The sequence below is a fragment of the Acomys minous genome (genome assembly GCF_964271855.1).
Source record: "Acomys minous genome assembly, chromosome: 2".
Taxonomy (NCBI): domain Eukaryota; kingdom Metazoa; phylum Chordata; class Mammalia; order Rodentia; family Muridae; genus Acomys; species Acomys minous.
Genome location: NC_140484.1, coordinates 133,696,059 through 133,839,544, shown reverse-complemented (window position 1 = coordinate 133,839,544; position 143,486 = coordinate 133,696,059). Strand labels below are relative to the sequence as shown.

The window sequence follows — 143,486 nt, the reverse complement described above, 5'->3', positions numbered from 1 at the left end:
AAAAAAAAAAAAAAACAGAAAGAGGAAGAGGAGAGGGAGGATGGAGAGAGGGAAATAAGAGGAGAAAGGGAGTTAGGTCTCTCACCACTTGGATCTGAGAAAGTGACTTACCTCCCATATACACCAGCATAAACACACCTTCTATTTATGTGAAAGGTCAGAGACAAAAGCTGGGTGCACAAAAGGTCCCAGGGCATTGTTTTGTGGAGTCCCTCCCTTTTTTTAAAAATCCTTTCTACACATGATGGAACAGGAGGTTATAGATTTTTGGACACCTGATCTGTTACTGCATTTTCTACCTAAAATGTCACCTAGTTGCTGTGTCTAGGGACCCAGGAAGATGACGGATTCATTACAAGGATCTAGGATTGAAAGAGGCAGGTAGTTCCCGGAGGAAACTTTAAAGTGAATGCTTTTCCTCATATGCTCTAGTAGCCTACAAGAAAATTGCAGCCGGGGACAACTAATGATGCAAAATGAGTCTTACAATTAGCCATCTCTCTTCACCTTTACCCAGTTCCCCTAAAAGGCTCAGGTAATTTGGGGGTGGTTTTGTTTTGTTGACAGGGCCTCACTGTGTAGACCTGACTGTCTCAAACCCACAGAGTTCCTTCTGCCTCAGCCTCCCAAGTGCTGGGACTAAAGGTGTGGCCACCACAACAGGCTTTCATGTAATTTGCAAAACTTGTGTATAGGGCAAAGGCCAACCAACTTCTGCTTCTCCAGTATCTACATAGCACAGGCCAATCAATCCTATGGGGAATAACAGAAAGACCCTAACTCTCTAAGGAAAAGATGCAGAAGTGAGGGGGGTGGAGTTTGGCTGATAGAGTGGTTGCCCTGCAGCGGGAGGCAAGAGATCAGAGTTCAGGTTACTCCTGGCTATACATCCAGTTAAAGGCCAATCTGGGCTAATGGGACTTTGTCTCAAACAAAAGCAAACCCAAAGCACTCAGAATCAAAAGGAGACAGGGAATGGAAAAGTATAGTAATAAAATATAACTTAACTAGTTTAAGTAGATCATCAACCATCTGTTGCCCTTCTAAATCTAGCCTGAAACTGAAAGCACATTGTCTACAGGATAAAGGGTCACAGCACTACCTTCTGCAACGCTTGCTTGTGGAAGAGGCCGGAGATCCAGCCAAACATCCTGTCAGGTACCTGACCACTCTGAACTCTGTCCTCTGTAGGGGAAGGTCTCTAAAGTGGAGGGGACTTGGAGAAAAATCTGAGGGCTGGAGTGAGTGTAGCAGTGGGGGGTCTATGACTTAAGGGCTAAAGCTAGAAGGTCAATTCTAGGTAAAAGTCCACATAGGTAATGGGTCAGATCTCGATGAAGAAAGGCAGGCATGAGGCCATCTATGTTTCTAGAAACTTAAAAAACACAATGCAGAACCATACAATTTACCTCCCAGGCTCTGCAGGAAGTTACTGGGATCCCTTATATAGCCTCTTATGTATATAGACTTTTCCTTCCTGCACATCCTTGTTTTCAGGCTATAACAGGGATATCCTCAATTAATCCCATTTTCATCCCAGCTACATGCAAACATTGGCTTCTATCCTCTTCTTTCTCTATTATTTATTTATTTTTCAATTTTGAGAATTTTACAAGATAGGCTCTTGCTATGTGGCTCAGTCTAACCCATAATTCAAGGTCCTCCCGCACCAGATCTCATGCGTGTTGAGAACATCAGCTTACTTCTTTGTTTTAATGTCGGATCTTGGAGATTGAGTGCCTTCATAAAGCAGGAGGGACAGAGAGTTTGGAAGAAAGGAGGAAACACAGAATGGGCGTGAAAACAAAGAGAGGGAGAGGTTTTTTTTTATTGAGTCCAAGGTGCTAGCTACACATATTTTCAGGAGGAATTTTTATTGGTAAGCATAAATTCCAGGTATTCACCGGGGCCAAAGTGACCCACGTTGTTTATCTGCTGTCTGTGTGGGTTGTGAGGCATTGGTGCCACTGAAGGAGGCTGTACCTCGCTATCTCATAGGGAAGTAGATACCACTTTTGTGAGAGGCAGGCATCTGGAGCAACCACATTGAGGAACTAGGAAGAGAAGGGACAGCCACTCCAGGCTGGCTGAGCCAGGCATCCTGAATGAGACAGTCCCTCTTCTGACCGACCAACCTGACAGGATCTCTCTCTGCTGGCACTGACCCGACACACTCTCTATCTCCCTGTGCTGGATTACAAGTGCACGTCAGTGCACCCCGCTTTTCTCCCAGGGGTTCTGGATCAAACTCGGGCCTGTGTTTGCAAGGCAAGTACTTTACCCACTGAACAATCTCCTCCCTTTGTGTCTTCTCTTAGTGTCACAATATGCTTGATGCTGCCAAGTTTATAAGTAAAGATGGCTACTTAGTTCACAGTCTGGTAGCTGGAAAGTCTAAATACCACGGCAATGCTGGCTGGTTAGGGTTTTCCTGGCTGAATCACCATATGACAGAGAAGCCATATGCAGAAGGGAGCAAGAGAGGAAGCTAGAGAGGTTCTAGGGCCGGACTTTGCTCTTACAACCACTGAGTATTTATTTACTTATTATGTATACAGTATTCTGCTTGCATGTGTGCCAGCAGGCCAGAAGAGGGCGCCAGACCTTGTTGTAGATGGTTGTGAGCCACCATGCGGTTGTTGGGAATTGAACTGAGGATCTCTCGAAGAGCAGACAGACAGTGCTCTTAACCTCTGAGCCATCTCTCCGGCCCCACAAGACTTAATTGATCTCTTCTGAGGGTGATACTCTCTAAGACCTGGTTGTTCCTAATAGGCCTTACCTATTCAAGGTTTCACTACGTCCAGATGGCCACACTGAGGAGCTTTGGAGCACATCCATATCCAAATCACAGGGCATGGTGAATACTGACGGCATTAGGAGACATTGAGAGGCAACACACTGAACAAGGAAATCAAACAGAGGAAAAAAAAATTGTCTATGCAAAGAAAAACATCAGGGCCTAGGATAGATCTGCTAAAACATGACCTGCTTCTCACTGGCAATCTACATGCTATATAGCTCTGTGTGTTATCCGGATTGACTGACTGTGACTCCTTACTGGGTAGAGAGCCTTTCGGTCACCTCATCCCTGGTGAGGGACACAAGCAGATTTGCTCACAGATGCATGATAAACAATTCTGGAAGCAAAGTGAGTAGGAGCCTGGACCTCTAGATGTGAAACAGAGATTCAGTCAGTAACCCAGGGGTGATCCATCAAAAGATGATTAAACTACTGTGTGTAGCCCTCTGACTGTCTTCTGTTTGCTTGTAGCTGTTTTTGAAGTTGACAATGACACCAAAATTTCACATGTTCCTCCTAGCCTGGTGGCTAACCCAGCAGGTAATATTCTCAACCCACATCCTGTTGACCTTGCTTTCCCCCGACCACTTCCTTGTGATATTATAGTTCCCAGGGTGGAGTCTGCGGCTAGAGGATGAAAGGGAGCATGAACCTTGAAGAAGTCATGTAATTATAATATCAGTACGGCAGAGGGGTGTGTGCGGGTGAATATGAACAATATACAATGATATGTGAATATAAAAAGGTCATGATGAGACCTGCTATTTTGTAAATTGACTAAAAAAATCAATTGATTAAAGAAGAAAAAGAAGTAATATCAGTACAAACAAAAGAATCAGAGATCCCAGCCTTGCTTCTTCTCCACTTGTAATGAGATTGTGTTCACGCATGTGCCACGTGTGAGGTTGGAGTATGTGACATCTCGTGCTGCAGGCTCCAGGCAGCATCCAGCACATGCTAGTAACTTAGCAAGCTTAGCTACTAACAAAGAACCCTTGCTTGTCTCTTTCAGGTGACTGGCCTGACATCCCTAAACATGCCATCGTCTTTCCAGCTAGACATGGCTCCCAATGCATTTGATGATCAGTATGAGGGCTGTGTCGAAGACATGGAGGAAAAGGCACCCCGGCTGTTACAAGAAGACTTCAATGTGAACGAGCAATTAAAATCTGAGTGGGAAAGGGCAGAGCAGCAATGGAAGAAGATAAACACAACAGTGAGCCATCCCGAAGGTTTCCATGATTTCCATGGAACAGCTTTAGTAGCCTACACTGGGGCAATCTACAAAGATTTTAACGAGGCTGTTAGAGAATTCAAGAAGAACCCCAGTAAGTTCCATTACAGGGCCTTCCATTACTACCTCACAAGAGCTCTTCAGCTTTTGAATAACCAGACCTGTCCTACGGTTTATCGAGGCTCTCGGACCAAGTTTCATTACAGCGGGACGGGACCGGTGAGATTTGGGCAACTCACTTCCTCTTCTTTCACTAAGAAGGTAGCTCTTGAAGACTACGGAGGTGCTAATGGGACGCTGCTTACCATCAAAACCTGCTTGGGAGTTTCTATCAAAACATTTTCCTACTCCCCCGGGGAAGAGGAGGTGTTAATTCCAGGCTACGAAGTATATTATAGTATAAAACCAATTGGAGAAGGGAACAAGGAAATTTATTTGGACTCCCCCAAAAGAGAGAAGAGCAACTTCAATTGCTTCTATAGTGGGTCTACTGACAGCAGTCATTTCAGCGGCTCAGGTGAGTCTGGGTCTGTGTTAGCGGTGGGGCTGGTGGAAGACGTCATGTAATGGGAGAGGGGCGCTACCTACCAGAAGGTGTAGATGCACTTGGCGAGGGCACCTGGAATGAGGAAGGGCAGCATTGTAAAGCTAAGGGGCACACGCCTCAGTTAAGGTGCGTCAGAAAGGACTGATAACAGTGAGGAACTTCCAGAAAAAGCTATCACCAGGGCCAGCTCCATGATGAGTGAGATGTGCCACCGGCAGCTCTTTCTCCATCCTTGCAAACCAAAGCTGCCCTGTGTTTTGGGGTCTCTATGCCTGTATACTCATCATTCTTTGTGGCCTGAGTCCTCTCTTCCTCCTTTGACCAGATAGCTCACTCGATGCAAGCAGAGACACCACCGACTTCAGTATAGTAATTACTTTTCAATGCATAGGTCAAGTATTAATTAATTAATGACAAGTATCGTAGTAATCCTTCCTTAATACCTCAGAGAAAATGGCTGTTTCAGGCTCTCCATCCTAGGTTTGCTGTCAGACTCAATGGTATTCTGGTTCAAACATCACTAGCTCTGTGACTCTTGGCAAGTTAGCAGCTACCTGGGCCTCAGTTTCCCCATTTGAATGATAAACACCCAACAAACAGGCATTCTAGGAGTATTGCATAGAGAATCAAGTGAGAGGCATTCAAGAGATATTACTTGGCATGTTGATGCTGCTCAACCATTGCCTTTTGTTTTTAAATATGAAGAACCCTGTTCACATCTCAGCCATCTGACCCAAACTGACCTTGATAAGGGGCTCAACACTTACAGGAAAGTCCCTCGCTTACAATCTAGAGACCTTGTCTCCTGGGGACCACGCCTCAGGCTCTGCACAGTGTTTAGTGCATCCAGGCTCCACTAAATGTTGTTCTAGAAAGTTCAGTTTGACTGAGAGGCCAAGGAACCAAGCTGCAATGAGTTACCGTTAGACTACTGAGTACAGGGCTATCTTAGCTCTAATTAGCCTTTGTACTCTCAAGGGTTCCTGGAAACAGGAGAAGACTTTGGAGGCAGAGGATGAACTACAGAAAGCAATCACAGAGACTTCATGCATTTGCATAGAGAAATGTTGAATTTGGATGAAGCCCAAGAAAAGCATGACACTTACCCAGGGACACAGTTGAACAAGAAAGATGCTGCCCATCTGGGCCAAATGGCCCATGTCCAGGCCAGGCAGGCTGAGAGCCACAGATGAACGCTAGTTTACACCGGTTAGCATAGAAAGAATGCATGTTGCTCACCGTAGTTGCTTGCACAATAGACTTTCAGAAAGTTCAGAGCCAGAAACCTTTTCTTGGGTGAAGACAGAAATGCCTGTAGCACCCCCTAGAAGGCCAGAGAAGGCTCTAGGTATGAAAGGCTTTTCTCACCCAGGCAGTGTCTAAGAGCATCGAACTCAGGGAAGTGGTGGGAATCCATCAGTTTGCTCACCTTCCTGGTGTTTGGGTGCTTTAGGAATCCCGAGGAAGCTGGAAGAGGCTAGCCAGGCACACTGGCCACGGAGAGCCTACTCTCTTGGGTTTTGAGGCGGAGGTAAAGTTCTGGATGTTCAGGGGAGATATCCATGTCTTGAGAAATCTCATATGGTAACCTTTCTTTCTACTTCCATCTTTAGGGGCCAGGGTGAGCTGTGCGTTCCTGCTCTTTGTGGTGCTGCCCAGACTCCTGGCCTAGTTCCTCCTCTTCTGAGCTGCAGCCCTCTCCTTTCTGCAGGTTGTGGATCTGAGAGTTGAAGGGAGGCCAGGGGGCAAGGACTTGATTGGTTCTCTAAGGTCTGTGGTTGAAGGAAGGGTGCGATTCTTTCTGAGGAGGTCTGTTTTAACATTCACGCCTTCCACAGACAGCAAAGGGATCTACTGGACCTGTTGGTGAAACTTCACACAGTGACGCCAAATTTACTCCCCTTTCACACTTACTATGATAAAAAAGCAATGTTTGTTACTTTTTGCCTGGTCAGCAGTAAGGGGTTTTTTTTTCTATGTTTTTATTGGTTCTTTTTTAGTTTCACATCATGTACTCTAGTTCCACTAATTCCCTGAACCCTAGTGTCTGCCTTTTGCCCTTGCAACCTTCTTTCTTCTAAATAAAAAAACACACACAAACAAACAAAATAAACAAAACAAACAGAAAACATTTCTTCGTGGGAGCTGTGTTGTATCATGGTTTGTCCCACAGTATACCCGTCTGTCCACACATCTTCACTTGTAAATGTTCACTGCAATCAGTCATTGGTCTGGTTCGGGGTCTCTGGTTTGTGTGACATCATCAATATTGGATGCTCACTGGGACTCCTCCTGTTCATCATGTTGCTACTGCTCTGTGACATGGAGATCCTGCAGCTTTGTATCAGCAGGACCAGCCCTCTCAAGAGCCCCAGCATTTCACAGGTGGTGGAGATTATGGGGTGTGACTACTCAAAGCCGTGGGTCTGGGCCTGGGTGGTAGCTGAGCTGGTTAGTCCTCTGGCTCTCCCTTATCTGCACCACCAGAGTGAGCTCCCCAGAACTGCTCCAGCTAGGCCACTCAATAATACCATCACCAGGAGCAAGATCAACCCTCCTGCTCTCATGCCCTGAGGGTTGGCTCACAGATATCCATGCCTGCAGAGGCAGCCCCACCGTGCTGCTAAGTTGAGGCACAGGACCTGCTCTCCCAAGTGCTGCAGCTAGGGAGGAGCAGGGACAGCTCTCCTGTGCTCACATCCTCGAGGTGGCTCACCTGTGCCCCCACCACTAGGGTCAGCTCTACCGTGCTCACCAAGTGAGATGCAGGGCCTATTCACTGGGAGTGCAGCAGCCAGCCAGGAGCAGGGCTGGCTCTCTGTCTCTCAAGAGTCCATGACCAGCTCTCCCAGTCTACAGCAGAGGATAAGGGGCAATGTCTGGGGGAGGGCATCACCTTCACAGCAGAGAAGTGGAGAGCAGCGGGGCCAGCACTCTCATGTTCTTGACCATGGGGCAGGCTCACCTGCAGCCCTATCACCAGGGCCAGGTCTGCTGTGCTGTCCAGGTGAGGTGCACAGCCTGTTCTCTCAAGTGTTTTAGTTTGTGACGGGCAGGGACAGCTCCCCAGAGGCTCAAGGAACCAGGATGGGGTTGGCTCCCCCATCTCCAGAGGCATCAAGGGACCAGGGTTGGGTGTTGGGAGAAGAGCACCACCTCATAACAGATAAACGGCAGGGTCAGCTCTCCCACACTCACACCGTCTGGCCAGCTCATCCATGACCCTGCCACCAGGACCAGATTCACTGTGCTTGCTTTCCCCAGTGCTGTGGTGGGAGGTGGGGCTAGCTCTTCAGATAGCTGCCCAGACCAGGGATACCCCCATACTCTCTGGTGGTCATAAGAGCGAAGGACACTGACACTGACCCCTGGTGCTGAATAGCCATGGACCTGGATGTAGTAGCACCAGCAGGAACTTCAACATGGCCTCAGGCGGCAGGGTAGCTACTCACAATGGGCTATTTCTTTCCTCCCTTGCATCTCCAGTTTCATCTCCTTTCGTGATGCTCAAATAGTTCTGCTTCTCTTCCTCTCCAATTTGTCCGGTACACACTTGCGCATTGTAGTGGCTCCTGCTGCAAGTGTGCCACCCACTGGCAGGCCTCAGAGTGACCTCCTCTGTCCAGGCTGCGTGGTGTGCCAGTTGACCTCTAGGTGTCCATAGCTTGCCCCTGTGGAATGACGACAGGCTGGTCTATGGATGCCTTCTTCCAACTGAACTGCACTGTGTGGTGGCAGGCAGGGCTCTCTGTGTCCTCTGCCCACCCGTGCCTTGCAGTGGATGTCGGGTCTCTGGATAGCTTTCCCTACCAGCTCAGCATGGCATTGCCGTGAGCAGGTCCTAGGATGTCGTCCTCCTCCTGGCCTGTGACTCAGTATGTCTGTAGATTGTATTATTGGTTTGAGAAACCCTCCTAAGGCATGAAGTCTGATGTCCACATTTCTCCAGTGAGAACATATAGTACATTTCTCACAGATGCTCATGCAGGACAAATTGAGGGGGCCATAAGTATCAGGGTTACCCAGATAAGTTCCACTCCCTACTGTATCCCATCAGAAATCCAACCAGGTACTGAGCCCTGCAGTTACCTCTAATAACTGAGTGTCTCTAAGGACAGAATTAAATACATTAATCTTTTTTGAGTCAGCGTTTCTCTGTGTCACACCCCTGTCTAGGCTGGAAATTGCTTTGTAGACTAGGCTATCCTCAACAATCACAGAGATTTACCTGCCTCTGCCTTCCAGGTCCTGGGGCTAAAGGTGTGTGCTGCCACCACCTGGCTAAGCACATTAATTTTTAAGTGTTTATTATTACTGTATGTATAGGATGAGTATGTGCTCTTGCCACAGAGTGTGCGTAGGGGTCAGAGGACAACTCTGTGTCATCAGTTCTTTCCTTCCACCTTCATCAAGGTCCAGGGATCAAACGCAGGTTTCACACATCAAGGATTTTATCTGCTGAACAATCTCAACACCATGTTTTGAGGCATACGTGGGTCAGGAAGTCTGTGTCCTGTACTCACCAACGGTGAGTTTAACCCAAGCGAACAAGCATCCCTGACTCCACTTCCCCATTCTTCATGCCTGAAGACAATCCGGTCTTATTTGCTAGTAAGCAACAGCAAATGTTTATTTTTGTTTGTTTGTTTGGTTGTTGTTGTTGTTTTGAGACAGGGTTTCTCTGCGTAGCCTTGCTCGTCTTGGACTCACTTTGTAGACCAGGCTGGCCTAGAACTCACAATGATCTGCCTGCTTCTGCCTCCCAAGTGCTGGGATTAAAGGCGTGCGCCACCATGCCCGGCCTAACAGCAAATTATTTTAATGGTGCAAAAGTAAACAGAATGACCGTTAGAGAGCTGGTTGTTGTGGTGCCCACCTTTAGTCCCAGCACTCAGGAGACAGAGGCTGGTGAATCTTGTAAGTCTGAGGCCAGCCTGGTCGGCAAAGTGGGTCCAGCACAGCCAAGACTACACAGAAAAACCCGGTCTTAAAAAAACAAAACAAAACACCACCACCACCACTACCATCAAAAAGCATTGGAGATGCTGGCACACACCTTTAACCCCAGCATTTGGGAGGCAGAGGCAGGAGTATCTCTGAGTTCAAGGCTAGTCTGGTCTACAGAGTGAGTTCTACGACATCCAGGACTACACAGAGAAACCCTGTCTCAAAAATAAAGCAAAGCAAAACAAAACAAAACAAAAAACCCAAAACAATGTTGTAACCTGCTTAAACTCCATAACCCCTCTGTTGAGTCCTGCTTTAGTTCTTAGTGTAACTGTGGCTCCTCTGCTAATGCCTGCTGGTGCTTTTACCATATCAGAAGCCATTTTTTTCACCAAGTCTCCATTTTGATCTTTTTTTTTTTCAAGTCATAACCAGTTTTATTGCAAAAGGACCCTGTACACATTTATCAATTGGGTACCTTAATAGCTACCCAACAAGTCATAAACATACAGAAACATGCATGAGAAGCAAGAAGTATCACCCATCCCTTCTGCATATTAGCAACTTGTCACTCCTGAGCCACAGTGCTCACATCACTGAGGTCTGTGAACAGTCACTCTTAAGCATTCATCCTCAGTGAAAGATGGAATGACTTACGTACAAATGCAACATATTATAAACAACTTCTTACAAAAAAGTCACAAATTAAACCAAAGTATTTTACAGAATTTACTTAAAAAATGCCATAAAAACCGCCTTGACTTAAGCTCTGTAGTGGTGCACTAAACAGTATCTCAAAGGGTGTCAGTCTCAATGGTCCAGGCGTGTTCCATACCCGGAACAAGACAAGAGAGAGAAGGGCTGTCCAATCACCCCCGCCGGTCTCTAAGGTCAATTTTGTTAAGGTCTCCTTTATAGTTCTATTCGTCCTTTCTACCTGTCCTGAGCTCTGGGGTCTATAAGCACAATGTAATTTCTAATTTATCTCTAATTGTCTGGCCAGTCCCTGACTTACCTGGGCGACGAAGGCAGGCCCGTTGTCCGACCCAATTACCTTAGGTATCCCGAACCGGGGAAGGATTTCTTCAAGTATCTTCTTGGCCACTACATTTGTCGTTTCTTTTTTTTTGGGGGGGGGGGGGAATGTCTCGACCCACCCAGAGAAGGTGTCTATGAAAACTAGAAGGTATTTATTACCATATCGGGCTGGTTTGACTTCAGTGAAATCAACCTCCCAATAAGTTCCAGGTCGATCTCCCCACAAGCGCTTTCCTGCATAGTGTCTGCTGGACCCGGCATTAGTGAGAGTGCAAGCCTTGCAGTTTTTTTTTTATCAGATCCTCTGCTGTCTTTTGTAGTCTGGGGATGTGATAGGGAGACTTACTGACCAGTTCTGTCATCTTCTTGGGCCCTAGGTGGGTAAGGTGGTGTATATTAGCCAGGTATTCTAGCCCCTCTTCCTCTATAAGGATCCTTTTTTCGGGAATCCCCTCAGCATGTTGGGGCATAACCTTAGCTATTAGAATTATCGGTCCTTGTGCTGCCTCTTTGGCCATCTGGTCAGCCATTTGTTCCCCTTTTCTATGGGGCTGGTCTCTTTTTGATGTCCTTGGCAATGGATGATCGCCACCTTGCGGGGCAAATGGACAGCCTCTAATAAACTAAGAATTTCTTCTTTATTTTTAATGTCTTTGCCAGCTGAAGTCAGCAGCCCACGTTGTCTATAAATCGCTCCGTGGACATGAGCTGTGTGAAAGCATACCGGCTATCAGTGTAGATATTGATAGCCTTTTCCTCCGCCAGTCTTAGTGCTTGGGTCAAAGCAATAAGTTCAGCTTTTTGGGCCGACGTCCCTTCTGGTAAACTGCTGGCCCAGATGACAGACTTCCCATCCACTACCGCTGCCCCAGACCTCCGCTTACCTGCTACCACAAAACTACTTCCATCGGTGAACCAAGTTTTTACCCCAGGCCACGGCCGGTCAGTGAGGTCTGATTGAGTCCCTGTTTCTTCAGCCAGTATCTCTTTACAATGATGAACTGGGGTCTTGCCAGCTTCGAGTAGCAAGGTGGCAGGGTTAAGGATGGCGGGCAGAGTGAAGGTCACCCGCTCTGTCAGCAACAAGCTCTGGTAGTGGGTCATCTGGGCGTTGGTCATCCAATGGTCTGGTGGTTGCCTGATAATGCTCTTGAGGGCGTGGGAGGCCACCACTATCACATTTTGGCCCATGGTTAACTTATCAGCATCTTTTACCAATACAGCCGTTGCTGCTATCGCCCGCAAACAAGAGGGCCACCCACTGGCCACAGGATCCAGTTTTTTTGACAGATAGTCCACTGGGCACTTCCAGGGTCCTAGAGTTTGGGTGAGGACCCCCCCTGGTAACCCCTTTCCGCTCGTCGATGTACAGAGTAAAAGGCTTATTCAGATCAGGCAGTGCTAGGGCAGGGGCTTGTAGCAGTGCCTTTTTAAGGGTCTCAAAAGCCAATTGGTGTTCCTTAGTCCAAGTGAATTTCCCTCTTTCTCTTGTTAGAGGGTATAATGGGGCCGCCAGAGTGGTGAACCTGGGAATCCAAAGCCTGTAGAATCCTGCGGTCCCTAGGAATTCTCTTACCTGGCGAGGGGTGGTTGGGGTCGGGATCTGATTCACTGTCCGTTTTCTGGCTTTTGTGAGCCACCGTTGTTCATCTTTTAAGGTGTTGTATCCCAGATATGTCATTTCAGTCTGGCACAGTTGTGTCTTTTTGGCAGAAGCCCGATACCCCAACTCACCTAACTCAGCCAGGATTTTCTGAGTCCCAAGCTTGCATTCTTCACAGGTCTCTGCAGCCAATAGGAGGTCATCTACATACTGTAGAAGAGTCACCTGGGGATTATTAGCATGGAAAGGGGCAAGGTCCCGATGTAGGGCTTCATCAAATAGGGTGGGGGAGTTTTTAAACCCCTGGGGCAATCTCGTCCATGTAAGCTGTCCAGTTCTTCTGTTTTCAGGGTCTTGTCACTCAAAGGCAAGCAGGGATTGGCTGTTAGGGTGCAATCTCAGACAGAAGAAGGCATCTTTGAGATCAGGTGGCAGTGTTCAATCTTCTCTGGGTCTCCTTGGCCCCTGCCTTCTGTTGTCGCCCAGGTTCCCTGTCTGCCTAGGCCTGCCTGTTCCCTGACACCTTCCTTCTCCTACCACTGCGGCCAGTATTCTCGTCAGATTCTTTTCCTGCCTTTTTTTTCCCTCCTCATCCTCAGCTCTCTCTTTCTTTCCTTTTTCCTCATCCTCAGCTCTCTTCTTTTTTCCTCTTTCCTCATCCTCAGCTCTCTCTCTTTTTCCTCTTTCCTTATCCTCAGCTCTCTCTCCTTCTTTTCTCTTTCCTGTTTTACTTCCTCTGTCTCCTTTTTATGCTAAACTTTCTCAGCTTCCTTCACCACATCCCTGATGGTATAATCGTGCAATCCCTCAATGCGCTAATGCGCTGTAGTTTCTTCCTAATATCAGGTACTGACTGTCCAATGAAAGCCATGATTACAGAGGCTCACTGTCCCTCTGACGTAGGGTCAAAAGGGGTATATCTCCAGTAAGCCTCCATGAGCCTCTCTAGAAACACCGGGGGCGGGGGGGGGGGGGCTCAGTCGCTCCCTGCATGACTTGTCTTACCTTCGCCAAATTGGTGGGCCTCTTCGCAGCCCCTCTGAGACCTGCCACCAGAGCCCGGCGGTAAATGGACAGCCGTTCCCTACCTTCTGCCGTGTTGTAGTCCCACTGAGGACGGGTCAGGGGGAATCCTTCATCTATTTTGGCCAGGGTCTGGACGGGGTGTCCAGTGTCATCTTGGATATTCTTTCGAGTCTCGAGGAGAATTCTTTCTCTCTCCTTGGTGATGAATAAAACCTGCAGAAGCTGCTGACAGTCATCCCACGTGGGTTGGTGGGAGAACATCAGGGACTCAATCAGACCTGTAAGTCCCGTAGGGTTCTCTGAAAAAGGTGGGTGGTTAGTTTTTTAATTATAGAGATCAGAGGAAGAAAAAGGCCAATACTGTAGGAGTTGTAATGCATTTTTTTGCCTGTCGGGGCTGGCCCGACAGCACTAAGGGGCACAGCCACGGTGGAATCAGGCCCCTCAGGGGTTGCTCCAAGGCGGCTCCCAGTGCCGGCCGAGGGTCCATCACCCATTGCCCCGGAAGCCGGGGGTGGGGCTGAGGTTGGGGCTGCCGGCTGGGGAACTCGGGGATATGGTGGGAGCAGGGACATGGACCATTCATGGGGTTCTGCTATGTCAGGATATATTTTAGGGATGGGCTCCGGTGGTGCGCTGGGCTCGCTTCCTCCACTCTGCCATGGTTTCGATTTCTCTTCCGTGGTGCTTTCTCGCACCGCCAAGACTCAGGAGCTTGGTGGGCAAGGTGGGATGAAGGGCTTGACCCACGGGGGTGGGTAACGGGCCAAATCTTCCCACACAGTGATGTAAGGCTGTTGGTCTGGATGTGACCCTGATCTTTCCTGAAAAATAATTGCTCTGACAGCTCTAATAGCAGGTAAATCAAAAGTCCCCTCAGGTGGCCAGCCCTCATGGAAAGTCGGCCATTCTGAGGTGCAAACGGCCTGCCAGGGTCCTTTCTTAATTTTTACGGATAGATTATGTCCTCTTGCCCTAACGTCCATCCAATGTCCAAAGTCAAAGATAAAGGGGTCGTCACAGTCTGTCCCATTTCAAAAACAAGAAGCACAAAAACAATACAAGTACACAAGACACTATCACATCCAAGCACACTCATCCGCGTCTGGACTTGTACATCCAACCGAACGCAAGTTCCGATGGAGTAGGCTTCCGCACCTTCCCCTCAAGAAGGAGCACTCCGTCTCCTTCATCCCGAAAAGAGGCAGTCAGGCTGTCCTGACTCCCCTTTACCCTTAGGGCGTCCCCCAGGGTTGCAGCCTGCGGCCCTAGCACGTCTGCCTCCGCAGCCACTGGGTCCTTACCGCCCACAGCGGCAGCTGCCAGAAACTGAAACCAAGACACGAAATCAGCAGCACCGCACCCAGACACACAAAACTCACACAGACCTACCTCCAAGGGGTCGTTGGGGGTCTTGGGTGGTTGCACAAATCCTGGGCGAGCCCCCAAAATGAAAGATCCCCAAAGGGAGACCCTCACTCAAGCCTCGGGATGGCATGCACCCAAAGACTCACAAACAACCGTCTTGCTGTAAACACATGAGGCAGTTTATTGGCGGAGCTCCGGGTCGACACGTATCTCACGCAGGAGACAGAGGGGTCGACCCAGAAGCCCAGGAGTTTGGAGTTTATATGGGCAAGGGTCGGGGGAGTGGGAAGTTTTGGCGCGGCCACACACGATTGGTTGTTTCAAACATTTGAACATCAGCAAATTGCGTAGGCAGATCTGGGGTAAGCTCAGACTTAATCACACGGGAACAGTCCTTGGTTCCTGTTTTTCTTGAAACCCGAGGGTAGATGTTTTATCACATCTGGTTAAACTCAAACCTAGAACATTGTGTGTGGGCCTCAAGGGGGATTAAGCAAACACCATAAGATTGGATGAGGGGTCTTGGCTCATTACTCACTTGATCATGTCCGGTACCTGCTTCTCTCAGGAATTTGTCCTTGTGTATCCTCCCTATCTTTTATGGCCAGCAGGTCCCTAGAATACTCAATAGGTCTTTGTTTCCTAGCTCAGCATTTTTTGTGACTTATCATCTGGGACTTTGGGCTAGCATATCTGTCGACCTGCACTTATGAGTTAGAGAGCTCTGCTGTTCTGGTTGCTTTAATGCTAATTTAAAAATTTCCCTTTCACAACCAACTTCCTTCAACTAGGCCCCACTCCTAAAGATTCCATATCCTCCTCAAAAAGCACCTTTGGGTAAGGTTCAAACACACGAGCCTATGGGTAAATTTTAAATCCAAGCCATGGTCACATTGCTCTGAGAGTGATCATGTGGGGAGTCCTGGACTTTGTTTTCCGGGGCACAACATTCTCAGAAGAGCTATGGATGAGCCGTTGGCCACTCTAGTCTAATTTCCCTAAGAGGTTTGTTATTTTTAGGATTCCATTGTGAAGTGTCACTACTGTCTCTGGTTCTACGTGATGAGAGGCACAACGGCAACTAATAATAGATGGGGTGATCTGAGCTTAAAAATAAACCTTCAGAATCTTCTAGAACTCTGCCAACAGACAGTGTATCAACACTCATACTATACAAGCTTTAAAAGTGCATCTGCTTATTAAAATGTATTTGGGCAGTCAACACTTCCCTTGTACAAAAGCAAAATTATACTTTTGGGCTAGGGGGCAGGTTTGGGTTTTTCCCCTTGTCTTGTTAGTTTTTCTCACACTGTAGCCTTAAAAATAATTTTTTAAAAACAGTGTTAAGTTCTGAAAGCTCTACCATGCTTCACATGGGCTAAACTGCCCTGGAAGTCCTTCTGTGTCTATGGGTGTTGTTTTTAATTATTTATATTATCAGTATGGCCTAATAATGTTTACTATCAGGCCTACAATTATTGTTATTTCAGTATAACCTGCTAGCACTTAATTAAGACACTGACACTTGTTATATTTTAAAATAGCCTTAGTTAACCTGGGGCAGGGCAGATATCAATCCTCTAAACTACCTCCCATAGTGGGAAAGGTATCCATGCCATCTGCTTCTAATAACTTCTATCAAGCTACCTCCCATCCATAATCCCAAATACTTACTAATGTTCTTCATTTGAGCCGAATCTCCATCCATGCCTGCCATGTGTTTCTCTTCCATCTAACCCATGGCGGCCTCTTCTCTCTCTTCTCTTCTCTTCTCTTCTCTTCTCTTCTCTTCTCTTCTCTTCTCTTCTCTTCTCGGGACCCTCGTGTCTCTCTCCTCTGGTCTTTCTCTTCTTCCTCCCAGGATCCCTTTCTCTCTCTCTCTCTAAGGCCGGGAACCTTAGCCAGCCCTCTATCTCCTCTCCCTGCCCAGGTGGGATGGCTTTTTTTTATTAATTGAAAGGTGGGTCACAGAGACAGCAAGCAGTAATTAGCATCAAAATACATCGGACCATCCCCCAACATATGGGGGCAGATCTAGGGTTTATACATACAGGGTAGATTGGTTCCTTTCCTGTTGTTGCAATAAAATACCAGAAGCAACCTAAGGGAGAAAGTTTATTTTGGCTTACAGTTCCAGAGGCCAGAGGTCAACATGGCAGGGAGGACATGGCAGGAGGTGGCTGGAGCAGGAACCTGAGCGATCACAGCTCAACTGCAAACAAGAAGCCGAGAGAGCAAACTAAACTTGGAGCCAGGCTGTAAGCTCTTACAGCCCATCCCCAGAGATGCACTTCCTCCTGCAAGCCTCCATGGCCTAAAAGTTCCATAGCCTCCCCCCAAACACCACCACAAACTGGAAACTAAGTGTCCCAGTACAAGTACCTATGGGAGACATTTCTTATTCAAATCACACATGTAAGAGAGAAAATTCTTGGTGTTGCCAACTGATTTTTTTGGAAGCACTAGAAGATGACTTGGGAGAAAAGGCTAGCCTGCCTCTGAAGGATCTAAAGATAGGGCCGACACTTGAATTGGGAGGGCCTATGAATGGGACACTAAAGGACGTCAGTTGACTATCGACGGTATTAAAGTGTGTGAGGCCAGCAAATGGCTACAGCTTCTAAGTAATCAATTAGAGCAACAGGATTTTAAGGTGGCTATGGAAGAAGGTAATGCAAGCATAATGAGGAAATCATAGCCCTTCGTGAATGTCTTAGTTTACTTAGAATGCCATAAGAAGGTGTCATGATCTGGGAGGACTGTGACTGAGAACTGGGCATGGGGATATAGCTCCATCAAGCACTTGCTGCACAAATACAAGGGCCTGAGTTTGATCACTAAAGAGCCAGGGATGGGGTTGGAAAGACGGCTCAGCAGCTGAGAGCACTTGCATTTGCTGAGGACGCGGGATAGGCTTCCAGCACCCACACAGTGGCTCACGACCACCTACAAATCCAATTCCACACACACACCACCACCATGACCACTACAACCACCACCACCACCATCACCACCACCACCACCATCACCACCATCACCACCACCATCACCACCACCATCACCATCACCACCACCATCACCACCACCACCACCATCACCACCACCACCACCATCACCACCACCACCACCTCACCACCACCACCACCACCACCATCACCATCACCACCACCACCACCACCACCATCACCATCACCACCATCACCACCACCACCACCACCACCACCACCATCACCACCACCTCACCACCACCATCACCACCACCATCACCATCACCACCACCACCACCACCACCATCACCATCACCACCATCACAACCACCACCACCACCACCACCACCATCACCACCACCATCACCACCACCACCACCACCACCATCACCACCACCATCACCACCACTACCACCATCACCACCACCACCACCACCACCACCACCACCATCACCATCACCACCACCACCATCACCACCACCACCACCACCACCATCACCACCACCACCACCACCACCACCATCACCATCACCATCACCACCACCACCATCACCACCACCACCATCACCACCACCATCACCACCACCATCACCATCACCACCACCACCATCACCACCACCACCACCACCACCATCACCACCACCACCACCACCACCACCACCACCACCACCATCACCACCACCATCACCACCACCATCACCATCACCACCACCATCACCATCACCATCACCATCACCACCACCACCACCACCATCACCACCACCACCACCATCACCACCACCACCACCACCACCATCACCACCACCATCACCACCACCACCACCATCACCACCACCATCACCATCACCACCACCACCACCACCACCATCACCACAACCATCACCATCACCACCACCATCACCATCACCACCACCATCACCACCACCACCACCACCATCACCACCATCACCACCATCACCATCATCATCACCACCACCACCACCACCACCATCACCACCATCACCATCATCATCACCACCATCACCACCATCACCACCACCACCACCACCACCACCATCACCATCACCACCACCATCACCATCACCACCACCATCACCACCATCACCATCATCATCACCACCATCACCACCACCACCACCATCACCATGACCACCACCACCATCACCTCACCCTAAGAGAGACAGAAGGAGAATTTTCTTTAATGGAAAAAAGATAACACATTTATTTTCCAGTTCTGAGGGCTGAGAAATCCAATTTAAGGCGGCACTGTTTTTGGCTTCTGATGAGGGCCTCTTGACCGGTTCACAGTTAGCCATCATTCTGCTGTCCTCTCTTCTGGTGAAGGGGACAAGTTAGTTCTCCAGGGTCCCTCTTACATACCCCATACACGAGAGCGCTGACTTCCTGACCTAGTCACTGCTTCTGCCCTCAGGCTCTCTCACACAGAGACCCAGGACAGCTGGGGAAAGCCTCTTCACATTCATATCTGTGCAACCCAAAAATGTGGGGCAGTTCAAGTTCCCAAAGACAACCCTTAACCCACGGAGGATGGAAGTCAAAAGACTAAAGCATGTCACTTCTGCTCCCCAAGAAGCCTGATCTGGTACTCATTTGGGGTGGTCACAGCTTTGGCCCTGGGCAGTGTCTACACTAGGATGCTCTGTTGTCCTGGCTTCATCCCCTCTCCCTTTCCCTCCTGATTCCCCTCCCTTTCCCCCTCCTGATCCCCTCCCTCTTTTCCCCTCCTGATCCTACCCGGCTGCTTAGAGTCATTTTTCTCACAAATTGCCTAAATACAAGTTTCATGCTGTGCATACACTCCCATGTGATAATGCCAAAAAAACATTTTAATGGATATTATCAAGCATGTTACAAAGAAGAGTTTATGACACATGGATTAATTTTACCCTCTTAATTTGAAAGTTTCAGAGACCAAAAGTGTTTATACCTAGAAAGATACATGGATCAGAAACCTGTCTAGGATTGGGTTTTTATTTGTTTCTTAGTTTTTATTTATTTATTTATTTATCTACTTAGTTGCTTATTTATTTGAGACAGAGTAGCCCTGGCTGGCCTGAGATTCAGTATGTATATCAGGCTAGCCTCACAGAGATAGCCATGCCTCTGCTCCGCCAGTGCTGGGATTAAAGGCATAAATCACCATACCTGGGGATTATGTAGTTTTCTTTTAATTTTAACTTCTTTAAAAGTCTCCTGGTAAGGGCGGTGGTAGCCACTCGGGCAGCAGAGACAGGTGAATCTCTTGAGTTTGAGGCCAGCGTGGTCTATAGAGCAAGTTCCAGGACCACCAGGACTATACAAAGAAACCCTGTCTCAAAAAGCAAACAACAAAAGATTAGTAGTGATTTATTGTCTTAAAATATCTTTTTTTTTTTTTCTGGTTTTCGAGACAGGGTTTCTCTGTGTAGCCTTGGCTGTCCTGGACTCACTTTGTAGACCAGGCTGGCCTCAAACTCACAATGATCCACTTAAAATATCTTTTATGCCAGGACAGTGGTGGCACATGCCTTTACTCCCAGATCTTTGTGAGTTCGAGGCCAGCCTGGTGTATGGAAGGAGTTTCAGGACATCCAGGGCTACACAGTGAAACCTTGTCTCGAGAATCCAAAGTCATCATCATCTCATTGTTTATGATTGAGAAACATTTATAAATTTTAGAAATATACTGTTAAGTCAGTCATTTTGATTACATAGTACTAAGGGTCAAGCCTGTGGCATCATGCATGCAGGTGTGATAATAAGAGATCCCGAAAGAAATATAGTGACAAAACTATCTACTTTAGGTGGAATATTATGGATATGTATTACATGAATATAATTAATTATATTCATTCATATGTCATATGAATGTATTATATGAATATTATGGATATGTATTATATGAACATAAAAGAGCCAGTTTATAAAATATTGATTCTTCAGACTAATTCAGCTAGTTGAATGCTGATGTTTGCATTCACAGTCTCTTGAATGTCAGTAAAAGAAATAAAAAATTACCAGGGAATCTGCAACCACTTCATTTGGCTCTTTCAAACATTAAAATTTTAAACTCAATGTCCTTCAGGAACTAAAATATCACATTTACATTTTTGTCTCTACTGTGTGGGAGGAAGACCCGTAGTCATCTTTTAACTAAAATTCATGGTGCATTTTCATCAAAGCTTTTGCTTTAATGAAGTCTACTAAATGCACATGCACCGGCATTTAATTTCTTTGTTGTTTTTAATTTTTTTCCACGTCATGTCTGTTGCTTTGAGAGCAACCGTGATGAAATCCCGAGTGACGAAAGTACAGTGTTGGGAGATACCTAGGGGACCAGGAGACAATTAAACAGAACTCCATCTGGTAAAGGGCGTGCTTGGGCAAGATCTGATGGCTTTTCTTCTTCTTCTTCTTTTTCTTTTCTCCCTCAAGTTTCAAAACAGAGCAAATCTAAACCAGCAGCTGATTTCGAAGTGACGCTTCTCTGCGCAGCCCACTCTCACTGTGAAGGCTTCTGTTGTATGCGGTTTTTTTTTTTTTTTTATAACTCTCAGCTGGGACGGATTACAGGAGATGCATATTCATACTTCAAACATGCTCTTCCTCCTTAACATGAACATTTCGGGGTACCCACAAACTTAGGAGTCTAAGGTTCGCGTACAAAGAAAACGAACATCCAAAGCACTTCAGTGCCCAAAGGATGGAGTAAGAGTTGCTGAACCCACAGTATTAATAGCCCCAGTAAACCCACAGCACCGAGCTGGGTGGCGAAAGTCTTTGCCATGTGACACGAGGAAAGCTGAGATCATTAAAATAACAGACGCCTACTCAGCAGAGGCCGGCTTTTCTCCGTTAGAATTAAAACTGAATTGATCCCGTTTTTTGTTTTTGTTTTTGTTTTTCCTTTAGAAAAAGATGAAGTGAAAACTATTGAGGAATAGACTGGATGAAGTGGGTGTGTTCAGGAGAAGATGGCACAGTTTCCACTCTTTTTATGTATGGGTTAGACTCTTTACGTTTAGGTTAGAAAATACTGTTTTGAAATCGGAGAGTCAAGCTACTGTCTTAGAGACCTACTTGCTCCTCTGGGATGTAGGGCAAGGGAACCAGCGCTTTGCATTTCCAGTCTGCAGTGAGCACTTTTAGACACCAGGGGGCGCTGCGTATTTTACCAAGCCTTTCTGAGCACTGACATCTTTCAAGCCAGGTCTGAAACTTCATGCAGACAAGAACCTGGCTTCCCCAGGCCTTGCAAGACAGGCAGGTTATCAACACAAAAGGAAAGGAAAGTATTGTTGAGGGCAGGAAACTAATAAGTTGAAGAACGATGTCAGGCTACAATCTGTCATTTACCTATAGATTCTCCAGATAATTAAATGAGTACTCTAGAGGGAAAATGAGACAACTTTGAGGTTCCCAACAGAATTTGAAGACTGCAGAATCTCTTCACATTCAATAATTTATAAACGGGACCAGGTGTCATGTGGCTGGGGAGCAAAAGGAAGTCCTAAAACCCACAGACTTGGAGGAAGCCCCTGGCCAAGGTTGCACACAGGCCACACGTCCGCAGAGCTGGGGGCGTCTTTATACTTATTTTAGAGAAGAGTTAGCCTTCCATAATTGTGGCTCCCAGATCTGTGGATCCAACTATAATAGCAGATTGAAACTATACAGAACACACACACACTATCCAGGAAAAAAAGACCGTGTCTCACTGTGGTGGCCAGATCTTTAATCCTAGCATTTGGGAGGCAGCAGCAGGTGCATCTCTGAGTTTGAGGCCAGCCTGGTCTGCAGGCAGGGCTAGGCTACATAGAGAAACCCTGACCCTCTACCCCCCAAAAAAGAAGTGTGTGTGTGTGTGTGTGTGTGTGTGTGTGTGTGTGTGTGTGTGTGTTGGGGAGTTGTTATTATCCCCTAAACAATACAGGCTAATGATGGTCCCTCAGCCAGAAGGACTTTACCTACTTTATTTCTGAGACACGGAGTCATTACGTAGCTCTAATTGGTCTGGGCTGGTAGTTGATATGGAGACCAGGTTGGTGCTTAGAGAGATTTGCTTACCTCTGCCATTTTAATGCTAGGGTTAAGGCATGCACCACCATGCCTGACTGTACCAGAATCCTTTAAACCTTGATTAGAAGTCTTAGTACTGAAAGGTTTCCTAAAATTTCTATACTACCAATTTTTGACCTGACTGAATTTGCATCTTATTAGAGCTGATATGCATATTTATTTTATAAAACAGGCAAAGGCCTTGAAGCTATTCAACCAAAGATATTCTTTTCTTTCTCTATCCAAAAACATTAAGAAAGGGCTTAGATTTGAAAGCAAGAACAGTACTTAAATTAGTATTAAAAATTTTGTTTTTCAAGATTATTTACACACACAATATTTCATTTTGTTCTTATAAAGATGTGCAACTTACCTTTTACCCAGAGGTTTTAACTCAGTAGAGCAGCTTCTTTTTTATTTGCAAGCTGTGTTTTTTTTTAATAGAAACTGTTAAAAGATTTACCCTTTTGAAGACTAATTTCTTTAATCTTTTTAAATGTATTAACATAAATTACAAAGTACAATTTGCAGCTCACGTCTCTTTGTAAACGTGACGATTTGCTATTTGATTTTCTTTCATTGTTCTCTCAGCCAGAAGGGCTTTTCATGATTTATGTATCAGAGGTATGGCTTCATTTCTGAATGTTCACGCACCCCACCCCCCCACTCCCACTCCTGCCCCATAGACACATCAAGTCCCTTTTCTTACTAGTCTCTTGAAACCACTGTTAAGTGGGAAGTCCACAGAGGCCGGGAGTCACAGCAGTCTACAAGCCTATGGAGGAGGCCCTAATTAATTACAAGCCGTCTTTGCTATCAAATACATGTCTTTCCCACTATGGCGTATCCAGGACAGTCCTCCAGAAACAAACAAGTTCGAGGCCTGTTAGCCTCCTAGAGTCACCTTGGATTCCTTGCTTAAAGTCCTTCGAATCAGGTCCACTCAAACCCAATGGGCTCTTACATAGAGTGTTAATTTCTCAGTTAAACAAAAGCAATTGTTACAATATCCGTACAAAATTTAAGCAGTAGCATTTTTCTCCAGAAAAGGAAAGAAAAAAATTCTTGCATATATTGGAGAGGGGAATGAGTCATTGTTTTCCCCGAACTGTCATATACATATTTATCCTCTAGGGGGCGTAAGTTCTCCGTTTCTGGTGAAAACCAGGAGACAATAGTTTGGCTTCTTGGAGCCTCTGGGGGAAATTGATTTAGCTGGGCCTTAATTGGAACAGAAAAAAAACAAGACAAAAAATAAAAACAAAACAACAACAACAACAACACACACACACACAAAACAAAAATCTACTCCAACTTCAAATAAGATAGCATTATAACCCAGAAATTAGATGCAGTCATTCGAGGAGACAGATAAAGTTGGTCCAATCTGGAATCACAAGATTCCACCTTGAGCTCTGGACTCCACAGCCCAGAGCAGCTAGCCAAGCTTCAGACATCTGCGACAGGAGGAAACAGCAGCACACAGTTCACCTCCGATGCTGTGTGAACTTCGCCAGCTGCTCCTGGAGGCTCCTGTACTGGGTGGTATGGAATATGCCAGAAATAGCTCAGAAAGACACGGGCACTCCGTGGCGACTCAGGTGGGCTGCCTGTCATTTCAAGGGCTCCCTTGAAAATCAGCCTGAGTCAAGAAGTCGTCTCCATGAAGATTTACTTAGAAGTCGGTGTTTAGGGTGCCGGACTGAGGAACTGTCACGCTGACCCGCTGGCCCTGTTTGTGGAGACTTTTTCTAAGAGATGAGCCTTTCTGTCGTGAAACCCAAGACGTCTCAAGTAGATTTGAGAGGAGTGGTCGCTGGTGAGTTGCTGGACCAGAAGAAGGAAAGCCAGCTCAAGGCTGGGCTTCTGGTGTGGTTGAATCCCATAGTACCTAGTATAGAATTGTTCACCTGTCGGGTGAGAGAGGGGAGACCAGTCCATTGGCTCCCGAGTGTGTAACGCTACTGCTTGGAACGTTAACTCCTCCCACACGTAGGGCTTGTGCTCCTCCTGAGGGCCTGTGACCTCCATAGGCGTTTCCCACTGAGGCAGCAGAGAAACTGGGTGGAACGAGGGAAAGAGCTCAGCGGAGGAGCAGCTGTGGGCTCGCCTACGCCGCTCTGCTGCAGCAACTGCTGGGCTGAGAACCAGACGCACAGACGCACAGTCGTGGGGAGACGTCCAAGACACCGCCCATGCCCGAAGATTGATCGCACCAGTCTTCACTTGGCTAGTATGTGGACTCAGGAGGAGATCATAACCTTTGATTTGTAGCGTTCAACTAGTTTATTAATTTAACTGAGCTAAGATGGTCTTGGTTTTAAATAAATACAACAACAACAAAACAGTCTGACTTCACTTTGTGCATTGTAGTGGAAGAAGCCGAGTTAAGAATCTCGCCTAGCTAAATAGAAAAAGTCACAAGCTAATGTACCTTTCCCCCAAACTGAGGTGTGGATTTAGATGTCAAAGTGAGAGGAACAACCCAAACTGCTGACTTTTTAGCAACTAAAAAAGTCTTGGGCCAGCTGTGGTGGTATATTCCTTTCATCCCAGCACTTGGGAGGCAGAGGCAGGCACATCTCCTTAGGTTAGAGGTCAGCCTGGTTTACAAAGCAAGTTCAGGGCTAGCCAGGGCCACATAGTAAGAGCTGTCTGAGAAAAGTTGGGGAGCTTGTTAGTTCCACTCTTGGAACTCACATAAAGAAGGGAGGATAGAGCTGACAAAAGTTGTCCTCTGACCTCCACATTTGAGCTGCGGTATGCACATGCATGCATGGACGTGGCATGCGTTCGTGCACAAGCACATAATAATTAACACTTTTAGATTTATTGGGGCTTTTTTCTTCTGTGAGTGTTTTGTCCTCAGGTCTGCAGATCTTCTGTGCGAAGTCAGAGGGCATCAGATTCTCTGGAAATGGAGGTAGGATGATGATCAGCCATCATGTGGTTGCTAGGATCCAGTCCCAGGGCATCTGCCTGAGCAGCAGGTACCCTAACTGCTGAGATGTCTCTCCAGCCCCAATTATAATACTTCTAAGGTCTGTCACGTGTCGTAGCAACAACCTGGCTATGACCTGTCAGCATGCCTTGCAAACGTGCCTTTCTAGACTTCATATTGCAAGGATGACTTAGACGCATTGTTTGCTTCCACGGTTCTTTTAAACCTTTTATGGTGGAGAATTGTAGAAATCTACAAAAATAGAACAGAATCACGCAACCTCCTTTTAATCTGTCTGTTGTGCAAATTTTTAGAAGTAAACAAAACCCGAGAGAAAAACAGAATGTGCTCCTTGTACCACCTGTGACCGCCCTGTGATGTCATGCCTTTCCCATCTCCCTCAGTGAAGATAGGCTGCAGCAAGGAACGGAAAGCCTGTTTATTTTTATATGTCTTTAAACACAAGCACTATTAGCCCCAGATTGCATAATATATAGATCTGCAGTCCAGGGCTCTGCGGCACGGAATAATGTCTTCAGAAATTCAGTTTCCTCTGTAATTTTGTTCTTCTGTCTTCAGAATATGAGTGAAAAATGCTGCCAAGCCCCCAGAAGCCTGTATCTTGGCTCCAGTGAGGAAGAACACAGTGACCGACTGATAACACCGAAGGGAAGGTGTCCTGCCTTGTGTTTCCCTGAAAACCTTTGTCTGGAGTTTGATCCAGAGTTTCCTCACATCTCCTCAGCTAGGACCTGGACACCGGCTCTCTATTTGCTGCAAGAGGAGTAGGGAAATCTACGGACGCAGCCACCCTGAGTAAAGTCTGGGTCCTCTCAGGAAGAAGGAGGCTCTGCCTTTACACTCCACCTTCCTCGGTTCTCCCAATGCCCTCCCCTCCCACAATCCCTCAGGTTGTCACTTTATTTAACAAACATTCACTGAGCACCCACTCCCAGCCAGTCCCAAGGCCAGGACCTCTTTGGGTCTCTAGAGAGAAATAAAAGGTTGTCTTCGCTTTTGAAGAGGCCTTAGCCTAACTTATAGCTGGAAGCCAATCCATAATATCTAAACTCATGAAGGCACTGCCACACAAACACATTATTTAAAGATGTAGACGCAACCCCTTGAAGATATAAAACTGGAATTGTTCAAAGGGCTTGGTTGCCCTTGGAGACTAGACTGGGGGCAGGGAGGTACAGAACGGAGGATTGTGGGTAGTATTACTCATGGTATGTACTTCTGCCGTTGGAACCAACATAGGTAACAGTTCTGATTGTGTGTGTGTGTGTGTGGTGGGGTGGTAGTTGGGAGTGGGGTGTGTGTTTTAGGGATAGAGTTACCATGCGCCTGCATAATTTTGATAAAATGTATTTTTTTAAATTCCAAAAATAAAGAGTATTTCGGTAGGCATCTTGCACAAAGAATTTTCACCATTTTTGGTTATGTTTTTTCATAACATATTCTAAGAACTTCTGTGTAAAAGACTGCTGCTACAAATTGAACGGTTTAAGTGGACTGGCACGTGTAAACCACCAGGCACATCGCAGGCACTCAGTACACATTACTGAGAAACAAATTAATCACCCAGCGCTCTGTCCAGACTCCAACTCCTTCCCCAGGGCTTCAGCAAAGAAGTGCAGTTCTCTCTGTGCCACTCCTCTGGGTCTTTTGTGAGCACAAACAAGGCTGGCAGCAAACAAGGTTGGCAGCAGACAGCTCTGTGCCAATGTCGGTTCAGGTTTTTGGCAGTGTACTTTTGGGATAGATTCCTAGAAATGGGTAAATGCACATGTAATTTCGCTACTATTGCCTTGCCCCCTTCCTGTGGGGACCATGCCGTTTCCTGCTTCCTCCAGCAAAGTGTGCCTGCTTTTCCCTCACAGCCCCAGTAAGACAGGCTAAGTCCAACCATGAGAGGTATACCCATTTGGTGATCAAGAGGGGGCCTGGCTTATTTCTCTCTCCTCTCTCCCTTTTTCTTTTTCCTCCTCCCTCTTCTTCACCCCCCCCATTGCCTCTTTTAACCTCCCTCCATCTCCTCCTCTCCTGTCCTCCCCTCCCCTCCCCTCTCTCTCCTCCCCTCTCCTCCTCTCCTCCCCTCCCCTCCCCTCTCTCTCCTCCCCTCTCCTCCTCCCCTCCCCTCCCCTCCCCTCTCTCTCCTCCCCTCTCCTCCTCTCCTCCCCTCCCCTCCCCTCCCCTCTCTCTCCTCCCCTCTCCTCCTCTCCTGTCCTCCCCTCCCCTCCCCTCTCTCTCCTCCCCTCTCCTCCTCTCCTCCCCTCCCCTCCCCTCCCCTCTCTCTCCTCCCCTCTCCTCCTTTATCCTCGCACCGCCCCACTTGGATAGACCCCAGGGGCTTGAAAATATCAGACAGGTCACTCTGCCACTAACCTACATCAAGCCAGTGCCAACCTTGATGAAATTTGGACGTGCATTTCTTTCATCAGCGCCCACTACACCCCTAAGCCACCACCCGCTTTGAACTTCTTTACTCCCAGGCAGCAGCTCAGCTGGTCTAGTTACTCCTTCTTTATCCCTGAAAGATCTGCATGTTCTGTTGCTTTGCCCTTTCCAGGCCTCTGGTGGGGGCCTCGGTAGCCCATTCATCCTGTTTCTCTTTCTCAGAAGGGTGGACCCTCCTGTGTCACTCTGTGGAGACCAGGACTTTTCCATCCATCAGAGTCTGAAACTGTAGGAGCGTAAAGCAAAACTAACTCCCACAAATGGGTTGATATACGTAAGAGCGAGAGGACCTATCCCTCTTTCAACTTTCTGATTTCCGGTCCTCTATATCCCAAATTGTTGAGACATCCTTCTCCATAAGAGCCACTTAAGGAGGCAGGATGGCACCATGACTCCCCAGGCTCACCAGGTGACATCCATCATAGATCGGTGGATCCCATGGAAATGTGGCTGTACTCAAACCTTCTTTACTATAAAAGAGAGCTCCTGGGCTGAGGAATATGACCCAGGAAACCAGAAACGCTGTCATCTCTGTCTGGGCACTGACAGAGGTACCGCAGGCTGGCCAGGCAAGAAGTGCTCTCCACCTAGTGAGGAGTCTGATGCATTCAGCTTGTTTGTTCTTCTCCAGGAGTGGGACCACACTGGGGACTCTGTGCTGGCACACTGGAGGGTCAGCAGAGTTAGCACCAAGACCTGCTTTGGTGAATAAGAGAACGAAGCTGTCAGCCAGCACAGAGCCTCACAGTGGCCATTGTGACCCCTCTGTGTGTGAGTTTATTGCACAACACCAGGGGAGCTGAGAGCAGGGGCTCCCTGACATTGGCAGAGAAACCCTTCCGCCCTTCCCAGCAAATGTCAACGTGAGGCCCTGATGTCCTGGGACTCAGTGCCTACCCTTATGGGTCTACCCAAGTCTTCTTCTCTGTCCAGGCAACCAGTGACTCAGCAGTGCCAAGCGTGGAGCGCCCATCTCTGCTTTAAGTCACTTTTCATTCCACTGAAGGCTCCCAAGCAGGCCTGGGGAGATGGCTCAGTCAGTAATGCACTTGCAAGCATAGTGCCTGAGTTTGAGCTGCATAATAAGGCAGAGCACATTGCGTTTGCAATTGCATACTGGAGAGGCAGAGACGTGGTGAGTTCCAGGCCAATGAGAGAGCCTGTTTCAAAGGAGACGCATGGCATCTCTCAGGATGCTACCAAAAATTGTCCTTCGCACACATGCTCGTGTGCTCTCGTGTACACACACACACACACACACACACACACACACACACACACACACACACACACACCATGCATTAGAAAAAGGCTCACAACCATACTGGCTGCCATTTGCTCCCTCAGAGGACTTCCCCGCTCCCCACCCCCCATCTTGCCTAGGTCTACAATGGAGCCACATTGTGTCTGTCTTCAGCTCACATCAGCCTACAGGTGCACCTGCATGTGAGAACCAGGTCTGGATGTTTTCTCTCTCTCCATCTTCTGGTAAGAGAGGCTGTGTGGGCTGCAGGGAAGGGCTTGTGACCTCCCCCTCCCCCACCGACACGTGACTCATTATGCCTTGTCTTAGATGTGCCATTTCCATCATGTGATGGGTTGCTCCTGTACACTCCAGATCTTATCATGACTTGACAGTTTTAGCAATACCCTGCCCATGAGAGATTGCTGCAATTTCATAGTGACTTGATGTCCGCCCCACAGTCAGACTCCACAAGGGCTCAGCAGCATATCAGAAGCTGTTGTTGTTGTTGAGACAGGGCCTCACTCTGTAGCCCTTGGCTGCCCTGGAGCTCACTCTGTAGAGCAGGCTGGCCTTGAACTCACAGAATCTGCCTGCCTCTGCCTCCGGAGTACTGGGTCTAGAGGTTGTATGCCACCACACCCAGCAGAAGCTTCATTTGGAATGCCTAGTTCTTGAATGCAGAAGGTAGGCCTAGCTAGAGCTGTGTGCTGTGGAGCCCCTATCTGCGCTTTTCAGAGACCTACACATCCCTGTCGCCATGGATACCTCTAACACTGAAGCAGTGGGCAGAGCTGTTTACCCTGCAACCTAGCCCTGATGCAGGACCCTCTCTTCCCCTGCTTAAAGTATTAGGCTTCTGACCACTTGGTACAAGCGTCAGAACGGTCTTCTCACTGTGACTCACGTTGCCTCTGAAATCCAAACCCACCTGGCATGTGTATCTCACTTAACAATCAGGGACAGTAACATGTACCTTAGAAGGGCTGTCACAGCAAGTCCCAGACCCAGACTCCCTAAAACCTTCTAGACAGAGAAATATGACTCTGTAGGGCTTACCCACATCCTCTCACACATATGTGTTTTGTTAGGAAATCAACATGACAACGTATTCCTGTTTCCCCAGTGGTATTGATGTCACCGTGGTGGACTAGTGTGTCTTTCACAGACAATCAGAGCCACCAAGATGTTGGCAGGCTGCATCCTAATGGCTGGCGGGGATACCATGGCCTTGGGACACACAGCAGGCAATGGATGTGACAGTTCTTTCTGTCTTCCTGTGTACACCTTCCTGTTCTCACTGATGGTGTGGAAGGAACATGTCGGCAGCGCTGAAGGCAAATGGGAAGCACTGGGCTGACCTAGGCCATTAAAGCTGCTTTGTCCAGGTAACAGCTACACTTGTTAACATGTCCTAAAGGACCTTGGTGGACATGACTACAGGAGAATGAAGTGGTGGGCGGAATTGGGACTACTACTCCATGTCTCTTATGTCTTCAAGAATGACATTAATTTCTGAGCCCAAATTGCCATAAATGTGAACTAAACAAGTGGTTTCAAATTTAAGCTACTATTTGGGGCATGGCTGTCATGAAGCAAAAGCCGCATTTGGCACGCAGGCTGAAAATAAAGAAGAGACGAATAAAGAAGAGCAGGGTTTAGGAATGTTCTAGTTTGCTTTCTGTTGCACCCTGACAAAAGCAACTTTGGGAGGAAAGGGTTTATTTACCGTACAGGTTTAGCCCATCACCAAGGGAAGCCGAGGCAGGAAGTCAAAGCAGGACCTTAAAGCAGAAACCACAGAGAAACACTGCCCAAGCCCTCTTCCATCCCATACTGGCTGGCTTCCTAGCTGCCCTTCAGCTACCCTTCCTATAACACCCCCGCCCACCTGACCAAGGATGGCACCAACATGCCTAAGGGATGACGCCACCCACAGTGGACATGTCTTCCCACCTCAGTTAACATAGCGATCAAGATAATCCCCACCTCCAGAGGTTCTGTCACGTTGGAAGTAACAGTAACTCTCACAGGTGTTAGCCAGCACAGACCTCACTACGTAATTTTATTCCCTTTTTTCACCACTCTTACTACCCCAACACAGCCTGGCTCCTATGGTTCAGGCTACTCATTGGGTAGGCCTGGGGAGAATGCCTGCTCTGGGCCAGGTCAGGCCCTGTAGCACAGGCCACGCCCCGTACTCCTCAGCCTACAGCCACTGCTGTGCCCCCACTGCAGCCCCATCTCCTTTCCCCACAGTGTGACAAAGCTTCCTCTTATGTCACCCTCATGCTCTCTGATGCAATCTCCCCCACAGAAGTACTCTGACCACAGCATTCTACCCATTGTCCCATTTGCCCAAGGATGAATGGTCCTGGGGGTGGGGTGGTAACTGTACCACTGCTAGAGCCAGAACTTTTCTTGGTAAACTTGGGCAGAATGGTGAGTGTGACTGCCCAACCCAGCCATTACCATGGCTAGGAGACCAATGAGGATTCACACCCAAGAGGCTAGAGAGGGGTTTAGCTTTCCTGAACATGGAATTGTGAGCAATCAAACAATAAGAGTTTCTTATGATGCAACAGAAGGGAGGAAGCTCTTGAGTATGCAATCAACATAAGTGATTATTATGGGGTATCATTATAATTGTGTTATGATTATTAAATGAGATATAATCATTCTCTCGTGCTGTTGCTGTAAAGATTAGACAAAATGACTTATGACATGCTTTACATAGAGAACCAATAATAGTCTTTTTATTGAGCACTTACTGTGTTCAAAGCTCTGCTCTAAAAGCACTTGGGCCTTAGAAGGCATTACATGTGTTCTGTCACTCACCATACAATGTCCCAGGGAGCAGAAACTCAAGCTCAATTTTACAGATGTTCCGGAGACATAAAGAGGGTAAGTGACTTATCCAAGGCCAAGCAGCTAGGAAGCAGATCCAGGTCCAAACCAAGGTCTGACAGTGTGATTCCCCCTTTTACATACACACTCACACACTCTCTTATATACTCACATGCTTGCACACACTCAAACACACAGCCACCCACACAGCATTACACTCATACTGACATGTTCACATACACTCATACATGGCATATCACACTTACATTTTCACATGCTCACACACACAATCATATGCTTATTCACAGTCACTCTTACACTTACACAGTTACTCTAAGATTCATATTTGCACACACACACACACAGATGCTCAGCCACATATAATCACATAAACACACACATGCTCACACAAACACATTCATCATGGTCACGTATACACTCATACGTTGTCATGCACGTTCACACACACACACACTCAATGTGTTCATACTCTCATGCTCACCTACATTTGCACCACACTATTATTACAATTGCATACCCCACACAACACAGGTCACAGCCACACACAAAATCACACACAAGCATATAATCACAGACTGTTATGCTCACATTGACGTGCTCATGGACACACACAGTCCATGCACACAGTCACGTAAACACTCTCATACTTAATCTCTCACACAGTCATGCACAGTCTCACTCTATCATATGTGCTCCTTCACAAATATTCTTGTATTCACACTCACAGTCATAAACTCACACTTATGCACTAACACTCACAACTATGCACACACTCATAACACTCACATTTTCAAGTATACAAAGCACTTATATAAATGCTAATGCAACTCTCACATTCATATTAACACACATGCTCACATATGAATGCAACTCTCACACAAAAGCTAGCACACATTCACAAACCCTAATAGTAATAGCCACTCACGAACTTGTACACACTTTCATATACACACATACATGTCAACCTGTATATGCTTACACAGCTGTGCACAATCACATTGCCATAATCACACACTAATCCATAGTAAGTTCACATATTCATGCACACTCATGCCCTCACTCAAAGTCTCACACCCATGCATACTTACACCAACTCACTAGCAAACACTCATATTCTAACACTTAGGTGCACACCCACTTGGCTACACAGTCATTAACATTTCCACACTCTTGCTGTACTCAGCCACCCCCTCACACTTGCACTTTTACACCCACATATTCACATTATCACATTCATGCACAGATTTGAACACGCACATACTTACACTCAATCACATACTCAGTCTCTGACACAAACACTCATTCCTTGCACACATTCAACTGTCACACTGTCACATACACTCAGACTCACCTTCACACACTGCAGGATTCCCATACTTGTACATCCACACTCCTGCAGACTCACACATGCACACTTTTAGAGTGTCCATGAGGTCATTTTTGACAGACAGACCATGTATGAATAACCAATGCTAAAAGCATGGTCACATTTGCTTTCTTTACCACCCAGAATCCTGATTTCCTCAAGGTAACTGCCATCGTGCACCCCCATGGCCCATGACCCTCATCTTCTACCACGGAAGTTTCTAGTATCCCCAACCTCATAGTGTGACTCTGGGACCATAGACTTAGACCCCAGTGCTATGATCAGATCTGTTTCATGGGGAGAAAAATGAGCACTTGTGAGAACATGCTGGAAGGGCATTGGTGGCAACTTCTGCTCAGAGTCAACCAGGCAGACACCTCAAGTCTTCTTTTGTATTAACGTAAAGCTTTTTTTTCCTTGTTGTTGGCACACAGGCATCTGTGCCATTTAATAACCCTCTGCTCCATCTGTTCTTATATTTAGGGATTTCATATACTGCTTGATTTCATTACTTCTGGCTTGAAATCCTGCTCAGACTGCATCCGTGTTGGAAAGCACAGCTAACTTTACCAAAGACAGTAGCACCACAAGGCAGTGCCCCTGAATACATGAACCATTCGAAGACATTATCCTGGCCAGGGTTACTACTGCTGTGATGAAACACCAAGACCAAAAACAACTAGGGATATTTGGCTTACATTGCCACATCCCTGTTCATCACTGGCAGAAGTCAGGAAAGGAACTCAAACAGGGCAGGATCCTGGAGGCAGGAGCTGATGCAGAGGCCACGAAGGGATGCTGCTTACTGGCTTGTTCAGCTTGCTTTCTTAGAGAACACAGAACCAGCCCAGGAATGGCACCACCCATAATGGACTGGGCTTTCCCGCATCAATCACTAATTAAGAAAGTGCCTAAAGGCTCGCCTATGGCCCGGCCTCATGGAGGCATTTTCTCAATTGAGACTCCCTTCTTTCTCGTGACTCTAGCATATGTGAAGTTGACATAAAACTAGCCAGTGCATGCATATTCAGAATGTCTCATAAAGTGATATTTTGCCACTGCACTCGAAGTCAGGGTAGTGGGGGCAGCAAAAATGGTGCCTTAGTTTTTCTGCCTGTTACTAAGACAAAAATACCCTGACAAAAGTATCCTAAGGGACAAGAGGCTGCTAGCTCACGATTCTAGGCTACAGCCCATCCCTGTGGGAGAGTCTAGGCAGCGGGGACTTGAAGCAGCTGGTCACGCCACTTCCATCCCCAGGAGCAGAGAGCAGTGAGTTCATGCATGGTGCTCAGTCACTCTGCCATGAAATGGAGACGCCCACATTTAGGGTTGGTCTCTCCATCTCTGTTAACCTCTCACAGGCATGCCCACAGGCCAGCCGAATCTAGAGGCTTCCTCTTTGAGACTCTTTTCCCAGGATCTGCCTACAACACCCCACAGCTGCAAAGGATGGGTTCTCAGCTGTCTCTTGTCCTCCCGCTAGTCCAGGTGCACCCCATAATCTCAGTCGTCTCACTGGCTTCACCCGCCGCATTAGCTCCCTAGGGCCACCTGAAGTCAAGTATTACAAATTGGATGGCTTCAAGCAACAAAAGCTTATGGGCTCGGATGTGGAGACCAAAGGCTAAAGCCATATGAGGGGCATCCTGCTTTCCCTGGAGGCCCGAGAGGAGGACCATCCCTTGCTTCCTCCTGCCATGGCAGAATGCCTAAGGCTTCTGTGACAAGATCCCCGACAAAAACAATTTAAGGAAGGAAGAATTCTTTTTGGTTCACAGCTCAAGGGTTCAGTTCATCACATCAAGGAAGGCGTGAGGCAGGAGCAGGTGGCAGAAATCACATGATGTCTCCAGGCAGGACACGGGGATGCTGAGGCTGAACTCACTTTCCTGCTGTCCAGGACCCCAGCCCCAGGATGGTGCTGTCCGAGAAAGGCTGAGAGGCCACACCTCCTAATGGTGGCAATGCCCATGGGCCCAAGCATTCAAGCACATGAGTCTATGGGACCACACCTACCCAAACCGCCACAGAGGGACACTTCACCTCTAGACCACAGCAGATGCCCTCCAACCTGATGCCACAAGAACTCAAAACTCTCCTCCCCTGGATGAGTCTAAAGCCCAAGCCAGCCTGGAAGCTCCCGTCGGACCCTCTAACCTTGCCTGGGTTCCCAGAAATGCCTCTTCAGGAAACCCTGAGCTTCAGACAGCAGCCGCTCTGGCAGTGAAGTCTCTCACACCTCCTCCCTCAGCCAAGCAACACTAGCCTGCACATGGCTCATTCTCTCTTGTGTTCATGTGTGCATGTATGCGCAGTTGCACCTGTGTGTGTATGCATGCTTGCACATACGTGAGCATGTATGTGGAGGTCAGAAGACAACCTTTGGTGATGTTCTTTAGGCACCATCCACTTTTTATTTGAGGAGAGAGAGAGAGAGAGAGAGAGAGAGAGAGAGAGAGAGAGAGAGAGAGAGAGAGAGAGAGAATTCTAGGGAGCTCTGGGGATTCACCTGTCTCCACTTGCCCGCTGCTAGGATTAAAAGCATGCACAACCACAGTCGGCTTAAAAAAATGTTATGGGACTCAAACTCAGTTCCTTTTTCTTACAGAGCAAGCCCTCTACTGATGGAGCTGTCCTCTTGCCTCCAGATGCTTGTAATTACTCCCATTTGTAAAGAAGTGAGCAAGGAAATAGCAGAGCAGGGGTCTGAATTGGGTCCACCAGGGTCCACACAGCATTTTGCCCAAGTGCTCCCCAGCCATCAGGAGGACCCGTAGGAAACTCATCTCACAAAATGTCAGGGAAACTTTGGAAAGAATAAGAAAGGACACTAAATCAGGAGCCTGGTTTGTTTTATGATTATTTATTTACTTACTTAGTGAGGGAAGGGTGCACGTGTGGTCTAGCATGCATGCAGAAGTCGAAGGACAACTTATAGGAGGCAGCTGTCTCCTTCCGTCATGCAGGTTCTGGGAACCAAACCCAAACCATCAGGTTTGGCAGTAGGCACCTTTAACCACTTAGCCATCTTGCCGTTCTGAGTGCCTGTTTGGGTTTTGTTGTTGTTGTTGTTGTTGTTTGTTGGTTGGTTGATTTTTGTTTTGTAAGTAGTAGAAGTCTTGGAGAGAAAAAAAATATCACAGATCACCTGAGTAGATGAAAATAGGTGCCTAGGGGCAATTTTTGTTCAGGGGGAGTTTTCCATTGGTGATCATTTCAAACAGACTTGATGACAATAGACTATTAATCTGGTTAGCTTCCTATCTCATATCTATATGCCCCACTTTTGGTAAAAAATGATTTGGTATCCTGGAGCTTGTGTTGTCCTGGGAGCTGGTTTGTTTTGATTGACACTAGAGCTGGTCCCGCAGACCTGACTCTGCCATCAACATGATTTCCTCTGCCGAGCGGCTGAGTGTTCATCATCAGACACAAGTTTGCCAAGCCGACTATTATCTTGTGCTGAATGAAGTGACTCCTGCATGGCCTCAGTCACCACTGAGATATTTCCAAAGATATATGGAGCCAGCCCAGCTCCCCCAGGAGATACAGTCACTCAGATCGGATTTTTAATAATAGTGACTATATTTCATTTCAACATCAGTGACTTGGCTGAGCGCATGCTGTCTCATGTTCTGTGTGGGCGATAAGGATGGAGAAAGAAACAAGCCTTAGTCTCCTCCCTCAAGCAGCTCAGGCTGGACTGGAGGAGCAGTTGACTACAAGGGGCTCCATGCTCCCAGGGAACATCTTCAGCAAGCATTCTGAGCTGTGCACAACACACGAGATGAAGAAGACAGAGAGAGGCTCAGTGTTCCTGCACACTCGTGCTCAGTAGGACCAGGGACCTCTGGAACTCTAGTGGAAATGGCATCACTATTCTGCTACCTATAACTTGAGGTGCTAGGTATTAGAGCCTCCTCCATGAGTGTGCTCAGATGCCATCACAGCTGTGGTCTCAATGATTCTACCCACCCAGTCCAGCCCTCGGTGCCTATGATATGCTTCTTGGGAGAACCAAGGCCACACAGGAAACCCAAGATAAAGGGCAGTTTGGGAAATATCATTTGTATCTTGAAACCTCTAGTTGGGGCCTGAAATTGATGACTCCGGAGACAAAATTTGGCGGGGTGGAGGTGGCACATGCTTTTAATCTCAGCAATTGGGAGGCAGAGGCAGGAGACTCTGAATTTGAGGCGAATCTGGTCTACAGAGCGAGTTCCAGGACAGCCAGGGGCTACATAGAAAAATTCTGGGGAGAGAGAGAGAGAGAGAGAGAGAGAGAGAGAGAGAGAGAGAGAAGAAGAAGAAGGAGGAGGAGGAGGAGGAGGAGGAGGAGGAGGAAGAAGAAGAAGAAGAAAAAGAAGAAGAAGAAGAAGAAGAAGAAGAAGAAGAAGAAGAAGAAGAAGAAGAAGAAGAAGAAGAAGAAGAAGAAAGAAGCCTGGTATTTCTGGAACAAGAAGAAAAACCTATTCTTACTCTGCCCTTGGGTTCTTGTTTGCACTTCAAAGTCCCTGCCCCTTTCTGTGCCTCAGTCTCCCCATCTTACCATACGGGTGTTCTTTAAGCACCCTGTATTCTGAGGAAGGTTCCTGCTGGCTCAGCTTCTAGGCTTCCATTTTTCTTGTGACAAAGGGGACAATCTTTTGGAGAGCCTCCCATAAAAGAGAAAGCTTTTTCCTACAGTCAGTGCCAAGAAGAGCTGAGCAAGACCTTAAATGCCCCTGTGTCTTCTTCCTTGTCCCCCGCTGGCTGTAGCCATCACAGACACCTCTTCTTCAGCACGTCCTCCTAACCTGAACACACTTTCCCCACCTGTTACCAGGTGGGAACTAGGCATAGGTTTTGGGTAGGGAATGGATGCACAGCTTTGGAGTGGGAATCCAGGCCTCATCAATCCTTGATGGGGAGGCCCTAGGTTGGCCACATGACCAATCTGCACATCTGCTTCCTGATCCATATAAGGAAATTACTGGTAATAAATGAGACAAATTCAGGAAGGTGCCCATCGTAGCTTTAGATGCAGGTTGCTTGGTGAGAGCCCCTCCATCTTTCCTACAGCAAACTGGCCTGTTTTGCTATGACCTTGGCTCCAGACACCTTTGATGGCAGCTCTAGAGGCTGCAGGAGTCCTGGGAGATGGCGCAGGAGGCCTTGGAACACTCGTATTGGAAACTCGCCCTTCTCCTGTCCTCTTTCCCTTTCTACCCTCTAAAACCCACCCCAGCCCAGAGTGCAGTCCCAGGGCTGGCTCCCAGCCATCACCCAACACCAGAGCTTGAGCTGAGCCTAGGCTTGCAGGCAAGTGGACCCCTCAGCAGCCATCAACATGAGGTCCTTCTCCCTCAAGGCCCCGCATTTCTGTCTGACCCTGAAGCAAGGATAAGGGGCTGCTGCAGGAACCCTAGGCAGTCAGCATTCCCAGGGCGTGGCCATTCTTCACGTTGAGCTTGGGAGAATGTGGACCTCCACACAACAGGACCAGGGTATCCCCAGCCAACTGGACCAGAAACCACTCATCAGATTTGGGATACTGTTAACATCTTCTGCAGACCCACCTTGGAGCTTCTGCCCTCGTCAACTTCTGCAAGGAGGCATATCTCACAAGGGAGCAAGCAATCATCCTTGGGACCCTCGAGAGCCTGGAGCAGACAGACAGGCAACCATTTCAACTGAGCCTGCCTGTCAGATGATCTCTCTCTCTCTAAGGACTGAGCAAGTGGGCCAACCTCCCTTATTCACTACCCACAAATGTATTCATCTAGTCATTCATGTGGACTCACCCAAGCCATCCACTCATTAGCCCCTCTATTCATCCACGCCCTCATTCTGACGCTCATTCACTCGCTGCCTCACTGATTCAGTCACCCATGAACTTACTACTTCAATCACTCTGCTGATTTCCCCTTCAAGTGCTATTCATCTGCCCACCCGCCCACTTCCTCCCCTCCCTTGATAAGCATGTATGGAGGCCTTCTGCAGGCCAGGAACTGGGGTGGGGGGTAGGGGGTGGGGGGTGGGGGGCAGAATCTTCCTCCTTCAAACACCTAAAGCCTCAACTGGGGGGAAGGTTAGCTGGATAGGTGCCTAGTTTTTGTTCCTTTGGAGCTCAGGTGCCGAGGACGGAGCTAATCACATCCCCAGCTCACAGCATTAACACATCACTGCTTATCAAAAAGCCGTGTGTGTGTGTGTGTGTGTGTGTGTGTGTGTGTGTGTTGCTTTGGGAAGGAGGAATGCCTGTGCTGCATCACAGGTATGGAGGGAGGCCAGAGGACATCTTTCAAAGTTGGTTCTCTCCTTCCACCAAGTGGGACCTGGGAATCAAGGCCGTAAGCCTTGGCCGCAAGTGTCTTTACCTGCTAGGCTGCTTTGTCACCCCCAAGGCCCTGCTTTGATTTCGGACATTTCCTTTTTCCTCCCTGTTCTTCCTTACTGTTCTCCCCTCTCCTTCAAGAGCAACCGTGGACCACCTACTGTCTAACTGTTTGTTCATGAGAAAAATTTTCTATTTTGTGTGCATTGGTGTTTTTCCTGCGTGTATGTCTGTGTGAGGATGTTGGGTCCTTTGGAATTCGACCTAGATACAGTTTTGTGTACAGCCATGTGGGTGCCGGAGATTGAGCCTGGGTCCTCTGGAAGAGCAGCCAGTGCTCTTAACCACTGAGCCATCTCTCCAGCCCACTCATAGGAATCATTAAGAAATGAATTCTGATACAAGGGATGGGATAACCATTGAGATGTAACAAGAATAAATTAACAAAGTAAAAAAAAAAAAGAAATGAATTCTGCAATTGTGAATGCTTGGATTTAAATTTATGTAAATTAAACTACATGATAGATCCTAATCTCATGTTTGTTTGTTTTTTAAATCATGGTGCTGTATGCATGTCTGTATGTTATCCTTAGCTACTAAATAGCATTTCTTGGCGTACATACACCTGCCTTCCCATCAATGCACTATACACTCAGTCAGCACCAACATCCTTGTTCCAGCAGCTCAGGACTATGTGCACACTCAGAAGTGGTCCTGAAGGTCATAGGGCATGCATAGACACATATGCATATACACATGCCCCACTTGAATAACAGCTGCCAGGTTGGTGTCTAGAAAAACATCAGCCCCCACCCCCTATGGACAGTCTCAAATTTCCACCTTCCTACCTCCCACCTGCAGGTGATGTCATCATCTGGCTGTCTGGTTTCTGCCAGTCTACCAGGTATAAAATGGCTTGTTGCTGCCCTTTCTGTTTCTTTGGTAACCAACGAGCTTGAGCAGACTTTCCAAATACTTTGAGTTGCTTTTTTCCATAAATATCTTGTTCTAGGAATTTCTCTTTTTTATTTATTTTTTCTATTGAGGTTGATGTTTTCTTGCGAGAATTTCTTATGTGTCCCAGATATTAGCACCTTGTCAGTCTTAAACGTTGCAGATAACTTTTCCTATTTCATCAGCCCTCTATTAATTTTGTCTGGGATAGATGGCACCAACCAGAAATCTGAAACCCACAGTTCCTGAGTGATTGGATTTTCAATGGTTTTGCTTATGGATTTGTCCTCTGTGCACACAAAACTATTCTGAATTTTCTTCTGTTTATTTTTGGCTTGCTTCTTTTCAGATAGCTCCTCGTGCACGCAGCTAGACAGGAACTCACTATGTAGCCAAGGCTGGCCTTGAATGCCTAATCTTTCTGCTTCTATTTCTCGATTGCTAGGATTATGGACATGTACCACCAAGCCTGGCCACCTCCTTTCCCGTTACATTATATTTCACCTTTCACATTTAGTCTAATTTACCCAGCATCCTCCTGTTCATACGGCAGTATGTTGGGACCCAGCGCTCTCTTTCTCTGAATCACAAGTGAGTTTCCCCAACCATCACACTTTCCCCTAGATGTTGGTTCCTGTTTCGCTGGGTAGCACTGTGGAGTTCATAATTGTTACACACTCTCCTCTGAGCACCCTGTTTCTGCTCTATTGGCCCAAGAGTTTTTCTTGCATCGACACCATTTAAAAATGATAATCTCTCTTTGCTTTGATCTTTCAAGCTTATTTTTGTATTCATGGACTTTGCTTTTTTATTATTCATCATTTTATAAATATTCATTAATTATACACAATAGATTGCATCGTGACATTTGCATACATGTATGTGATGTGTATCAACCATATTCACCACCCATTGCTCTCCCTTGTACCACTCCCAACCCAGCTGATCCTCTTTCTCTTCCCGGCTAGTGGCCCCTTCTACTTTCTTTTTAAGTGACCAGTGAGCTTCATTAGACTCGCCCAGAGGAGCACGAGGAGGAGCTGTTTACAGGCACATGGGCATCTTCCAGTGGCTATCCCATGCAGAAAATGCCCTTTCTTCATTGAGCAACCAGGAACATTGCATATGTCCTCAGGGTGGGGTAAGGCCTTGAGAGGCCCTGCCTACATAACAGACTGTTAATGGGTTCAGTCTCATGCAGGTAACAGCAGCTGCTACAAGCTCCAGAGTACAATGGCCATGTCATGCCAGGAGTCAGCTTTCCCCGTGTGCCCTCCCTTCCTCTTTCCGCTCCCTCTCCTGTGATGTTCCTGGAGCATCAGGGATGATATAGATGTCCCATTTACTGCTGAGCAGTCAACCATCATTTACTCGCATTGCTTTCACCAGTTACGGGCTTCTGCAGTTACAGCTGCCCACAGCAGAACGAAGCTTCTCTGGCTAAAGCTGACAGCGGCACTGTGGACATAAACACAGTTATCTAGAAGGCAATTTGATGGGCACATCATGCCCATTTAGCAAAACAACAGCAGAGGCTTCCCCACTAGAGCCTATGACCTCCCTGGCCATATTGGCTATTTCTTTTTATAGTTCAGGGCATAAAACCCAGCTCCCCGCGTGTGGTAGACAAGTACTCTGTGGCTGAGCTTCTTCTTCAGATATATATATTCGTCCAAGTCATCGTCCTTAGCATCTCCAGGCTCCCTGAGCACCCACACACGGAGAGAATGGGAGGAGGAGAGAGAGGGGGAGAGGTTGGAGGGGAAAGGAATAAGGGAGTGGGGAGGAGGAGGGAGAGAGAGGGGGGAGGGAGAGAGGGAGAGAAACACTTTGTGTTGGATCTCATTGTGCTGCCCAGGCTAGCCTCGAATGCATGATCTTCCTGCCTCAGTTTCCTGAGTTGCTGAGATTATAAGGGTGTACCACAGTGCGGGGCTCTCACATTCATGTTGTTGCTATGGAGGGGCTATCAATGTCTGTGTTTCCAGAAACACTGGTGAGCTTTTCGTCCTAGCACTCATCTATTGACCTGTTTGCTTTCTAGCTAAATAGTACTGTCACCTATGCAAAACAAGTTTCCCCCATGCTCCAAATGCTCACCCTCTCATTACAGCATCAACCAGGCTTTCTGAGTTGAACAGTACCACTGACTGTTCTAGTCTGCATTTCTGGGGCTGTGATTAAACACCGTGACCAAAATCAACTTAGAGGGAGAAAGGAGTTTATTTAGCTTACAGGTCACAGCCCGTTATTGAGAGAAGCTGTGGTGGTTTGAATGAAGATGGACATTATAGGCTAGAATGTCTGAGTGCTTGGCTACCAGTTGGTGGAACTCTTTGGGAGGAATTGGGAGGCGCGCCCTTGTTGGAGGAGGTGTGGCCTTGCTGGAGGAGGCGTGGCCTTGCTGGAGGAGGCGTGGCCTTGCTGGAGGAGGTGTATGACTGAAGGTGGGCTTTGGGGTTTCAAAAGTCCACACCACTGCCAGGTAGTGCTCTCTCCCCCTCCCTCCCTTCCTTCCTCCCTCCCTCTCTCCCTCCTTCTCTCCCTCCCTCTCGCCCTCTCTCTGTCTGCCTGGTTGTGCATCATATGTGAGCTCTCAGCTACTGCTTCAGCACCATGCCTGTCTGCTGCCATACTCCTTTTCATGATGGTGATGGACTCGCTTTCCGAAACTGCAAGCTCCCATTAAACACTTTCCTCTCTAAGTTGCCTTGATCGTGGTCTCTCAGCACAGCCATAGAACAGGAACTAAGATAGGAGCCATGGCAGGCACTCGACACAGGAGCTTGAAGCAGAAGCCTTGGAAACATACTGCTCCCTGCCTTGCTTCTTCCGGTACTGAGTCAGCTTTCTAACGCATCCCAGGACCACCCACAGTGGGCTGGCCTTTCCCACATCAGTCACTAGTGAAGTCGATGCTCCACAGGCATGCATGATGGGAGCAGTCCTTCAATTTAGGTTCCATCTTCCCAGATGTTTGTCAAGTTGACAAGATCAGCCACAACAGTGATGGTAGGCATCTCTCTCTCTCTCTCTCCACAAAGAGAATGCAAACTGAAAATGACTCAAATGATTGCTGAAGACTTTTGAAATGTTATCTTTTCCAAGTCAGTTTTCCATCTAATCCCACTTTGTTGAAGCCGTTTCATTCACAAACGGGCATCATCTATATCAAACACAGTTTTCTGTACTGATTGAAGTAACCATGATTTTTCTCAATAAGTCCTATTGATATGGTGAATTACATTTCTGGGTTTTCTGGGGTGAAAGCATTCTTTCATCCTTTAGGGTAAAATTTTCCATCTGTTTATGATGCATTTTAAAATATTCCATTGCGTCTACATTTTACATAGAAGTTTGGCAGTTCGTAGGCGAAAGTGAGGTGACGTCCATGTGTCGCTGTTGACGCTCTCTGTGTTCTTTCTTTCTGGTTCATATCTATTGTCATTTCTTGCTTTAGGACTATCTCATTTGGAAATCAAGAACAGGCCAGTCTCATAAATGACCTGAAGCATTTTCCAGGAATGGTTTTTATGAATTAGAAACTAACCATTCTTTTCAGCGGCAGTGACTTCGTCTATAAAGCTAACTGGAGAGGGGTGGGGTTTTTTGTTGTTCTTTGTAACAGTTTCATAATGTGTGGTGTGGTGTGGTTTTATTCACCCCTCTCCTTCCCCCCGCCTACCCCTGCTGACTCCTCCATCTCCCAGTGTGTTGGGGGGGGGGTGCGGGGAAGACAGATAGACAGCAGACACACACACACACACACACACACACACACACAGAGAGAGAGAGAGGGAGAGAGAGAGAGAGAGAGAGGGACAGAAGCTCAGGGAGTTTAGTTAAGGTTATGTTATAAGCATGCGCAGGAGGCTATCTGCTGGGGTGCAGCTATCAGTAGCTGCAGCAATAAAGAAACTGACTCCCCTCGCCTGGAAACCATTAATTGCCAAACTCTCCTCATGGAGAGGCGGAGCCGCATGAGCCCCTCCCTAAGAGGAGGTTCTGAGAGGATGTTATACATTATAATTTCACCCCCTTAATGCATATTCATCGATTTCAATCATGCATTCTGTGAGTTTTATATCCGTCTAGAAGTGCGTTCACTCTGTTTAGGTTTTGTTTTAAACCACAATCGAGTTGTCTTTATTCCAGAAGTGAATGCATAGTTTAACAGATGCAAATCAATAAATATATCTAGGCCCTCATCTCTCGCCATGCATAAATGCCAGTGCCAAATGGACCGAAGAATTCACCTGGAACATGGAGCTATGTGGCAGCACACGTCTTTAGTCCCAGCACTCAGGAGGAAGAGGCAGGCATATCTCTATGACTTTAAGGGTAGCCTGGTCTATATAGTGAATTTGAGGGTTATATGGTGAAGCCCTGCCCCCCCCCCCCAAAAGAAAGAAAAAAAATCACAACATAAAACAAAACAAAAAACCATGAAATACTTTAAAAAGAAAGAGTTCAAGATAATGGCACAAGTGCAAACTTTCTGAAAAGAGTTCAGGCCACCAGGAAATAAGGCCAGCAATAAGCAAATGATACCTTCTGAAATCAAAATTATAGCAAGAGAAACGGCCCTGTCTCCGTCAGGATCTGAAATTATGGTTGTAACCATCTTTTATTATGATTTTTGATCCTTTGGTATCTGAAAATGTTTTTCTGCTTCTTTTCTATACTTAGTATAGTTTCATCTTTCTTTCTTCTAAGATTCAATTATTTTTATTTTATATATATGGGTGTTTTGCCTGCATGTATGTCTTTGCACCACATGCATGCAGTACTGGGAAAGGCCAGAAGGGGGCATTATAGCCCCCTGAAGTTGCAACCTGGAGTTGCAACCGAAAGCTGTTGAGTCTCCACATAGATACTGGAAGCCACATGGATACTGGAAGCCAAACTTGGGTCCTCTGGAGGAGCAACTAGGGTTTTCTGCGTCCCCCGGCCCCTCCCCCCACCCCAGCCATCTCTCCAGCGGGGGGGGGGGGGGGAAGGGGGGCTTTTTTTGTCATTCTGATCAGAGATCAGTCTTATTAATCTTCTCAAAGAAACAAGCTGGTGGCTTTGACAATCTTCTCTGTTACTTTTGATATTTTCTACCCAGTATTTACTTACTTCCTTTTGGCTCTGCCTCTAGAGTTGAATCCTTAGCACATTTATTTCACCCGTTTTTAAAAATTGTTTTTCTTTCCTAATGTAAATTTCACTGCTTCAGCCATTTTACAATGTGAAGGGCTTTTACAATCTAATATTACAATGTTACAGTATAAAGAACAAAAATATTCTTTATACAGTTTGTTTGTTTTGTTTTGTTTTTTGAGACAGAGTTTCTCTGTGTAACCTTGGCTGTCCTGGACTTGCTTTGTAGACCAGGCTGGCCTTGAACTCACAGTGATCTGCCTGTGTCTGCCTCCTGATGTGTACCACCATGCCTGGCTTTTTTATGCATTTATTTTAACTGAGAAGAAATTTAATAACAAGCTATTTAGCTCCCAAACCTACAGAAATGTATTCATTCATTTTTTATTATCAATACCCATTAATGTTTATATTTATTATCTTATGATCAGAAAACATTGTGGCCTATGGATCCTTTGTAGGCTGCTGTGTGGCTCCCTCGTTGGTCTGTTTCTCAAATATTCTGTGTGTGCAGGAACATGGTGGGTTCCCTAGTGAGTGCTGATGATGTGTGCAGCCGTTTTGCATTCCAGCCTCCAGCAAATGCTGTTGAGAATTCTGACAACCTGATTCAGTCTTGCTTCTGGAAATTTTCTGGATTTTCTTTGTATTAGTGACCTGAAATTCCTGAACTAATGTACCTCACTGTTCAGTTTTCCCCTCCACATTCTGCGATGGCTACACTCTGATGCCTTTCATCTTAGGTCTCCCATCCCCCCCTTTTTTACATTTGCATGCATTCTTTTTGACTCGTTTTTTAAGACAAATTGGCCCGGAACTTATTTTGTAACCTAGGTTTGCCTTGAGCTCACGGTCCTCCTCCACCTTGGTGATCCAAGTTCCTGGACGGCAGGCATGGGTCCCAAAGCCTGGCTCAAACCCTGACTATCTACACACATTTCCTCTCTCTTATCGGAACCACTTGGTACCTGGATGCAGACACTTCCATCTTGTACAACTCTTACAGTCACTGTCACACCAATTCCTGGTCCCTCCCCACTCACTGCCTTTGTCAAGAGCTGCTCTAGCTGATGTCAAATTTCCCTCTCTCTCCAGCAGCGCCCACTACGGCCCCTCTCCACCCCACCCATTGGTTTTTCATGCCTGGCACTTCTACCCAGCTCTTTCATAATGATTTCTTGCTCTAGCTTCATGTTGCTATTATCTTCCCTTATCTCCTTAAGTAAATTTAAAGCATTTATTTTAGAGCAGAGCCCATCTGTTCCAGCAAGTCTGCCTCACATTTCTCTGTGCTGCCTGGTTCTCCATCTTTCTTTTAACCAGTGAGCCAGGATCAGTCTTGGAGGCACCCTTGGAGGTAAAGAGCCCTGGGGGATGAGCTATAGATGGGCCCCCGTGTGTGTTGGAGTCTTGACTTTAAGGCAAGGGGTGACTCCAAGCATCCCACAGCCACAGTAGGATGCTGTGGGGTTCCTGACTGGAGGCTCCAAGCAGGACCATGAGAGGACGCCGCCTCTCGGGATGCGCACAGCCGTCAGGGCAGACAGGAATTCAGCAGGCAGCCTGGGGTGCTTTCCTCCATCCCAGCTTCTCACTTTGTTCCCTCCTCGTGCCCAGGGCACCCCTGGCTGCTGTCCTTGGGTCCTAGACTCCCTCACTTCTCACTTGTTTCTAAAGTTTCTCCCTGTCCACCAGTTGCTGCTGAGAGCCCGGCCTCTGGGGCAGTGGCTGCCCTATCTCCCTGGGGACCCAGTTCCTCTTACTCCTGAATTTCTCTAATCTGGCACCTGTCGCCACCAGAACATTGCGACATGGGTGTAAAACAGCCTCTCTGCACCCCCTCTCAATTCCCTTTACCCTATTTGACCATCTCATACCATCTTTGGTTCACCCATCCAGGACCCCACACTCACCCCAAGCCCCTTCTTAAAGAGACCGAGCACTGAGAGGGGAGGGTCAACAGTGATGAGGGGCTGAGGTGTCAAAGAAGCCCCCACTGCCCCCCCACCTCCCAGCCTGCCCTTCAAGCCTGTCCGCAGCCTCCTCACCCTCCCTGCCTGCCCTCCCGCCTCACTTCAAGTCACCCTTGTGCCTAGGCTCCTCCTGCCTCTGCTGCCTCTTGCGTGCTGCGGTCAGTGCTGCCTTCAGGGCTCTCTTACAGCAGTCTCGGGGCATTCTTTCACACGCAGAGGAAGGGAGATATCAGTTCTCCCCACACCTGACCACAAAGCCTGTCCTGCCTTCCTCAAGGGCCCCAGGGAGAGACCACTCAGCAGGTAGACCCCTCCCCTCCCCACCCCCAGGGATATGGGCTAGCATGCTGGTGGAACTGGTAGACCTCCTTCCTGTTCAGAGAACAGCCTTAGGGGATGCTGTGTTAGGGTGTTGGCTATGTAAGGTCTGCATGTGGTGATGACTGTGTGTAACAGAATGGACATAGGGGGCCTCTCTCTGTCTCTGTCTCTGTCTGTGTGTGTGTGTGTGTGTGTGTGTGTGTGTGTGTGTGTGTGTGTTGATATGGGAATGCTGCTTTGCGATTGAGTGTGAGAGGGGCTTATATAGGTGAACAGGAGAGGAGTTAATTAAGGAACCTTTCCCTGACCTCTGGGGTTGCAGTGGTGGCGCCACCTGGTGGCCATGGCAACACTACCCTCCACCTCACCCCCGCAATCCCTTAACTAGGTCCATGTGCACATACTAGCTCCTTCTTTGGGGGCTCAACCCACTTGCTTGTCACCCATATGCTCTACCACTGTACTATCCAAACTGCAGATGGAGCCCCTGCCCTCCAGGATAGGCTTCTATCCGATAGAAGGAGAGGCCTTGGAGAGGAGCCAGACATGCTGGGCTGGCTCACAGCCTAGTCCTGGCAAAGCACCTCTCCAAACCTCAGACCACTCAGCTGCATAATGGGTCAGTGGCATCTTTACCACAAGATCTTGTGATGTTTAAATGAAATGCCAACTGGAACCATTAAGTCTGGAAGGCAGGACAGTTACAAGAGGCCAACGGGCCTGGCTTTGTGTCGTGCGACCTTACGAGGGCTGACTGCAGGCTCTATATAGAGGTAGCCCTTCCCCCACCCAGCCTTGTCTCTGCTCCTAGCCTTCATCCCTGACATCCCCCAGGCAGCTGCCCTGACCACCCTGGCAGACAGTTCAGTCAGACCCTGGCAGACAGTTCAGTCAGAGCTCCTCCCCCCAACACAGGGGTAACGTGGGGACGAATAACATTTACGGCTTCCATGGGGTACAGGGACCCCAGCTCTCAGTGTGTTTTTCACCTCTCTCTCTCTCTCTCTCTCTCTCTCTCTCTCTCTCTCTCTCTCTCTCTCTCTCTCTCTCCCCAACCACAGTCCACTGTCCTTCAAGCCAGCATCTCACAAGTCCACTCCTCACCCACCAAGGTCCAGCCTACACCCACCATAGCAGGTACCACAGGTTGGCCTCTGGGACCTTTCTGGGCTAGCCTTACCCCCTTGTCTCTATACTCCTTCCCAAGTCAACTGTCCTTCATCTGTGCCTTTGTGGGGGGCAGCTCTTCTACCACAGGGCCCCCCTCTTCTACCTCTAGGGCATCTGCTCATCCTACAGCGCCACTGTGGTTCCCAGGCTCTCGAGAGCCCTCCCGGCACACCTGGACCTAGCACCCAGGAACCTGTGGCTAAGTTGGATCTGTCTCCTCCATCTAGCTGTGAGACCGATCGGGCCACAGAGAAAGGGCAGGTTAGCACACACCCTGACCCAGAGTTCTGCATGCACAGAAAATGATATTCAGGCTGTTGGCCTAATTTGCTGGCCAAGGGGGGATATCACAGCCTAGGCCTAAAGGGTGTACAGGTGGAGAGGAGCAGCAAAGCCCCCTTGGTTTTACAGTCAGGTGTTTTCCTCTGGTGTCTAAAGGCTTATGGAGGAGTTCTGGGTACGTGCTCAGCACTGAGGGTCACATGCAGAACAGTTGTATCCACCTGCACCGACCCTAGTGTCAGCCTAGCACCACTAAGCTAACCATCCCTTCCAGTCTTGGACCAAGCACTGACCCCTAGCCTAGCTTGGGAGCCCATGTCTCTGAGAAGACAGAAAGCCTAGGGGAGTTCAAAGCAGGACTGGGCAGAGGTCACATGAAACCTACATCTGGAGGCCAGGGACCAGGCTGGCCATCCTGAGGCTCAGCCTTGACAGTTGATTCCAAACCTCCCAGCTGTGAGTGGAGGCAGCACTTAGGCTCTGTGTTCCCAGAGGTGAGGCTGGCATCCCAGGACATTGCTGTTGTCATAGGACAAGCCCTAGGGGTCTCCTCGAAAGGAGACCAATGTTTAGGCTGCACTGATCATTGTTGGCTGAGAGGATGTGATGAGCAGGGAGGTGGGTAGGAGGGGCTAGGCAAATTGAGGGGAGGAGCCTTCTCACAGTTCCTGGCACAGAGCTCACTGCTCTTTGTGCAGCAGCAAATGCCCACACAGGTGGGCAAGCAAGGAGGACACAGACACCAACCAGTGTCAAATCTGGCATGGCGATTCACACACACTCAGAGAAACTGGGATGTGGAATTGATGGTTACCCAGGCAACCCCACAGCTAAAGAGGCTCTGAGATCCAGGTGAATGGGCGTTATGACCAGGGCAGACCAGCATGCAGAGGTGCGGAAGGTCACTTCCTCCAAGCAGCTTCCCTGGTTGCTTCTGACTCTCAGGTCTTTCTCTCCCGCCCACAGTTTGCCAACTGATGCACTCTCTTGCCATTTCATACCTGAGCCTGCTGTGTGCCAACAACCCCTAGCCCTCATCTCTGCCCAGGAATTATCTCAATAGGTCTATGGCACCTCCACCCCCCAAATAGGGGTGCCCCAGAAGAGGGATTAGGCACTAGAAGTAGAGGCTTTGGTGGTCAGTTTCTAGGGACACTTGCCTGTGTGCCAGCATTTCCCCTCCACCTAATATACAGACAGAGTCCACAGACAACCTCCTGGGGGAGGGTTGGTAGAAAGAAATAGATTTATTCTCATGTACAAAGCACTCAGCCCACGGGACCACATACAACAGGTGCACAGAGTCCTAGAAAAAACGCATCTCTCTAAAGGCAACTCAGAGTAGGTAAGGCAGGTGGCCCCTCCCCCACCCACAACACACACAGAACAAAACAGAAGAGAAGCCAGTGACCACTCACCCAAGAGGCCCAGCCCTGGGGGCGGGGGGAGTCTCTTGAGCCCCCGGGGGCACAATGTGGATATGGCCTTGAAGAGGAGAAAAGCCCTGCAGGGTGAGGCCAGGCCCCTCCCTGGTAGCAGGAATGGGAGAGGAGCTCAGGCCAATGGGGTACACACTCAGAGGAAAAAAGGGTTAGGCTCTCTGTGCCTTAGGGTGGCAGAGCATACCACAACCACTCATGGACTCCACAGAACTATAGAGACTTTGACCTGTCTAGTGATCCTGTCTTGCCTAGTTAGGGAAAGGAACTTGCTTCAGGTCATACCACCTGAAGGACACGTAAGGGGCTGTCTCCCAGTGTGAGGATCCTTCCTGCCCATCATTCGTGTCATTTCTGCTGGAGTGTGTTCTCCCCCAGAGCACTGAGCTACCCGGCTATCTGCTCCCTGCAAGGGTCTCAATCCTACTAGAAGCACAGAGGTGTCCTCAGGATACCTTCTCCCTATGGCTATTTCTAGCTGGTGACTCTTTCCCCCTCTGCCCACTCAGCAATCTCACCTTCTTCCATGAGGCTCTCAGAGTCCCCAGGGAGCAGGGATTCCTCCAGGAAAACAAGGGGACTGACCTAGAGGGTTATAACGGCGTCACAGAAGGAGCCCTGACGCTGCTCAGAAGTGGAGTGGTTTGGGCAAGACTGGGCCCGGGATAGTCAGAGGTGCAGAGCGGCATCCATTGCCCCTGGTCACCACTGTGCTCTTGTAGAACAAATGGCCAAGTCTGTGTGAGACTGGGAATCTTGCTTCCCTTCTACAGATGAGAAAGCTGAGGCCCAGGAAGGGTGGTGTATGCCAGGTCACAGGAGGCATCCTGGCCTAGAACCCAGGACCCATGGCTCTGGTTCCCAATGCGTCAGACAGACTGGTAGAGATTTGCGGAAGGAGGGCAGGGCAGGGAGGGTCCTCAGAGGGGAATCACTCAGCCTCGAGGCTGCAGCAGCCATTGACAGGAGCCCTAGTGCCGTCCAAATCGGGCACCTCATATTCCTCATCCAGGAAATCCAGTGAGTTGTTACTGGGGAGGCCTCGAATGGTGAACTTGTGGGACACCTTGGTCCAGTGCTCACGGTTGGAGGCCACGCGCTCATACAGCTCCGCTGCCTTGGGGAACAGGTCTTGTAACAGCCTGGGGGTGGGTGCAGGGGATGGGGTCAGAGGCCAGAAAACAGAGCACGGACAGCAAGAAAAATGAGGGCTAGGCCACAGGTGGCACTTCCACACAGTGTGAAGACCCCTCTCCACAGGGGTCTGAGGAGGAAGAGAGGTAGACCCGGGCTGCCCTGCCCTCTCTACACATGGTTCCCACTGTGCCCGCTCCCCTCATCCCTGCACCCCACCCCACCCCACCCCAGGAAGCTCACTTGTAGATGGGCATGGCGATGTGCTCCATGAAACTGATCTGCAGCTCAGGGATGTAGGCCTTCTCCCGGTCCATCATCTCCATTGGCCTGTTGCCCATGGCCTTCTCCTGAAGGCACCAGGTCATGAGGCCTGCCCCCTCAGGGACCAGGTAGGGCCAGCTAAACCAAGCCCTCCCAGCCTCACTGGCCAGGAACAATCCACCCACCAAACACACACCACCACCACCACCACCACCCTGGGCATCCTGAGGTCCCCTGACACATACCAAGTCTCCCTGGGAGAAGAACTCTTTGTAGATCAGCTCCTAAAGGCAATGACCTCATCACCTTCTGTAAGTGGCATCTGTCCACCAAAGCCCATCCCCATGGGGGGAGGGGTGGGGGAAGGGGCAAACCAAAGCCCGATGTCTCTGTGGCACTCAGTAGATGGCCAAGCACAGTGACTGGTTCCTGTGCATTTCCCACCAGCCACTAATTTCTTATGTGACCCTCGGTAAGCCAGTGCACATCTGTCAGTCATTCCATCTGCTGCCCTGAGGCAGTCTGTGTTTCTGACTCCCCAAAATACAGTCAGGCTAAATTCAGCACAGAAAGGTATTCAGGTTCCTGTGGGGGAGTGGGGGTGGGGGGGTGGGCATACAGCGCTGGGCAGAAGGCATATAGCTTGTGCTTCCTGAGGTCGGAGGGCGGGTCCTTACCGCAATCTTTCTGGTGGTCTTCCAGCCCTTTGTCTGGTCAGAGAGGTCACAGGAGGTCATGAGGAGGCACAGGAGAAGCCTGTGATGCTGCTTGTTGGTTCTGTCATAGCCCACTGTTTGGGGGGGACAATGGAGTCAAGCAGAAGGGTCTCCAGGCCCCTTGCCCCTCCTGAGAACAAGGGCCCTATGGCCTGTGCCAAAGTGTGTCTGGAGGGTCCCATGGAGAGCAAGCACAACTAATGGAAGCCAGAAAGCCAGTACTGGGTCTGCCCGGAGGGACACCATAGCCAGGAATGCATTAAAGATGGGACAGGACCACTGCAGATGTTCAGGTGGGCAGAGCGCCATGCTAAACCACCCATCCGTCCCCAGCAGCGAGGTATGGTACCTTCAGCCATTTTCTGCAGGTCCTTGAAGATGCGGAGGTGGTGTGCCAGGTCCGTGGCCAGGATGATGTCCCTCATCAGGTCCAGCATGCGCTGATAGTCCTGGAAAGTGTCAGGGGAGGGCCATCATGACCCCTTGCTGCACACACTCCCATCCACTCCAAGCGGGGTGAGCTTCCCTCTGTCTAGCCAGTCCCCAGCTTCCACCAAGCACACCCCCCACCACCCCATCACCTTCCGGGAAAAGTGGTCAAAGATGTTGCAGCCGTGGGTGTTAAGGATGGCAATGGCCTGGGCGAAGTGATGCCTCTGTGGGGAGAGGAGAGACAGGCCCCACTGGGTCAAAAGTGTCCCCCCTCCCCAGAGGCTCCCAGAGAGCCTTAGTAGGTTGTGCCCACCCCCAGCTCAGCAGATCAGGTAGGAAGTGGAGTTAGGGTCCCCATTCCCTTCATGAGCGCTCTATTTGAACCCTCTATAGCCCTGGGCAAGTCCCTAGCCAGCTCCATGACTCAAAGCCGACAGCTGTCACCTGAAGGAATTTGATAAGGTATATGCTCAGAGGGGCTCACAGCCTGGAAGACAATTCTGAAATGATTTCTTGATGTCCTGGACACTAATTTATGCAGGAAAATATTTTGTTTTCTGACAAGGGAAGGCAGGGGGGGGAGGCGAGGGCAAGGCCCTGTCTCCTGATAGTGAAGGGTTGTCATTTGGGAGGAGGAGCAGGCTCATCCCAGGGGACAGAGGGCAGAACCAGAGCTGCCACCAAGGCAGCCTGGGAGACAGTGAGCACACATATCTCCATGGGTATGCAAACAGGGTGCCTCCTCCCGAGGGTGCTGTGGGAGGCAGCCTGGGGCAAGGTGACCTTCGAAATGTGGCTCAGACGGCTCAGATCTTGTTCCTGACCGAAGATGCTGATGGCGAGCAGACCGGTGGCCCGACCCCCACCGCCCCCCTCCCACAATCTAAGGCTAAACTGGCCCAGGCCTGAAGAGGTGAGGCAGGTTTGAGGGGGCAGCCCTGCTCTGTTCCTACTGGTTTTGCAAATCTGGCTCAGGCTGACCCAGTGACCCTAGTCTTGTCACTAGTCTCACCCCAACCTATTCCTGTTTTATGAAAGTGAGGCCCACAAGGCACAACTCCCACAGCCTCGCTGCGGAACATGACTCGAGAAAAGTCTAGCTGGCAAGTCGCTGGCCCTTGGGGATCCAGAACAGGGGCTGGACAGGATGGCCACTTACCTCCATGACAGACCCTTCCGAGCTGTAGAGGGCAGCCAACACAGATTTCTGGAAAAGTCCATAAAAGCTCCCATTACCCCTCCCATCTGAATGAGTGTGGGCACCTCTCACTGGGGGGCTCCCTCCTCTCGCCCCAGCTGTTCCTCTCACTGCCATTTCTCCTCAGGCGGAGAAGGGCAAGGCAGAGGGTCCCCGTTGAGAAGAGGGCAGGCTCTCACCGAGGCCACCTGGAAGGAGTTGTTTGTGCCTCTGTGGTCCAGGTCATGACACATGCAGGAAATAAACAAGGCAAAGATCTCGATGTCCCTAGGTGGGAAGCAGAAAAGAGAAATGTCACCCAGAGCTTCCTCCCCGGGTGCCTCAGAGAAGAGACAGCTGGATGAGATGCCCAGGGGCCATCCAGTCAGAAGGTTCCGGAAAGCAGCTCCCCTTTGGAGTGTGGCAGCCCTGGGGGCGAGGGGGGGGGGGGGAATCAGGCCCATGATCCTCTGCCACTGAGCAGATCCCTTGTGGAAGGGGGCGGGGCTGTTCAGTATTCCTCCGTCCCCCACAAAAAGGACAGGATGAGTAACTGTGTAAAGGGCTGGCCACACAGTGGGGCTTCGTTACTGGAAGGACAGCCACTCACTCGAGGTAGTTGGAGAGTTCCAGATTCTTGTACAGTAGGTAGCAAAAGTGAGAGACAGAAAAGGCGTGCATCCAGTTGTGGTAGGGTGGATCCCGGTAGCCTTTTTTCACCATCAGGCAGAACCTGGGGGAGGAGCCAAGGCAGCAGAGGGGCCTCAGCCTCTCCTTCTCCTCCTCTTCCTCCTCCTCTGGGGAGCCCTCCAGACTCTGCCCATTACATTTTCTTGCCTTTATTCATGCTCCAGTGTCTGAGAATGGCTTCTCATTCGCAGGTCCCTCCCCTCTCCCACAAATTCAGCCGTCTCCCCTCCAAGAACACACTAGACATGACATTGGAGGACAGTGGAAAGCGCTGGGGCACATACCGGGCCAGAGTAGGGCAGTCGATTTTGTAGTTATTGATGAAATTCATATCTTGCAGCATGCTCAGGATGGCCTGGAAAGCAGAGAGAGGAAGTGTCAGAGGGGCTGTCACTATCCACATGGGGCTCCTGTCACCACCCCTTGAAGCCTCATACTCAAAAATGTAGATTCTTTAAAACTCCAAATGTAAACTGAAGATCAATTAAATAGATGAACAGCCATGTGCATCGAACCGTGAGCTGTCCGAAATGTAAGGGATCCAAGAGCTAAGACTTCTTTTTTGTTTTGTTCTGTTTTCCTCAGACAGGGTTTCTCTGTGTAGCCTTGGCTGTCCTGGACTCATTTTGTAGACCAGGCTGGCCTCGAACTCACAGCAATCCACCTTATCCCTGCCTCCCTGAGTGCTGGGATTACAGATGTGCACCACCGTGCCTCGCTTAAGCAAAGACTTCTTGGAAGCAAGTTCACACATAATCTAAGCTTACAAGAACAGGCACAGTGTCACAAGCCTCAAGGCCACACACCTAGGGCAGCTTTGGGCCACCATCTAGCCCATTGCTGTCCCCTAAGCAGTCCCATGGCCCCCATGACAGCAAACAGCATGCCCAGCCTATCTCTGAAGAAGCCTCCATAGCCTTCTTGGAGCTCCTGTCTCACCTGGAAGTTCTTACGTACATCTAACTGACATCTATACTTTGTAACCCTCCATCCTCACCCCCAGCTAGGCTGAGAAGGGCCACCTCACCATAGAAGTGTCGTCCTCAGGCAAGGAGCGAGGAGTATAGGTGAAGTTGGCAAAGTTGGAGTCAATGGCAGCCACGGGTTGGATACCGTCGTGGAGAAGTTTGGTGTACTCATCATCAGAGACCTAGGGCACAGGTGAACAGTGACTGCCATATGCTCTACGCTAAGGCCTGGAATGGGACTGGGGTATCGGCAGCTAGGACCGTGCAGGGATGCAGGACCTTTGCAGCCAGAGAGCTGTAAGGGAAAGCCCTGAGCAAGGTCCTCAGCCTTCAGACACTCCCCAAGTGGGGCGTACTCTCTGGACATGGGGTGAGGGCAGCTGTCTGAACCAAATTCCCCCTCTCCCCCCTTCGAGTGAAAGCCCACTGGCTGCCTCCAGACTGGGCTGAGAAACAGGCTCAGGAGAGGGGTGTGAGAAAGCTAGGGAGGCCCCTTAGGCAGAGCAGGAGGCCAAGTATTGGTATTGGCTTTTTTTTTTTTTTTCATATCATCTAGAGTGAGCAACAAGAAAGCTCAGCCTGGACCCAGGTTGCAGAGGATTCTGAAAGTCAGGGAAGAAGTGTGGAGCAGGCGGCCCCAAGACCCTAAGAAGAACAGAAGCTCCAAGCAAGCCTCACCTTCATGTGGTACATCATCATCTCATTGGCCAGGTGGCTGCGGTACTGGGCCTCATTCACCTTTTTGTATAGGAGAGACTGGAGGGAGAAAAAGATGGGGCTGGAGTTGCAGGCTGTGACAGCCTCAGATGCCCAGAACCTGGCACGAAGGGGGCAGACTGTAGAAGTTCTCCTTCCTGTCACACTGGAGGCCCAATATAAACCATTAGCAGCAGCCCAGTCTTCAGGCTCCACCCCCACTCTTGTCCAGCTCTCTCACTGGCCGGCTCCTTAGTGGAGAGCAGAAAGGAGGGGTTAAACTCAGGAACCTAACTGAATTTGCAGAAATCCCCAACAGTTGCCAAAAAGACGCTGACTAGTAGATTGGGTTGGAATTGCTGGGGGAGGGGTAGCAACAGGGTTTTGTATGTGTCTGTTGGGTTTTTTGGTTTGTGGAGCTCAGGCTGGCCTCCAATTGCCATGTAGCCATGGTTTTGAACTCCTGATCCTCCTGCTGTTCCCTCTCAAGCTCTGAGATTATAGACCCATACCACCAGCCCAGCAGAACTAGGTGGGTTTTGGTTTTGTTTCTTTTCCTTTCTTTTTCATGATCCTCAGAAGCTGCGTGGACAAGTACCGGAAATAGTATGCCCAGCTTTCCAGCTGAAGGAGCCAGGCGGGGTGGCTAGCGTGTGAGGCAGGCTACACAGCACACCACTCACTGGGATCTGAGCCCTGAGCATGGACAGGCCAGAGCAACCAGAGCCAATGTGGGGAGTAAAAAGGGGACCCTCCCTGCCCCAGCCATGCTCCCTCACGTGGGCGATGCTGATGCCGCAGTAGATGGAAAAGGCTGTGGCCAGGTCTTCATCGAACTTGCTGAACCATGGTCCATTGATCTTGTTCACCAGCTCAGCCACGCCGATGACCTCTGGGAAGAAAGAGAAGACAGGAACCGCTGGTGACTGGGGTCCAGTGGGACCTGCCTTCTCCTAACTCCCCTGCAAGTAATGGCTCAAGCAATCCCAATCTCAGCTCCCGGACCCTAGTAGATCTGAAGGAAACTAAGAGGACCTTCCGCTACGCCCCGCCCCGGCCCCGCCCCGCCCCCGCCCCTCCAGGCTCTGTCCCCATCCCCTGGAGGCAACTAGTCAGCACCCTGGTTCTCGTTCTTGATGGGGAAGCAGAGAATGTTGCGAGTGCGGAAGCCGGTGCTGTCGTCTACACCGCGATAGAAGAGCGGATGGGCGTATGCATCTGGGATGTTCAGGATCTGGCCCGTGGTGGCCACATGGCCCGCGATACCCTGGTCCGCCGGGATGCGGATCTCATAGCTCTGCCCAGATAGGGATGGAGCAGAAAGCAAGAACTTAAGTCTGGCTGTAGACAACCTTCAAATGTGGCTTGCTCCCCGCCCCTCCCCCCGCCCCCGCCCGGGCCCCTTGCATACTCCCGGACACCCGCCCTACTTCCTCACCTCGTCATCCACTACGCCGCCATCAAACACCTTGGCCACCAGCTCGTTCTGATCCAGCAAGAACACGGAGCAGCTGTGGAGTAAAGTGGTTGGTTTTGTGGGGTCCTGACGTCCCTCCAACCATGTATGACTAGAGCAGCGATTTCTGAGGTCCTGGAGAGTGTCCTGAAGTGCCTTCATTCATCTGCTTTTTATGTGTATTGTATTGCATTGCATTGCATTGTATTGTATTGTATTTAGTTCTTACTACGTGTCATAGAAACCCATGGCAAGCAAAGCTAATGCTGTCCCGGCTGAAATAAGGGTGTAGTCATAAGGGAACGCCAGATAAGAAGACAGAGAGGGGACAGAGGTGGTGAGGACTGAGGCTTCGCTCCTTCTCCCCACACCATGCCACTTCTGCTCACATCTCTGCGTTGCTGAGGTTTCTGGCCTCCGTGATGATCTCCTGTAGCAGGACAGAGACATCATCTGGAGGGGGAGAGGAGAGCAGAAGCACCATGAGACCTGGGGAATGCCAAGCAAGCCCATGTCCCCTCCCCAAACAGCCTGTGTGGGAGACAGTCACTCACCCAAGTGGGTGAAGAGGTTCTTTGCCACTTGGAGAAGAGCCTGAGAAGAAGGAAGTAAAGCTCATAAAGTGCCAATGGCCCCAGGATATCCTCATTCCTTCCCCCCAGGGCTCCCAGAACAGGCCGGAAGCTGATGTATCTCATCAAAACCATTGGCTAGTAAGTGAAGACATAGGGATATAGCCCAGTGAAGTCCTTGGGTCTCAGAGGGTCTGCTTACCACCTTGGTTGGCCACTTGCTGCCCAGAGGTGTGGTAGTGCCCATGTTAGACACTAGAGGGCAATCACACACAATGCCTGGAGCCTAGGCAACTATTGACCTCTCTCTCTAAGAGACTTCCAGGTCACTAGGTTACCTAGCTGTGGTACTGCCATTGGCCTGGATAACATAGGCACTGCATCGCCCTTCTGGCAAGCCTCCTGGGGCTAGAGCTGGTCCCCCAGGAAGCCCTCAGGGCAGGCACTCACCTGACACTCACACTTGAGCTTCTGCTCCTTCTGGAAGGCCAAGGTGCTGGTGAGCACCGTGCCTGTGTAATGGAAGCAGTGTTGGATCACATGCTCATCCTCCTCTGTGAACCTGGAAGAAGGGCTGGGGGTCACCTGACATGAGGAGAAAGGCAGCTTCTCCTTTCCTTTTCTCCTTTCCTCCGTGCTGCCAGGAAACCCGTGTAAACCCACTAATGGAACTCCCTTTCACGCGGGGGTGGGGGTAGGGGTGGGGGGACAACTTTCACTCCCTGCCTCCCACTTCCGGCAAGAGAAAGCTCTACTTGTTCTCCGAACTGTGAGTTCCACCTTGGGCTCCTGCATTGGTTTTCTTTGCTTGAGGCAGGCTTATAAATATGGTGCTCGGGCTGGCCTGGAACTGCTAGGCACCTTCAGATTCCCTAAAAGCCGGGCTACTGCCATGACACCACACCGAGAGAGCTATGGCTCCTTGAAAGAAAAGCCACATCTCCCTTTTCTGATTGGAGTCACTCAGATCAAGGCGAGTCTCCTCCCTGAGACTAGAGACTTGCCAAGACTAGAGCTGGCTGTCCTCCCACTCCTCCATGATGCCCCCACCCCCCTCTGCAGCCTCACATAGGGGGAGCAGCAAAAAACAAAAACAACACCAGATGATGGAGAGTCATCAATCTTGCCTTAGCTTCTGGGGGTAACGCCCCTGCCTAGCCCCGACTCATACTTTGGCCCTGACCTGTTTCTCAGCTCCAATTCCTTATTGACACCCCCACCCCACCCCGAAACTCACAATTCTCCTCCAAGCTTGTTGAAGGCGCAAGCCAGGGCCACCACCTGATCAGTGGCACGACTGATGACAGGGACGCATAGCATAGCCTGCAGCTCACAGCCCAACATGGTTTGTAGCTGTTGCACGTCATCCTGCGGCAATGCAAGGGACAGTGAGGAGGGGCCTCTTCTCTCGGCCCCTCATCATCGCATTCTGCAACCCGCTGTGGCGTGAGGATGAGATGCCACAAAGCCTCTGGGTCGTGTCTCCTCATCCATCCCAAAGACCCTGGAGCCTGAGCAGGGTGTGTCCCCCTCCCCCTGCCCTTCCCCTGGCTCGGTATGGCCATGGCTTACAGAGGTTAAGTCCTTCAACCGGATACACTTCTTGTCTTCCACCACCTGGCCCAAGCGTCCCATGGTCAACTGGAGGGTGAAAAAGAGACCCAGCTGATCTCAACCCATCCTTGCCTTCCAAGTCTGGAAGTTCCAACAAACTCTTTGAGCCGTTCAGAGATTTGGATGGAGCTGGTACTGAGGAGCAGAGGACAGGGGCATAGGGAGGGCTGTCCCTACGCTTCTATCTCTACAGTTCTAGGCTCCAGTCCTGCTTCTCCTCAGGCCCCATAGGACCACCAAGAAGACCCACCTTCTTTCCATGTGCCTGGGTTCTGCCTTCTGGTACACCTCACCTCTCAGGTCCACTTCACAGACCCAGCCCTGCCTCTCCCTGTCCTGTCCCAGTAGTGGACTTGAAGGCTTTCCCTAACTAAAGAGTGATAAGCAGACTCCGAGGACTGTCACTGATCTCCAGGGATTGTAACCGACTCGTGTCTAGAAATACTCCAGCGGAAGGGAGCTGGTCCCATGTACAGCTTCTGCTACTCCAAGAGATTATTCCCACTAGAGCCCGATCACGAGAGAGCACTCGTTTGTAAAGCTTCTAATAGACCTCAAGATCTGGACTACTTCCGCCATGAGATTCTAGCGGGGGGTGGGGGGTGGGGGGACAGTCCTGCCAGGACTTCGCAGCGCCCACAGGCCCTGGTGCAGAGGGTGGAGGAGGAACTCACGGGAAAACTGATCTCTTCCCCCAGCACTTTATCTCCAATGACCTGTGGGAGCCAGTAATGGAGACAGATTAGCGGAAGGAAGGGTGGACACAGGTCCTCTCACCTCCCAGGGGGACTTGGACCACCCTCACCTTGCAGGAAAGCTGCAGGTTGTCCTCTGACACCAGCAGGAGGCAGCAGTGAGATGCCTGTGTCTCCTGCTGAAGCTGCAAAGGGACAGGCAGGCTGAGTGTGGGCTAGGCCACCCTCTAGCCAATCTGGGGAAGGGGGAGAGCTGGGGGGAGGAGTTCAGGATTTTGGAAAAAGAGAGAAGATGAGATGTCCCCGATCTGAGATGGGGGGGGGGGGGGTCCAGGGTCTGTTGGTCTTTGGAGAGGGATGGGGTGGAAGAGAAGACGGTCAGGGACTCACATAGTGAAGGACTTTAAGCTGCAGGGAAGTGGCATCCAAGTCATAGAGCTCCCCTGTAAGGGCAGAGCTCAAATCAGAGAGGGCTCTGCCTTGCTTCCAGGATCCGCCCCACAAGACCACCCAGGAGCCCCACCTTGTGCTCTACTTTGTGGTACGCCTCACCTCTCAGGTCCCACCCACACCTTCCCCTCCAGGATTGACCCCTGTCAGGTCCCTGGTTAAGTTTGGCACTCACCACACAGCTGCAGGATCTTCCGGTCATGGTCGGTGTACCCCCTCTCATCCTTTTGCTCCTCAGAGGCATCCACTGAGGTGTTCTGAACAGCTTCGTGCCCGCGCTGCCGCCCCAGGGCCTGCACCCTCCGCAGGGCCACCAGAGTCTGCAGCAGGCGGAGTGGTGAGCACACCCTTGCTGCTGGCACCACTACCCGATCCCTCTCCTTCGCTCAAGCAGATCCCTCCTCGAGCCCCACAGTGCCCATTGCATGCCTCTGTTCTGCTCCCAAATAATTCAACCCGTTGGGCCCTCCACCTCCTAGGAGTTCCCTCTGCCCTTACAGCCTCCCTCCCCCCACTGCCCAGTACAATTGTCTCCGCTCCTTGCTCACAGATTCTTCCAAAAGAGGGTCAGATTTTTCTAACACCATCCCCATTGAGATCACGGATTATTCCTGAAGTCTTAGGCAGAGAGGCACCTCAGTTATGCACTGGGGATTTGATTCATTGCTAACCTAGGTAATTCAGCACTATCATTACCCATCTTCAGATGTGAAATTTAGGCTCATAGGGGTTACATGACTTGGCCAAGGTGGTAAAGCTGGCAAGCCGTCTGCCCACCAGCTCTGGTAAGGGTCCTCAGCTGGCCCTGTGCTTACCATGGTCCTACCCCCCCCCCCCACTCACATGCTTCTCCACTGCCTGCAGGCTCCGCTCCTCACCCTCACTCAGCTGGCCACAGTGCACCTGGAGGGAAGGGAGAAGAGACCAGCCATGACCTTCCCCAGGCGGTCTTTGCTAGCGTGCCCTCCCATGGCCAGTACATACCAGTCTCCACCAACACAGTCTATGACCTCCATGTAAGCCCATCCTTCAGGCCAGTAGCTAGCTCTGGGAGTCACTGTCCCAAGGAAGATAGATGTCTAGGGCAGGTGCAAAGTGTGGAACTTTTCTGTTTCTGTCCCATCTCTTTCCAAGCTTACTGCCCCATTCCTAGAGCACACTGTCCTATAGATGGCACAGTCCAGGTGTGCAGTGTCAGAAAGGGGGATTTATGGAAGGCCGCTTCAGCCTTCAGCTCCATCCTTTCTGGGTGGGGTCTGAGCTGCCCACCGGAAAGGAGCCCAGCACGACATCTGCCAGGGAAGATGAGCAGCTGAGATGAACGGACTTAGAGAGTGAGTGCTTTTTTGCCTTACATGTGATACTCACTGCTGTGAGGCGAAGTCCTCCCCCCTGGCAGATGAGCCAGGGCCCAGAAGGGGTGGGGGACTTGCCCGAAGCCACCAAGCAGGAAGTGGTGGGGTTAGGACAGCTCCATTCACTCCCTCCCCTTCATGCCTACACCTGCATCCCCTCGATGCGTTCTTCCCACTCCCATTATCCTCCAACCCCAATCCTGTGTCCTCCGTGCCAGTCACCAGGGCTCCTGTCAACCCTCTTCCTCCACCCTGCTTGGGTGTTTAAAGAGGAAAATGTGCCGAGATAGAGATGGAAAGAAGGAAGCGATGGAAGTCTAGGGACCCACTGTGGCCTGCCAGCAAAGCTCCACACCTGCCTTCTCAACTTCCTCAGCTCACTCGAAGCTGCTCACCACCACCTGTGGGGCTCCCACAGCGCATGCAGCGGGGTGGGGGTGGGGGGCTTCATCCTGTTTCCCTCACCTCAGCAGCCCCTGCCTGCCTTTCTGCTATGGGTCCCCTGCCAGGAACAGATGGCTTAGAGGAGACCAGCAGGTTCCCAGGAAGCTCAGTCTAGCCAGGAGCAGGATGAGTTGGGGTGCACTTGGGAGGGGGTGTGGAACCTTATACCTGCGGGGTGTTGGGGGTGCACAGACAGCCTGGGCTGTGAATCTCTGAGGGGATGGTATCCGGGAGGCTTTCTGTGTTGGAAGTAGAAGCAAGATAGGAGAGAGAGGAGAGAGGGAAGGGGGCTGTAGACAGCAGGCTGTCCTGGTTAAGGGCCAAGTGGGAGGTGCCATCTGGGAAAATGAGGCCCCCCTGGGTAGGGAGTGGAATCCATGGAGCCACAGAGGGAAGGGCTTTGAACTTGGGATTTAGGCTGCCTTCGCATCTGATAGCTGTCATCTACGGGGATGAAGGGTGAATGACGGGAAACAAGACCAGAGTCAGGGAGACCTGAAGGCGACCTGGGGGCCAAGGGCGGTGTTGAAGCTTAAGCTAGGAGTGAGATGCTTGAGGGCATCTGATGCCAGCTGCAAGTTGTTTACATAATTATGCTGCCTTTGATGGTGAGTATGTAGAGGGCCCTTCCCGCTCCTTCTATCTGGACCAGTCTCTCAGGAAGAGGGGCAATTGGGACCCCTCTAGAGCTTGAGGGAAAACCAGCTCCTTGGCTTTCCAAAGGCCTGGACTCAGATGCAGAGCTGGGAGGCTGAAAATGCCAGAGGGAAAAGAAGAAACTGTGATAATTCCCTCATCCCAGCATGTACCACTGGGCTGCCTCAGTCCGCCCACTCAGCATGTGCTCAGACACACACAGGTACTCACTTGGACTGCAGGCCCCTTCACATGCACACACTTGCACACATTCTCCCATGGAAACACACACACACACACACACACACACACACACACACACACACACCTCCAGTGCCTACACCACCCACACGTGCACATCCATACAGCACACAAGAGCCACACCCGTACTTCCAACATCCTATAACCCAAATCAGTTAATCTCCACCAACACACATGGACGTGGTACCATTTACAAGGGTAAATGTTAATGTTCAGGTGGCTGTCTGGGCTTCAGTGGGAAATGCTGACCAGTGAGCACCGGTGTTTAGAAAGAATTAAAAACCTTGGCCAGGCTACCAAGCCCACCCTCCTCACGGTTCAACATGACTAACGGGAGGAGCTAAGAGGCACCACTAGGGAAGGGGGCACAGGCATGAATCATGCATCATATGCCAGAGACCAAGAGCCGCCCACTCCTCAAAGGGATTTATTACCCCAGAACTGAAAGAGAGTCAGAGGCTGTCCACATAGAGAATCTGCAATCAAGGTGCCTTGAACTGAGCTGTAAAAGCTCAGAACTCGGGCGCACAGCCATGCACCTGGACTGCACATTTCTTAGCAGGTCCTCTGCTGACCATCGCCCCATCAAACTCCGATACTCTTCACAGGACTCCCTGGTCTACTGGCTAGAGCTTGCGAGCGTTTGTGAGCCTCACCTTGCTTTTGTCTCTTGTTTTATGCCCTCCAGACTATATGTTCTGAAGGCAGGAACTGGGGATTTGTATCTTGGTCATTTCTGTGTTCTCAGAACATAGCACACAGTGCTTGATCCCTAGCAGAAAGAGATTGTGGATGGATGGGTGTGAGTGTGCACGCGCGTGCGTGTGTGTGTGTGTGTGTGTGTGTGTGTGTGTGTGTGTGTGTGTAGGTGATGAACACCAATAGCAAAGACCCAGATACAAGTTGGAGTTATCAAGGAAGGACCTGATGACTTGTGACTGTCCTTCTCTGTCCTTTTTCCTCTGTCCTCTCTACTCTCAGAATTGGGTAGCAGCTGGGTACCCCATGGCTGCCTGTATTGCCTCTGGAAGGATGAAAGATCCTATGACCCAGGGAGCAGCTGTCAGATGTGTGTGCCCTAGGGAGCGGGCGTCCCAAGAAGTTTGTTTCTACCTGACGGGAAAGCCTCAGGCTTGGAGGAGACCTGGACAGTGACAAGCTCTCACCCCTGCTTCAAGAGCTCCTCTCGGTCGGGGTATTTGAGGAGATGACAGAATGCCGGCCAGAAAATTCAGGACCCAGGTAACATCCTCCTTGGTACTACACACTTTCCCCGCGCTGACATCACACTCCTCCCCCAGCCTGACCTCCTCTCCCATTGCCTTTGCTCACGCTGCTTCCTCTGCCCTTCCCCTTCTCAGCCTTCCCACCTCCTACCTACACCCCAAAGGCTCTCTCACATGCTCTCTGTGGGGCATGCCTTGCTGCCCCAGCTTCTGCCACAAGAGCACCCGCTGGCAGGATTATTTCATTTGGCTTTTCTGGCGGCCTGAAGGTGTCCCTGTCTGTCCCCAGACTGAAGGCTCCAAGGAGTAGAAACGGTTTGTCCCAGCACCCAGATAGATGGTGGCTGGCTTAGCTAAGATGACACTGGGGTTTCCTCTCACCAGAAAGCTAAAGTCCAGACTCCTAGCTTAGCAGTAGCCAAGGTGAAAGTGGCTGCCATCCTCCTGTTGCCAAGATGAACAACTTCCCAAACATCTTCACCTTGGGGAAAATGCTTTCCTTCCCACTAGTCTTCACTGTCTCAAAGTGAGGACTGGCTTACGAGGATTCTGGCACATCTAGATCCTGTTCTGTCTACAGAGAAGGTAGCCTGAAGCCACTGTCTCCCCACACCAACTTCTACACCGGTCCCTGCCTGTCCTCGGCCCACCAACTCCGGGACACACTACCCAGGAAACGTGGTAAGAAGTAGGGTACGAGAGTTCAGTCCACAGCAGATCTCACCAGAAGAACACAAACTGGCACTGGGGATCAGTAGGGGCCAGTCTGGGCTCCCTCTCTCAGGAATATAGGGCCTGGTGTCAGGGAGTCAAGCCAGGTACCCCATCCCAGCTGGTGGCTGCCTCCTCCTCTCCTACTGCCTGCCTTGCAGCTCAAGAAAGGTCAGGCCTTTAATTCCCTTTTAATGAGCTCAGGAGCAGTCCTCCGGTGCCTGGTGTATTTGTCGAGGGCAGTGCAAATCTGATGCTGGCAGATCACCAGTAACTGTGACTTGAGGTGCGAGCCTTTTCCTGTGACAGGACAAGGATTTTGACTTGCATCTCCAAATGGGAAAAGGGCTTAGAAGAATAATAGAACCTTTGCTGGTGAGGCTCAGCCACCTCTCCACGGAGCTGTGAAGCAGAAGCCTGGGAGACTCCATGAGAGGCAGCCGAGAGCATCCAGGAGCCCACCGAAAACAACATCTTGAGCTTCTATGCATCCTCCACTTCTGATGGTGTTCCCTTCTCTTCCTTCTGGTTCACAGCTTCAAGAAGCATCTTGGTTTTTGCTTGCTAGCCAGGCAGCTCTTCTGTAGAAACCTACCTCTCCTTAAGCCCCTCGCTCTAGCAGTTCTGATACTCAAACTGCCCAAGTGTCTCTAGTGGTGGCAATCTCAGTCCAGCTGTACCCTTTCAGTGTCTGTCGGTCACAATCATCTCACTGTACCCCCGTTCTCCTGGGTACCACTTGTAACTCCTCCAGGGTTTCCCAGGAGGAAACTGATGAGGGCTGAGTCCAGGTGGAGCTTGGGTTACCCAGTGGATCAGTGGTTTCTTCCTGCTAGGATGAGGCCCAGCATCCAATCTATCCCAGTGGCCTTGCACCTCCAAACATCCTCCCCCCTCTCATACACACACACACACACACACACACACACACAGACACTCAAGACATACAGACACATACAGAGAGACACACAGAGACAGACAGACAGATGGACAGATACACAGACAGATAGACAGACAGGCAGACAGAAGGATACACACACACATACACACTCACACACGCACACAGACATACAGACACACATAGAGAGACACACAGAGACAGACAAATAGGTAGACAGATAGACAGACACACATACACAGACAGATACACACACACACACACACACACACACACAGAGACAGACAGATACACACACACACACACACACACACACACACACACACACACACAGAGGCAGGCAGGCTCCAGGCACAGCGTATTCCCCTGCTTTCCTCTCCCCCATCCTACCCACAACCCAGCCACTTGGGTAGTGTCTTACCAAGATGACGGCTGCCACTGTTCCAGCCTCCTTGTCCACCAGGGGTATGATCAGCACTGAGGGGGGAGAGGGCAATGAGGTGGTCCTGCAGGCCCAGTGAGGCCCAGAGCTACTGAGTAAGGAAGGACCCAGGCAGGGAGACAACGATGCAGACAGAGAAGGCGGGACAAAGACACAGAGAGCCCCAGAGCCCCAGTGAGACAGAGTGGACCTGAGTCAGTGAAAGAAACAACCACAGCGACAGCCCCTACATAGAAGGAAATCCCCTCACTTGACAACTTTCTTGTGATTCTCCCAGAAACCCTGCGAGGGATGGAGGGAGGCAGGTAAAGCTGAGCATCCTGGTTCTACAGGTGGGGGGTGGGGGGTGGGGCCTGAGGTCCAGAAAGGGGAAGTGACTTGCCCAAGATCACCCAGCAAGTCAGGTCTCCTGACTCCCAGTCTTGTGCACTTTCCACATCGACACAGAGGACAGAGACCTAGAGAGACTGAGACACGAGGCAGAGAGAGACATGGCGGACAGGGGGCATGGAGAGGGCAAGAAAGAGACACAGACGATGACAGAGAGTATGACAACTACAGCCCCATCTGGCAACAACAGGCACCAGCACACAGGAACCACAGCCATCAGTCACTGAGACCGCATAGGTACCAGGCCCTTAACACATGCCATCTCATTTGTGCCTCAAAAACATCCCCTGAAGAAAGGCGCTGTTGTCCCACATTACAGTCAGGAAATTGAGGCTTTAGGGAGATTAGTAGCATGTTTGAGAGAAAATTAGAGGAGGGATAGCTGGAGACACAGAGCGAAAGGAGACGGGAGGGGAAGGGAGGCGTGGCTAGAAAGCAAACGTGACCTGGGAGCAGAAGCACAGGCTCCCCACCCCCTGCCTAGTCTCCAGCCCTTTCTTACCTTGGGTGTCAGGAGCCAGTGGAGCCAGCAGCCTGGCCAAGGGCTTTCCTAGTAGATCCGAGGGGCCCAGCCCATTGCAGGTCAGCCGCTTCCGGGAGATCACAGCCTCCCTGAAAATAAGACATGGTCTCACCTCTCAGGCCCTGGATCAAAGAGGAGTTGGACCCACCCCCATCAGCCTGGAGCGTACAGACAGGCTGAACCCTCCCTGTACATGTGCAAGATTCTAGATGAGAGTGAGCCCTTTGGGTGCTCAAATGACCTTTTCTCAGGGGTCACCTAAGACCTAAGACCATCGGCAAACACAGATGTTTACATTGCAATTCATAACAGTAGCAAAATTGCAGCTACGAAGTAGCAACAAAATTACGGTTTGAGGGGGAGGCGGTCACCACAACAGGAGGAACTGTATTAAAGGGTCACCGCAGTAGGAAGGTGGAGAACTGCTGATTTGCCTCAGGGTAGACATTAGGAAGGTCAAAATGAGAGTGGGCCCCTGCCCCGCCCCTACCCCATGCAGAAAGGCAGGTAGCCACAGCCTAGCCTTCCGTGCCTCTTCCTTATAGGTGTGGGAAAGGCGTCTGCACAGAGCCCAGGGCAGACCCTCTCTCTGGTAACAGGGAGCAGGAGCACAGCACGCTCTCAGCTAGGGGTGTCAAGTTAAATCCTGCCCTTGCTACTTGATCTTAGGTGAGCGAAGTGCCTCGGCAGGAACCTCCCTGGCTACAGTGCCTGGCCGTTCCTTGCACCATCACAGTCAGATTGCACTATGCAATTTACATAGTGACATATGAGTTACTCTGTAACAAAATACGTGATAAAAGCAAGTATCCAAAAGTAAGGAAGGGTTTGTTTTGGTTCAGTTTGAGGGTCCGGTCCATGTGAAAAGGCGAGGGTGGGGGGGAGGGGGAGGATGGCACCCGATGACAGCGGCTCTAGGTGTGGCCTTAGAAGCATGAGGCAGTTAGTTGGTCACGTTGCATCCAGAGTCATGAAGCAGAGAGAGATAAAAGCTTGCTTTCGTCCCCTTTGCCCCCTCTTTAAATTCACCCCCACCCTAGCCCACAGGTGGCACAGTAGGCATTCTGGGTCTTCCCTCTTTAATTAATCCCCTCACAGACACATCAGAGGTGTGTCTCCCAGGTAATGCCAAATCCAGCTAGGCTGACAATGAAGATGAGCCCACCTGCCACCCAAACACATCACTTTAAGTCCCAACATTCTTCCTCTGCCCTTCAAAGGCCACCTCACAGTGGAAAATGTAGGTAGTTTATATGTATGAGTCCTCAAAAATTCTAACCATCCCAATGTTACTCAAAAGCTCAAACATCTGAAGTCTCATCTGAGGTTCGAGGCAATCTCTGAACCATAACCCACTGTAAAATAAAAAAGCAAGCCACATACTTCCAATATACAGGGCAAGAATGAGCCTTCCCATTCCAAAAAGAAGTACTAGGGGCATAGCAAGGAAAGGTCAGAGCAAAGTGAGACTGAATCCGCATCAGAGCAAGCAAGGACCAGATCTCAAAGCCCCAGCATCTACGGTTCTTAGTGGTTCTAGCTAGGTGCCCCAGCCCTCCAGTCCTGCCACCTGTAGCATTTATATCCCCTTTCTTGCACTGGATCAACTTCATACCTGGTGCTTTTTTTTTTTTTTAAGATAGATATTCCTCACATTTTTTTCAACATGCTGAAAACACGAGCTTTACTTTCAGCATCCTTGCAGTAGCTTCTAGGGGCCTCGTTGCCAGGAATCTGACCCTGAAAAGCATTTCCTGAGCTCAGAGGCTTTCTGGATCTTTGGCTCAAGCCTACATGGTCCTATGACTCTTATATTTCACATGTGCCAAACTGACACAATATGGATGACACTTTGAAGTTCTGCTATCAGCTGATGACACAGTCTGGCCCATTCCACCACAGCTGTAGTAACAACCTTTGTGCACTTTGGTGGCTCCACTAGGAAGATGGCTCCCTACTCAGTTGGTTTTGAGTGGAGAACCCCATCAGTGGCGCTCTCAGTTCAGTCATTTTTAAAAGCTGGAGCTTTCAATAGACATGGTTTAGCCCTCGGACCACATTTCCTATTGGCTCAGTGTAAGGCGCAGTGTTTCTGTTTAATGGTGCAAAGCTCTTAAACTTGTAGACACCTGTCAGCTTCCCCTATGTCTATAACTTTAACCGTGTTCACATTTCTTTCCTTGATAAATTGCACATTTTCACATATTTCTGCTTTGAATTTTCATTATAAACCTCTATAAATGCAGCAAGCAATAACTATGTCGCAGCCTGAATGTTTCTAGGTTATTTGCAGGATATAAAATAAATGCCCTCTTGTCCAGTTCCCAATAGACTCCTTATTCTTATTTGAAAAAAAATCTTTATTTTTTATTTTTATTTTGGTTTTTCAAGACAGGGTTTCTCTGTGTAGCCTTGGCTGTCCTGGACTCACTTTGTAGACCAGGCTGGCCTCGAACTCACAGAGATCCACCTGCCTCTGCCTCCCCAGTGCTGGGTTTAAAGGCGTGTGCCACCATCTTGTGAGATAGAACTTCACTGATGACATTCCTACTGGAATTCTGGTCTTCTACACTTGCACCAGAATAGTCCACTAAGCTCCTTTTATAACATTCTAGAGCTTCTCTAGCCTCCAGCTCCAAAATACCACAGTCTTCCCCACAAGGCGGTCGTAAGGAGCTACAAACCACACGGTCAGGTTTATTACAGCAATGACCCCACTCCTGGTACCAATTCCTATGTTAACTTTTTTCCTTTCTGTGACAAAATGGCATCAAGAACAACCTAAAAAAGGAAGGGTCTGTTTGGACACACCGTTTGGTAGCATAGAGATTGTGGTAGGGGACAGGGGTGGTAGTGAAAGCAGCTCTATTTGTTACAGCAGCAATGTGAGGTATATGATCACATTGTATCCATAGTCGGGGAGCGGAGAAAGATGAATGCTGGATCTCAGTTCTCTTTCTCATTAATATATAATACACGAGGTTGGAGAGATGGCTTAGTGGGTAAGAGCACTGACTGCTCTTCCAAAGGACCCGGGTTCAATTCCCAGCACCCATACGGCAGCTCACAACTGTCTGTAACTCCAAAATCTGATACACTCACACAGACGTACATGCAGGCAAAACACAAATGCACATAAAGGAAAAATAAAATTATATATAAAAAATCAAGACATCATATATATATATATATTACACACATACACATGGATAGTGAAGGATTTCATCCCATAGGATGGTAGTACCCATGTTTAGAGCAGGTCTTTGCTCCCTGCTAAATCTGTCTGGAAACACCCACACAGACACAGCCGACTAGCGTTTCTAAGTGATTCCAACTCCAAACAATTTGGCAATGAAAATTAACCATCGCAAAAAATAAGTAAATAAATAAATAAATTAATTAATTAATTAATAATAAAAATTAAAATTGAAAAAAAAGAAAAAAAAGAAAAGAAAATTAACCATCGCATACCGACTCAGAATCCCTAACATCTCTAGGGGCTAAAAATTACTATCACCTTCGTCTTGAAGTAGAGAAGCTTAACGCACAGCCAGGTTAAGCGACCTATCTGCGGTCACAAAGCTAATAAGTGGCTGAGTGAAGCTCTGAACCCAAGCAGCTAGGACGAGATTTAGATTTAATCATTTATGTTTGGACAATCCGAAGGCATGTGGAGAGTGAGCCTCAGGCAGGGCCCTGGCATAGGTGGGGGCTAGGCACTGAGGCGAGAGAGGTTGGTTGTGGTGGGAGAAGTCTCTCTCTGCCCTCCACGTGCACCGTCTTCCCCCAGGGCCTCTGGCTCTTCCTGCTTAATTAAGCACCCGATTTTTCACCAAACGTCACTCCCTGATGATTAATTGCCCTGGGTTCCTCATCTCTCATGCTACTTCCACTTATTGTGTTTATAAGAACTGCCTGGCCTGGAGCGAAGAGAAGTTGGGACTCTGAAGCATGCAATCGGGGTCATTAGAGGGATACAGCACAGATTAGATGAGGAGAAGGGAGGGGGTGGCCTGCAAGTCACCAAGTCAGGAGGTCACAGCTGCTGGAGGAGTCAGGGACCAAAGAGGTCGAGCATGCCTCTCAAGGTCACACGGTATTTTTGAACCACACAGTTGTCAGGCCCTCCTGGCCTTTCTGACCAATGCAGAACCTACAAGAACCAGCCGTGCCTCCCATCTGCTGTCCTGCACACCCAGAGCCTTCGAGGCCCCTGAGTGATGGGCACCCGTTCTGGGCCGTTCCAACTGCTTCAAATCAGCATGGCAGGAGGACAGCGGGAGACATATTTCCTGTTGACCAAAGTGATGAAGGCTGGAGCTTTTGGGGGAGTCTTAAACCCCACCCTGCTAGTTGGCCTCAGACATGCTGGAAGCTGCAATGGGGTGATGGTCCCTGCATTGCTGGTCAGCAAACTCTGAAACCTCACCCACCGGCCCGGACTACCCAACTTCCTTACTCCTACCCAGCTGCGCCCACGTAGGACCCTGTGCACATGGTCTCGTGAGTCTGGGTCTGGGAAACTCCAAGGCTACCTGGAGGTACCAGGGACACTCTGGGTGTCCCCGAGGTACCCTGGATGTATGGTCTCTAACTCCTTCCCTGTCGAAACAGCGTTCGTTAACTCCTGTGACTCATCTGTAGGCTGTCCTGGCAACCTCTCTTTCCCTAGCTCCCTTCAGTTACTGATGTGTTGCTCCCCATGTGCCACTCACAACTGTACCCTGCTCTCTGCCCAGACTCAGTGGAAACCCTCTGCTCCAGCTGCTGGCCTCCTACTTGAGTTTCTAACAGTCCTCCCTAGCAGAACAAGAATCCACTTCCTGGGCACACACATGGCCTTCTGGGTCAGCTTCAGCAGTGGGAGCTGACAAGGCGTGGACTGGTGCCTGAGCAGGGATCCCAGCATCATGTAAAGACAGACACAGAGAGCCACAATGGAGGCAGGCGCCAGAGTTATGACAAAGGGATGAAGAGCATGCTCAGACCGCCCTCAGGTGGCATGGGAGTGGGGTCAGAAAAGGTTTCCTGAGTTCAGGACATGCCTGGATCCTGAAGGACAGACAGAGGCCAGACAGACAGAGGGCTAGATGAGCAAGGCAGAGGGAAAGAGAATGCATGAAGGCTCAAAAGGGAGATGTGTATATACATACACACACACACACACACACACACACACACACACACACACACACACGCCTCCTGGAAAGTACAACCACAAGAAGGTAGGTATGGCTGGACAGTGGAAGGCAAGGCCAGAGGGAACCCAGGGCCATGGGAGGCTGGGTTTGATCCTGAGGCAGAGGAAACTCTGACAGGAATTTGAGCAAAAAAAGAGACAGGATTGAGTTTGATTTCAGATCCTTCAAGCTGCTCACCTGGGTGAAACTTGCACTAGAGAAAGACTCTCTGACACTGGGAATCTAGTCTCAGTGGCCTTGGGACCAAAAAGGGGAGGCAGGCTTGAGGCAGAGCAGCCTCGACTGGCATCAGACCCTCAGCAAGCACCAGGGCCTCCTCAAATCCTGAGGCACCTTGCTCTGAATTCTGTCTTCTCTGGTCCTGACACAGCACACAGCCTCAGATAGGGGCATGTTACACACGCTCCCATGGGCGCCATTTCCTTGGTCACATCCTTCCCAGAATTTGACCACAAAATGCCCACAGACTGAAAATGAGGGTGCTGAGATGGGAGTTCCCCACTACCTGGGAGAAACGTGACTGTGGCTAGCCCCCAGAACTCTTTCCCACCCCTTCCATCAGAGCCTCCTGCCTCCTCTCACCCCCTCTCGCTGCCATTTCCAGGCTGAGGCCGAGGGCTGGGCTCAGGAGACTCAACCCCGAAGCCCAGCTGCCCAGTCTGAACGCCAGTGACTCAGTCCCGGTGCCAGAGTGGTCACGGCCTGCCCCACTGAAGGAAAAGGACAGATGGGCACGGAGGGCAGAGAGGAACGGGCGTGGAGTTTATGACAGCTCCGTTCCTTTAACAACTATTTGTTTAATGGAGAGAGAATAGAGGGTAAAGCTGTGTGTTGGTAAAGTCAATAGCCCAGAAAGGGCCACGTGTCCAGGCCCTTTCCACCTCCCGGAGCTCCTGCATCCTTCTCTGGTCTCCTTTACTGAGATCTGCCCATACCTGCTGAGCAGCATCCTTTACAAGCCCCACTAAGCCTCAGCACTAACCAGGCACCCAGGCCTCATACTGGGCCCACTCTCAATGAGCCCTTTCCCACAATCTCCAACTTCTCCCCGACCCATTCAACTCCCTTACTGGTCCTCATCCCCCACTGAACCGCCTCACTCCTCAATTTCCATCCTTCCCACCTGCCCCCGCCACCCGCTGAGCCCCGCCCCCTCACTCCGGTCCAACTCCCCCTGAGCCCCGCCCCCTCATTCAGTTCCATCCCCGCTGAGCTCCGCCCCCTCACTCAGCCTCTGTGACTGGTTACAATGACTGTCAGCTTGACAGGGTCTGGAATCACCTTGGAGACAAACCTCTGGGCATGAGTGTGAGGTATTTTCTAGATTGGGCTAATTAGTGTAGGAAGACTCATCCTAAATGTGGGTAGCACATTCCGTGGGCTGGGATCTCAGACAGACTATAAAGAAAGCCGAGTCTAAGTACTCGCTCTTGTCTGCTTCATGATGGTGGATGCAGTGTGACCACCTGCCTCATGTTCCTGTTGTCACGCCTTCCCTGCCATGGTGGACCTTGACCCTCTCACCGAAACTCAACCATTCACTGAACCCCATCCTCTCACTGAACCCCATCCTTTCATGGAGCCCCACTCCCTCCACCCTCACTGAGCCATGCACTCTCACTGAGCATTAATTTCTCTGATCTTTCCTCTTCCCTCCCTCCCTCTCCCTCTCCCTCCCCCTCCCCCTCTCTCTCTCTGACAAATGATCTAGGCCAGCACCTGGCTGTCCTCCGCCAGAATATGAGGCTCCAGAAATGGGAACAGACAGTCACCGTGCCCTCCAAGACAAACCAGATGGACAATCAGATTCTGCCATGAGAAGAGACCGTTGGCCTGGAGTACGTGCCCTGCAAATGGTAGCCAAGGTTATGCCCAAGTGGCATCTGGAAGGCCTGAAGCTTGTGCACTTAGCAGTGGGGAATCTGGGGCTTGGGGGTGCCAAGAGGATTGTCTACTTGGGGTCTAAAACAGGCTAGGAGATTGGGGTGGGGAGCCTAAAGGGGTCCTCTCCTTTCTGGTCTAGATTACCCATTGAAGCCAGTAGAACTCAGGGCTGGACCAACCACATCATTTTACAGGGGAGAAAATGGAGGCCGGGGAGAAAGCAGTGGGGCTGTCATCACAGCGGCACTACCCTGGAGCCCAGCCTCCTGCTTTCCACCCCAGGACTCCTCTGTGGACAGACTTTCCCACGGTGGCCGGCCCCCTTTGGGAAGACTGGCTCTTTCTCATTGGCAGGGAATCCCGTTAATCCCTTGCACGTGTCTCATGAAGTGGGTCTCTGCTGACCACCGGAGACAGGGAAAGATTATTCGGGGGGGGGGGGGGACAAAGAGGACAAGCAAGCATGAGAAGACACAAAAGGCCAGCCAATGCTGGAGAGATGGCTCCGAGGTTTAGAGCACTGTCTGCTCTTCCAGAGGTCCTGAGTTCAATTCCCAGCAACCACATGGTGGCTCATAACCATCTATAATGAGATATGGTGCCCTCTCCTGGCCTGCATATGCAGGCAGAAAAAAACAATTGTTTTAAAGGCAAGCTACATTTGAGGTCCTAAGCTGGGCATGCTGTGAGAGGCGGCAGACAGGGCAGAGTCGGACAGGTGGGGGTGGAGCTCCACCCTGCCTCTCACTAACACCACCTTGGCTCATTTTCTGTCCGTCATTCCAGCCTTATCTGCCTTTATAATCCAGCCTCCAGTCACACCTGCTGCTGTTTGCCAGCCAGCAGCCTCCAGCAGCCAAAAGCCCGGTTTCCTGCAGGAGCACCCCTCCCCCACTCTGCTATGTCTCAGTGGTTACACGTGTACCAAATCCCACCCATTTCACAGAAAGAGAGACTGAGGCCAAAAGGAAACTCATTCTCTCAAGGTCAACCAAGGTTAGTCTTCATTTGAGCTGGGGAGCGGAAGGCAGCTAGCTGCTATGCACCTGTCATCCGCTATCTAACTGAAGCGGGAAGCACTTCGGATGGGATGTGGAGGCAGGCATGCGGCTAGGCTAGAATCCAGGCTCGTCTGCCTTCCACATGTCTGGGTCTCAAGCTTCATTCTGCTAGGAAAACTCAGGAACAGGCCCAAGCCACCCTTGAGCCCATCAGCCCTAGTGGCGGGACATGAGCTCACTCAGGCCCCATACAGCAGACACAGGTGTGGGTAGGCAGAACAGATTCTGACCCAAATCTCTGCCCCTAGTCCTTACTGGCCTAATTACATGCTATGTTCTACGCCTTGAGATGCCACTCCCCACCCCCACCCCCCACCCCATCCCACCCCTGCCCCATCTTGCCCTTTCTGCCTTCTGGAATCCCAGGACAGTTTCCTGTCTCAGTAGGCACTAGCCTCCCATCTCCATGGAGTTCTGGGATAATTGCATTAGAACATTCCCTTTTAACTGTCTTATCCAAAGGCTTTACTGGACATGCAGTCATAGTGGGGAGGAGGCTCAGCAGGCCACTAAGGCAGAAGGTCAGAGCCTGTCCAAGCTGCCAGGTTCCCTGCACCACCCCCCCACACTGCAGATACCACTGACTCCCGAAGGGAGCCTGGCCTGGAAGATCAGACAGAGCAAGCTCCACAGGAGGCTCCCTCCTGTCCCCTGAACCTGCCGTGCCGTACACCTCTTCCAAACTCCCGCAAATGCCTTTCCAGACTGCTGGGAGACTTCCTGGGGGAGGTGAGCTAATATCAGATGAAGAATTATGAGTGGGAGGGACCGGCTCAGAGGAGAAAAGGGACATTACAGCTTTTTGTTTCATTACTTGTTTTTGTTTTTGTCTTTTGATACAGGGTTTCTCTGCATAGCCCTGGCTGTTCTAGAATTCATTCTGTAGACCAGGCTGGCCTCGAACTCACAGAGATCTGCCTGTCTCTGGAGTGCTGGGATTAAAAGTTCGTCGATTCAGAAGAACTGGCCTAACGGTAGTATAGCTCCTTAGGAGGCTGAAGCAGGAGAAGAAAAGTGTGAGGATAGCATGGGCTACAGAGTGAATTCCAGGATAGCCTAGACAACTTAGTGAGACCCTGACACAAAATAGAAAGTATAATCATGTGGATTGGGGGGGCGGGGGATGTACCCCAATACAGTATCTGCCCAGCGTGCATGAGGCCCTGGGTTCAACTGCTGCCGATACCACTAAAATGTAGGAAGCGTTTCAGCCTCCAAACGAGGATGCAAGTACCACTAATGTCACCATGTCCAGGGCAAAAACCTCTAGATAGGGCACAGCCTGGACGACACTGTGGGTTTGTTCACTGCAGTCCTCCAAGGGAGAAGGTGTGAGCAGAAACTGAAGGGAAAAAGTGCCAGCCTCACACACTCGAGACCTCTGGCAAAATGGGGGGGAGGGGGCGGGAATTCTGCTGTGGAATAGGGGTGGGGCCAGCTCCTTCTGCCCATCAGGAGAACTCACTGAGACAGGCCACCATCCAAGAACCCAGGGTATCAGGAACCAGAGAGAAACCCATGAGGCTGGCATCTCCAGACAGAATTCTCTCAGGACTTCTGTGACTAGGAGTGGTCACGGTAGCAGCCCTAACATGACCAACAGAGCTGCAAGCTGGGCACAAACAGCACAGCTTTCTGGAAGCAGCCCCATCTCACTGTGCCCACAGTGCCCTCTGCTCCTGACCCCGTGCTCCCACAGTCTTCAGATAACAAGGATGTGTTGTCCAGAGGCTGTGACCTCCCCACCCCCACCAAGAAATGTGTCGTAGGCCCAGCTTGGCCTCACACCTGGCTTGTGGTCTTGAGCATGTCTCTCAATGTTACCCTACTGGGAAAATGAAGCAACTGACCTCACTGGGGTCAAAGGTATCAGGGACCATAGAGTGCTGAGCTCTGACAGCCGTTTAGTCCTCCCAACAATCCTATAAGCACTGCTGTTGTCACTGTGTCACCAACAAGCAGAGCAACATGGAACCACACAATAAAGGATATCTGATTACACAGGGAGATGGGATTTGAACTTAGGGAGTGGCACTCCAGAAACTTCTGCAGATTGTTTGCTCTGATCTTAGGTATAGGAAGCTGTCACTGCGTGTTCCTGCAACCAAGGCATACTGGGATCCTGAGACCAAGGCTCAAGGGCATGCTTATGGCATGCTGGGGTTGGAACTGAGAGACGCTGGAGCGCCCTCACACCTATGCTCCTCAACTCCACCCTGAGCAGCCCCGACAATCCTCAAGAACTCTGTGAGAGCTGGAGATGATGCATCCCAATTGTAATTCCAGCACTTAGGAGGCTGAAGCAGGAGGATCACTATAAGTTCAACACCAGCCTGGGCTACACTGTGAAACTTTGTATTAAACAAACAAACAAACAAACAAACAAAAACAAAACACCAGAAAATACTCTATGGAAAAGACTATGGAGAACCCACCCCACTCACTATTTCTCCAACACAGGAGATATTACTTCTGAACTGGGGACCCACCCTGGGGTGGACAAGATGATCTTAATAGATGCCTCTGTTAGCATACTGCCCCAGTCTGCCTAGCAACCTATGATGTCATTACCTACCTGGCATTCGGTGTGCCCCTGCCCAGAAGTATATAAAAGGACAACCCTGCCGGCCAGTGCTGGCCCATGCCTTTAATCTCAGCACTTGGGAGACAGAGGCAGGTGGATCTCTGTGAGTTCGAGGCCAGCCTGGTCTACAGAGTGAGTTCCCAGGACATTCAGAGCTGTTACACAGAGAAACCCTGTCTCGAAAAAAAAAAAAAAAAGGACAACCCTACCTCCTCTCTCCCCCCTCCACCCCTCTCTTTGTCTTTCTCTCCCCTTGGGGTGCCCCACCTACTTTCAAGCTCTCACATGTTTTTATAAATAAACTACGCCATATCGGATCTGTTGTATGGCTTATATTTCACATTTAAAAGCCTCCTCCCTGAAACCTCTTGGCAGTGCCAGAGGGCAGAGGACAGGCAGAGAATGACTTACCGGACTTTTCCTTCCTGTGGCAGCTCATGAGGGGGGTCCTCACACACCAGCCTGGACTCCCCATCCAGCAGATAGGTGTAGACAGTCTCCTAGGACCAAAAGCCCTCATGAGACTCTTCAGAGAAGCTGCCCAACCCTAGTCTGTGCATGGCAAAGACACGGGGCCCTGGGGCCAGAGCTTGGTGGTTTAGGAAGGGGTTCTGGGCAGGCAGAGGTCCATGAATCTGCTGCTTTTCTTACTGGTCACCCCAAACCCAAGGTGTGAGCCAATCACCCCCACCTTAAACTCCAGCCTCAGGCATCTGGCAAACCATACTTGGTATGGCATGCGGGCTACACTGGCTCAGGATGTTTTTCTCTTCCAACACCCACCCCATGATCCAAGCCAGGCCACTGTGCCTGGACTCTGTGGCCCTGGAAGGTTTCCCAGAAGAAGCAGCCTTTTAGCTGCGACTGGCCCCACTTGGGGTGCGGTTCAGAACTAACCAACACAGGTGGGCCAAGTGGTGCAGAGAGTAAGGAGCACGTCAGTTCTCACGATGGGGTGAAGCGTTATGAAGGGCGAGTGAGCAGGGCTGAGGCTGAGGGGCCTTAGGGACAGGTGAGAGCAGAGGCTGAGCAAGTTCGAATTTTAGGTCAGGGTGGGGTGGAAGCACCGGCTGGAAGCTTGTCAGGTCTCTGGTTCAGCAATTCTCCCTCCCTAGGACAAACCAGCCTTGACTGCAAGCCTCATCCAGGCAGAAGTGGTCATCTCACAGACAAAGACCTACTTCCTCACATGTAGCCAGTTAAAGGGACTGGCCAGTCCCCATGCCTGTTGGGGACACTCTCTCTTTGGGAGTCTGGGGAACCCTCTCTGCTGAGGGTGATACAGAGGGCCTTGGGAGGAGCTGTTGAAGGCGCTCGCTCAGGAAGAATGGCGTCCTCAGCCGACTGTGAGAAGGCACAACCCTGCCAGCCGTTCTTGTGGCTCTTGGATAGTCCACAGGGGATTCCCTACCATGATTTCTTGTGACACTGAGCTGGGTTTAGTTGTCCTGGAACGAGGTAGGGGTTACAGGACCCAGGAGATGGAGGGTAAAAGCAGACTCCGGAAAGGTTCAGCTTTCCCTTGACGAGAGTGATGGGGGTCTAGGCTCAAATTGGGAGTTTTGTTTGATGTGTTTGGCTTTTGTTTTTGAGACAAGCTCTCTCATGTTGCTCAGGCTGACCTCAGAGTCACTGTGTACTTAAAGCTGCCTGAGGCCTTGTGGCAGTCCTGCTTTGGTCTCCCAAGTGCTGGGATCACAAGTGTGAGCCACCGTGCCGGATTCTGGGCAAGCAGAATCCAGGGACAAAAGAGCCACTTGGAGAGCACCACCACCCCTCAGCTCTGCCCAGCCTCCTCCTCCGTCAGAGAGAGAACAGAAGCTCTGGAGGGTTGATTGTTTGCTTGCTTGCTTCTGGTTTTTTTTTTTTTTCTCAGACAGGTTCAGAGCCTACCAGAGCACCCGGTGTCCATGAGTCCATCCTCCCCACAGAGAAAGGTGGGCAGCCATGGGGGCGGGGGGAGGTGGGTGGGCAGGAGCCACCCTTCACTTCCGTGTGTCCGCGCCTTCCACCCTCATGCTCAGCCATCCTGGTTAAATTTAGCCGAGTTTACTGGGTAGGAGGGTTGCTTTTCACTTCGTACACATCAGCCCCATCTGCACTCAGGCTGCCTGCCACAATGGGTGCTGATGAGGAAGCCAGGTGCTGCAGCTCTCCTCCTCTTCTCCCAACCCCCACCTTCCAGGGCCCAGCAGAGGCTCCCCCAAGCCTGGGCACCCCCAGCCCATCACTGGCCTCTTGAGTAACATCTCACTGCCTCTTTGGACCTCAGCTGTCATCTCAGCCCCAGCTTTAGGCTGTAGTTAGCTGGGCACCAAGCCAGTCATTTCCCCCACAACCCCCTCCCGCTCTTCCACCAGCCTCAAGGCTTGCCAGGCAAGCCCACAATCACTGACCTGCCAGCTTCCCCCCACCCTCACCATCCAGATGTTCCTCCACCCCAGGGCAGATGTTGTCTCAGTCACAACCCTCTCCCAAAGGATTTATTTTTGGGCGCCAACACACCACCCACTTCCTACCAATTTCACGCTCAATAAAGCTCAGTCATTAGCCCTCCTCCTGGGCGCTGAACTTCTAGGAGGTTTGGGGAAGACAGAGCTGAGGACAGGGAATAAGGGTGCATAGATGCCAAGCCCCATTTGTCCCTGCCATGCTGTGTGTCCTTGGTGAAGTACCCTCCCTCTCTGGGCCTTTGGAGGGTCATCCATCACTCAGAGCCAGGGACAATAGGCTCTAATGGGGGTGGGAAAGCTGCATCCCGAGTTGGTCGTGTTTCCTGAAGCCAAAGTTGCTTGGGCCAGTGTGTAGACTAGGGAGAGGATGTTCAGGAGGGACTTAGTTTAGACATATCCTTCTCCAAGAAGTCTTATGCTGATTCAAAACCTATTCTCCAAAGCCCTCTGTATCCCTCCAGCATGCACAGCTGTGACCCTGCTTTGTGACTCCAGGGAGCTGGTTCATCAGCCTCCTGCTTAAAGAATGAGCAATGGCCATTGGAGCCAGAAGTGACAAAGCCTGCAGACAGAAGGCTCAACGCCTCTAACAAGGCACTCAGGGTTCAGGTGACCCTGGTCACCTCCCTCAACCTACCATCCCATGCATGGTGATGTGATGGGACAGAGAGGAGCTTAAAGAATCCAACTCTCCAGTCTCCTGTTTTTACCCAATCCCAGATCCTCTACACATCAAGAGTGAGTCCTCTAGGACCTCCAAGACCTGGTATCCAGGAAGTTCTTCCTCATGTCTACCCTCAACTTCTCCTGCTATACATACTCCCAAGCCCAAATGACAGTCTGGCAGGTTGGGATGCAGCTTACAGCTGGACAGAGGCTGAGAGGAGGAGGGCAGGAAGGGAAGACACCTACCACTCTCGGAAGCACGGCTGAGAGGGCATCCTTGGCAGCCTGCCGCAGGCCGGCGATGTCGATAACAGCGCCCAGGCTCAGCAAAGCATCCTGGAAGAGAAGAAAGAACACGAATGAGTCTGCCTGGGAACCTAGGCAGAGTCCTGGACCCAGGAACTGTGGAGCGAGCCCTGAGGCTAAGATGCTGGAGTTTAGAACATCAGACTCCACCAGCATTAAGGCCAAAGACTGACCAAGTCCCCTCACCGTGCATACAGGGAACCTGGGGCTTAGAGACAGTCATGTGGAGTCATGACAAGTTTTCTGCCTTTAGGAAAGGGACTGCTCTGGGATCTGTATGTTGGAGGAACTGTGGCCATATTCCAGTTTCAGCTGGAAGCATGGGGGCTGGAGGCTGAGGAGCAACCAAAGGTAGGCATAACAGAGTGAGGCCACTACAGGCAGGGGAGGCAAAGTCAGCCTTGATTGCCTTCTAGCCTTCCCCCCTCCCAGGAACGGGCCTCGTCCTTGGAGAGCCGGAACCCAGACAACAAAGGTCTCTTCTTCTCGCTCTATTAATTTGGCCAGAGCCACAGGGGATCAAAGAGAAGGTAACGGAACAGGGGAGCGAGGCCAAGGCAGAATGGTGACTCACACCATCCACTCAGCCGTGCGCTCCTCTCCCCAGCGCTTGGAAGTCCTTCCTGGTGTCTTCCCTGTAGGTCTGGGTTTAGAACTCAAAGTGAGTAACTATGGGATGGAGGAGGCATGGCTTGTTTGGACCCCATTGCTGTGAAAATGATGTCAAGTTGAGGGTCTTAGTGGACCCCATAGCATGCACATAGCTGATAAAAAATTAAAATGCTGAAATAATCAGAGTTATGTTCATAGAAAGTTGTTAGCCCTAATAGGGAGGTGCTAATTCCTCGCTTCTGTCATGTGATTAAACCATCCTCAATTTCTAGTGTACCAGATAAGAACAAGAAGAGATTTGTCCAAATGCTATGACCCTTTCAAGGTGGGAGTTAGGACCCAGCATGTGCCTAAGACTGGATAGCTCAAGAAGGCTCAGATACCCCAGAGTGGGGGGACGTAAGCTCTGTGGCCACTGAATGGCCAGGGGACCCAAAGGCTCCCACAGGAAGCTGGCACCATCCAGTGGGATACAGCGTCCTCTTTCTTTCCTACACAGACTGCCAAGGCTGAGGCTTCCAGGTGAGGGGGGGGCACTCTGGCTCCCCATCTCCAAGGGTTGTCAAGAATAAGCCAAGTGTGGCCTGACAGAAAGGTTGTCCTGAGATGAGGTCTGAATGAAGCCAGGGGTCCCTCCAGGTGTCAGCTCCAAATGCCACTGCCAAGTCTCCTTGGCTGTGGACACACACACACACACACACACACACACACACACACACACACACCTCCCAGTGGGAAGGGCAATAGCCGGCATTGCCTTCCCTGCTCAGGCCTTGCTTTGATCTCTCCCACTGCCAAGGGTGAAGCACGTCTTGGTTATGTTTGATGTGTATACAGTCTTGGGCCCTGGTAGTAGTTGATTCCACATGACACATCCTAAATCTGCTCTTGTGACCCTCAGGAACAGCTTGCACAGCCTCAGCGCTGCCCTTCCATAGCGCCCTACATCCTTGAAGATACCCAGCATGATATCGGACTCTTCCAGGTTCTCATGGGACCAGCTACTACTTCCTCATGTAGCACATGCCAGAGATGCCTGTATCAGCTGCTAGCACGGCATCTGTGCCAGGCTACTGCCTGTTCCTGAGGCCAAGGCTGAAGACCCCAGAGAGGTGATCCCGTACCCAAAACAATCTCAAAACAATTTTCTTGACCCACCCTCTCCAGACTGGGACTTTAAGAACAGGGCTCTGTGTGGTGGTGCTCATGTAGACCTCTTCCTGCCTTGGAGGCAGGAGGATGGCCAAAAGGAGCCTAGAGAGGGTCTGACTTTGGTGATACCTGCCATGTGTGTGCTAGGGAAGCAGGGGCTGGGGTGGTGTGCAGACAAAGCAATGGGGTGAGCCTTATATGCAAGAGAAATTTCCAAAACCACAGGCTGTAGATAACCGGCTCCCCATTTGAGAGATGTGGAAACTGAGGCTCAAAGAGAAACAACAACCCATCTGTGGTGGGCCAGAGATCACCGAAGCCTCCAGATCTTCCACCCCTGTATGTGCATATTTGCTACCCAACTTCCATCTCCCACCCCTGGGGCTTAGAGAAATCAGTGTGTCCTTTGTTCTGATTGGCCAGCTCCTCAACCTGCCCTTTGCTTTGATTGGTGGATGCCTTGAGCTGTCCTTTACTCCATTTGGTTGCTGCCTGTCTGGCCTTTGTTCTGACTGATCCGTTTTCTGTGACCTTTTTAGGCCAAGGGCAGGAAAATGGTGGTGGTGGGGAGGTAAGAAAACTTGGGGAGAGTTGGGGCACCAGCAAGGAGGGGTTCTCCATCCTTGGCTGAGTAAGTAGGATGCAGATAGGGTTGTTGAGGCTCTAGGCCTGGCAGCCATCTCTCCATCCGCTTTGGAGTCTGACCTGCCCAGGAGTGAGGTGTTAGCTGTAGAAATCGCTGGGGGAAACAGGCCACTTCAGACCTGGCCCTCAGAGGGGCCTTCACAGCTTGCTCAAATGCCACTTGCACCAGTGAATCCACACCTCCTCCCATCCCCACCCCTCCCGCCACCCCCACCCCCCACCCACCAGGTCTGAGAGTAAAACTTAACCTCCACTATACCAGCTGGGGGAGGGGAGTCAAGTTCAAAGCCTGCCTGGGCATACTACAGAACTGCAGCCTTGGAGGAGGGAAATGGGGCAATTCCTGAAATGGAGGCACAGTAGGGAGACAGCCTCAAACAGGGTTAGTGCCCCCAGGACTCCCAAAAGAAGGCAGAGGGAAAAGCAGCCATGTCTGCCCACATGCACTTGTGTGCCACACATACATGCTGCCATGTATACACCTTAGCCTGAAGATGCATGTAGATGCTTCATATATGCACACACAGAGAAATGCAGCCACACATCCAGTGAGTACAGGACTAAGCACTTAGGGGTATGTGTGAGTGCACACACACACACACACACACACACACACACACACACACACACACACACACCACAAGTGCACATAGCACATGTGCACATACACAAGAGCCCTGGCTCAGGGTGGGTGGAAGCAGTCACATTTCTTGTCCTTGCAGCTTTTGTGAACAAATAAAGTGTAAATACCAACATAACAACCAGGCAATTTTCCAGACCCCAGGGGAGAACCTGTGGTATACAGACAAGAGCAGTGATTTCCAGCCTTGTCCCAGATTGACGACGGAAGCTCCGTGTGGCCTTGAACACACCCCTTTCCTCTTCTGAACCGTGGTGTCCTCCTTAATGTAAAAAGGGTCTTTCCACTCTGCTAGGTCTAGTTCTGTGGTGCTATGGTTTAATTTGATGAGGGTAAGTGAGTTGGTTGGGGAAAAAAAAATAGGTGAGTGGTGGACGGATGGAAAAATGGGATGGGTGGATGAGTAGATGAATGAGTGCTTAGGAAAAGAGGTGAGCAGGTGGATGGCGGATAGATGGATGGGTAGATGGGTAGATCGGTGGATGAGTGGGTGGGGAAATGGGTGGATGGTCGGTGGCAGTTTGTGGACCATGGGAGGGAGCCTTTTCGCTCTCTCCAGCCCCCTTACCTGCTGCTGTGGGCTGACGCTGTCATCAGCACCGCAGACAGCGCCATTCTCATGTATGGACTTACTCTTCAGGTACCAAGAAAGGGGAGGCTGATGGAAGGCAGGGTTTCTCTGAAACCAGGGAAGTTGCTAGTTTTCTGAAACCTGGGCCTGCATCAGCATTTGTGAGCTCAGTTGGAGAGAGCAGAGGGTCCAGACTGACTTGCTTCTAGCTCCTTCATAAAGCCCAAGAGTATATGAAACCAAAAACTTGGGTCTTCTCCCCTTTGGAGCCACCCACAGGGACAGATGGCCTTGAGTCAAGGGTCACTGGGAGAAGATGCTCTTATTTCACCACCACCACCACCACCACCCCGTGTCTTTCCCGCTTCACAAACTCACCATCTGTTCTCCCCACTGCCGGCACCTGAACCCCCTACAAGAAAGTAATAACATCGAACTCCTGAGTAAGACCCAAGCTATAGCCCAGGAGCATCTCCACAGATCTGTCTAGTCTTGCTAACCTCTGGGTCTCTTCCTGGACTGTGGTTAGGGAATGTCCTCACAGACTGGAATCTGACATCCTTCTCCAAAGGGAGATTACCCAGGATGCTGGAGCTCCTCTGCCCTCCTGCTTCTTTTGGTCCCTCTGGGCCAGGCTCTTCCGGTCCCTCTAAGCGCTTCTCTGCCTCTCCCCATCATTCCCTAGTTGATGTCCATCTGTCACACGCTGCTCTCCTGTCTCGCCACGTCGTCTCCACCTCCACATCCTGGATGGCTTCTCCTTCCGGCATGCTCCCCATCCCCACCACTCCTGTCTTCCCTGCCCACTCCTCCCCCCAGATCTCCAAGAAATTGTCTTGAGAACACGGGGAGAAAACAGAAAACTGCCTGACAAAAGGAGTGCAGCCATGAATAGAGGCTCCAGAAAGTGGTCACGGTAGGGAAAACCAGAAGTCTGGAGCAGACACCACCTGTCCCTTTTTGTCACCAGCCTCCCGTTCTAGTGAGCAATACACACATTTCCTAATCTTCCTCGGAGAATGTGGGGGTGGGGGTGGGGGTGTACCCATCTCTGAGTCCAGTGCCTGCCTGCTGCTAACCAGAGCCAAGGCTCAGTTAGGGCCCTCAGAACTACCTAGAAGAACTCCTTGGAACTCAGACTAGAGAAGCCCCCGGCCCACGCCCAATCCTAGAACCCCAGGCTTATTCTTTGGTTCCTCACAGCTGCCCAGCCACCAAGGCAGAAAACAGAGGAAGCAGGACAAGGTGGCTCCCTTCCCTCCTCCCCACCCGCCCACGCCTGCCACCTGCCCAAAGAGCTGCCTAGCAGACCTGGTGCCTGAACTATTACAAGAGCTGCCTGTGTGTGCTAACACTAGCATCCGGAGACCTCCCCATGACAAGGCTGAGCTGGGCCAGAGGCAGAAGAAAGGGAAGAGGCTAGGTGATGTCGGGCAACTCAGGTGACAGGTGAGCTGGCTTGAATGTCAATGCCATGAGTGACTCCGGCTATGGGGAAGGAAAGATGCCTTTCTCAAGGACCGATTGTGGTTTAAGATGTCTTTCAGTGGTTCCCAACTTTGTCTTGCCCCAGAGTCACCTGGAGAGCTGTTAAAAGGCAAAGTGCTGGCCCCACCCCCAGAAGTTTCTGACTCAGCTGGTCTAGGAAGAGGTCCAAGAATCTGCATCACTCCCCACCCCCAATTCCTAGCTGCTGCTGGCCCTGAGAAGTGCCTTTCGTTCACCCCACTTTAGAGAGACAGGTGAGGATAAGGAGCAGGGTGGAAGGGAGGTGGATCCTTGCTCCAGTGAAGGCAGCCCAGATGACAACTGGATACGACCCCCACATGAAGAGACTCCACAAGAAAGATCCCCAAGGAGGGGGACGTAAGAGTGAGAAAGAGAAAAATGAGCTCTGGCCATGGGTCAGTTGGGTGACAAAGGAGCCCGAGGAAGGGACCACTTGCAGCTCAAGAGCCCAGCGCTACAGGAAGGGCCTCTCTTGTCCTCCTCCTTTCTCTCTCCTCCATATGCCCCCTTTCTTCTGCCCCACCGTGCCCTCTTCTCCCTTGGCACACCGTCCTTCGTAGACTCTGGCTTCAGTTGTTACTCCAACAGGGCCGCGTCCCCAGCCTCTGAGCCACACTGGAGACACGTGCACTGTAGAATACACCTGCGCCTGTCCCGGCGCCTCCCGAGGGAATCCCCGCTCCTTGAGGAAGGCACTTGGCCCCTCCCGTTGGCTCCTCTCATCCTACACCCTTAGCCAGTATCTCCTGGACATCCCACTCTGTCCCAACCAGGCCTGAACTTCTATCTCAGGTCCCATCAGTGTCCAGAGCCCCTTTAGAGCCATCCAGGGCAAAGGTGCGATGTGAAACAGCGGGAAGAAGAAGTTGGGAGGCCCGGCAGTCTAAATGAGAAAAATAAGGGATATGGAAAGAGGAGCAAGGCAAGAGCTGAGTACGGGGAAGAGAGTGATGGCCCTGTCTGCAAGACTTAATATCATGTTGAGATAGGTCAGGCTCTGGTCTCTCCTCACCCTCCCCGCCTTCAGCTGCCTCCTCTACCCAGGAGGACCATTCTTTTCCCTAGCCCCCAGGTTTCCTGCTGGCCAAGCCCAGCTGCCAAGCCCATCGCCACCACGTCCTCACCACTCTCACCTTCTTCTCTTGGCTTCTGGTCATCTCTCTCTTGTCTCCTTGACCATGAGAGCTGAACTGAGCACAGTGGGACAGTTGGTGGAGGCTGGCATAAGCATCTGGTGACTCAGAGTTGTGCCTGGGGAGATGTCTAGGCAGCAAGGAAGCTGAGTCCACTGTCCCTCCCCCCCCCCACCAGGGTGTACAAGAAAGAAGGGACCCAAGGGAATCGGTGTCTTAAGAAAGGGCCTCGGTGAACTGGCTGGCCTCCAGCTCCAGGTTCCAAGAGGCTGAATATCTGTGGCCCCAGCCCTCACATGGCCTTGAAGGAAGGTCAAGAGCTTGACACAGCAAGTCTAGAAGCCTCCAAAAGCCAGACATAAGGAGAAAGGGATGCTGAGTGACCATGTGGACCAACCAGTGTCAAAAAGGGACATGTGCCAAAGGAAACGATGGCCAGAGGAATGATTGGGCAAGAGTGACTGAGAGAGCCAGTGAGTGGTCCTCTCTCCTAGGACCCTCACAACACGATAGATACTCCCTACAGCACTGTGTGTCATGGCCTTCCCACTCTCTCCCATTCGGCTACCCTATCAGAGCAGGAGTTTTGGGTGGAAGAGGATGGCATCCTGGTTGCCCCATAGCTCTTCTGGCTCTTAGCATCACTTGGCCCCCAACAAGAGCCTAGAAATGTTGGAGGCCCATGAACTCCTGGCAGAAAGGTGGATGTCCTGGAAGCATCCCAAGTCTGGCAATGATGAGAATCCTAGAGGAAGAGCCTATGGAATGAGAGGTATCTTGGCAAACCAGGAGACTCTGCTGCTCTTCAGGATCATCTCCCAGTGGGAAAACGCCTAGGCCCTGGGGACCAGAGGGCTCCTCAGCAAGAGCAGACGAGCAGCATTTCCTATTTAAGGAAGTCTTCCTACCCGGGGACACTTGTCTCCACCCCAGCACTTCTAGGAATTTCTATGGGACCAGAGCCTATAGGCCTCAGGTTCTTGGCATTGGATCCCCGGTTTGATATGGGGTATATGGAAGGCCAGAGAAAACAAAAAGGTCTAGCCAGGTTCTCCTCTAGAGACATGGGCAGGCCCCTCTCTCCTGTGGCTCTGGGCCTCTCAAGTGCTGCTTTGGCCAAGGAATAGACTGGTCATCCCTCTGATGTGGGAACAGGACTGGGTGCCTCTCTCTCTCTGGGCCTGGTTGGAGTCTCTTGTCTCTCGCTCTCTCAGCTTCCCCTTCCCTGCCGTGCCCACAATAGATGATAAATGCTAAACGGCACTGGCTTGACCCAGGGTCAAGTACGGCCTGCAGACGTCAGGAAGGAAGGGCTGACTGGGGTGCTGGGTGCAACACTGGGCTGACCTGGGACCAGGCAGGGAACTGGCTGCCCCATGGTACCTGCCTGGGGGTTGGTTCTGACTTTGTCTCCAGATTCTCCCAGTACCCCCCAAGGGACCTCATGTGTGTCGGTCCCATAGCCTCACACTGCTTCCTCCTGCGACGGACTGTCTTTGGCTTCATCCTCACAATTTGGCCCATCCCAGCTGTTCCCCAAATCCCAGGAGTATTGGAGTATGAGAAATACAGGGACAGAGACTAACTCAGAAACTGGGAGAGCCAGGAGGGGACCCTGGAGACAGGACTGGAGAGGCAGGACCAACCAGGGAAGAGCCCCACCACCACCTAGGGAAACCCTTGAAGGCACAGCCAGAGACCCAGGAGAGGAGAGGTTCCCCCCCCCCTCTGCGCCTCAGATTCCTGCCCCTCCTTTCCCTCTCCCTGCCCCTGGTGGAATGTGTGAGCACTTTTATTGTTCCTAAGAATAGCCCTTCTTTACTGGGGACTCGGGTGAGGAATCTTCTGGACAGGGTTCATCCCAGGCATGCCCCTGCCTTTGTGTTCCTCTCTGGGCTCCTTCACCCTGTGCAGCACTTTGCTAAAACATAAGTGTGACCCAGGAGTCCCCCCACCCCACCCCGTGGAATGTCCCTGTCTCCTCAGACCCCCAATGGGCTCTGGGTTCCTAGGCTGTGAGGAGCTGTTGGCAAAGTCCCTGTGGCCACCTCCAGAGGGGCAGCGGGATCACAGGACATGGCCATTTATGGTTCTTTCCTACCCAGTGTCTTCAAACTCAGGCCTTTGCTCAGTGGGTGCCTTCCACACTGGACCCCCTTTTCCCCTCCCCCATTGGTACCCTTGTTCCCCATTTCTTATGCCCCGCTATCCTCCCTTCTCTTCTGACCTTTCAGGCCCAGCCTTAGCCTGGTCCTCCAGGAGCCCAGTCCTGTTCCCCGGCTCCTCTCTCTCTCTGCTCCCTCATATGTAACAGAGCAGGCGTGAGGCCTCAGGGCCCTAGCACACCCTCTGGTGAACCAGAGAGTTGGTGGGGGAGATCTTGTAGGCTTTGGGGCCCCGTGTTTTAAGAATGTACTCTCATTGGCCCCTCCATGGCTCCTCCCAGCCTTTTCTCATTTGTACTAGGTCCCAAGTGTCACTGTCCATCGCAGTCTCCAAGAGAAGCTCATCCACTCTCACCTCCTCCCTACCTCCGTTTCTTCAGCTGAGAGAACCAGTCCCCAGAGAGAGGCACAGCAGAGGCTGGCCAAGATCTCTGTCACTGTACAGGGTCCCAGCTGGTGGAGCTCCAGGGACAGAAGCAGGCACTTCACACGCTCACCCGGCCCCACCCCACAGGCAGGCTGGCATCCAAAGCTATTTATTTGCCTTTGGAGGGCCCAGAAACCAGAGAACAAACATCCGGATTCTGCAGAATTTCTCCTACTCTCCCTCCCTCATATCCTCAGGGCCTGGAAGCTGGGACCAGTATATATATGTGTGCGTGCACGTGCGCGCGCGCGCGCACACACACACACACACACACACACACACACACACGCGCACGCACACGCGCACGCGCACGTGCTTGTACAGTTCCTCGAACACCAGGGCTGGGTAACTGTGAGCCAGGGATCTCTGAAAGACAATGCCCTCCTCCCAGAACCTCAGACTCTCTGTGCGATTCAGAACAAATGTTATTTTGCAAAGGAGATTTTTAGCAGCATGTGAGAGGGTTTTCTCATTGCAAAACTCTGTGTACATTCATCAGGATTGGCTTTTCTTTTTTTCCTTTCTCTGTGGGGAGCTGGGAGCTCTCACTTTACTGGTGACCTAAGCACATGCCATCCATAATGGTGTGTCCCTAAGGAATATCACATGACCATAGCTGAATATGTCCCTTGGGTCATGAGACAGAAACATCTGCGGTGTGAAAGTATGTGGCCTGTACTTCCGTGGAAGAGCAAAGTGAACGCATTTATGTAACTTCTGTAGCCATGTGGCCATCTGTATTTATGGGTGGACTTCACTTCCTGTGTCCAGGTAGGTATGAATAAGGTCATTAAGGTTGACATGAGACTGGGGTGTGTGTGCTGAGCATGTGTGTCTATCTGGGACACCATGAATAGCCTGGTGGCTGGTCTCCCATCTGAATGAGCAAATGTGTCTGAGGCTCAGTGTTGGCATCTCCAGAGTCAGACTCTCCCCCATCATGCACCACTCACCTCCTCCATCACCTTCCTGAGGGCAAGACCCACCTCTCTGCTCCAGCACATGCCACATGCATCCAACAAATCTTAAAAACACAACAAAACAAATAGCAAGCAAGCAAACAAAAACCCTCCCTGGCCTCAAAGGTCTGATCTGCAAAAAGTGCCTTCCCCAGAGCTAGAATCAGGCAAATTTTGCCTCAGCTGACTGCAGGTGGCTGGGACTACCTTTGAACAAGTTGAGAAAAGCAAACCTCAGTGAGGAGAGAGGGCCTAATTCTAGTCTCACTCAGCTCCCCTGGAGTCCTTGTCCAAGAGATAATATGCATGGTTAAGATGTGCCCGCCTTATAGATAATAAGGCCTCTTCTGCCTCCAGCACACCCTGGGACTAGAGGGACTCTGACTCTGGAACCAGACTGTCACATTTCAGATGAGGCTTGCAGGATGACCCACCCCTTCCAAGTCCCCTTCTAGGATTCTAACCCCTTGACCCACCCTGAGCCCCTCCTTTCCAGGAGAATGTCCCATAGCTGAGATGCTGGGCCCAGCTAGCTCAGCATGGCAGCAATGAGACACCTCCCTCCCCATAACCAACTCTCATGGTTGTACTAGGAAACAGGTGGGGACCCAACCAAGAAAACTGGGGGTGGGGGGCAGTCTCCAGTATCACAGCCTCTAGCTGAGTTTGGAGTGACCCATGCTTTGGGCCTTGATTATTCTTGAGAGAGCCTGAGGGAGTGGTTAGGGTCCTGGGACAGGCATCGGACACAGTACAAGCCTCCTACCAGCCCCTGTTTCCCCCATCAAACCCAGATCCCCTACTGGTGTGATTAACCAAATTATGGGGTTTTTTTTTTCCATGAGCAAATTGCATCAGTCTTAATTGAATGAGGAACCTGTGCTCGAGCCTCATGGGCTGGTGAGTCCAGCAGGGGTCTGAGAGAAAGGAATGCAGGAACAAATAGAAGTGTCACCACAACGCTGAGCAGGGACAGAACATGAACAGGGAGAGAAAAGAGGGCTGAGGCCGTGAAGGCACATCTCTCCCAGGTGCTCCCATGGGTCTCAGATAAAAGCCCAGAGTTCCAGGGTGGAAGGGGAAGCACCCCAAGAGGCAGAACCCTCACCCAACATGGGGGAGTGTTTCCCATGATGCTACCAACAGCCTTACGTGATACTTGAGGAAACTGAGGCTCAAAAAATAAAATGGTGGGCTTCAGTGGGAATCTACAGCAGTGCTCTTGGTCAGCTTGGTCGGCCTCCGAAGAAATCTGCTGGGATGAGGCAGCCTCACCTGCAATCCTTCCTGGGTATCTGGCACAGGAAGGACTCCTCACATCGGCACATGCCAGCTAAGACTTTCTCTTATCCGCACTACAGTGCTCACCTCCCTTCTGGTGGTCAGCAAGTACGACAGGGGCTGGCCCCTGATACAATCACCCACAAAACATCCTCAGTCCCTCTCACTTCCACACGGTGTTATGCTCTGTGTCACACACATCACCCCCAAGATATCACACAAGGACGCAATCCCTGTCACCTTCTCACAGCAGGCCCCACATACTCAGTGACATAAGGGTCGCTCCAGTGTCCACAGTGTCCCACATTGGCTGTCACACAGCGACTCATTACTGTCACCCTCACTCAGGATGTCTCACATTCTCTGAATCACACATCGCATCGGGCAGCGTCTCACCCTTTCACAGCACTAGGTAAGGCCTCCATGCAGGCTCTGTGTCAACACCGTTTCATTTTGATGCCACCCCAGGACCTCTCAGCCTCCAATATAAATAAATAAAGGAATAAATGCGATTTGAAAGTAGCAGGTGGACTACTGGGTAGAAAGGTTGAAGAGTGGATGAGGGCATCAAGGACATAAGGAAGTGGAAGGGTGGGGTGAGGAGAGTCAACAGGAACTAAGTACAAGTGAAAACGACATAAGGAAACCTGCTAAATTAAGTGAAATAAAAATATTTCAAGAAAAAAAATCAGCAAAACGATCTACAGAATGAAGAAAAAAACACTTGAAAATCTTGCATATAATGAAGGCTTAATACATAAGGAACTCCTACGGCCCAACAGCAACAGAAAGCAAACAATCCAACCTAGAGTATGAGCAAAGGGCTTGAGCAGACATTTCCCCAGAGAAGATGGCCATGTGGAAGGGTGCTCAGCATCTCTGGTCATTTAGGAAAAAAAAAAAAGAAAGAAAGAAAGAAAAAGAAAATCAAAGCCACAGCAAGAGGCCATGGCACACACATTAGGAAGGCTGTTGGCCAAGAAATCCAGAAAACAGCGGGGGGGGGGGGGCTGGCTGAAGTGTGGAGAAGCAGAAACCCTTACACACTGATGCTGCCAGACACGAGATGGACTCTTCTAAAACAAGTCAGTCCTGAACCACAGGCGAGCATGCTAGTATACACCTGTAACTCCAGGACTCAGTGGGCCATGGCAAGAAGAGCATGCGATCCAGGTTTCTGTGGGATAAACGGCAAAACAAACAGGCCCGCTCAATGGCTTGCCACTAACCCTGAGGGGGATTCCTGCCACCCACATGACGGAGGAGAGAACTGACTCCTGCGAATTGTCTTCTGACCTCCACATGTGTGCCGTGGTGCATACACACATGCAAGCACATGTGCAGTTGCACACACACTAAATAGAAAGTATTTAAAAATTTTTAAGAAGGCAAAGAAAAAAAGCCAGCTATGGTGGCGCATGCCTTTAATCCCAGCACTTGGAAGGCAGAAGCAGGTGGATTACTGTGAGTTCAAGGCCAGCCTGGTCTACAAAGCAAGTCCAGGACAGCCAAGGCTAACACAGAGAGACTGTGTCTCCAGAAACCACAGAACACAAAATACAAAGAAAAAGGAGGAGAAGGAGGAGGAGGAGGAAGAGGAGGAGGAAGGAGAAGAAGAAGAAGAAGAAGAAGAAGAAGAAGAAGAAGAAGAAGAAGAAGAAGAAGAAGAAAGAAAGAAAGAAAGAAAGAAAAACATGAAAATCAAATGTAGGCTATACCATATGGTCCAGCAAGAGTAATTATCAAAATATACCCAAGATCATTGAGAGCAGTCTTGAAGGGATTTTTATACACCCGTTTTCATAGGCCCAATATCCACAGCAGCTAAACAGTGGAAATGGCATGAGTGTCCGTTAGTGGCCAAAAAGATCAGCAAAAATATGTACACTGGTGTATCACTCAGCCATCAAAGGAAGAAAATCCTGTCCACACTCCAACACAGATGGACAACTCTAGAACAATATGATCAGTGACGCAAAAAGCCAGTCCTGCATGATTCCTGTTAGAGGCGGCCCCTAGAGACTACAAAGTGGGAATGAGGTTGCCAGGGGCTGGACAGGCAGGAGGCCTCCTCAGAGGTAGATTTTGTTTGGAGATGAAAAGCGTTTGGAGCTTGGTGAACATACTTAAGGACAGAAAACTCTCCTGTGTATATTTTAGCATAATTAAATAGTTTTTTTCCAACTTAACCAAAGAAAGCTGGAAAGAAAAATGAAGAGGAACCATACAGTTAATATGGCAAAACGTGAAATACTCGCAACTAAAGCTTGACAACTGTTGAGTCTGGGTGATACGGCAGCTTATTGTATTCTCCCTTGTGGCAGTTGCCCTCAGACTCTTCTTATTTGGAGCCAGGTATAGTGGAGAAAACACTCAATCCCAGTACTCAGGAGGCAGAGGCAGAGGCAGGCAGATCTATGTAAGCTTGAGTCCAGCCTTGTCTACACAGGAAGTTCCAGGCCAGCCAGGCTACACAATGAGACCCTGCCTCAAAATAAAATAAAAAGCTTCACAACGGAAGTGTTTCATCTTCCTTGGCGCCCCCCCCCCTACCTTGTCCATCAACCCTGTCCCTCCTCTGTATGCTCGTGGCTGCATCCACATCACCATGCTGCCTTGGCTTCTAGGCCCACTTGCCAGTCATTGAGACAGTTTCCTCGTGTGTGTGTGTGTGTGTGTGTGTGTGTGTGTGTGTGTGTGTGTGTGTGTGTGTGGTGTTCAGATGTGCATGGAAGCCAGAGGTTAACTTCAGGTGTCTTCATCAACCACTCTCCGCATTAGCTTTTTCGACAGGGTTTCTTAGTGGATGCGGCTGGTGGGGCAAGCCCCAGGGTTTCTCCTGTCCCTGCCTCCCCAGGACTAGGATTGCAGGTGTAAGCTGCTATGTTTAGTTGTTGTTTTAATGTAGGGAAATGACGTTTGTCTCCTCATACTCGGAAAGCGCTTCACCAGTGAAACTATCTGTCAGCCCATTTCAGGGGTTCTAGCTAGCCTCTCACACCCACGGGATGGCACCACCGGCTCTCCTCTCCCTCTCACCTTCAAAGCCATCAACAAGTCCAGTCATTTCCACCCCCACCCCCAACCCTCTCAAAGGCTGGTTCAGTTCCCAGGAAGCCTCCAAAGGGTCTGCCTACCTCCGCACCATGCCACCCCACCCACTATGCCACACACAGCCCTCAGAGCCAACTGTCTTTTGTACCGTGTTTCGTCCCCTGCCTCGAGCCATCGCTGTCTACCCATAACACTGTCACACTCCACACTGTGTGTTCACATTTCACTTTGTCATGACTGTTACGCATCACATGTGCAGCGCCAGGCTGGAGGGCTGCAAGCATCGTAACTATTTTCACACGCCCAGTGTCACTTCATGTCACATCCTTGTTCACACATTCGGCTTTATGTATCATGTCCTCGGGGGCACACACTGAGCCTCACAGTTCAATGTCAAGCAAGACACTCGAGCCACAAGCTCAGGACCACACCTGTTACCACAGTGTCATTTCCCCATGTTTATGTATCTGAGTCTCATGACATCACACCTGTTATGTACCCATCATTTACCCTCAGAGGCACACACAATGTACCTACTGTCTCACACACTTAGTATCTCAGAGTACCACACAACCAGTATTCAGTGACTCATTTACTCTCTGTGCAGTGTCCCATGATCACTATCACATACTTAGTAGTATCACATGTCACAGGCCCAATACTACACGCCCCTTAGAACACCCATTGTCCCACAATCAACGTCTCACTGTCACCCGAAGCTGCACCCACACCCACCCCTTTGTAAGGGCATAGTCACAGAGCTGCTGCTTCGTGTCAGCACAGTTTCCTGTTGTTGTGTTCAAAGGCCCCAGCTGATGCTTGTTCCTCAGAGGCTTCCTGTTGTGAGGGTCCAGTCGGGCCAGGCCCTGCCTGAGGCATACAGCCTGTAGCTGGTCAGCAAAAACTCTGGGCGAGAATGGGGCATTTCATGGTCTCCCCTCAATATACCCAAATTACCCAAATGCCTCTCAGCTTGGGCTGGCCCCATGAGATGGACACCAGAGATGCCCACTGGGTACCACACAGGCACCACTGATAGAGTGCCCAGCCCCGGGCTTCCTAGTGAGACTCCTGGTAGGCCACGGCAAACACTATCTGACCAACTTTGGACAAGACCAGCAGGCCTCAGTCTGGAAGCGTGACAGAGGAAGGAGAAGGAGGCTGGATGACAAAAGGTCAGAAGGTCAGAGAGTTAGAAAAGTTGTCCCACAGGAAGCCATCCCTAAGGGAGTCCCTGAGAGCCGGGAAATATGGAGGAAGAGAAAGAAAAGGCTTAGAGGAACCAGACAGGAGCAAACTGTCTCAGAGACGGGAACCCGGCAGAGCCAGGGCTGACAAGGATGAAGACAGGATGAGAGAGCAGAGGTCATTCTGTGGAATTTAGACAAAACAGGTTTCTCCCTCCCAAGCCAGCAGGGTTCTGACTTCAGGCTCCAATCAGGGGAACTCAGGGTATGCCCCCCCCTCCTTCCTGGCTTTTCCTCTGGCCCTACAGAGTGTCCCCTATGGCTGCCAAGGCCCCTCACCTCTTGCCCCGGGCCAACCTGCAGGAAGGACATGAGGAGGCCAACACACACGCTCCCCACATGGCCTGAGATAAATATTTCCCGGGAAACGGAACTTGTTCTCCGAGTGTTTACAGCCAAGGGCCAAGCGGGACAAGGAGCGGGGAGGGTGTTCATCTCTCATGCTCACGCCTGGGCCCCCAGCATCTGTCCCCACACCACTGTGGGCCTGCTGTGCGGCTCTCAGCTAGAGTTTCTCCAAGCTGACTCTGTTCTCAAGGAGCTTGGATTTCTCTGAGCTTGCCCACAGCCTGGCCTTGCCCCAGCCTTTTATCTTCTCTGACACCTCTCTCTTCTCACTGCCCTTTTCTGACGGGAGGGCCTGTCTGCTGTGATGCCGTTTCCACTGTTCTCTCACAGCTGGCGTACGGACAGATGGATAAGGCAGACAGAGAGACAAGCTAGGGTGACAGCTGAAACCGCTTCTCTGGTCCCAAGGCCCTCCATGCCCCAGGCCTGTGCAGCCTGACAGGTGGGCACAAACAGATGGCAGGGCCTCAGGGCCCCCATGGATGCCAGATGCTACAGCCGACTTGTTGGCAGCAGCTCCCTCAGGGGCCGCAGGGCAGCACTGAGGCCACTTGCTACTGATGTGAGAATTCTGGAGGAAGCGGCAACAGCTGGCAGGAGACCTTGATCAGAAAGGGTCAACTCGGCCTGGAAAAACGGCTTCCACTGTGGCCCTTCTGGCCTCACCCCACTGCTGAGGACCTGCGCCTCACTGATATGTGGAACTCTCCCTCCTGCCAACCTGTGTTCACACAAGCCATTCTCCTCCACAGCAGCATCCTTGATTTGCATGGCTCCCAGCTCTGCATGTTGCTAACCAGTGCGTGGTCCCCTCGCCCACCACTGGAGCCTCAATATTGCTCCCTGGTTCTCAAACCACACCTTCCCACCTCCTGCGGGGGGTAGGGGGAGGCTCCTCCTTAGGACTGAGTTTCATACTCTTCTGTCTGGGGGTTCCTGGTCCTTGCCACCCTTCACTGGTTCTGTCAGGAGCCAACCACATGGATTCTGACAGGCCAGGCGATCGCTGGCCTTGATGCTCTCTGTCCTTCACAGCTCTAAGGATGTCTCCTGGAAGCCTCCATGACTGCCCTAATCCACCAACTGAGCCTCCTTCTTCGAGCCACTCCAACCCTGTGCACAGCTGCGCTCTTTCATGTGAGAACCCTTTATTAAGCAGCCACAGTATGCCAGACCCAAATGAACCCAAGGGCGATGCAAGAGAGTCAGGTATTTCCAGTCCACTTGGGAGGAGATGTACAGCCCAGGAACTGTGTGGTGTGACAAGCTGCCCAACGGTACACGCAGCGAGACTGAGAGCTGTGAGTGCCCAGGGAGGGAAGAAGACTGACCCCCACCCGAGATGAGAAACTTCACACATGAGGGGTCAGTAGGATCAAGTGTGGGGTGGGGGTGTGGGGTGGGGAAGAGCTCATTTGTGCTAAAGATTGAGCAAAGCTACCAGACTGGATTGCTGACTGTTCAAGAAGCAAGAGAACCCAGTGGGCACGGGGAACAGTGCGGCGCCAAGGAGTGTCATTTTCATCTTCTCCAAAGGGCAGCCATGGAGGGGCAATGGCTGGACCGTGCGTTGGAGGGCTTGGTATAGACATCTGTGCCTTTGTTCCGTGCCTCCCTCTATCTCAACACCTGTTGCAGCCTTCATCCCTGATGGAGCTCCCAGGACCCCACCTGGTCCCTGGTCCCAGCTCCAAAGCATTAGCTTGGTGTGCTCAGCTCGCCAACTTGAACTGTCCCCACAGAGTGAGGATGCCAGGGTCTGGATCCCAGGATGAGCCAGAAAGGCCCCCTCCTCCAGCTGGTCAGAGGCCAGGGATCCATCCCTAAAGAGTATGCTGAACAGGTGCCTGCTGGGTAGGGAGGAGTGCTGACAACTTGGTTCCATTGCTGCTGCCTAGACAATGCCAGAAGAATGGCCCATGCCCACAGAACGCTGCAAGCCTCATCTCAGCCCTACTGCAAGCACTGTCATGTGTGTGTGTGTGTGTGTGTGTGTGTGTGTGTGTGTGTGTGTGTGTGTGTGTCTGCAATTTAGTCCTGACTCTAAGGATCACTGAGCAAAAAAGCTCTTCCCAGGCCTGCTCCTCACGTGGGACCTGCAGCTTCTCCTAGCTGCTCTGGGCACTAATGGTAATAACAGTATGCTTCAGTCCCAGTAAAGATGGGGGATTTTCCCCCTTGTTTGGGCTGTTTGTTATTGCCTGCCTGTTTTATGCTATTTTGCTTTTTTTTAAGTAGTACGTATTCCAATCTGACCACTGTGCCTGACTTATGCAAACCCGTGGCCTTGTCCATGCTAAGCAAGCGCTCTGCTAACCTGGCTGCACCCATTAGAAGGGCTTATCTTCGCTTGCAGGCAAGGAGGATGGGTTCAAGATGGCTACATGATTGACTCCTGGTCACACACTGGGGAGTGGCAGACCTAGACCAGAGCAGCCGCCCCACCCCCAACCCCCGAAAGGCAGAGCTGATGATGGTCATCCTTTGAGAAGAGCGAGGAGAAGGTAACAGCACCCAAACAGGAAAGGGAGAGAACAAGGAGAACAAAGGCTTGATCTAGGGAGGCATCACGGAGAGATAAGGCTGGTGGGACAGGGAAGGCGCCACACGTGAACGTGCAGACAGTAGGGCCAATGGGTGAGGTACAGAGTCTGCGCACAGAGACACAGAACCTAGAGCCAGGCTCCTTCAGCCCCCACAGCCCCAGAGGGTCTCAGCTTCTCCAAATCCCTCCCCTTGTGGCTTCCTGGGTTGGTGACAAATGCAGTCTTTTCTGGCGGGTGGCCGAGGCTGCTGAGACACTGCGGGCTCCCAGGAACACCATCTGTCCCAGCTCGTGGGGGGGGGGGGGCGGAGCTCCCACCCATGGGGAATGCCATGGCAGTAAATAAATTAATAATGACTCTCCACCCCCTCCCCCTCCCCTTGGCTGGTTCCTAGCACTGAGACCCAGGACATTTTCAGCCTTGGCCTCATGCTGACACATTGAATCCCCTGCCCCAGGCCCTAGTGGGCATCTCTTTCTCATCTTAGAAGTAGACAGGGAGGCATTTCACCCCAGCTCGACCCTGGTCCACCCCCAGGCCCTGCTCTGAGTGCTCCCACAAGCACAGCACTCTTTAGGCTACGCTAAGAGTTGAACATGAATATGTGCCCAAAGTGCTTAGCACCAAAGGGGCTGACACAGGCAACAACTTCCTCTCAGTTCACTTGGGCACACTGGCAGACACGGGAACCCATGCACATGCATGAACATGCACGCACACACATAGGCAGCAAACACACACACACACACACACACACCACTGTTTCAGCCTTCAGTGCCCACAGTTTACCCCCATTTTTGTTACGTATTGAACACGGAAGGTTGCTACAAGGCACCCCCCAAAGGCATGGTCAGAACTGGGCTGGTAGCCCTACCAGCAGTGGAGGAATGGACTGAGAGAGACAGTTCCTAGGCCTAGGGAGCTCACAGTGCCAGAGGACAAGCCAGACACACACAACAACAGTCACAGGATGAAGAAAATAGGGTCCATATGACACACACAGTGGGCAAAAGACAGCAGCATGCCCTAGCACCCAACTGCCAGGTGGGAGAGCTCAGAGGAGGGAATGTGAGTGAGCCGGCTGGGGCCGGAGCTGATGGGGAGTGGGAGGAGGCCATTCAGGAAGAGGGAAGCGACTGCCGAGCCCAGAAGTATTCAGGATGTCAGCAGCAGGTGCTCGGTGAAGCCAGAATGGATGAGGGAGATTGTGGTAGGCTGGAGCTTCAGAGGGTGAAGGGGATGGGAGCATGAGAGATTTGTGAGTCAAACGGCAAGTTCAAATTTGGGTGTTTGTAGGGGCCGTCTGGCAAGCATAGGGAAGATAGGGATGCCAATGAGTCTCAGGGGGACGGCCAGGGCAGGAATGGAGCTGGGAGAGGAACTCAGCCATGGGCAGGAAATACAAAGGATGCAGGGAACAGGAGAGGAGCCGGAAATGGCTTCCAGGTGAGCGGAGGACAGGGAGCCCTCCAGGCTGGGCTGAGTGAGAAGAGGGGTATTGGGGTGTGTGTGTGTGTGTGTGTGTCTGTGTGTGTGTGTGTGTGTGTGTGTGTGTGTGTGTGTGTGTTCTTAGGCTGGAAGGGGTCCTGGGGTGCAGCCCCAGCCTCTGAATCTTGCACCCCACCCCCAAAGCCCACCCACTCTTCCCTCCACTGAGCTCTCACCTCCAGTCGGTCGTCTCTACTCCCTGGGAGTTCTGGCTCCTGTGCAAGGGGGTCCTGGCTGGCTGCAGAGACAAGAAGGCCAAGGGATGAGGCCTACCAGGCCTCCTCCCCTTCTCCCAGCCTGCCCTCCCATCGGCCCCCAGCAAGCCCACAGGTAGCACTCTCCTCTAGGTAGCCCTGGCTGTTTGCCTCCTACGCTCACTGCAGCATCCTTCTTGTTCCTTGGGCATCTAGCTCTGCTTTTCCTCAACTCTGAGAACAGAGACACATTTTGCCTTTTGGCCTAGACAAAGTGTTCTCCCAAGACAAAGAAATGAACAGTTTCTGCTCATCCTGAGGTCCCTCCACATCTGCTTTGTTCCAGGAAATCTCCTTAGCACTTCCTAACCTCAGTTTACTTATCTGCAAATTGGGACCAGAACAGCCATGGCGCTCAAAGCCCAGAGATACCAAAAAAAAAAAAAAAAAAAAAAAAAAAAAAAAAAAATCCCGAGATAATGTGTCTTGTGCACAAGCTGCTACCCCCAGCCTGGCACTGAGTCCCCGAGGCCTCAAGTGGACCTCCACCAAACTCTCCCAGTACCATATCCACTGTTGCCAGAGAGCTGCTAACAGTGTGCCACTGGCCTGATAGACACACCGGGGGACCTGCTTGCTTGTTTCCAGAGGTCTCCCACCCAGGCAACTTGGAGAAGCCCAGCTTTTCTGACAAGCACTGTCCTGGGCCAGCTGCAGGCTCCTGCCCCTCCCCACCCCCATCCCCAAGCATGTCCCAGTATCGGACAGGCGGTGGGATATTCTGAGCCTGGCTTCGCTCCCGTCAGCTGCTGGCCTCCATGCCAGCCTGGCGCGGGTGCAGGGACTGATTTGATTTGGCAGCTTCGGAAGCGTGTGGTGGGGACAGGGTGGGGAGGGGGGAGGGGGGACAAGACACCCATCCCTGAGAGGAAATAAACAGCCTCAGGCACTCAGCAGGATCGGGGAGACACAGTCTGGAGTGGGGAAGAGCTAAATTCCCTGACTGGTAACCCCCTCCTGCCACCCAGGCACTGGACACCTGCCTATGGCAACAGGAGTCTCGGGCCCTCAGAGGGTATGGGGGAGGTGACAGTAGCTGCACCTGGTGTGTGGAGTGACTGTGTCAGGTGTCTCACATGTCCTCTATGTCCTGTGGGGTTTCCTGCTTTGCTACATACGCAGCTAATCATGAGTGTCACTTCAAGTGTCTGTGTGTAGAGTGATGGCCTAGCAGTGCCTAGTCTCCTGGGACGACTGTGGCTGAGTGGCTAGAGCTCTTCAGGGGGCTGATTACAACCCAGGGCATGATGAGATTTACCAGTGCTGGCTGCTATAGGGCCTGGCATATGTTGGCTTCAGCCAGTCCCTTCCCTCTGTGCGATGACCCCCACTAACCTTGCCTTGTTCTGCGGAGGAAATGACGACGGCTGAGATAAGTGTCTGACCCTAGGGGACATCCCTTGTGTGCACAAACCATTTGCCTCCCTACAGTCCTGAATGCCCTCCTCTCCCAGGGAAATACAGCTGCTGGGAGTGAGGCTCCACCACCCCCAGAGACTCCTAGAGAGCTCTGCTGCTGTTCAGCACCTCATCCCTCCCTCCCTTCTGATCCCCTCTACTGGGCCTCAAGTATGGGGAACTAGATCGAGGGGGGATGGAGAGTTTCAGTTGGGCCTTCCCCAGTTGTGACAGTGATCACCTCCCTGCTCACCCAACACGGCTAGGGCACACGGTCCCCTGCCCCAATGTGTTGCCAGTGACCTAAGAATCTGACCTCTCAGGATTCAGTCAGAAAAACTACCATACATCACACACGCACCAAGGCTCCTGATTCTCTGACCTACCTGCCAAAGGGCACACCAAACCCTGGCACTAAAGGGAAGCAGGATAGGACTCTGCCCAAGATGCCAGGTAGGGAGGTCAGGGTGGGGCGGGGCGGGGCCTGCTCTGAGAAGATGCAAAGTCTCGTCTGTTAGTTCCTCCACATTGTCCCACTGTCCTCTGGGGATCCTCCATGGCTCTCCCTAGCCAGCCACAGGAAGCTGAGTTGTTCCTGGAGACAGGAGGGAGGGATCTCATGACTGGCGCGGGGGCAGGGAGGCATCGAAAGGAGTAGAGACTCATGGCCTCCAGCTGTCACTAAGGAATTAGTGAGGTAGAGACCATCTGCAGGCCCCTGAAGGGCCTTCACGTGCTATGCACGGGGAACTTACAGCTAAGAGAAGACAGTAGCATCCAGAGTGACCGCCTATCTGTCTGGTCAAATTTTCACCTGGCATGGGATTTGTTCGTGCTTGGGGGCACCTTCACACATATCTGCGTGTGTGTATGCATAGGTGCCCATGGAGGTCTGAGCTGAAGTCCCAAGGTCAGGGTTTGCAAATTGGCCCCTTCACCTAGACATCAGAGACAGTGCTGAAGACAAGAGAGAGTCTGAGCGAAGAAGAGGGACAGCAGTTTAGGGCTGTGGGGTAGGGCTAAGAGAAGAGAGCTGTGCTTCAGGAGGTTCCTGTGTATTCTGTGTTGTGTCTCTCATGGTCAGTTCTCAAACCCTGGACACCTGAGGCCAAGGGCAGGGTGTGCCCATGACCCGGAAGAGAAGTGGCACAGCACTGCTCTGCCTCAGCCTACTGTGTAATTTTAGTCAAGACCTCTCCCTCTCTTCGTCAGGAGAAAAGGAGCCAACTTGTTCTTCTAGGATGTTTCCTAGGCTGGCTTTTGAGATAGTCACACTTGTATAGTCAGAAATGGAGACCTACCGGATGGGAGCGAGCCTGGGGCAGGTGGCCACGAGAGAGTATGAGGGAATAGAAGGGTGGCTGAGCAGACAGAGGAAAGCCCCGCTGGGGAGCCAGTCAGCTGCAGAGGGTTCCCTGCAGGAGACCCTACTCTTGAGACCAAGGAGGTAGCACACACAATGGAGCCTTGTGGATGACGGGGAACAGCTGTCCCACCCCACCTGCTCTCTAGCTTGTGGGAGGAGAAAGCTGGAGGGTGACAGACAGGGACTCTGCCCTTGAACTTGAGTTCTACCTCCACTCCTGCCCCATGGGGCTGGAGTTGGAGGGGAGATGCGGGGGAGTGGGGGGGGCGGGGAGCTAGGAGACACACCCAGGGCATCAGGAAGCTCTGTTTCAGACCTGGACTAGTTCTGATGTGGCCTCCCACTAGGCTGGAGAATTCTGGACACGCAGCCTTGACAGGCTTCTGAGGGGCCACCAAGGTTGAGCCGGGGTTCCTTCCCAACTCTGACCTGGGTCCTGAGGCACAAGCAGGACCCAAGAAGCAGTGAGATTCTAGACAACAATGTGCATGAGACTCAAGCCAGGCTCCATCAGCTCTCCTTAGCAGCCCCCCCTTCCCCTCCCTCTCTCCCCCCACCCTCTGGCCACCTAAGAGTCAAGGCAGATAATATCCTCCAGTCTCTGGGTTCCCAGCCCTCACTGGCGAAGGTTCCTGCATCTCCACACCCGTGTCCAGGAAGTAGTCATGTCCTGTTTTCCCCTCAGGCAGCTGTTGGGAAAGGGGGTGAGCAGGCCCCTCCTCCCTACCATCTACAGCTCTGTGAAGACACCTTGAGGGCTGGGAAGAAGGGAGCTCTTTGGCCATAGTTTGACATGGCTGGGAGACGGAGGCAGTGGGTGATGGGACTGACTCCCTTGCCATATAAGCTTAGAGAGTGGCATGTGTCTCATAGGAGCATGCACCAAGTCTGCCGTAGCAGGAGACAGCCCATGTGGCCAGGCTGACAGGGTCTCCCATCTCCTGTGATGTCAAGGCACCCTCCTTCCCCTCCTTCACTTGGGGGTGGGGCTGCCATCCCACACCAAGCTATCTGTCTCCATTGCATCTTGTTATGTTTTTAATAAGTGAACATTGACATTAACAAGGCAGGTGGCTGCAGCTCTTCCCAGCAGCCCCATTTAGCATCATTGAATCATCAAATCATCAAATTCTAGAATCCTGCATGCACAGAATGTCCGCATCTTGGGCTCCCAGCATCTTAAAGTCACAGAATGTCGGAATCCACACAACCAACACACCCACCCTGGCCCCCGGGCTGAGAGCTGAGAGTCCTGGGGAGCTAGCATCATCCCAGTGAGCGCTCCAAGCTGACAAGCCCAGATTTTCAAATCACACCCCAGGAGCTGGTACTCACCCAGCCCTCAGAGCTCTGTATGGGCCTCCAACTTCCTTGTTTTACGAGTGAGTGAGAAAATACAGCTCGGAAAATGGCGCAAGAGTACCACAAAACAAGGAACTCGGCAGTGCACAAGCTCAAGACTGCAAGGCTGGACCTGTGTAGGTTGGCTCTTCTGACAACTGGGCACCTTTCAAATTCTGAGGTTCCTATGTTTGTGCTCGGTCAGCTGCTGCTTGCCTCCCCACCTCTCCCGTGTCTCCTCCTTTCAGCCTTATCTCTTTCTTTTTCTTTCAATACCCTCAGCCTGTCTCCCCCACTGTGGTGTACCCACTGTGAATGGGGTAGCAGAGGGCTAATTCCCTCAGGGCAAGGGACAGGAAAAGCAAAATGTCTTCCCTCACCCCAGGCACCAGCTGGAAAGGAAGGGCAGGCTCCTCAAAACAGGAAGACCGGGGGCCCTAGGGGGTGGCCACATCAGAGACAGTTCACAGGAGCCTGAGCCAAAGTCCAGGGACGCAGCAGTTCACAATTTACATGAGAAGGATCGTGTACATTTCTCATTTTCATAAATTTGCATTTCTACTCATACATTTTTAGATTTGAATTCTACTAATTTATCCAGCTTGTTTTTTTTTTTTTTCAGTTCTGAACACCCTGCCCAGGGTGGAACACCAGTTGCCCACATACATACTGGGTAAGAACACAGCAGCCCTGAGTAGGATCCAGGCCTTCATGGCTGGTGACCTCAGAGGTGCTCCACGGAACAAAGGTCCAAGCTTTCATCCCCACACAGTCTCCTCTCCTGAGCTCACAGAGCATACCCAGTCAACTCCAGCAGCCCCTTCTCCCCTGTCACCTCTGTTGCTGGTCCCTCTCTTCCACCATGTCACCCTCTCCCTTCCGTCCTTTCCCTGTCCAGGCCTCATCCTGGACCACAGCAGCGTAAGCCTCGGTCTCCACTCCAGGGAGCTGTGTACATCACCCAGGCCTCATATTGCATCCCCCTTTCCACTCCTCCCCGGCATGCTGGCTCCCTGGAAAACATCCAGAGTCCTCAAAGTGGTTTGTAGGTCCTGAAAATTTTGGTCCCTGCCAGCCTCATCAGCCACATCTCCTGCCTCTTGGTGTCCCTCCCCTGCCGCCCATCTGGAATTCAACATGCCCACCTTGGCTGTCCAGGATCCAGCTCCATAAGCACAACCGTGGGACTTGGGAGTGCCAGCCTTCTTCCTGCTGTCTGCCATCAACAAGCCATCACAGTTAGCATCCTCCTTTCTGCCCAGCGGGCTCAGCCCTCAGTCCTCAGATTTGTTTCTTTCTGACGGCTTCCCAACTTGCCCTTCCTCTAACTCTGGGATGAATGAGGACCCCAGTTGGCTCTGCCTGAGTCGCATACATTATTAGCCTCTGTCTGAGCTCCCTCCCTCCTCAGCCCTGGTACCCAAGTCTGAGCTACCTGCCACGGGCGGGCGAGGTGATCAGTACTGCCCAGACTCAGGGAAGATATGGAGAACCTTAGCGACCAGTCTCTGGCTCATTTGACTCACCTTTCTATTGGCATAGCAACCACCTGGAAGGCCTAGCAGTATACAGGTTAGGACAGGCGGGCAAGGGGTGTGAGAACCCTAGGAGGCTGGGCTAAAGACTTGCAGGAGGAGAAGACAGACGACAGAAAGTATTCAGCCCAGTGCTAGAGCCACCAGAGCAGCCATGAGAGTAAGGACAGAATCTTCCATGCTGGAGACATAGTGTTCTCAAGCTCATGGGCACAGGTACCAGAGGAACTGGCTGAACATTCAGGGAAGGCTTCCTGTTTGAGACAAGGAAGACATTAGAAATGAGAATTTGGGAGGAAGGAACAAGGAAGGGACATGGGAAAGAACTCCAGCTCTGCTTGTTCTGTATCCCTAGGAGGTCAAAGCCAGGGAAGTGAGAGAGGCTGGAGGAGCGAAGATGGCAGGGAGGGATGGGCGTAGTATGATGCTCGCACCGTGACCAAGGCGGGCATGGCTGGTAGGCTGGCAGGCAAGAGTGCCCCAGCTGTGGCTGGGAAGCATTTCCTGTCTCTTTGCCAGGGGGGTCATTAATAATCATTTCCCCGCCACAGGCAGCACAGAGGCCAGCCAAAGAACAGCACGGTGCTGGGGCCAGAGCCCAGCCTGGTGGCCAGGAGAGCTGGACAGAGGTATCAGCCCTGCCACATGCTATGAGCCCTAGCCCAGCCATCTCATCTCTCTTCCTCCCTGAGAATCTTAGAGGGCTGAGGGTCTGGGGAGGAACTCCCTGCTCAGGGCCTCAGTTTCTCTAGCTGACAGCTTGGGCTGCCAACCCTCCAGGGGCAGTTTGGACATTCAACGGCAAGTAGGAGACAGACCTAGTTCAGGACACAGGGAGCCAGACCCCCAGTGGTAGAAGGCTTCGTAGGGCCAAATGCAATGTAGGCTGGGGGACTGCTGAGGAAGGGACCAGCTGCTCCAGGCAGGAGGAGGGGGCCGCTGTACGCAGAAGATAGGAAGTCCACAAAATGATCCTAACACTTTAAAGTGTACCTTACGTGGCACAGAGTAGGGCCTCCGTCTGTGCTCATAGGCAGTTAAGTTGCACGAGTTAAGCGGTTAGGAAAGACATCATCAAAGGACCCCAGAAGTGAGAAGGAACTAGCTAAATGGTGATGATGACAACAACAATTAGGACAGTGACTCAGCCAAGGACACTGGACAGAAAAAAAAAAAAGGAGCAAGAAGCTGGAGACCAGGAATGGCTGCCCAAAGCCAGGCAGCGCTACTGTTGCAGCTGGGTGGAAACTGTTTGCAGCTCCACACCCACCTTGCCTTGCTTCAAGGCCCAGCTTACACACAACTCACTTGAAGACTCTTCTAGAAGGTAATGCTGACTTACAAGCCATAGCCTCTTTCTGGCTAACCAGGATGGCTCCTGTGCGTTCGACCTTAGGAGTCCGGAGTGCTCTTTAACACCGGCTAATAATGCCCAGAAGGGCTTTCCCAGAGCATCCTCTGGAGACTGTGGTGTTGTCTCTCTTGCCTGGGACCGCTGCCTTCAGACTAAAGGATCCCTAAAAGTTTGACCAGGCCAAGCCTTTCTGGTAATGGTCTCTGTGAGAACAGTGCCCATTTCTCCATTTGATGTGAGGGTAAACAAAGGCAGACACAGACTGAGGTCTCTTTCTGGTTGTCTCTCCCTGCCTGGTGACACAGAGGAGGAAGGAGGAGAGGGGAGCAAGGAGAAAAGGAGGCTTTGGCTACTCGGTGATAGTGACCCAGAAAGACAACCTAACCATACCGAGTCAAATAGTATCTGATTGGCAGGCTTGGTCAGCTCCAAGCCCAGCCTGGGCTGCCCTGGCATCTCCACAGACACCACCCAACTTGGCCAGTGCTAGACCCTCCCTTCTGCCGAGGTTGTAGTAAACACAGTGGACCTGCTGACACGTGTATCCTCTTCCTATCCTCCAAACCCTGGCCCCAAACACAGGACAAGCTAAGAGGAAAAGAACAAAGGTTCCCTGACCACACCACCACCCGCCGCCTGCCTGTCCAGCGCCTGCTCGGCAGGAAACTCAAGACAAAGGCTTTGGTCAAAGTGAGGAGGGTGAAGGGCAAAGGGTAGAGGCAGCCTGAATTGGGAGGGCAGGCAAGGGCATCTCCAGGGACCTGATTAGGAGGAAAGCAAGGACAGGAAGGCAGCCAAGCCCTCCTTGCACACATACGTCACTCCACAAACATTTATGGGGCACCTGCTGTATTCACACATGGCCAAACATAATATACCTCTTTCCTCACACCACACACCTCATGCACACACTTCATTACCCTGACCTCAGCCCCAGCCCAAGGCATCCTTAATCCACCCTAACTCACTCTATAGGCCTCACACTCTCCTCATCACAAGCAAACAGCTCACAGAGAGAAAAGATCACAGAGCCCACATCTCACACTGAAAAGTCACACGGCTCACACACACCCACACACACCACACTCAGACTCCAGATCCCACCATGCACCTCACACACCTCACACTCACCTCCCTAGCCATAGATGCATGCATGCAATTACACACACACACACACCACATTGCTCAGACATGTAAGTACATGCAAACATATTCTGCATAATTTGCATGCTTAATGTCACACCAAAATATCACCCATTGGTAGGCACACAAAGTCCCTCAGCCTGCAAACTGCCTCCTGCTGCCCACCCTCCAAACCTGGTCAACCAGCTCCTTGGTTAACTGGACCCATGGTCTTGGCTGCATCCTTTCTTGTCCACAGTTGCTCCAACAGTCACCATAGACACATGGCACATGAACACCAACCCACAGGTCCAAATATTGACCCCCCCCAACCAAACCCAGGATGGACCATAGTGACCCTAAGCTACTAAGGAGGCTGCAAGCACACTCAGACACAAGCCTCTCTCACAAGACATCCATTCAAAACTAACAGAGCCATACAAGGACTCTTCCTGGTTACAGTCTGCAGACAACTAGCATGCATAGCCACATATTCAGTCTTCAACATGCAAGCTGTCCCTGCAACAACATCACACTGCCGTGACAGACACAACCGCATGCACACACAAGAGTCACTCACTGGGCTACAACTCCTCCCCACAATCCTGCCTCTGTAGCCACACATACAGCATGTAACACCAAAATCTCCATCCCGTAATATCCCTCTGACGAATCTCACTCAAATGATGTGATTATACATAGCACAACACACGATTACACAAAAGGCACACCCAACAATGCTACACACCCAGGAACACTCACAGGAGCACACACACCCCAGACTCATCCATCCCTCACTGGAGGTGAAGGACATTAGCCCACGGTTTACCCCTTTCCTCATCTCCAAACCCAGCTGCCCCAGTCACCACCAGGACAGAGATAAGGGGGTTATGAGTTACAAATGCCAATGCGCCACCTCATGCTCCTTACCCACCTCATATTTCGGGTACCCCTGAGGGTAATATTCTCCACGTTTAAGCCCTTGGACTTGAGTCCATCCCATGCCATGCCTGAGAACACAGGCAGGGGCGGAGGTCCTAGGCATTCCAGCCCTGTCCTCTAACCCTGCTACCCCCAACCCCAAGTAGAGGTAGATACATAGCGAAGGCATGGTCACAGAAATACCCTAGAATAAAGATGGGGGGGGGGATACCTATAGAAATTGAAGGGCTGAACAGACCGAAAGAGAGGGCAACCTGGAGCAACGCACTAAACAAGAGAAAAACAGAAGGGCAGAAGGACGGTGAGCTCAAGAATTTGGGAGAACCGGGACAATAATGTGGGACCGTCACACCTCAAGAGAAGCTAGCCGTGGAGAGGCAACAGGAGGAGGCAGGAGGTCTGTGTAAGAGAGAGGTGAGAGTGGGAGGGGGCCAGTCTGGCAGGAGAGGAAACTGAGCTGGAGTGGAAAGGGAATTTGGACCCTTGGGTTGGGCGGAAGATGAAGACTAGAGTCTACATGGTTAGTAACAGGGGGAGTGAGGCTATAGAAAAACAGAAGCTAGAGATTTAGGGGTGAGGTCCTAGTTATGAGATAGAGCTCCCTGCTTCTAGGGGGTTAGGGGATATGGGTGTGCCTGGAATCTGATCTGTACGACAGAGGTTTGGGAAGGGGGTCGGGTTAACCTGGAGAACTCCAGGTTCGTACGGAGCTGTCAGTGTGGGCTGAGGGCTCCCGCTGTGGATTTAGAGTTCGGGGCTTGGGATGCAGGAGTTCCAGATGCGAAGAGGAGTCAGAAGCTAGTGTGGCGTTTGAGCGGTGAGCTGGAGAAGCAAGGACCCCCTCTGGGTATAGGCTGCAGTCCCATTCGGTATAAGATGGGTTCAGAACTAAGGAAAGGGTCCCCTCTTAGAGGAAGGTTCAGGAGAGGGTGGACAGTGGGTCAGACGACTACAAGCTCTTCAGAGGACTGGGCCCTGGCTGGGCTCTCCTCGGGCACCCGGTTCTCCCTGTTACCCAGGATGGGGGGGCCCCCCTACCTGCAGGCTGTCGGCGCATGGCTGCGGCGGCGGTGGCTCGTCCGGCTTGAGGAAGACCTGCTGGCCCCGCCTGAGGAATTGGACAACAGCGATGAGGATGTGGTGCAACACCAGGACCATGCTCGCGGCCGCCCGCCCGCCCCGCCAGCCCGGCCCGCTGCGCTCGGTCAGCGCGTCCGCAACAGCTTCTCCGGTCCGCGCGAGGGTCCGCCCCGGTCCCGCCCCGCCCCCGCCCCCGCCCCGCCCCAGGCCTCCAGGCCCCGCCTACGTCCCTGCCACCAGGGATAGCACCTCAAAGCTTACCAAATATCCGACCCCACCAGATCCCGGCCGGCTCTCCCCCTGCCAGGCCTTCACCCTCCCAAGACTCCTCCAGCGGGTCGGCTATGGGGATCCCCTCCCTTCAGTCGCCTCTCAGCCTTTGTTGCCACTCCTCCTATGTGGCAGGGCCCCTCCCAGAGTCCCGCGCACTGTCGCACCACATTCTCTCCCCATCACTTGGACTTCAGTCGCCCGGCCAGAGCCTCGAGGACAAATCCAGCGCAGTGCGGGGAGAGGGACCGCGGCCACAGTCCGGAAGCTCTTAGGTCCCTTCTCTCCTTCCAGTGCAGAAGGTAGAGGAAAGTGAGGGAGAAATTTAGAGGTCGCTCCAAAATGGGACGAGCCCTGAAGCGGTAGCCGATCTGTGAAGGAGACACGTGCGCCCTGACATAAACAGGCGCACCATTCCCAAGTGTGGGGTGAGGGCACTGGGCCTCTAAGGCTACCAAGTAGGTCTGCCTCAGCGATCCGGAAGGGTGAAGAGGGTGCAAACCCTAGGACCACGTAGTCCGCAGTTCCGCGGTTGGGACCCCGAGAGCTGGGAGCGCATTTCTCCGCAGAGCGGCCTCTGTGCTCAGGCGCTTGCGACAGCCGTGACGCTCCTGCGCCCCCTGGTGTCCAATCGCGACTGTGCACCCCGACCTCAGCTGCTGTTTGCTGGAGGAACGAGGGGACATAAGTAGCATGCAACCTGGGTCAAAAGTCCTTGCCTGGACCATCCTGCTTTCTAGCCTCTGATTGCCATAAAGATGGCCTAAGGCATGGGACGTGTCTATATTGAAGGGTGAATTTGGGCCTTCCTGGATTTTGCCCGGTATGACGTTAGCCAGATCCCCTTCCCAGTTGGCCTCCATTGTCCCACAGGACTCCACTCAAATGTGGAATGATGGTGAGACAGACAGAGTCTCCTGACAGCCCTCACTGTGACCTTCCGTGGTCCTTCTTTCTGCACTACTGCCCCTCTTTCTATACCTCCCTCTCCCCCAGCCCTTGGGAGATGACTCACGAGCCCCCAGACTCTCCACCTCATACTTGTGATTCATCTGGGCCCTCTCCCTCTGGGGAGCAATTTCCTCAATGTTGAGTCATTAAGCCCAGTGCTGGACACGGTCCCGGCACCTGGCACAGGCTTAGAAGTGTCCTGGCTGTCCCAATAACTCAAGGGGTGATCTTCTACACAAGGATTTTCCCCCTCCTTGCTGAGGCACGGCTCTGAGCATGCTTCGTCTTGTCTTCCAGCACCCTTAGGCTCCCTACCACCAACACTATAAAACCTGAACCCCTCACTTGGTATTATAGGCCTTCCGCAGCTCACCCCTGACTTGTCAGCCAGCCCTGACAACCTCCATCCCTTGTTTTTACACAACCTTTTTCATTCAGACAGCAATTGCCTCATTCTCACCTTCTGGTCTGCCCTGGTGCCACCCTATGCCCTGGTCACCACTCAGGAGCAGCTTAAGGCCATCTGCCCCAGGAGCCTTTCTCTGGGTGCCACCTCAGTGGTCTAGGGGAGCCCTTTTGTGTCCTTCCTGGGAGTCAGGTCTGGGGAGCTGAGGACAGGACCTAGGCCGAGACAATGTGTTATATTGCCTCTTCATAACAGGGCATTTTGTCCTACATATTAACACTGTGTAGAACATGACATGGGCTAAGATGTTTAAAGACCATGCCTACTCCCCTGAAGGTCCTCCCTTCTCTTTTCTGGCCTCAGTTTCCTCCTGTGTAAACAGGCAAGGATGGCCAATACGATGGCCACTCCCTGGGTCCAGTACACAAACCTTTGGGTAATCCTGGCCATGTGTCACTGGCTTGGCTCTGGGCTTTTAGATAGCCTGGTGGGACCCAGGTACCCAGGAGGTGTCACCCTAGTTACTGGCCCTAGCTACTGATTCTTCAAGGGACCTGCAGTTAGGAGCCAACCCCAGCCTGCCTCAGACCCCCCATCTTTAGTGGGACCTCATAGCACTTGCCTCCTGAGTTGTTCCTGAATCTCTCCTACTTTGGTGTCTGGAGTCCCAGAATGCATTCTGTCTCCTCCCTTAACTCCTTGTGCTAGTTGCTCTGGTTTAAGCATTCATCAGGGGCCACCAAGTGAGTGCTCATTGGGTCCTAGGCTTGCTGCTTGCTGCATGACTGTGGCCAGTGTATCTATCTGAGCCTCCACTGCCCCATCTGTGAAATGCTAACAAATCGAGATTCAGTGTAGAACCCTCTTAGAGCATGTGGTAGGCGTCGCCTCCCGCCTCCGTGTGAAGTCCTTAAAGTTCCTCGGCCAGCCCCCTCACAGCAGGGGCAAGCAAGGCTCTGCCAAATTGCAAAGGGAAGGAGCTTGCCAAACCCTCGTTTGTGGCTAGGCAGTGATGCCAAGGATTAGTCTGCTTCCTCTGGCCTCCCTATAGATCCCAGGGCTCCCTATCTCTGTAATGTGTGATCCACACTATGCCTGGTTCTCCAGCGTGGTTTGAAATTACTTCCTGGTCTGAATTAGATTTTGCCTGATCCCTGTCCCATGAAGATAAGAGTCAGGACTGGCGCTTCAACACCTAACAAGTTCTCCCTCCCTCCCTCCCTCCCCCTCTCTCTCCCCCCTCCTCTCTTTCTCTCGCATAAAGTATAACTAATGTGTGTGCGTGCATGTGTGTATGCGTGTGTACATTTTGTGTGTATACAAGGGTACACGGGTGAGTGCTTGCTTGCCTGTAGAAGCTGGAGGGCAGCCTCAAGGGTCATCCTTGAGAATGTTGTCCACTCCTTTAAGATTAGTTTCCCTCACTGGCCTGGAGCTCATCAATTAGGCTAGATTCCTGGCTGACCAGCAAAGCTCCCAGAATCCTCCAATCCCTTGCCTCCCCAGTGCTGGGATCACAAGAACACCACACAACCAGCATTTTCACACATGTTCTAGGGACCAGACTGAGGTCCTGGTGCTGGTGAGGCTAACATGTTACTGGCTGTACTATCTCCCCAGTCCTATTAGCCATAGTGTACGGATAAGGAAAACTAAGGCACAGAGAAACTAAGTAGACTGTTCTTGGTCACACAGCTAGAAAACAGTGGAGCCAGAATGCAAACCTAGGCTGCCAACCATCTGTACCTCAAGTTCATGCCTGAAGCTTAAGGAAAGGCAGTTAAAAAATGGGCTTTGCAGATGTACTCTTTTATCCCCAACAACGCAGTGACTAAGATCCTATTCTCCCGGTCCCTTCACCCTCTGCTCATCTCTGACACCAGGACACCCATCCCCAGATGGCTTCCACAGTCTCTCTAGGCCTCTTCTTGGCCCATATTAGGTGCTCCTCCAAAGCCCTGTCCTAGACAGGGTATTTAAGGAAAAGGTGACTCCTCTGAGAGCCTGTCACCCTGGGTACTGGGCCCACCTGACCTTCAGCCTCTCATAGGACCTGCACTGCCTTGTGTCTACAGTAGTGACGGCGCCTAGCCAGTACCTTTGCCAAACTCTCATGGCTAGGAAGTAATGCCACTCCAAGGGTTAATTAAGTCTGGTTCCCCATGCCTCCCTATAGAGGCCTATAGATCCTCCCTATAGATCCTGGAGATCCCTCCGGACCTATGCCCAATGTGTTGATTTACCTCATGTTGTACATTTTAAAAATAGAGCTAGGCGTGGTGGCACACACCTTTAATCTCAACACTCAGGAGGCAGAGGCAGGCAGATCTCTGTGAGTCCAAGGCCAGCCTGGTCTATTGAGTGAGTTCCAGGATAGCCAAGGTTACACAGAAAAACGCTGTCTCAAAAAACAAACAGACAAACAAACAAAAAGGAGCTCCCAAATCCATAGGCGTTGGGGGTTGGTCTGGTGTGCTGTGTGTTCTGTGTCCCGAGACTTGACTACAGTCCAGGCATGGGCTTCGTAATGATTATTGAATAATTCCCTGTATCAATGTTGTATATAGAATGATCCCCAAACCTCTGATTGGCTGGTAAGGAAGCTCTTCAGCCTATAGCTGGGCGAGAGAAAATAGGAAGCAGTGCTTCCATTTCCCAGTCAAGGAGTCTCCCTCAGGTAGGGACCACAAGGCGAGAGGAGAACAAGGAAGAAGGGGGAGAAAGAGGACATAGGCGTGAGGACTGACCTATGGAGCCGAAGCAGCCCAGGCAGGACCAATATGGCAAGCAATCTGAGGTGTTTAAACCAGCCAGACTCGTATACATGGGTTAGAACAGATCAATATCTGCCAAGTGCTAGTGCCTTAAAGCTCATTGAGTAAATATAATAGGTCTCCATCTAATTATTGGGAGGCTAGAACAGGTGATTAGAAAAGGTCCATCATTAGAATCCCCAAATTACAACCTATTTTATTTTTTTACACATAGCCATTGCCTGGGTTCAAACAGTTGGTCAAACAGCTACCTGGACTGCGTATTATGTGTTCTTACCATTTGGAATGAGCATCTGTGATGCAGAACAAGGGCCCAAGCGCAGCGGCTCTAGCCGGGCCCACACATACCCTTACCTAGGCTTTCACAACCCAAGATGGCGTCCAAGGCTCACCCCCTTCCCCCATCCAGAGCTTGTGGCTTCTTGAACTTTTGGTCTTTGCCCGAACTCTTCCCCATCTGTGTCCAAGGCCTTTTCTTCACTTACTTAGAGCCAAACATTGGTTGGGAACTCTTTTTCATGCCAGGTACAGAGAAAACTGTTTCCAAAAAAGCAGTTCTCAGCCGGGCATGTTGGCACATGTCATTACCCGGGAGGTGGAGGTAGACAGATCTCTGGCCTCTTCTACAGAGTGAGTCCAGAACAGCCAACGCAGTTACACAGAGAAACCATGTCTTGGTGTGTGTGTGTGTGTGTGTGTGTGTGTGTGTGTGTGTGTGTGTGTGTGTGCACATGTATATGCAAGGCTCTGCACCCAGACGTGTGATCGTGGTGTGTATGAAAGCAGGAGACTACAGCAAAGAGATGTTACTTCCACTGTATATACATAAGCCTCTGTGTGTACATCTACATATGCATGTGTTATCTACAAGAGTATGTGTGCATAAAAAATACATGTCTGTGTACAAGTGTGTATGTATACATGCTTCCATGTGTGCATTTCTGTAGATATACGAGTATATGTTGAAGGCATGTATGTACAAATGTGTGTACAAGTGTGTGTGTGTATGTGTGAGTCCATGCCTCACAGAAGTGGTACTTATGACAACTATTCCATGTCCGTGTCTGTGTGTCCACTGGCTATGGCTGCAGATGTAAGCGGGGGAGGGGGGGGGCTTGCAGAAAGGGGATCTGCTAGGGACGTATGTTTGAAGCTTGGGGTGGGTCAGCCACAAGTTTCATCCATTTCCATGTCATTTGCATCCACGTTTGTTTTGTATGCAGCAGGTAGTCAGTGCTGTGACCCTCCAGGAGGAAGAGATCCCATGAGGTTAATCCAGAGTCGGCTGGCTTACATCATCCCAGCTGAGGAAAGCCCTGAATCCTTAACATCTTCTCTCAATCGTCCACAAACCACATGATCCTTCCTCAACACAAAGTTGCCTCAGGTCTGACACATTTACACTCGAAACTCTTACACACTATTGGCTTTCTCACAGACACAGGTACACATTTTCAGAGCTCCTGCACACACACACACACACACACACACACACACACACACACACACACACACACCTGCAGGTAGGCACTCTGCCAAATGCCCACTCCTACTGTGGTCATCTCTCCTACCCAGCTCAGCCTTGGTCACACTCATGCCTGCACAAGTTCCTGACACCCATAGGACACAGGAGATACCCTACGTTTGAGCTAGAATCCCTGCCAAGCCCTTAAACCCACATGAAGCTCTTCTCTGCAGTGCCCACTGCTTTCTAACACTCCTTTAACCGTCTAGAGGCGCCCCCCCCCCATTCCCACTATGCTGTCTACTCCTGTGATGGGGGAGCATTTGCTCACTACAGTGACCTCAGCTTCCACAACAGGGCTTGGCCTAGAACTGCTCAAAGTTACATCCAGGAATTGGGTAGGATTGATTTTCCCGCCCGTTCAGCCTTCCTCAATGGGACTTGCTTAACTGCACATTTCTCCCATGTGCCTCCCCTGCCAGATTCAGCTCCCTAAGGCCAGAGATTGGGTCTCCAGTAGCTACAAAGACTCATGCCCAAGCACAGGCTGGACAGAGAGATTCAGGCACGTCTGAAAGATATGGATGCTTGAAAAAAAAAAAAAAAACTACCCGAAATCCAACTGCCCCAGGAAAGAGCCTCTAGGGTGCCTTTTCCTATCAGAACCCCTTTCTAAAATCATTCTTCCTAGCCACCCATCCCTTCTTTCACACTCCCAGAGACAGGAAGCGTACCTCTTCCCAGCTGGCTCCTTCTCGCCCCTCCCTTACAGCGTCATGCTGTCAGCCTGACTCTCCCGAGGTCCAGCTGCCCACAGGAAGCAGGAAGTAGCCAGGCAGGTGAAGAGGCAGATGCCTTCTGTGAGCAGTGCTGGCTATCTTCTGGACACCCTTGGGCAGTCATGGCAAGAAGGAGCCCTCAGCTATGGCCTATCTCAGGTCAATGAGTGAGTTCAAGGTGCTCAGATACCCAGCTCTGCCCATCATCTCAGCAGCCTGACCAAAGTACAGAGAGAGCATGGACCAATCCTTGGGCAATCTGTCCTGGATTTCATTGCCTTCTCACCTAACCAGTCATCACTGAGTCCCCTTTATCGACTCTCTTGCCCATCACTGAGCCCCGCCAAGCTACATTCTTATCTATTCAAATAAAGACCCCCCTCCTCCTGACCCCCCAGTTCCTCCCCTCTTGACATCTCCTACAGGAACAGGGGAGGGGACTTTTCTGACTCCCTCTACAGGAAAGGACCATATAAGATGTGGCCTCCTGATACTAAGCGGCAAGAATGTCAGATAAATGGGCTTGATCCTCAGCTGGGGTGCCTACCACAGCCCTATACAGCCCTATACAGCCCCACCTAAACGGCTGTTGTTCCTATGCTGGATCTGCTCCCAGGGTGTCTTGAGCTACAACCAGTCACTAACTTTTCCCTCCTGGACACATACCCCTCCCTGTGCATTTCAAAAGCAGGGCCTGTTTGGGAACCTGAGGCAAAGCAATACAAGTCAAGGGGATCCAAAGCCCCATACACATTCAACCCGGAAAGCTTCTTCCAGGGAGGCCCTCCCTCCCTGGCCTTCAAGGCTCCTAGAATTTGTACAGCCTCATGTTCTCAGAAAAATCTCCAAAGTCTGTACTGCTCGCATTGCATGAATTCAAAGCCCTTGAGTCCTCAGAGTGCAAGATCTCACGACTCTAACATAGGCAAGACTCTCACATCTGGGTTTCCGTGGCCTTTGGAGCCTAATGGTCTACGGGCTTGAACCTCTGAGTATCAGGGAAGGAGACAACCGGAAAGGCCCTCAGAAATAACACTTGTCTCCCAGGCAGTATGCTAAGAGCCATGGGGAGCCCCAGACTGTGAGGACGGGGAAGGAACTAGGCCAGTGAGAGTGACTCAGGCCAATGCCACCATGCTAACAAGCACCAGCATTCTCATTTCTCAGCTGGGGGATCAGCTGGCCTTCCTCCGGCTATGATGGACAAATGAAAGAACTCATAAGCAGCAGCACAGAGTCAGGCGTGCACAGGAGCCCAGGAAAAGACAGCGTTTGCTGTTCCTCACCTGCCAGCAGGCCTGACAGTTCCCTGGCAGGATCAGTGTGCGTGGTTTAGGCTCAGGACATTCAACCCAATGCCCATGTGGCATGTTACTGCTGGCCTTGGCTTCCCCAAATCCCATCCTGTCTTCTCTCTGCCCGTCCCATGGTTCCTTAGAAAGTGAGACCAGGACCAATGGATTCTCTCTCACTCTGACACTCAAATTTCAAAGGCCAGGATTTAGGCTATGTGGCCATGGTGGCCTCTGTAAAAGGACCTTGTCAGGAAGAACTAGTCAATTGCTGTTCCTGGAGCCCAGGAGTGGCTGGGAAGAGACTAAGGGACCCCATTTGGTTATTCACTTTGGGAGCCTTGCAGGCTGAAGAGAGTTTGTTCAAGCTAACCTTTGTACCTGCAAGACCCTCACCATCACCACCAGGAGACCAAGTCCCTCCTTTGTGGTACCCCCATGGCAGATCTATCCCTAGATAGACACAGCTTCTGGTCGGTTCCTCCTGATCACCCTGCATGTGTGAGGCCTCCAACCCTCCCCTCTTTGCACCACTCCCCATGCTTGGAATTCACTCTTCTTTGCCAGTTAAAGGGAGTGGTGAGGAAAGCCAGTGACCACAGGCCCACCCCGCCCTTGTTTTATCCATATGATATCAGTGCCATGCTCCGATTGGTGGGCTTGCAGTCACTGTCTAAAGTCACACCGCTAGGAATGGTGGGCCAACCAGATAAAACCAGCTGCCTCCAGCCCCCAGGCTCTTGTTCCTCACAGCCGACTGGGTTCCTGGGGGGGTGGGGGGGAGGAGGTAGGGTCCTCTCCTCCTGACTGCCTCCTTCTCCTACCCCAGTGGTCCCCAGGATCCAGGACACAAAGACCACGATCCTTTCTTCTCTTGCTTTCTGGACTGGAAGCAACCACACTTCCTGATTGATCCAAAGCCACTCGATCGGCAGACTCCCATACTGGGACCAGGAGATGTGGCATTTGGTTTCTAAGCACCCGTCACTATGGAAGCCAGGTGCTGCCAGCCCAAGGCCTAGCAACAAGGCATGATGTGAGGCGGAGGGCATTGTCGGGGGGCTTTGGAGGCAGCCAGCAAAAGAGCAGACTACATCTACTCTCAGGCTGGAGGCTTGGACCTGCCACTGCGCAGGGCTCGTCCAAGGGAGGAAGGCAACAGAGAGGTTAAGTCTACACAGGACCCGAGAGACGAGACCTGAAGATTAGAGCTGAGAAGTGTGCAGAGCCGAACAAAGGGAATCCAGGGACGAAAAGGCAGAGGCACAATCAGGAAGGCAGGTGTGGGGTGGTAGAAGCCGATGAGCTGTCAGACACAGAGGCGGAGTCGGAGGCCAGCGGTGGAATGGCATCAGTTCTCTCAGACACCCTACTCAGAGACCCGAGCTCTGGGCCCGGGTGCTGGAGAGTCGGGGAGAGTCTCTGAGGAGTGACAGAGATGGATGGATTCATGACAGGAGATAAGCCAGAGGCAGGAGGCAATATAGTGATAGTAATAAAGAAAGAAAGAACTGGAGACAGCAGGAGGTGAACCGGGCAGTGAGGACCAGACTGAGAGGCAGGGCAGACAGCAGTGGGGACAAGATGGCAGAATTATGAGGACAAGGGCACTAAGGCGACCAGAGTCCTGAGCTGGCCCCAGTCCTGGGTGTCTCCTCCTCCATCTCCTCATAGGTCACATAGACATCAACAGCCTCTTACTGTGCCATTTCACTATCATCCCACCCTGAACACAGAGTCATCGGGTTACCATCCCCAGCAAAGAGACTGATGGCAGTGCTTATATGTCCTATCCCTGCCGGGGACACAGCAAAGCAGTGTCAGAAACAGTGGATAGCCAGGCTTTCGGAATGTAAAGCAAAGCTCCTCCCCACCATGCCTCTGTCATCCCACTCCGGCTGCCCGTGGAGGCTCTGGAGGCTTTTCATACAAGGCATATTTGTCTCCCTACAGACTGAACAAGATGACATAGCCTAAGACGGAGACAGACCTCCTGCCCTAGAGGTTTCATTCCTTCTTCCTCTACAACAGGCTCTGTCAGGGCACTGAGGACTCACTGGGGACTGAGGACAAGGCAGGCAGCTAGTAGAGAAACAAACACAGCCGCCCATCTCAGGCTGTGGCCAAGGAGGGCAGAACAGCTTAGCCTCCGGGGGATCAGGGATGTCGCAGGCACCTGGCAGGCAGCATCTCATTTGATCCTCCTTGTGCATGGCATATAGGTACAGGAGACTGATACGCTAGAGGAAAACCATTTACCCTAACCTGCTCAGTAGCCAGCAGGCACTGAGCCAGGTCATAAACCCTCGTCTTTGAAGTCAATGTGGGTGGACAGGCCTGGACAAAGTCGTGGGAGGTAGGGACATCTAGGAAGGGGGTGACCCAAGTCTGCTCAAGGTGCCTCCCAGGAAGGATGTGGAGTGGCCAGGGAAGATCTCAAGCCCCACTTGAGGCCACTACTCCTCCATGGAGACAGTCCCATCTCCCCATGTCAGGATGTGACAGTAATTAGCTTAGACCCTATTAGATGCTAGCCTTCCCCGAGACCTGTGGTAATTGTTTCTCTAATTAGCACTGTGGAGGCACTGATAGCTTGCTCTGGGAGCACGGTACACTCAAAGGTACCCATATGCCTCACCAGCCTCCCTCTTTTCAGGTTCCTGGAGGAGGACCAAGATAAAGACTAATTAAGTGCCTACTATGTGCCCTGTGGTGTGGAACACTTGACATTTCTTACGTCATTAAGTTGCCCACAGAGGTCCCCTGGAGGCCACTGTCTGTGCTGGCTCCATCTCCCTACACCTCCCATTCCACAGTTACCACAATCAGGCAGCTCTCATGGCGTCCCCCACACCCCTGTCCCCCAGAACCACCGTGGAGATAGGATGAGCTGTGGAACAGCAGATGGTAAAGGTACCTGGGAACTGAGAGATTATTTCCTCCTGTGGTGGGGTGGGGTGGTGGGTGAGGGTGGGGGTGCGTAGGAGAGCAGGAGGGCAGGGGAAGGTGTGGGCTGACAGCAGAAGGTGAACTGTTACACACCAGTTTTACCTCATACACTATACACTGGGTCTGGGCCACAATCCAGAAAATCGACCCATGGCGCCATCCTCCCCTGGGGCCCAGTTCCTGGAAGGCGATGCTGAAGAGATGATTGATGTCACCCGGCCTCCTCTTTTGCTGCCTTGAAGGTGGCTTCTTACACACAAACAAACACACACACACACACACACACACACACACACACACATTCTCACTACTCTGGCATCTGGACCTCGTGGATGAATGCTGCAAGCGTCAATGTGGTAGGTCATGTTCACATATGCACACGGTGACATACGTGTGTACACATGCAAGCTGGTAGAGTGGGAGTTGTGAAGACAAGATGTGAGCAGTGCAAGTATAGGTTCAAATCCTACCTCCTCCATTTCCTACATACGTGTGCTATCTATGTCACCTAGGCTATCTAAGCCTCATTTTTCTTATCTATACAGAAAGGATAACAGTAATATCAAATAGTTGGATGAATGAGACTACACATGTGGCTCTCAGCCACATTTGTCATGTATTATTTTTGATACACAAACACTTGTATTAGTGTAACTGTATCTGGGTTAGTATGCATGCATAGGTGTCCTTGAGAGGCCCAGGAAAGACTTCTAGCACCCTAGTAAAGGGGCATAGGCAATGGTCCTTACTACCGGGCCCCCTAAACTGGGGCTCAGCTACAAACGAGGAGAACTTGCTGTGCATCCCCCTGGGGAGGGAAAAACACCTGTCCTAAGCAAGCTGTAGGAGATGAATGGCTCAGCAGCCACCAGGCAGGACCAGGGATTAGGAGGCTCACAGCCCAGCATCCGTGAGGAATGGGAGGGAGGCTGAGTCGCAGGGCCATCCATCAAGGCTGGCAGGCCCAGTAATGCTGCGCAACGGGATGGGGGAGAGGAAAGGGAGCTGTAAGATGCGGGAAGTGTAGACAAGCCAGGCAACCCAGCCCAGCCCAGTCCCTGACATGCCGTAACCCTGAGTGAGTCACCGTTGCCTCGAGACCTTAGTGTCTTCATCAGGGACAACGGGGCCAAAAGACTCTTTCTTTACTCTCTCAGCCTCAACATCAGGCCAGGGCCCAGAAAGAGCCCCGAGGAGAGTGTAAGGGGTACAGAGCCACCTTTAACTCCTACAAGTGACCAGTTTAGTCAAAGGTCCATGGGAGCAGGGGAAGAAGAGGAGACAATAGGTCCTGACCTGGGTCTTGTTTGTTTGTTTGTTTGTTTGTTTGTTTGTTTTGAGACAGCGTTTCTCTGTGTAGCCCTGGCTATTTAGGAACTCCCTGTAAACTTGCAGAGACATGCCCCCCACCCCCTTTCCTCCCCTTCTGCCTCCCAAGCTCTAGAACAAAAAGGATGCACCACTACACCAGGTTCCAAATACCCAGTCTGAATGCATTTCCGGCCCTCATCCTTTCCTGACTCTTGTCAAGCTTCTCTGATTTCCAGGCCTTGCCCTGGATGCCCTGATGCCACCATCTACACACTCAGCCAGTGGCCTGACACAGGCAGGAAAAGAAAGAAAGGAAGAAAAGAAGGAAGGAAGGAAGGAAGAAAGAAAGAAAGAAAAAACCTAATCTATGCAAATTTCATTCAAATCAGGAGCAAAGTGCCCTATGGGTCCTGCCAGCCCTGAGGAGGTAGCAGTTACCTGGGAGGATGCTGGCCAAAAAGACTGTGGCAAGAGCTCCTAGCTGGAGCCCAGCATAGTCTAAAGGTTTTCTGTCTCTCACTAATAACCTAAGCAAGCTTAGGCAAGTCACTTTCTGCCTCTGGGAATCATCTTTCCATCTCTAAAACAAACCCTCCCATTTAAAAGTCAAGCAAGCAACAATGAAAACCTCCACGGTTCCTCTCCATGCTACAAACTGCCTCCATCCTACAGACTCGACTCCCCCCCCTCCACTGCCCCCCACCCCCAGGCCCTCCAATATACACCCTACCTTCAGGCTGCTCCCCCGTGTTTCGCCTCTAGATCTTGGTTTTCCCCTCAGAAACCCTCCTCCCTCAAGATGGGTGAGAAGTATGCCTTTCCCAGCAAGGCTGCTGGCATAGCTAGACTAGACCCTCCTCTGGACTACCACACATCTTTCCAGAGCTCTCAGATAGGATGTGCCTGTCCCTCCATCTCACTCAGCTCCCCAGGATGCAGAAAGGGTAGAGGCATCTAGCTCAGGGGCTCAAAGAAAGAAGGTAGGCGAGGGAGAAATGAAAAAAAAGATGAGAGAAGTAACTGTGGCTAAGGCCCCTCTGGCTCTCACGATTTGCATCAACTCTAGTGTCACCCCATGCACAGGCCCAGGATCCATCCCCCTCCTCTGGTACGCCTTGGGCTCCAACCCCTGTCAAGCACAAAAATACGAAGGCCCCAGGGTGGGGTCAACAGAGGTGTTGGCCTCTGCTGCTACACCAATGGAGGCTAAGATCAGTACACAGTCGTCATAGCAATGCTGGATGCTGTCACCACAGATTCATCACCTGAAGTCTGAAAGGCCAGCAAGGTGTGAGGGATGCTGGTTAGAGCTGATCAGAGTTACTGGGCTTTGGGGGAGGACATGGTTTAACTTCCACCCGAGTCCAGCTGTGTCTTCCCCTCACCCTCTGCGAATCCAGGGTGAGATGCCCCAGTCTACTGTGGTATCCAGCTCAGTCCAATTTAGTTCAGTGAAAGTGGTGGTGGAAAATATTGCTGCCCCAGCCTCTGTGATTTGGCACCTACATAGCAAGGCAAAGGAGATGTACTCAGTATGTGCCTGGGGCCAAAGAAGGGACGAGAGACGGCAAGGCCGTGTGTCATGCCCAGGTACCAATGGATGACCACTAGAAAGTAACTAATTTGGTTCAGGGAACAGGCAGGGTAAGAGTTATTACCACCCTTTACAGGATCCTGGCTGTTGCTTTTGCCTGAATCCTCCCAGACAATCCTTATTCACTCCCCCTACCCCCAGCCCCACCCCCAGGCCTTCTCCTGCATCTCCTAAGTTTGAGAAAGTCTAGTGCCCTATTACAGGGTATTGGACAGGGGCCCCTTTTTCTCCTACCTGTGGCAAAGTAAGTAGTAGGAAGATGTTCCCATCACAGATACTGGGGGGCGGGGCTCCAAAAGATCGCTGGCAGCCCCGGGATGAGAGTTGTCCGTGGTGCTGAACCCTCCTAGCCTGTCCTCACTGAAAAGCCTGTCTTTTCCTGTCTGCGCGCATCAGCTCCTCAGCCCAGGGAGGGTGAGGCCAGGCTCCCACACACGAGGCACCTCAAATGCCCTCTACTTCTTGCATTCACAAAACCTCAGCAAGAGGCCAGGGAGATGGCTCAGCAGGTAAAGGCTCTCCCCTTGGAAACCCCATGGAAGGTGGAAGACAGAACCGATGCTACAAAGTTACCGTCCCACCTCCACATGGCCACTGTGGCACACTTGCCCTCCCCACCACATGCACGCAATAACAACACAAATAAATAAATAAACCTTGGGAAAACGAATGTATTTGGATCAGAAGAGTGGGTACAAAGACCAAATGTATCACCTAGGCTTCTATTGGGCCCCTAGGATGTACAATCCTATAATGAAGTTCAGAACACAGTAGTAACAAAACAGATCTGATTCTGCCTTTCAGGGCCTTGGATCTAAGAGAGTCAACACAGAGGTCTGCGATCTCTCTCTCTCTCTCTCTCTCTCTCTCTCTCTCTCTCTCTCTCTCTCTCTTCCTTACAATAAGTAGAAAATGTATGTCCATTTTACACTGAAAATGGAAAACATTGGGGTGACAAAGGGACTTGCCCAAGGTCACAAAGCTACTGACCATCAAAGGTAGGCCTTCAACTCAAGATATTTCTACGTCCTGAGTGGAGAGGGAATCACAAACATAGTTCCCTGTCCATCACAGATTATAATCTAGGGTCCCTGCCCTGTAGCCAACAAGACCACAGCAAAGGATGCCTGAATTTGACCTGAATACCTCCTGCTGCAGGTCTGACTCTGAGGGACTCAGCAGGATGTGGGATCAGCTCTCATCACCTGGGGTGCCTCCATGCCTCCTGGCCCTTAATCCACCCCCACCTTGCACAGAGGCCTCCCCCTACCTTGCATGCAGGAGTGAGGTGTGCACTCTAAAAATACCTTAATCCCTCCCTGCTCTCGCTCTAATTAAGCGGAGTGAGTCACTACTTTAAGTAATTTATTGCTAGTTACATAATTGCTTTAATATTTGGTTCTAGAGCTGGGGAACAAGAGTGGCCCCCTTCTTTTCAGGGAATTGGCAAGCCACGGAATGGGGCTGTGGCCCCTGCTGGAGGGAAGTGGACTCAACGTGGTCAGGCTCTTGCTCTAATCTGGGCCCAGACATGGCCACCAGGGCCCCAGAGAACACCTGGAGAAGCAGACCTGTGGAAGTCCCAGACCCTCTGCTCCCTGTCCCCCAATCTGTGCCTTCTGAAGACACCACTCCAGTCTCATACCCAGAGCTCGCCATCATGAGCCACACTCTAAGTATCCACTACATTGCCTAGCCTCGTCACTTTGGCAAGCAGCAGAAATTAAGGCCCAGAGAGGGTCCAGGCAGCACATACAAGGCAGGTTTACTATATGTGACCAAGTCTTCAGTGCAAGGAGAATGCACCACCTCTTGCAGCCCTGTAATAAGTCAAGCCCAGTCTACACACACACACACACACACACACACACACACACACACACACTCCACTTCCAGAAGATGCACACACATACACAGACACACACGAATACACACAGAGACACACACACAAATATAGGCACACACACATACACAGGCATACACACATACACAGACACACATGAATACACACAGAGATACTCACACACAAATGCAGGCACACACAGATGCACACACATACAAAGAGATGCTGACATACACACACAGACACATATACACACAGAGACACAATTCACTACAAAGGGCACAAGAGAACATTTGGAGGAGGATGATAAGATGGTGAGACGGCTCTGTAAGAGTGCTTACTGCTCTTGCAAAGGACCTGAGTTTGGATCCCAGTACCTACACAGCGGCTCACAACCATGTATAACTCCAGTTCCAGGGGGCTCACAACTGTCTTTTGATCTCTGTAGGCACCAGGCACAAATGTGGTGCACTTAACATATGTGCAGGCAAACACTCATACACATAACAAAAATAAATCTTTTTAAAAATTCCTTTCTTGATTTCAATGGTAATTCCATGACTACAGATTTATTAAAATTCATTATACTCTTTAATTAGAGGTTTTATTATATGTAAGTTATACCTCAACAAAGCACATACTTTTAAACAGTTAAAGAGAGAAGTCCCATGCCCACCCTCCGGGCCCCCATGGCAGGAACAGCTGTGCTGAGACTCAGGCGGAGCTGAGTAACTAGTGTGCTCTTAGTAGGTGCTCGCGGTGCAGATGTTCAGCTTTCTCAATGCCAATTAGTGAGGTGTCAATAGGCATCTCCTGTGTGCACCTGCACACTTTTAATCTCATTAGCTTGTTTCCCACTCTCCACAGCCCATGAGAGAGCCCCAGTGCGTGGCAGGCGCATTACACACGTGGTCTCACTTCATCCTCTCAGCAGCTCTAACAAGGTAGGTGCCAAGTTCATGCCCATCCACAGATGCAGGAAAAAAGGTGGCAGGACTCAGAGGTCTTGCCACTGGGATGTGGCAGGCGTTTATTCAAAAGCACCTCCCACTGCTTCTCCTGACGGCTCTAAATTACACGGCTTAAGCTGCGTGTGAAGGAGATGCCCTCGAGCCCACGGCTTCACTGGGCTTAGAAGTTGAAGCAGGCACATCTTCCTGTAATCCCAGAACTGAGGGAGGTGGAGACAGAATTGGAGGTTCATGGCCAGCCTGGGCTATATGGAAAGACTCTGACCCAAACCACAGGTAAAAACAAAAGTAGAAAATCGTGAGTAGAGGGGGAGGGGAGGGAGGAGAGAGGAGAGAGGAGGAGGAAGAGGAGGAGAAGAGGAAGAGAGGAGAGGAGACAAGAGGAGAGTATAGCCCAGGCGCACTCCACACAGCAAACATGTATACGTTTAGAGAGGTGGTGAGAGGCAAGGCCAGCCTGGGGAAGCAGGGAACTGGGCTAGGCAAACTGGGGAAAACATAAAGGAAACCACAGTGTCTGGGAGAATTCAGCATCATCTGGGCCCTGAGGAGCTGCGGTTGACTCATTCCCTTCAAATTAACCTCTGTCCCCGTTCTTGGTTTAATGGCCTGTTCACACCTACTGTCACTATCTTACTGGGTATAGGAAGGACAACACAACAGCAACAAAAAAAATGTCCCTCACCCCAAATTTTACAAAAGCTATGTGGAAAATACTTAATGATATCCTCAAGGTTGGTGAGGGGGTCACAGAAAAGGTCCTATTGGGCCAGAAAGAGGCCGCATGGAACAGGCCTTCTGGAGGAAGGGGTTAAAAAAACACACTTCATAATGAAGACGAGGGGAATACTGGGGACTAGAGGGTTAAGTGTAGGGGAGTTGGGTAATGAGGGTAGGGAGGAGGTGGGGTTAGGTTAACCAAAACTAAGGATGGATGAAAATGCATGGTAGAAACCCAGCAGCGCTTTATAAGCTAATTAAAACATGTAACTTTGGAACGTTTTTATTTTATGTGTATATGAGTGTTTTGATGGCATGTATGAATGTGTACATGTGCCTGCTTAAAGCCCACAGTGGCCAGAAGAGAGCAACAGATGCTCTGGAACTGGAGTTGCAGATGGTTATGAATCACCGTGTGGGTGCTGGGAACAGAACCCAGGCCCTCTGCAAGAGTAGCAAGTGCTCTTAACTGCTGAGCCATCTCTCCTGCCCCCTATTCTGTTTAAAGGAGTTTGAAGCCAGGAATGATGTTGCACGCCTTTAATCACAGCACTCACGAGACAGAGGCAGGCAGATCTCTGTGAGTTCAAGGCCAGCCTAGTCTTCACAGCTAGTTCCAGACCAGCCAGGGCTACATAATAGGAGTCGGTCTCAAAAGGACGGATAGGGGCTTTGAATGAGACACCGTGCATCAGTGAACAATGCTGTCTTCAAAAGATAGCGATAGCTAAGCTAAAATCTCAATACCAGGCATGGGGCCTTTGATTTACAGGTCAAGGAGGTCCCAGAAGCCTCTAGAACATTACAGGCTACTGCCATTGCTCTTGGCTATCTATCATAACTAGATGTTAAGATCCTATTGTTGAAGACACCACACATTTTGGTTGCAGGACGTAGAAAAATTAACTTAGAACAGACCTGGACACTTTTACCCTGCTGGTTAAATCTCATAGTACCACAATGTATTCATTATACAGGCTACTGAGGGAGAGAAGACATCAGGGCGGGACCCTGCATGCTACAGCACTAACTTACCCAGCAAGATGTGGCCACTGGTGTGCAACGGCATGACTGTTATGGGGTAACCAACTGCTTCCTGATTGGAATTGAGGCCTGCTCTACAGTAAGGCATTCACGCCTGGCACTGTCTAAACTTTAGCCAAAAGCCTATGGTTGGGGAGGTCAGAGGCCATAGAGGACAACCTGCTATGGTTGTCCTGTCAACTGGGAATATTGTCAAGCTGCCTTCTAAATATTTATGTTCATACCTGCAGATTTGTGCCTCTCTCAACCTTACTCAGAGAAGCTTCTCTCTGCGGCAGGCAGCAGCCAATGTAGAGACACGTAACTGGTCAAAGTGCCAAAAAGAAGGGGCTGTGACTGCTTTGCCCTAAATGGGACATCTTTATCAACAGATCTATTGATGTACTGGGATCTGGGAAGTTCCCTGAAAGGGGACAAGATCATCAAGGAAATAGTTTCCCCTAATGGGAACAGTCTGCTTGGGTCAATGAGCCTGTGCTATGTGCATGGCTGTTTCTAGTTGTCCCCCTTCCCCGTTTCTAGGTCAGTCTCAGATGAGCCTGGGTCTGTTGTCCAATGCACAGTTATGACCGCCATGTGCACGGTGGCTTCTTCATGTAGGGAGATCTGAATCGTCTGCGTTTGTTTCTCTCTGACAACCTGTGTTGCTCTTTGTGTTTCTAGGTATGGGTTGTCTGAGCCTCAGGACCTTGTGTGTTTGTGGCTGTGATACTTAGTTCATCAGGTCCGGCAGCTGGAGCCAGAGGACCAGGCTGAGCAGCAGGTCCTGCAGCTAGAGAACCCAGCTGCCCACAGTAGGCCTGCTGATCCTCAAACACTGAGTGGGGCCAAAGGTAGCCAATTATCACTGATAGTGAGTCAAGGCTCAGGGCCCACTGGAAGCTGAAAGGGAATTCCTACTGGTGTGTGGCACTGGTGAGGCGACTGGGCCAGTGTCCCTAACCCTTCAGCATCCCCAGGGAACCACCCACACTGATTCATCTCCCAAAAAGGCCCAAAGCCAGGGCTCCAGACAGTGACAAGGATGGAGGCCTCAGGCCAAGAGGAAGCTCTTCAAGAGAGAAGTTGGTGTGGAGTTGCCATCGCAGGGGTCACAGGTGGAATCAGAGGATGAGGAGCAGTGAGGCAACTTTGCTCTGGGGGAGGGGTGGGGGGTGCAGAAGGAGTTGGGGAGTGTGGCCTGTAGGTAAAAGTGATGGGTGCCACAAGAATGTAAAGCACCAGCAGCAGGAAGCAGTGGTGGCTGTCCCTGCAGGCAACATGAGGCAGGAAGGGCTGCTCCTGCAGACAGACCCCATGGGTAAGGGAAGGCTGGACCCTGAGGGAGGATGGAAGCATCAGGGGGAAAAAAGATCACAACTCGAACATGTGAGCCAGGGTAGAGCTGACATGACCCCTCTGACCTATTGAGGCAATTTACATGTCTTCAGCCACTCCTCAGGGAGATTTCTGGGTCAGCACACCACCCCCTTCTGTCACCCTGACCCATCTAACCCCAGAGGAACCATAACCTGACCTCACTGAATTCCCCCCTCTACTTCCACAGCTGCCTCTCTATCCCTAGGTTCTTCCTCCTGCCCTAGAACCCTGTATCTGTCACCCCATCCCTCTGGTGGGCCGAGGTCAACTCCAGCATCACTGTTCCAGAAGCATCCTAGTAAGCCACTCTGATACTCACATCTGGGCACATCTGTCTTTAACAGGGCTGGACAAGGAACATCTAGTCCATCTCTATGGCCTAGGTGATAAGTACAGGTTGAGTAGATCAAAGATGGCTGAGATGCCTGAGCTTGTGGCATAGCAGGATACAGAACCCATAAGTGGATACTAAGGAGGTCTTTCCTCAGCAGCCCCCACCCGCATCCCACAGAGATAGGAGGAGCCACAGCCAGAGCAGGAAGACATTCCCAGGCTGACTGCAGTCAACTATGTGCATACGGTGGTGCCCACCAGACCAAAGTCAATGTGAGAGCAGGTGTTTGAAACCTGGACCGGGCTTTGGTATTAACTCTGAGATCAGCCAGCTGTGTGACTGTGGGCACAGACTCTACCCTCTCTGGGCTTTGTCTTCCCATCATGCATTTGTCCTTTCAGATTCAAGTTCAAGTCTTTCCTGCTGGAAGGCTGGCCTCTAGTGGCTGCTTTGTCCCGGCTTCTTACACACACACACACACACACACACACACACACACACACACACTGCACACCCCCCACTTCCAGAAGAGTTCTGCTACTGTAGGTGAGGTGCTGGCAGGAGAGTAGAAAGTAAAAAGGAAGAGAGCTCAGGTGTTTGGCCCTCAGCACCTCACTCCTACTCTCAGGCTGTGGCGGCCACACTCCCACAGAGCAGCTCCTTCTGCAGGCCTAGATTCTGCCTCTCAGGTCCCGTGTTCATCTTGCCCCAACCCTTCCCACTGCCAGTCTAGGTGCTCCCAGGGGCCGATCTTCACTCATCACAGCCTGCAGGGAAACTGCCTGAGAGGCACTTGTTTCGTTCTCCTCTGCACAATGGCCCTGGCTCCTCGAAGACTTGTTGAGGTGATTAAACAAGGCAATTTCTAAGACTTTATAAAGGACACTTTGGTGACATTCCTTCTCTCTGCAGGCTACTGTGCCGCATGCGGAAAATTCTTAGCACTCCAGAACGAGTGGCAGGAAGACCACAAGCATCCTTGGCTACCTAGTGAGTTTCAAGCTACTCTGAGCTACAATGAGACTCTTCTCAAAAGAGCAAAAATAAAATAGGTATAAATTAATATTTTAAAGTAAGCAATGAAAATAAGTAAATAAAAAAAATTTTTTTTGTTTTTTTTTTTTTTTGAGACAGGGTTTTCCCATGTAGCACTGGCTGTTCTGGACTTGCTTTGTAGACCAGGCTGGCCTCGAACTCACAGCGATCCGCCTGCATCTGCCTCCCGAATGCTGGGACTAAAGGCGTGAGCCACCACGCCCGGCAAGAAATAAAACTTTTAAAACATTTCTTCTCTCCATCTGGGCTGCCACTCAGAGCTTTAAAGTAATTCTGGATTCTCTGACATGGGAAGGGCATGGTATTTCTGCCTGTTCCTCACGTCTCCTACCCCAGCCATAACCTATGTTGAGCACCCGCACACACACACACACACAACACTGCCCTCCTTCCAAGACTCCCTCCATTCCAAGACTTCCCCGTGTCAGTCTGTCCCTTCCCAGCCAGTGTGCAGCAACAGAATCCTTCCAAGTCCCAGGTCCTCTGTGGTCTTCCTAAGCTCCCCTGACTGTCCTGGGCTGCCTGCTTCTAGTCCCAAAGCGTCAGGAGCACATCTTCCTGAGGCCCCTCCACACAGCGACTGCTGGAAATTCACTTCAGTTTGCAACAAGCTTCTCGGCAGATGGAGCCCACTTGTAGCCATAAGTGCAACGGAGCCTCTCCCAGGGGCAGGGAGCTGAGCCTTCTTCTCAAGGAAGCCCCTGTCCCAGCTGTGTCCTGCATCCTGCCCCGGGTGGGAGCTGACCTTCTGGACCTCCCCGTAGCCCAGCACCATCTCAGCACCAAGAGTTCGTGGAGAGATTGTAGAAAAAGCCAGCAACTGTTGGAAGAGTAGAAGCCTAAAATAAAGGCTCTTCTCAAAGATTGAGGCTCGGAGGGGAAGCCCTTCCCCCCACCCACCTATCACTAAAACTCCTTTCCCCATGTTCTGTGAGATGACAGACTTCACAGGCCCCCGGAAGGCATCTCGCAGCATGCAGGAGCTCTGGTAGAAACTTCAAAGTCAGAGGCCCAGAAGAGTGGAGACATGCAGGTGGAGGGGGGCCACAAGCACAGCCTTGGATCTCCTCAGGGTGCCCCAACTGCCTAAGGGGCTGAGGGAGGGACCTTGCAGGCCAGGCTTATCCTCCTCTCTCCTCTCCAAGCCCTGTCTCTTAACCCTGATCTCTTTGGGTGGTTTCACTGTTCCTCTCTGGGCTGGGAGGCCTCCAGCTCTGTGAGTGTGACATGGGTGTTGTCATCCTGGGGAGAATGCCATCCCCACCCCACCCCAGCTATCCAAGCTGAACATGAAGACAATGACACTATTCCTTAAGGCCGTCATGGACTGAAGAGGATCCCAGAGAGTCCTCCGAGGCCAGCCCATAGGCACGAGCACCTGGAGGACCACTGAAGCCAACTTCCCAGAGTCCTCTCTACCCTCAAGCAGGTGAGATCCAAGAGGGAGGGTGATGAGGGGCAGACCTTACCTCAGTGAGGTGTTGCTGAGTCAGCAGTGCAGGCCTGAGGACCTCCACTCAGATACCAACAATTTCATGAGAACACACGTGCATAACACTCTACACAGGTAGCCAGGTGCAGTGGCACACGCCTGTAATCCCAGCACTCGGAGGGGCAGAGGCAGATGGATCTTTGTGAGTTCCAGGCCAGCTTGGTCTACAAAGCGAGACCAAGACAGCCAGGGCTACATAGAGAAACCGTGTCTCAAAAAAAAAAAAAAAAAAAACCGAAACCAAAACCAAATAAACACTCTACACATGCACACACATACACCACAAGCCACACTTGCACACACAACCATCTACCAAGATTCAGTCATAAGAATGATACACGGTACACATTTATACACACTTTTTCACAAACAGAAGTTCACACATTCTTCCCCTCTCTGACCAGTATACACGTACCTAAGACTAGCCAATCACACTCAGGTGTGTACACACACACACACACACACACACACACACACATACACACACACACACACACACACACACTACATTCTATATTTCAGCACCAGACAAATTTCAAGCAATATAAAATAAGTAAAATAAAAACCTAAACCTAAGTACAAGGTGATCCTAAGTCCATTTCCCAATTAGCCAGTCCCAAAACTGTGAGGGGAAAGCCCTTGTCTATGAGGTTCATTCCTCCGGTACGTCTGTCCCCTACTGTTTGAGATACCAACTGTTCCCCGTCCTGATTCCCCTGTGCAATGGGGCTCAAAGGAGGTGAGGAGCATCGTGTTACTCTCTCTCCAAGACCCAAGCTCCTTGATCACTCTTCCCTTCTGGACCTTCCAACATGCATGATCAGCTGAGCGTAGTGGCACACGCCTTAATCCCAGCACTCGGGAGGCAGAGGTAGGTGGATGGCTGTGAGTTCGAGGCCAGCCTGGTCTACAATGTGAGTCTAGGTCAGCCAAGGCTACACAGAAAAAAAAAAAAAACCCCTGTCTCAAAAAACCAAACCAACCAATACAACATGCACAATCGATCAGGGCTGGAATGGAGCATGTGGCAACGCTTGTTGGGATCATGTGACATAACAGCGTGGCTGTGTTGTTCTGTATCATTCCCCAGCCCTGGCAGAAAAGAGGAAGAAGAGGAAGAGAAACAAAATGCTAGGTGCTCCAAGGATGGAGTTTACGAGCTTTTAGACAGCCTTTGGTCTGTCCACTTCAATCTATCCAGTGAAGGCTTCAAAGTCAATCTTCCCAGAGCCCAATATTGGCCAGGTCTGACCCTCACTCAAAACTCTTGGGCTGGGAGTTCTGGTGGGTCATAACCACACATCCAAACTCTCAGCTTGAGATCAGGTCTTTAGTTAGCTCTCCCATCCTTAAGTCCCACAGAATGCTGCTCTTATGTTCACGGCCCCAGTAGCTCTTGTTCCTCTGCTGAGATGCCTCATCCCCAACTTGAATCGTTCGTTCGCATCTCTTCTGTTCTTCAAGGCCAGTACTTTGCCATCTGGACCAATAATTCAATGAAAAGAGCAGGAGCTTTGGGAGACCCTGTGCTCCAAGCCTGGCCCTACCCGTCCCAGTGGGCAAGTCCTGAATCCTCTGCTCCCTCAGGCAGAAAACAGCAGCCTCTTGGGTTTTTGGAGGGGATTAAAGAAGATCATAGCTGTGGAAACCGGGCTCAGGCAGCTGTAAGTAAACTTCCTTGTGCATGTGCAATGAGTTCTCCTTATAACTTAATCCTTCAATCCCTGTTCCTACCTCCATATTCCAGCACTGAGCAAGCTGACAGGAATCAGCTCATCTATGAGCTCCCCAACCCCCACCCCTCCCCTACTAGGGCCTGCCAAAAGCCAGCCTCTGGAGCAGGGTGCGGATTTGGCTGGAAGGAGGCTGGACAAAGAGTACTTACTGCAAATTCACATCAAACTACAATTCCCAGAATGACTCACAGGCTGCCATGGGTGTGACCATGGGTTTAACCCCTTCCTTGGCAAGCTCTTTCTTCCATTGAACTCTCTGGGGATGGTCTCCCAGGCTAGGTAGGTGCAGCCTAGCAAGGTGGTCATATGTCCGTCAGACACCTCCATCCACCCACAGAGCATCTGTGCCTCTCACCACACCCACCGCCTCCTGTCTTTCCCACACACTGACGCTCTGGGCTCCTAGCTGTGGTCTAAAAGTGTAGGTGAGTGTGGGTGTTCAGCAGCTAGCCTCTATATGAGCACTCACTGCATTCCCAGCACTGGGTTTTATGCTTGCAGATTCTTCACAACTATTCTGTAAGGGCAGAAAGGTAATTGTCACGGCACACTCTACTTGCTTGAGGTCCAGAGTGAATTTGAGCAACTTTCCCAGGACCACATGGCTCTGGGAACAACCTACATCTGTTTGCCACTATGCCCGCCTCCCCCATCATCAAAGCCTCTCCTGAACCATGAGGAACATCCCAGAAGTCCCAAGTTCATTGATCTCAGCCGCACTGTTGGGAAGTCCTTCCAGACATTGGACACAGATTCCGTCTGTTGCACCAAGCTCAAAAAGGGCAGGGAGAGGGTGACTTCAAGAAGTGGGTCACATCACTAGGGAACCGGCCTTTCCCAGAGAGCGGGCAGCTGAACAATGAGAGATAAATGTGTGAAAAGATCCCTGTTACTAAATATGTCAACATCCCAAGAGGATCGAGGTACTGGCAGGGAGCTCGTGGTCCCCACCCCTTGGAGGCCACAGTCTTGTGGGTCAGACAAGCCAGGGCACTTGGAACAGCAGATGAGGCCATCCTGGCTGCCTGGGCCTGGGGCGGAGAGAGCAAGAGGCCAGCAAGGAAGTAGGTGATGTCTTGTCCTCAGAGCCTAACCTGCCAAGCTCAACGGGCTAATTTGCATATTGCTTTGCATTCATTTGCATGCCGCTTTCTGGGAGGACTCACGTTCCTCAAACACTGCCTTGCCCTCGTTTCTAGGGTCTCTTTTTATTTGGCTGAACACCCATTCTCAAGTAGCACAGGGTCCTTTGGCAGGCCTGGAACAAGGACACTAGAAGCAACCAAAATGTTGCACATTTACAAGGGCGTTTACACGTCCAAGATGGAAGTGCTGCCTATACTCTAGCCTTGATTCCTTGCTCCCAATGGCACTTTGTACCACTCGGATCCATGCCATCCCTGCCATCCCCAGCACCAAGAAAGGCTGCTGAATAGATGAATGATTCTCCATCACTCACCCCATCTCCTTACCCCTGCCTCATTCTGGTCACCTGCGGGAACATCAAGGATGGATAAAGACTTGCCTCCAACTCTTTCCCATCCTGGGACACTTTCTCCTGCATCAGCCCAGGCGTTCAGCCAGCAGAGTCTACAGCCCTTCTATGGTGGTGGGAAGTTCTCCTTACAGTCTATCCTCACTCCCCTTTCAGGCCATGCTTGCTTCTTTGTCATGGTTTCTAAAGTCAGGGCCCACCACCCAGATCACTGTGTGCTTTCACTGGAAGCTGCTCCTTCCCTCACTCCGCCTGGGCTGCTGCCCCTCCTAGACCACTTATGTCCCTGCATGCACCAGCTTAGGATACGGACAATGATCCAGCATGAAGAGGGTAAGCAACTGTTACAGGATGGCTGTGACACCCAAGATTTGGAGAAGAAACCTTGCAGAGTAGGCTGGGAAGATGAGGTGGCCACAGAGGAATTCCTGGGCTGTGCGGTAATGGATTCACATCCAGGAGACACCACGGGGCTACGTTTGAGCCATGTTCTCAATCCTGGCCCACCAGGGATCAAAACTGCAGCATGGGTTATAGTGTCAGAGGGAAGAGACCGTTTATGAGCATATCCTACCGTAGGCAATCTATCAAAAAACCTTTCCCTATCTCTGCTTCCTGAGGGTGGGTGATATTGGAGTCCTTACAAAAGATGGCCCCTTTGGTCCTGTCTGCCTCTTTCTGTCCCTTGACTACATTGAACCTTCCATCCCCTCCCATCTTTACACATTGTTTCTGTTGCTCCTTGCCTGGGAGCATCCTTCAGGGCCCAGCCAAACACCTCTTCCTCAGAATATTTTCCAGCATAGCTGTGTGACGCTGTGTGGTATCAATTTCCACCCCTGCCTCTCTCATTGTGAGCATGCTCTGACTGTGAGGACTGGGTCAGTGTTCTAGTGACCGGGTCATGGGTACCAAGCAGGCTCTAGGGAGTCCCTGTTGATGAACAAATGAGTGAGTGAGTGAGTGAGTGAGAGGATAAACCAGGAGGGGTTATAGTTTACAGGCCCAAGCAGCAGAAGTCAGGGAAATGCAGGCCTGGCCACAGTATAGCTGAGAGTGAGACTCCAGTCCATTAAGACTGGGAGGGGTGCTGATGGGAGTACATGCCCCCCCCCATCACCATTTGGCCAGATCCCAGACAAGCCATCAGCGGTCTCTGGGGACAAGAGCTGGAGTGGGAAGCAGGAAGAATGGCAGGAGCTGCTCGGTGGGCAGGGGGAGCTGGGGTTGGAGCTGCAGGGAACGTGGGCTGTTAACTCCCAGTGAGCTGACCCAGAGTGGCCCAGGAGCTTGTAGGTCAGCCCAAAGGAGAAGACTGCCTGGCTGCTGAGGACAAGGCTGAGTGAGGCTGAGGCTCCAGCTCTAGCCTGCCAGCCAGGGAGGCTAGCAAGAGGTGACTCTGATCTCTGCCACCATGCACCTCAGCTAGGAACTCTCTGTCTCTGTGTCTGTCTCTATGTCTGTCTCTGTGTCTCTGTGTCTGCCTGCCTCTCTCTCTCTCTCTCTCTCTCTCTCTCTCTCTCTCTCTCTCTGAAAATCTACTGCAGAAAGTTCTGCTCTCATCTGCCCCTTGGCTGACTTCGCCAACTCGACTTGGCCCCAGACCTCACGGCTCCTTGGATGGCCCAGCCCCTGCTGTTCTTTTCTGAATAACCTGGACAGTGCCAGTGAATCAGGCTTCTAACCAAATATAATCATATCTCTCCTCTGCCCAAATACTCATATCCACCCCCAGCATAAAACCTTCCAAGGCTCCCTTGGGACCCCTTGACAAAGCCTAAAGCATCTGGAGTTCAATGTTCTGCATGATGTGGCTCCTGCCGACCCTGCAGCCATTTCCCATCACACATCTGTACAGCTTCCTCCCTGTTCTTCCGCCCAATCCCACCTCACCGCCTTTGCTTAAGCCATTCCCAAGATGCACCACCTGTTAGCTTATGCTGCTCTTTATTGCTTCGTTATCCTCAAGCTATTTTGTGTCTGTGAAGCTTAGGGGGCCCCAGAGGGCAGGGCCATGATTGCCTATTTCTTTTCTGCATCTCTCCACAGGGTATAGAATGAATTGTCCTGGACTCACAGAGGTGGTCACACATTCAGCCACCTCCTCCATGCCTGAGTAGGCCCAAGTGTCCCAACTGTGTATTCAACCACAAAAGAAAAGAAACCCACACACATAAATGGACATAAATAGGCACACATATGTACACCAGTTACACAAAGACCAATATGTGCATATATTCACACACACACACACCAGCCCCATGATCACACCCCCACACGAGAACACTTAGGCAAACACACAGTTCCACCTACACACACATTTAAAAAAAAACAGTTATTCAAGCACTAGTAACATACAAACATGAAGACACACTCAAGCAAGATGCATATTGAGCCATTCTGACAGAGCACACATATTAATACATAGCGCAATATGCAAATGACCTGACATTCACACCTCTTTACATACACACCAGCCTTCACTGTCCCCCTACAGCCACACACTAGTGTTCACAAACCCATGCAGGCTGCTTCACACCCAATCCTGGAGACCCCAGAACTCTTAAGACCTCTCTACACCCAAGATGTCCCTTATACACCACAGGTGTGTGCACGAGTGTGCACATACACATGTACACACACACACACACACACACACACACACACACACACACACACACATACACACACTATCATCTGCCTGCCACCTTGGAACTTCTCACAGTGCCTCCTTCATCTACACGCGTAGCTCCTACATGTGGCCAAGCACGAAGGTCGGCACTCCATGGCACTCTCTGTACTATACTATCCTGGGACAGATGCTTTGGGATGAAGTTGCATAAAGTGATGTCCTGAACCCTTAATTCCTGATTTCATTGAATGCATTACCCTTGATCCCCTCTTGTTCTGGGACCACTCTTGCTAATACATATCTTTATTCTTTCTTGCACATACACTCCTGGCAAAGACTATCCCTCTCCAGGGTGCTGAACCATCCCATCTCAGCCACCAGAGCTCCCGGGAACTCCTTGTCCAAACTCCTCACCCCACCCCACAGATAGTTCGGGCTTCTCATCACCCACCCTCCAGCAAGAACCTCTTCTTTAGGACCCCAGCTTCATCACCTCCTGAGTGGATGCCAGACGTCCCTCCCCTACACAGAGACCCCTAACCAGGCTGTGGTCCTGCAGCCAGGGCCCCAGCAGGATCGATCCTTCCACGTGGCTGAGCTCCCTATCAACCACAGTTCCTAAAGGGACTCCCCCAACCCCATCTGTGGTGCCTCTCACGGCTGCTTATCCAGTCCCCAAACCCCTTTGCTAGTACTCACGGCTCAGCCGGTCGCGCTGCCGGGTACTGCTGGCTCCTGCAGAGGATGGAGTGGCCGCATGCCTGCCCCATCACTCCTCATCATCTGGCTCCCCAGCCAGACTAAGGTGGCACCTCGCCCTGTCCACCCCCTCCTGCCCAGAGTTCTGGCTTGGGGCACTCCGAGCAGGTGCAGGAACCAAGAGCAATGGCTGGTTCTTGGCTGCCTGTACTCAGCACCCGATCCAGTTCTGCTGCCTGGGCTGCTCCGCCTGCCTCTCAGGCTGCCGCTGTCTCTGCCGCTAGGCTGGCTCTGGGAGGAGGCTAGAGCAAGTCTGATAATGCAGAACAGGGAGGGGAGGGATCGTGGAGGAGGAACAAGAGAGGCCCAGACAGAGAGGGAGAGGAGGAGGGAGGAGGGAGGAGGGAAAAGACACACCGAGGGAGAGACTGAGAGATACACAGACACACAGAGAGAGACTAGGATGGAAATACAGAGACCAGAAAGGCACACAGAAACACACAAGAGAAAGAAACAAAGCAGTGAGAGCAGGGCTGAGGCTGGGGGGTGGGGGGCTCCAGGGACAGGAGATTATAACCCAGACTTCTCTGAGGGCCCCACCACAGAGTCCCTCAGGGTGGGGGAAAAGCCACTGTCCTCTGAATCTGGGATGGCAAAACCTCCTGCAGCACTAGCTGTCATCCCCTCTGGGCACCCTCGCTGTCTTTGTGTCACTTCCTAGGGCGCATACCAGTGTGAACTGTCACACAGCAGACTCAGCCTTGTCACAGAGCCTACCGTTGGTGACCACTGTGGGAGCTGATGCTTGAAGTACTAGGAGTTGTGGGTGTCCAGGCTACTGCCTGCCCCTCCCCCAACTTCCGTGGCCACAGGCTCTAGGCATGGGGGAGGCCTACTGCATCTCTCCCCTGTCCCCAGGGAGGACTCCCTCAGGACAAAGCTTTAACCCAATAGAATGAGAGCGTTTAGCAAAGGGACAGGTAGGCACTTGTCTCAGCAGAGTGTCTGTTGTGTGTGGGAGAGAAGTCCCACACTACGCAGCTGGTATAGGGGTGGGTAGGAGGCCATTGGGGTAAGGAAATACGAGTTCTGACTCCACCGTCGAATTTTCCAGCCATTTACAAACATCTACCATCAGTCAGCCCCAT

The 143,486-nt window shown here is 51.0% G+C and overlaps 2 protein-coding genes across 6 annotated transcripts; one reads left to right on the top strand and one right to left on the bottom strand.

The window, feature by feature from the left end:
• Positions 1-3,839: 3,839 nt before the first annotated feature.
• Positions 3,840-4,604, top strand: LOC311578356 (T-cell ecto-ADP-ribosyltransferase 2-like; the record flags this gene model as incomplete). The annotated part of the gene is made up of 1 exon (XM_084748200.1): positions 3,840-4,604. The coding sequence occupies one exon, from the start codon at positions 3,840-3,842 to the stop codon at positions 4,602-4,604; it is 765 nt and encodes a 254-aa protein (XP_084604326.1).
• Positions 4,605-50,881: 46,277 nt separating this feature from the next.
• PDE2A (phosphodiesterase 2A) lies at positions 50,882-142,634 on the bottom strand. Of its 5 annotated transcripts, none has more exons than XM_084772011.1 (32): positions 142,339-142,633; positions 113,125-113,194; positions 102,951-103,012; positions 82,938-83,027; positions 79,984-80,072; positions 68,822-68,931; positions 67,909-67,964; positions 62,800-62,859; positions 62,132-62,276; positions 61,897-61,949; positions 61,617-61,691; positions 61,486-61,527; positions 60,770-60,838; positions 60,435-60,565; positions 59,648-59,759; positions 59,180-59,219; positions 59,015-59,078; positions 58,608-58,680; positions 58,289-58,466; positions 57,949-58,061; positions 57,152-57,229; positions 56,533-56,655; positions 55,790-55,860; positions 55,426-55,548; positions 55,016-55,103; positions 54,798-54,845; positions 53,788-53,862; positions 53,556-53,655; positions 53,168-53,280; positions 52,736-52,774; positions 52,470-52,576; positions 50,882-52,234 (listed from the first exon to the last, which is right to left on the bottom strand). In XM_084772011.1, the coding sequence occupies exons 2-32, from the start codon at positions 113,141-113,143 to the stop codon at positions 52,024-52,026; spliced, it is 2,757 nt and encodes a 918-aa protein (XP_084628137.1). In that variant the 5' UTR covers positions 113,144-113,194; positions 142,339-142,633; the 3' UTR covers positions 50,882-52,023. The 5 variants fall into 5 exon arrangements, with proteins under 5 accessions (XP_084628137.1, XP_084628138.1, XP_084628135.1 ...); XM_084772012.1 differs by lacking the exon at positions 142,339-142,633 and adding an exon at positions 113,428-113,444; XM_084772009.1 differs by lacking the exon at positions 102,951-103,012 and having other exon boundaries at positions 142,339-142,634.
• Positions 142,635-143,486: the final 852 nt, after the last annotated feature.

Bases quoted from the DNA above. Each gene is read 5' to 3' on its own strand.
- PDE2A (XM_084772009.1), bottom strand. From the start codon at position 142,409: ATGGGGCAGGCATGCGGCCACTCCATCCTCTGCAGGAGCCAGCAGTAC. The intron at 83,028-113,124 runs GTAGGGGGGCCC...CTTCTCTTCCAG, and splicing joins CATGCGCCGACAGCCTGCAG to GATGCTTTGCTGAGCCTGGG. The intron at 60,839-61,485 runs GTGAGTTCCTCC...TTCACCCTCCAG, and splicing joins GGGAAGAGATCAGTTTTCCC to TTGACCATGGGACGCTTGGG.